Source organism: Lontra canadensis, unplaced genomic scaffold (genome assembly GCF_010015895.1).
Source record: "Lontra canadensis isolate GAN:19392208 unplaced genomic scaffold, GSC_riverotter_1.0 scaffold24, whole genome shotgun sequence".
NCBI classification, from domain to species: Eukaryota; Metazoa; Chordata; class Mammalia; order Carnivora; family Mustelidae; genus Lontra; species Lontra canadensis.
Genome location: NW_022631018.1, coordinates 4,117,139 through 4,225,659, shown reverse-complemented (window position 1 = coordinate 4,225,659; position 108,521 = coordinate 4,117,139). Strand labels below are relative to the sequence as shown.

Below are 108,521 nucleotides of genomic sequence, written 5' to 3'. Positions count from 1 at the left end.
GAGGTCGGCCGAGATCCCCTTCCTCAGCCTCCTTGCTTAGTAGTCAACATGGACTAGTATCGACAATAAGTCAAGAATGAGGGCCAAGGCTGGTGTTCCGTGGAAGGCGAGCTGCCTTGTCGTCCCGCAGCCCGGGGGCTCTCACCAGGGAGCGCTAAGCTGGGTTCACGCATCAACCCTGCCCGTGGGCTCTGCTCCAAAGCGTGAAGCTCAGGAAGGAGTGTGTGGGGAAGCTATTTCTGGAGGCAAAGTCTTACTGCTTGCAGGAGGGCGAACACAAACCTGAGGCAAACCATCGTGAGATATCTGAGGAAAGGACATGTAGCCCAACACTGCACTTTCCAGAAAATCACTCTATGAGGAAAGCGGGGAGGACATCGATCTGCCCAGGAGGCCGATTCCGAGAGTTTCCCTGGTTGTTGGCCTAAATCAGTGGAGCAGTCCACTGTTTCTGACCAAGGTCTGTCATCTGAAACGCAAAAGCATTTGTTTCCAGATGGTGAGACTCTCCCACTCCACAGGCCTCCCTGAAGAGCCAGGCTGGGAAATGCGGGAGAACCAGATCGCATACTCGCTGCTCCCCGGGGCGCAATGAAAGCTTGAAAAATCTGTTTCTCTGCCTTATCATACATGCCTCTCCCCCACGTTTTGTAGAATAAATAATTCAAAATAGAATGAAAAACTCAGGCAAAGACAGTTGCTGGCCTAAAAATGTGCTCTGCCTCTTAACAGTGACTCATAAAAGTCACACTCACAATTCGTTCCCAGGCTCAGGCGTGGAGAGGCAAGCGTGATGTGCCACGGCAGCACAGGGTGCCCTGGGACAGAAGACACCAGCGAGACCCCAGTCCGAACCCTTATATATTAAATTTATCTTCATAAATAGAGCATCCTAACTCAAGTGACCACAATAGAAGGCCAAAGTCTGAGTTCTTGTTTTCCTCAGAGATCTACACAAACCTTCAAATGTCTACTAAACTCTACCCACATGGCAAACTTGACGCCTCTCTAGGAGAGCTTCAGTCGCCATGATAGTCAAAGGCCAAGTCTCAGACAGACCGAAATACCCATCCCTATTGGATAACGAGGACTGAGATGAACAGCTCACATTGGCTCATGAGAGAATTCCTTTAAACCAACGCCCAATTAATTTGCTTTTAAACGATTTGATCCCCCTCCTTTGCAAACATGTTACATACACAAGGTTTCAAGGTTACACCTATGGTATGAAATGGGCCCATGAGACCAATGGATGTGGTCTAGTTGGCTCAGCTGCCTTGCCTGCCCATTTGTTGACTTGATTACCTTTCTCAGGGATGAGTCTCTGGGCCATATTGTTCATCCTTAATGTAGGAAGCAGTATCATACCGATAAAGACTGAAGGGCTAGGTATCTGGGTTGAGGTTTATCTCGATGGTTGCCTTAAAGCCTATCTTCTAGCCATCTTAGGAAATTTGGGTTAAGTTTCCCTCTTATCCTCCCCTGTCAAGAATATATTCATTTTGCTCAATCACAGTAGACCACTTTGGTTAGAGGACTGTGACCACTACAAGACACTGGAGCAAACAGATGAACAGCCCATTGGAAAAATCGAGGGTGGGGAATCCCCCATGGAGACCTCATAGCTCATCCCTCGAAGGCACCGTGTCCAGGGAGGTTGGCGACGGCAGGGCCTCTGTGTTCTTGGCATTGCGGTGGATATGACCTTGCTTCCGGGACTTCCAGGAATGGGTCCTGTCCCAGTCGGTGGCCACTGTCTCATTGTCCCAGATGGTCGAGGTCTCTGTGTCACTCAGATACCCCGGCTGGCCCGTGTAGTGTGTGGGGTAGATGAGCAAGGGTTCCGCGGAGAAGGCCTTCAGGTCCCTGGGTTCGTAATACTCCTTGTACTCAGCTCTGCAAACAAGAGGAGTATGCGTGCATGAGTGAGGGGCTATGACATTTAGCAAATGGTGTGGGGGCGGGAAGAGCAGAGAGGCTGTGCTGGTCATCTCTTACATTGTCATGGACATCTCTGATGATTTTTCAAGTTGTGCCCTTTGGGGAAACGTTTAGTCTACAAACACAACAGAAGTTTCTTTAAAAGTTTTCAAATGATCTAAACAAACACGCAAAAAGAAGGGTTATTTCTGCTGTATTTGGTTGGATTCCTCTAAAAGATGAATTTCAGGTCTCACTCTAAAAGCTAAGAATTAAGCTCTGTTGGACCATCCTGAGAGATAAAGGTGATCACTTTGCAGAAGATGCCCTATTCTTGGATTAATAAATTAGTTGAGATCTGAACAGCAATGGTGGGATAAGTCACACAGTTAGGCTTGGAGGCACGCCAGCTTGGCTTTGCATCCCAGCATCCTGTGGGTGTGAAGGGGAGGATGACTCACTCCCCCCTCCCCCATGCGGATTATGCGAGGTGACATCTGCTTGGCTCCTAGCTCAGTTAGTACAGTGTAGGTGTTAGCTTCCTGTCTGTCACAGGGATGATGGGTGACCTCCATATTCCTGATAGGACATGGATATAAAGTCAGAGGTATCAAAGCAGGTGAGGACACCCATCTTTACCGAGGACAGGGACAAAATAAGCCAGATGCAGGACACAAATTCTTAACTACTAAAATGAAGCCCAGTTAGTAAAGAGATCACCTGGCAACTGAGAGAAGGAGCCAAGGTTAGAACCTGGGTTCCTGCTCCATTAATGAATTTAGGACTCGTTGATTGAGAAGCTATTATGGGTAAAGTTGGGATTAGGTTTTCAGGACACGGGGATGTGAGACTGTTCCTGCCTCAGTGGGCTCACAGGTTAGACGGGAGACTGACAGATAAACCACACATCTCCATATCCTTCAAACAATGCTAGGTCTGAATAAGCTCCTGTGTTAGGGCAACCTTGAGCGTCACCCTGACCGCCATCTTCCATGGACACCCTGCTCAGGGGCCACCTCCTGCCTCCCAGAGACTCAGACACACCGCTGTGATTGCAGGTCTCACCGTACATCACGAGGACTGCCCATGAGTCTCAATTCTCAGCCAGACTGTGAGCTCTGCAGGGAGTGGGACCCCTGTCTGGCCAACAAGTACACACAATGGACTGAAAAATGAACTGAACGCTTGAAGGTGCTCAGGAAGATGACCTTCATCTTCACCTTCGGGTGTGCGAGTTTATGGAAATGAGAAGATCAAAAACAAGGGGAGGACTGAGCACAATATGTCCAGGTAAACTACACACTGGGTTTATTCCAGAGGAGCCCCCACAACCCCGCCGCCAAGCCTCGGCTTCCCCATCTGTACAAGGGGACAGTCACTCTGGTCAGCCTTTCTGAGTCATGATTAGGGGAAGATCATTTAGGAAAGCAGCACAGCTTTAGAAAACACCACACACTACTGAGAACCTGAGGAGCACGGCATATGAGTGGGGTGTGCCCGCGACGAGCAGGCGGTGCAGGGAGACTCACACAGGATGCTTGTTGTACATGACTGGCAAGAACTCGTCCACTGGTAGCATCTTCCCAAAGGGATCAGCTCCAACCAGCTTCTGTGCTCCTTCCAGAGAGATGACATAGCCCAGCGTCCAGTAGGAGTAGTCGGCTTCGACCAGATTCCCCACGTTGGGCACCGCTTTCTCCGGCTCCTTCACCTGCATCCTCTTCCTGCCGATATAACTAGAAGAATGCGGATGGAGGAGAAAATCCCAATTTGAATATCAGACCTCTGGAAGAACAGAGCACAGGTTTTGCAGATACTTTTGAAAGCTGGGACTTATTGCGTCTTACATCAAAAGTATCACCACAACCTGCATCCAATCACCAATGACGACTGGCACCTTCCGTGAAGGGGGGCCATTTTCCTGGCCCCGTTTGCCAACATCTCAACTGCTCCTGCTCTGCGCTGTGCTCCAGCCTGGAAGTTCAAATCTAGAGAGACTAAAAGATCCCTCTGATCATTTCCCAAAGATGGTATGGGACTTCCAGCTGTGTTTACAATGTTGGAAGTAGACAAAAAAGGGGCAGAGGTGAGGTCCTGAGTTTTCAAGTCCCTAGAGTTTCAGCCTTTGATGGTCTCCAGAAAGCTCTCCAGATGCTGGCAGTAAACACAGGACAGAAAAAGCTGTGGGGAAGACACAGTCTACAGTCTACGGTCAAAGACCTTGCAACCCAAGTGGCCCCAAGGGAGTCCTTCCTGGGGAGAATGAGTGACTAAGCCTGCCTGGCTTTCTCTTCCTCACGCACATCTAGCTCTGCCCTCACTTTGCTCTGAGAAAAGCACCCAAGCAGGGCCGGTCCTTCTCCAACAGCTTCTGCAACAGAAGATATACACTCGGCCAGTCCCGCTTTCCCAGAGTCTACTATGGACCTGTGATCCATCACCTTTCTCTGGAACCTGCTTGTTTTCCACCTGCCTGGAGCAAGCTGAGGAGGGGAGGGCTTCCTGCCTGGGGGTGAAGTTGCTTTCCTCTATTTTGCCTTAAGACACTCTCTTCCAGCATTCAATAGATTGCTCTTGTCAAGACTTCTCGGGATTCGTAGCATGTGTCGTTGCTCACCTTCTCAGGACACCAAACACAGACCCTCTCAGCCACTGTCCCTTCAGACCAAACCATCCAGAATTTCTCTCATGGACCATCAGGGAGAAGAGAAACTCCCACTGAGCGCTTGACAGGGGGCTAGAGGGCCAGGGCCTGAGTTTGTACTCAATGGGTTCATTGAACATAGTTTAAGTTAAAATTTTAAAAATAAAACTGAAGAAGTGTAAAATATTTTTTCCATTATACAAAACTGTTTTGGTAGGATTGCAGTTTATTGCAGCAGCTGAAAACTTAGCTGAGATGTGTCATAAGCATAAAATACACACTGGATGTTAAAGATGGTGGAAAAGGGTGCCTGGGCGGTGCAGCCAGTTAAGCGTCTGACTCTTGGTTTTGGCTCAGGTCATGATCTCAGGGTCCTGAGATCAAGCCCCATGTAGGGCTCCATGTGGGGTGTGGAGCCTACTTGAGATTCTCTCTTGCCCTCTCCCTCTGCCTCTCTCTCTCTCTCCCTCTCATTCCCTCTAAACAAACAAAAAATGAAAAAGCTTTAAAACAGACACAAAAACAAAAAGCAATGTAGACTATCTCATTAATAGTTTTAAAATATTGATTACATGTTAAAGTAATATTTAGCGATGTTGGGGTAAATAAAATGTATTATTAAATTCACCTAATGTATTTTTTACCATTCGAATGGGATCACTAGGTATTTTCAAATAATGTATGTGGCTCCTGCCATGTTACTGTTGGGCAGCACTGCCCTAGATGATTCCAATGGTTTGTTCGACTCTTCCCATTTACTATTTCTTTTTTTGGGGAGAAACGTAACATAGCAGCCACGGACAGCTTATCAGCTTTCATGTTTTGAGCTTCAGGAACATTTTTTTGTTGTTGTTCATTTTAGAACAGGATAGGTGAGGGGTGCCTGGGTGGCTTAGTCAGTTAGGTGTCTGACTCTTGGTTTCAGCTCAGGTCACGATCTCAGCATTGTGTGATCAAGCCCTGTGTTGGGCTTTGCACTCAGTGCAGAGTCTGCCTAAGATCCTATCGCTTCCTCTTGCTTACCTCCCCGCAATGGCTTGCATCCTCTCTCTGTATCTCTCTTGGAAGGAAGGAAGAGGAGTAGGGAGGAAGGGAGGAAGAAAGGAAGGAAGGAAGGAAGGAAGGAAGGAAAGAAGGAAGAGAAAAGAAAAATTTGAAACCACCGTCATTCTTTAATAGTATATAAACAATATTAGTGGCATATTTTGACTTGATCAGTCTGTGAAATTTAGAAAAGATTTTTGTTTTGTGTCTCTATCATTCCCTCTATCCATGTCCTTATCCAATCATTCTGCTTTCTTGGATCTGTTGTTTGTTTGTTTTTAAGATTATTTATTTATTTATTTGTCAGAGAGAGAGAGAGCACAAGCAGGGGGAGAAGCAGGCAGAGGGAGAAGCAGGTTCCCCACTGAGCAAGGAGCCCAACGTGGGACTCGATCCCAGGACCCTGAGATCATGACCTGAGCTGAAGGCAGATGCTTACTTGACTGAGCCATCCAAGTGTCCCAAATTTGTTGGTTTTTTTGTCCCAAGAAATGTACCAGCTAAACCACAGGTGGACAAGGACATGTGTCAGTCATAGGGCTTAGGCTCCCCAAGTCGAGTCCTCTGATTCCAAGTCTGAAGTAAAAGTTGCTTTTTCAGGTCCTGTGAGCATAAAATGACTTCTGGGCTCCATGCCCGTGAGGAGCAGCCGCAGACGGCAGAGCTAGAGACTCAGACCGAGGTGCGGGGCCTTCTGGAGGATTACAGGAACAGACAAGGATCCTAAGGGACAGTGCAGAATCTAATCACACGGCTAACATCTGAGACGGAGCCAGTGTCTTGATATTACACGGTACTGATTTCTGGGTCTATTCCCCATGGGTTAGTTGAGTCACTACTAGGTTTCTTTTGGGCTCAGAATGGTGCATTTTCTGAAAGAACAAGTATTTCACTTGGGCCCATAGCTCCGTTTCCCTCCGAGGATGGGAGGAGTCGGGACAGCTTGTCTGCTGCAGCCGCTCCAAAGGAACAGGCTCTGATTTGATGAAATTGCCTTTGACACACAGCTGGGAAGTGTACATAATGCTTGGGAACTTTCCGCCTCACTGGACAGAAGTACAAAATGTCATTTGGCTTAAAAAGAAAGAGAGAGAGAGGGAGGGAGAGACAGAGAGAGGAGAGGAAGAGAGGGGGAGACAGGGAGATGGAGAGAGAGAGAAAGAGAGGGCGGAAGGGAGAGAGGGAGGGTGAGGGAAAGAGAGAGAGACTTACTTCCCAGAGACATCAGAGCATCAATAAATGTCAATTCAGAACCAGCATTACCTTGGTAAGCCTGATTTTCCTATGATGAGCTCTGACCCTCCACCGAACTCAGCTCAGTGTTCTTACTGTTTGCACACTTCCCTTCCCAAGAGAGGCACTCTCGTGCAGACCTTCAGCCCCCAGACTGTCAGAGGCTACAGAGGAAACCTGCTTTCAAGTGTGACACAGGACTCTTGGCCTTGAATGAATGCCTCCCCCTCTCTCTTCCCACCTCTCCAGGCACTGCTATTTCACTGGGGGGGGGTTTCTGCTGTGCTTCCACACGAGCGCTCAGTCTGAAGACCCCTGACCAGCAGGCAGACTCTGGGTCTCCCAAAGAATCTCCCATAATTTCTTTCTCAGCCCACAGAGTACACAGATCCAGAAACCGGGGGCTACCGTCCACTCACTTCCTGTGTGTGGGAACATCTGTGGAGAGAAAGTCAGGAAATGGAAGCGGGAGCTGTGTCTCCGATCAGCTGGGGAGGCGGGGCTTGCTGCCCCTTGAATAGGACTGAATCCTCTCAATGCCCTGGGATAAGCTTGTCTTGTCACTCACATCAGTTCCCAATCCAGCTGAGCCCGGTCAATGTCATCCATCAGCTTCATCAGCTTCTTCTTGAACTGATGCTCGAAGCGCACGTCATCTTCAATAACCAGGGTCTTCTCCAGCTCTCGGTCGATCACCTGTAGAGGTCATCAGTGGGAAAAGACCTCATGAGAAGTCCAGTGCCTATTTTTTATTAAGGTAAGTATATATTAAAATGTCGAGAAGACAGAAGCAGGGTAGGTAATAGCTCATTACTGGAGTCTAAGCAAATGCCATCAGGGGTAGATTGTTTAAATAAACTGGGGTCTGGTTTCCCCAGTGAGGATGTACGATCTATAATCAAATGCAACGTTATAAGATGAACCTCCCAACTGTGGTCCTGGGAGGATATACCTCAACACCCATTCGTGGTTCCATTCGTGTAAACGAAAGTACAGTAGACAAAATTATTTTGGCCTGTTAGAAGTCAAGACGGTGATTACCCTTGGGGACTGTTTCCCTAGAAGGAAATATGGAAGATGTGCTTCTGGGGTGCTGGTAACCTGTTTCTTGATCAGGGTGCTGGTTGACATGGCTGTATTGTTATCCCATTTGTGAAATTTCATTGGCCTATATTTTACGATCTATGTAATTCTATATTTGTCTATTACATTTCACTTAAAGTTTAACTAAAAAAAAAAAAGATTGGCATAGACTGGGTCATTCAAAGAGGGAAGGCACTCAAGGGGCCCTTCTTTACGGACTTTCTCTTTTCTTGTGGGAACTGACCCTTAATCAGAAGCCCCACACTCACATACCTCCCTCAAGCCATGAGTTAATGTCCTGGCTTTGCCACTTCTTATATAGACAAGATATTTAATTATTTTCTCTTGGATAAAATGGGCCCATGTGTCCTGATTGACTTCATATGATTTCTGTGTGCCTTCTTGTACGAAATCATTTAATAAATGATGACATGCTAGATACACACAATACAAGGCATTCCTACTACGGACAAGGATACACCAAAAGGAGTGTGGCCTCCTGAACATGGGTGTCTTCCCCTGTCATCATCCCAAGTGGCAACAAGGCCCCTTCTCCTTGTTTGTCACTGGCTTTGTGTCTCCTCAGAGGGAGACATGAGGCAACAGAAACTTCCAAGCGTACTTCCAGAACAGAATGGGTCCACTTTATATCTGGCCCTAATTCACCTACAAAGTCCCACTTTCCTTCTTCCTCATTACAAAACTGCCTATCTAAATCAAGCACTATTTACCTCTTTCCAGACAGAGTAGTGGCTGAGGAAGCAGCCGATTTCACCCCTGGTGAGAGGCCTAGAGGAGTAGGGATCTCGATATCCGGGCAGCATTTCAATATTCAGGGCCTTCAGCTGACTTGTGTTGAGTGCTCTGCATGACAGAGAACACGTCTGAAAATTAACATTTGAGATGTCCCCACTACAGAAGCCAGAAAGAGAGAGTTCTGGATGTTCCTCAGAGCCCTTCTGCACACTGAGAAGACTTCTCAGGTTTCCCATCATTTCTTAGGGAAGGATACAATGATGTCTTACACTTGGTATATCCCTCATAATTGCCAACGTAGTTCTAAGTATCACCAGTTTTTTAACAGTTTGAAAAGGTATTTTCCTAAGGAAGGACAAGTAGCTAATAGCATTAAATACTGGAGGGGATGAGGACAGGAAGAACTGTGAACATAACGTGTGCGTGTCCTTTCTTTGGACCTAATTTTTTTTTTTAAACTTAAGAACAAAAATGGAAGAGACAATCTTGTGAGCAGAAAGAGAGAAATGACTCACTACATATAAAGTATTCTTAACAAGATTAATAGCTGATTCTCAGAAACCATGGAGGCCAGAAGGCAATAAGCTGACATATTCAAAATGCTACCTGAAAAAGACTGTCAACCAAAAATTCTATATCTAGTCAGACTATCCTTCAAAAATAAAGGAGAAATTAAATTATTTACACATAGATAAAAGTTGAGGGTTTGTTACTAGCAGATCTGCTCTACAAGAAATGCCAAATGGAGTTCTAAGGCTGGTATGAAAGGAAATTAGAGAGCGACCTAAATCCATATAAAGAAATAAAGAGCACGGGGACATGTAACCACATAGGTAAATATAAATGACAGTTTAATGTTTTTCACTGATAACTCTTTTTTTCTCTTTAAATTTTCTGATTTAAATTATAGCTGCATAAAGCAAAAATGGTAAGGCTCTGTTATAAGGCTTTTAATATAGAAAGAAGTCATTTGTTTGACAACAAAAGAACAAAGGATGGTGAAAAGAACGAAACAGTATGGAATCTAAGCTTCTGTAGACCACTGAAATTCAGTTGTTTTTTTAATCAAGATATAACTGACTTATAACATTATATTAGTGTCAGGTATACACCATAATGACTTGATATTTGTGCATATTATAAAATGATCACCACACTAAGTCTATTTAATGTCCATCCCTTCACCTAGTTACAAAATTTTTTCTTATGATGACAATTTTTAAGATCTACTCTCTTAGCAACATTCATACATATGCAATGCATATTGTTAGCCATAGTCACCATGTGGTACATGACAGTCCCAAGACTTATCTATTTCACAACTGGAAGTTTGTACGTTTTCACCCCTTTCACCCATGTTACCCACCTTCCAACCCTGTCTCTTGTAATCACCTCTGTCCTCTGTATCTGTGAATATGGGTTTTTTTTCTCTTTAGATTCCACATATAAATGAGACCATTTGGTATCTGTCTTTTTCTGTCTGATTTATTTCACTTAGCATAATGTCCTCAAAAGCCATCTATGTTCTTACAAATGGCAGGACTTCCTTTGTTAATGGACAAATAATATTTCCTTGTATATATTTACATACTCCACACCTTTTTCATCCATTCATCCACTGATAGAACTCTTAGGTTCCTTTTGTAAATAATGTTGCAATGAACATGAGGATACATATATGGGTTGGTTTTTTATTTTTTTAGGTTGATTTTTCATTTTCTATGGATAAATACCCAAAAGTGGAGCTGCTGGGTCATATGGTATTTCTATTTTTAATTTTTTGAGGAACCTCCATACTGTTTCCCATAGTGGCTGCACCAGTTTGCATTTCTACCAACAATACATTAGTGTTCCCCTCTTGTTACATCTTTGTCAACACTTGCTATTTCTCATCTTTTTAATAATAGCCATTCTAACAAGTATGAGGTGATATCTCATTGTGGTTCTGATTTGCAGTCCCCTGATAATTAGTGATGTTGAGTACCTTTTAATGTACCTGTTGACCACCAGCATGTCTTCTTTAGAAAAATGTGTACTTAGAACCTTTGCCCATTTTTAAAATAAAGTTATTTGGGTTTTTTGTTTATACTATTGAATTATATGAGTCTTTATATATTGTGGAAATTAATGTCTTATCAGATATATGATTTGCAAATATTTTCTCCCATTAGGTAGGTTGCCTTTTCATTTTGTAGATAATTACTATATTTACTATACAGTAATTACTTACTGTATAGTAATTACTAATTTACTATATAGTCCCACTTGTTTACTTTTGCTTTTGGGGTCAAATCCAAAAAAAAAAAATTGGCACAACTAATGTGAGGACCTTACCCCCTATGTTTTCTTCTAGGACATTTGTATCAATATAAACTAGATTGCTATACATTGAAATGTTAATTGTAATCTCCATGGCAGTCACTGAGAAAATAACTAAAAAATATATAGTAAAAGAAACAAGAGAAAAAAACAGTAGAGTAGAAGTTATCTTTTTAACACAAGAAGGCAATAACGAGGAACAGAATGTCAAAAATTTCATAGTATTGTATCTCCGACAAGAGACTTGTATGAGGAACAAATAAAGAACTCTCACAATTCAACTCACTTCCCTTGGTCCACGTGGCCTATAAATAAAATTTGGGCTCCTAAGTATTGGAAGAAGTGGTTCCCCAACTCCAGTGTACCAAAGAACAGGGCTACCAGATTTAGCAAGTAAAACATGGAACATCCAGTCAAATTTAAATCCCACATAAACAATGAGTAATTTCTTAGTCTAAGTAAGCCCATGCAATGTTGGGGCAAATTTAACTGAGTGTCCTATATTTTATATTTTAACTGAGTGGCAGCCTTACCTAAGAATCAACCTTCCCTAAGAATTTGAGGCTTCTTAGATGCAGATTCCCAGTCCTAGCCCTGGAGATCAGGATTCAGCAGCCCTGGGCTGGGACTCAAGAATCTGCCTAACCCTGGAGACTCTGACATGGGTGTCCAGGCCACATTTTGAGAAACTGATTAAATTCTCCAAAAGTCATAAGACACTTCACAATAGCTTCCAGCCATACTCCTTAGAGCCATTCATATTCCAAACTTACATAAAACATGGAACTGCAGGTTTTGCAAAAATCGACGCCTTGAAATAAAGTGTCAAATAAAAGGGCAAAGGAAAATGAGATAATAAACAACAGCTAGAGCAAAACTCTTGAAGGAATTCAACCAAGTTCCCTTTGTGAATTTCCTGCCATATTCTTGGGAAACATGATCAGCCCAGGCAGGCTCTGGCAAGATCTCACGCAACAGGGTATACACATCATTGTGCATGTTCCCCCATTTATTCTCCTCCCCATTTACTCTCCTCAGGTGGCCCAGGTTTGGCGACTTTGGTCTAAATCAGGCTCTGAATGCAACTCTAAATGCATTCCTTCCAATATATTATAGGAATCTGGAAACCACCACAACCATTGCGAAAACCCCCAGAGAAAGGGGGAAATCACTTCCATTGCAAGCCTTCAGCATAATGAAGACCAGAGTTCTCTGGATGGTGACTGGATTGCAGGCCTACTCTACCTGGTGAAATTAATTTAAATGCTGCTCTCATTCATAAAGCTTTTCCCAAAGTAGGCTATGTGTGGCGGTTAGAACAGTATGTCTTCTAATGACTCTAGATTCCTCCCGCCGAGCATTAACCCTCTGTCAGAGAGGGCACCTTCCCACTCCAACCACAACTGCAATTCAAGAAAAAACCCAACCCACTTTCCATCCACAGCCTCGACAATCTTGACCTCAATCTCTTGCTCATACAGGGTGCGCAACATCCGGTCCCGCCTGTCCTTTCTGCGCTTGAGGTTGATCATGAAAATCTAACACAGGGAAGAAAAAGGAAAGGAAACACAGATTATTCAAGTTTTCCTTTAGGCTGTTTGAAAAGTTAAGTAAATGTAAGGGCCAAAGTTAGTTAGAAGAAGGAGTGGAAAAAAAAAAAAAAGGAAAACCGTGGTGAAGATCTGTTTATATTTCATATCAAGTCAAATGAGATTAATCCAAACAGAATGACTTTCAAAATTGAACCATCTGCAGTGACTTCACCCTCTCTTTGTTTCTCTGATGCTTGTTGGTGGACAGGTTTGCCCTGTTCTTGATATAGGAAAGTTCACAAAGTTACTCTTGAGGAGGCCAAGCGTGAATTAAACCCCAAACAGAAGACTCAGAGGTAGGAGGCAGTTGGGCACGTGGTTAGACTTATTAGCAGCCCCAAGTCTACATCCTGACTCTTATTTACTAAGTATTTTCCTTGGCCCAGTTCCCATGCCTCAGTTTCCTCATCTGTGAAACTGGGATGATCCTGGTCCTATCTCATGGGTTCTCAATATTAGCTATTCTTAGATTTCATATCCATTGTAATAAATTTCAAGTCATTCAAAGAATGAGAAAAATCTAATCTTAATACATTCCTTGCATTTCCAAAGGTTTCAAACAGAAATATCAAGGTCTTAATGTTGGGAGATTCTTTGCCAGAATTCTTCAACTCCCCTAGAGACAAGGGGATTTTTTGGAAAGAAGTAAAGAGAAGGGGCTCTACTCTTAGAGGCAGCCCTTTGAAGGAATAGAGAAATGGAAAGGTGTCATCTCCACATCAAACTCGTCCATGAAGTCTCCAAAAATATGCTTCCAGATTCCTTTCCCATGAGGGCTGGGTTCATCTGTAGCCCCTCATCTTCGCCCCTATGTTCCTGACGGCTGCCTGAAATACATACATATCATGAAACCACAGCAGGGAATTATGGGTAGTGAGATGGTCCTGACTATTCTCAGATTTAAGAAGCCATGGAAATACCTCAAGACTCATGAATGCTATTATAGGTAAATATGTGTATTCCCAAGGTCCTTTTGCTACAAACAATGACAAACTCACTCTAAACATTAAACTAGGCCTCTAAGAGTAGGAGATTTCAGCTGCCAGCAAGAAATACTGATGACACGTAGTCTGTAGCATAGAAAAGGAGACCCTACAGGAATAAGTAGGATGGCATTGGCTTCATCCTGACTTAACTACCCAGATCACTTTGAGGAAGACATTGAATGCTTCACGGTCCAATTCCCTTGTTTGTAAAAGGGAGAGTTGAACCACCTCACCTCACAAGAACAACACAGATTAAAATGCCAATGCTATGTGGTTTAGACAAAGCTTGCTTTATGTCAAGCCCAGAATAAAGAAGAAACTAGGTCTTGTAACCAGCCTGGGTACTGGGGATGAAGCTTTGGTTCCTTATTCTGCATATAACCATCAATATGTTCTATGTTTTACTGGATCAAAAGCCACATTAAAATTTCAACCCATCCTTCCAAAATATTCTCACTTCCATCCATTTATATAGCTCTGGGCAAAGAAACTGATGGGAGAACAAGATGTCCTCTTTAAAGAAATTATCCTCTGATTTAGGTCAAAGTGAATTCGGGGCATCATGATTTCATTACTTCTCTGATTACCTAACTGAGTTGATTTCATTACTTCTCTTGATTACTTAACTGAGTATTTATTTTTAACATAATTTCTGTGGTGACTCTACTTGCCTTGTAACTTGGGACTTCATAACTTAATGGTTGTGTTCTTTTACATTTCATGTTCTTCCTGTTTAGGATCACAGTGTGATGGGCCATGTTTCATCCCACAATTTTAAAAGATATGGAAAGGAAGGGGCATTTCCTCTCATGTGTACATGGAGCTGCCCGAGGTCACTCCAGGAGAACAAAAACAAACCCGAACAAAAAAATGAACAGAAATACAACAAAAAGTCCCCTCAAACCAGAGCCCTCTAGTCTGGAAAGACTTTAGTAAATAATAATTCAGGCCCAGCTTTTGCCAGGACAAGCGCAGTAAAAATTGTAGCCATGAAGGAGAAACACAGATGGCTTGCTCATACTTAGTGGACAGCAAACAGAGAAAGAACCACAGAGCCAAATGCAGCCCAGACACCGTCACCAAGGTCATGGAGTACTCGAAGAATGAAAAAAGCACATGAAAATCCCCCCTATCCACCATCTTATCTCTGTTCTTAGACCCGCAGCACCTCCTAGAGTTGGCATTTTCCAAAGACTTCCAGTGGGGACCCAGTCCTTACAGCCCCGTCCAAATGAAAGACCAGAGCTAGAAGATCCTGGTTTTGTCCCACTTGATTTCCCTTGGCTTGCTCCTCTGAGGAATGTGTTTATTTAATTAATTTATTTATTTTTCGAGGAATGTGTCTAAATAGAAAAATGAATCTATGTAAAGACACTTGGGTCCTTTCACCTGGAGAACGGAGGGCTGACAAGGGTTGCAGGGAAGGACAGCTCTAGTGAGACGTGAGAGCTGGTCCGGTGCGTGATAGTGGCCAAACCTCTCTGCAGCCCCGATTGTTTTAAAAAATTATTTGCACTTTATTCTAATTCCTCTCTCCCACATTAAAATCATCTCTTCTCATTCTACCCTCTGTGGAAACAGCATCATAGCTGCTAACTCTTTCCATTTAATATTCAGGAAATATTCTTTCCCATTCCTGAAGCCCAGATTCACGTCAATTTTATACAAGAATTACCAGTGCCCATCCCAGCAGCTTTTAGATGGCTGTACCTGGGGACATGTGTGATCCAGCAAAGAATGATAAACAAGGCTTTTTCTTTGACTGGAGCGATGGTGGGAGCGCACAGCACAAAGCCTGGCCTATATCATACCCAGAATCCATGGAAAAATTCTATCTCAGTTTGTGGATTCCTGAGGCACTGTCCTACCCTCTAGATCACCAAAGGCTTGAATACTGATCTGCAGCTACTTGACCGAAGGGACCCACAAAGGATTCAGTGACTTGGGAGTCACACTTTGGGCACTCCCAAGTAGCTGTAGTGTGTGTTACCAAGAGAGGTATCTCTTTATACTCCTGCTTCCTTCTTCATGCAATCAAAACTGTACAATAAATATGGCCCTTGGAGTGTTATGAAGTTCTTGCCCACTGAAAGGTAGAATTTCACAACAAAATTTTTTTTCTCTTTTTCCTTTCCCTCTCAGTCCTGCCTTCAACCTTTTTCCATGGAAGAACAGCACAGAGAAAATAAAACACAGACTGTGCCAGAATGGTTTCTATGCACTCAGAATAAAGTTAAGGTCCTCAAATACTTAAAACATTATCCTCTTTACCCTTGAATCTTGATAGAAAGGTTCACAAAATATAGGGGTATCTGCTCCTAGAAAATATAAAATTTGCTCTTGATTAAATAGTAACTTCTTTCCAACCCAATGACTAATTCATTTTCACCATGATGCTCCTTTTTTAAAAAAAATTTTTTTGCTTGAGTATCGCTGACACACAATATTACATTAGTTTTAGGTGCATGTGATTCTCTTTTTTCATCTTTTATCTTTATTTATTTACTTTTTTATTTTAAGTAACCTCTGCACCCAGCGTGAGGCTTGAACTCATGACTCTTGAGTCCAAGAGTTGCGTACTACACTGACTGACCTGGCCAGGCACCCCAAATCCTCCTTTTTTAAGATGAGAAAGCTGAGACACGATACAAATTGAGTGGTTTTCCCCAGACCTTGGTGCCTTTTCAGCCACCAAGCCAGTTTTGCTGGCTCTCAGATGTAGGATCTGGCTTGCCCTCCAATATGAACATGTAAGCATGCCACATACATGCACATGCGTGAACATGCACACACAGACACCTTTCCTACCTCATCGAATCCCATCTTGTCTGGATATTTAGGGACAACTGAAACAAACTGGGAGGGTTCCATTGGAGGACCGTCAACTGGAAGACACAAGAAACACACAGAGCGTTTTGTTAGTGAAAGGCTCAGGGAAGAGGATTCCATCCACACACCTGGAGTCTGGGAACACAGTCTGGATGTCCGGGCTGGGGATAACTGCCCGGCAGTTCTCCAGGACTGAGAGGCTACACAAGAACCCTGATGGCCAGGGTTTCCAGAATGCTTGTTCATATGCAGACTGCAATATTCACTTCATTTCCCTTAAGACTTATTTTCAGAGGAGATGAGAGTCAGTCTAGGGTAATGGTTAAAAGTGAAACCTCTGGAGTCAGATGATCTGGGTCCAAACTTTGCTCTGTGAAGATCTAGAAGAGTTAAGTGACCTCTCTGAGCTTGTCTCCTTATGTGTAAAATCAGGATAATAAAAGTATATCTCTCGTATGGGCCATGGTAAGCGCTGTGAAGTGTGTAAACCTGGCAATTCACAGACCTGTACCTTTGGGGCTAATAATACATTATATTTTAATAAAAATATTTTAAAAAGTATATCTCTTAGGGTGTTGTGAAATTTAAGTGAGACCTGCACGCAAAGCACTCACCACAGTAAATGGACACAGGAAAAATTCAGTAACTTTTCAGCTGTTACTTAATGTGGCTCATAATGAAAGACCTCAAAAGTAGGCCAGACTTCTTCTAAATAATGCTTTCTCTGTATATTTTAAAGGAGACTAGTCTGGGACTATTTTTATCCCATTCAGGCAGGTTTAGCTACAGGTATGCAAAAGGTCCTTTATTCTAACAGGAACTTGCCTTTGAGGGCCAGCCCACATCCCAAAACTTGGTACAGGGCTAACAGGTAAATTTCCAGGTAAGGGTACACTGCATCTTAAGTAATACAAGATTTACTTATTTTATACTCCAAAAAAGGTTTTCTTTACAAACTATACATTTGAGAGTTCGGAGGCCATGTTGAGTGGGGAGTCTGGAAAAGTCTTGAGGATTTTTGGAATTGCAAATCCAAAGTACTCCTTTGGTTTTCCTTAAAGGAGTAATACAGTGAGAGCTGGTCACTTGGGTGGCTTGAGGAACTGCTGGTGGTGGCCATCACTACTGTTCAGCAGTCACCATCTCCTCCACTCCAGGCAGATGAGAAGAATCACTTCCTCACACTTGAAGTTGGTCATGGCTCATGAATCTCTACTTCTCAGCTCTCCAAGCCCTCCTTCCACCCTGCCCCAGCCCACCACAATGGTCACAGTAGCAGATGTTGATAAAGGAGAAGCCACACACATTTGAAGCAGCCTAGAATCATGTGCCAGCATCTGGAGGACAGGTGCCCAGAAGGACGCGAGGACCACTATGGACTTTGCATTGCAAGAAATAGGCCATTGCTATAGGAAGCCAATGAGATTTTTGTCACTATTTGATATCCCAGTGTAACCTCTTCATCCTTTTGACTGAGATACTGTCCAAAGAGTATTATTTGTTTAATGTATCCTTCCCTGGGATATTAAAAAGAAACCACGACATCCAGTTTCACTTATCATCAGATGATGTGGAGTTCTAGAAGGTAGTGAGACGGGTTTCCTAAGTCCAACACAAGAACTGGTCTTATTCCTTCAAGCTTGACCCCTATGGTCACATTTTTGTGAATACACAGTGCCCGTGTTTCTGTTTCCATTAGAAGCTCAGAATATTTTGTTCCTTTCTGCTCCACCCCACTCCTCATTAATTTTTTTTAAATCAACAAATATTGTTGGAGGGGCCACCATGTACAGAGTTAGGCTTTTGAGAGAAAGAAACTTAGCATACAAACTCCTTCTTGTTCATAATGTTGTTGGAGGAGCTGCCTGGCTCTCCCTCCTTGAGTCTTGCAGTTGGGAGGGGGTTACATTTTGAGTTCCCCTTTTCACACTGTTGGTCTCTGTTTGGCACTCACATGGCCTGTGTGGCTTTAACAATTCAGCCAAAGAGACTGCTTTTAGCCACTTTGCTTCCATCAAACATGGGCAGTCATTGCAATCACAGGACAAGTGTCCCCCACAAGCCACAAGGGGTTGGCTTCTGAAAGCCACCATTGAGCAAAAATATGAGAAATATGTCTGGGTTTTGTCCCCAAAGACTGAGCAAAGCCACGGGGAAAGACAGGGAATGATAAAGTTAGAACTAAGAAATTAACTGTGCAAGGAGAAGGGATGTGTCTTTGCCTCATCAGAGTTGAAGGTTAGGTATATCTCAGCTTTGGTTTGGGGTCATTTCTGACTCCATCATTGATAATTTGAATCCCTCTCTAGACATAGCCCCTCACTGTGCCACACCAACTGAGACAATATGCTTCATTGGCTCCTGGATAGTTTCAAGACCTAAGAATAATAATCACAGTCATTATGACAGAGATCTTATTATCTACTGAACTCTGGGCTACACTCTTGACATATATAGTCATAGTTATTTAATTTTCACATGTCCCTATTTTTACAGATAAGGAAATAAAGGCTTCAACAACTTGCCCAAGGTCACAGAGCTGATAGAGCTGGTATTTGAACTTAAGTCTGACTCCTAAACCCTTTACCCCCACTTGGCCTGCCCCCAAAGCTGGTCCTTGGTAGTCACTGGCATCAAGCTGGGTTGGCAAGTGGGCTGAATTCACAGCTCATTTAGCCAAGTCTTTCTTCTGGGTGACCATTTTTTCTGTAGTCTACACTGGACACACACCATCCAGCAGCATACAATGCACCAGCCTAGTCATGCCCCCCTCATCAAAATATTTGAGAGATCATGTTTGTACCAAATCCTAACTAAATCATAATCATTTAATCATAAACCTAAAGTTGTTCTGAACTTCTTCGATTGCTGTAGTTACCACCCTAACTCAGATTCTCGCTCACCATGATTGGGCTACTTTTTAAAATTTAATTAATTAATTTACTTCTTTTAGAGAGGGAGAGATCATGAGCTGCTGGGGATGGACAGAGGGAAAGGGAGAGAGAATCCTAAGTAGGCTCTGCATTCAGCATGGAGCCCAACGCTAGGCTGGATCTCATGACCTTGAGATCATGACCTGAGCCAAAATCAAGAGTCAGACACTTAACCGACTGAGCCACCCAAGCGTCCCCATGCTTGGGCTGTTTTAATATTTTCAAACTCTCATGCACTTAGTCTTGCCTTGTCCTAACTCATTATGCACACTATTGTTAAAATAGTCTTCTTCAAGCACGATGCTGTTCTCAACAACAACGGTCACACTCAACACTTTGCAATTTGTTAAGTGCTTTCATATTCATGACATCATTTATCCTCATTTATCTTTTGGTTGTTTTTATAGATGAAGAAATTGAGACCCACCCAGATGAGGACTAGCCCAAGGTCAAATAAGGAGTAACCAGTGCCAAGATCCAATAGTGAGCAATTGGTAAGATCACTGGACCATCCAACTTCGTGTCCAATAATCTTAATAATCTTTACATGACATTCTGTGGCTTCAGAATGTTGTTACTGAGAATGGGCACCTGAGATCTCCCATCAGCTCATGCTCTGACTCGCAAGACCAATCCCCACATGCCTCATATAACCCTTTGACTTCTTTCACCTTTATAAGAAGTAGCCTCCAACTTTCTGTGCAGGAAGCACATTCCCAAATTTTCTATATGGCTCCTAACATACAAAGTAAGTGAGTATGGGTAGAGCAACGGACACAGTGCTTCCTGCGAGCCTTAGCAGGTGTTACACCCCAGCTCCCAGCCCACCCCAGCTCCTCACTCCGCTTTCTGAAACTCCAGTCTGTAGTTCATCAACTCTTTGACGTTTCAGTCCCTTCCTTTCTCTGAATGTCTCTTCACCTTTTTATTTTAACTAAAACTTGGTTTCCCTTTCACCCATCAGAGTAGAAGCTGATTTTTCTTATCTCCCCCAAACCGCCCCCCAAACTGTTTCCGTTTCATCCCTCAAAACTCCCAGTTTCTTGAAGTGTGTATTAGCCCCCTCTGCCCCCTGGTCATGCCTCTTCAGCCACTGATGATGACAGCCTTGGCTCACAGTCTTGCTGTCCTTACCATCATTCTTTTTTTTTTTTAAGATTTTATTTATTTATTTGACAGACAGAGATCACAAGTAGGCAGAGAGGCAGGCAGAGAGAGAGGAGGAAGCAGGCTCTCCGCGGAGCAGAGAGCCCGATGAGGGTCTCGATCCCAGGACCCTGGGATCATGACCTGAGCCGAAGGCAGAGGCTTTAACCCACTGAGCCACCCAGGCGCCCCCTGTCCCTACCATCATTCTTAAAAAACTTCAGCATCCGTGTGGTGATCCACCGGAAGACCGGGGTTCTAGTTCCTGCACCAACAATCATTCTTTCAGTGACCCACTACCATGTCCCCATCACCTCTTCATGTCCTCAGGTCCATCGGTATCCAACCTAGATTTCTTGGGCTGGCACTCTAACCCCCAACTCCTTTAGAAAGACTCTTGATTTGCTTCCCTGGATCTTGCTTGGTAAAATCCCAGGCCTGCTTGAACTTGATTATCTACTTACTCAATCCCAAGAACACTGCAAGAAAAATTCACACAGTTGTGTTGACTGAATCACTTTAAAATCACAACCACAGATGTCACACTGGCACTCGACTCTGCCAAATGATGCAACTATGCTTCCATAGTAAATTTACTTTCCCACTCTCCGAGCGATCTGTTTTATGCCTTGTCCTCTCTCCCGACACCGCCAGCATTTCTCTCGAGCTGATGAACTATATACCTCATAAAGAAAATACTCAAAGTATACCTACCTCTTCCTTCCACCTCAAGCCCACAAACCCAGCTGCATCTGTACCTACACATTCTGCCTTCCCATCTACTAGTGTGCAAGAAGCATCTCTGTTCCCACCTTGGACAACGTCTCCAATTCCGTCCTAGATTACAACGCCTCTTGTTTTCTCAAGGATTTCAGCCTTACAACTGCCTTCTTCTCTTCTACATCACCCAGTTCTCCTTATATATTGGATCCTTCTTGTTCATATATGAATATGCTAAAAATCTATCTTAAAAAGAACACAACACAAAACAACCTCTCCTTTAATCTCTCATTCCCTTCCAGCCACCATCCTATTTCTCTGTCCCCATCTCAACAAGATTCCATGTTCTCATCTCCCCATTGTCCTCCCTTTGACCTACTCCAGTGGGCCTGTGTCCTCATCATTGCACTGTAGTGGCTTTTATCAAGGTCATCACAGATCTCTATCTTGACAGAACCAAGGTTAAATTCCCTATCCTCATTCTATGGGCCTTCTCGGCTGCATCTGGCTCCTTCCTGAGACATTTCTCAATCGTTCCTTCCAGATTTTTGGCTGTTTGTCTCCCCCAGGGATCTGTCCTATTCCCTCCCCTCTTCCCTTTCTATGATCTTTTACTAAACAAGTTCGCACTGTTCCATGACTTCAAATATCCTTTTAATGCTAATGACTTTCAAATGTCTGTCTTGAGCTGGAGTATCTTCCCTGAACTCCACAGTCATATCCAAGTATCTCTTAACTTTTTCACTGAGATGTTTTAAAAATATCATAAGTTTACATGACCAAAACTTCCCTCCCCACATCTTTTCCCATTTCATTAAAGGGTATGCCAGGACAAAATCCTGGTGTCATCTGGATTCCTTCCTTTCCTTTGTTGGCTGCATCCAGGTCTCTGTAAGTCCTGTTGGCTCCACAACAAAATATATCCTAACTCCACCTGCTTCTCATCACCTCCCTGCCACAACTTGCACCCCAACCACCATTTTCTCTTACCAAGAGAGAGGTACAACTCCTCCTATACTTAAATGTCCGCACCACCAACTGAGTGATTTTTCTATATGCATATATAACATTATGCCACTCTCTCCACCCCATCCCAACACACTATCCCATTACTTTTAAAATAAAATCTAAATTCCTAGCTGTGGTCACAAGGCTCTGTCTGTCTGATCCAGACACTTCTTCCTTCATGACCTCATCTCCTTCTACTCAACTCCTCTGTACTCTGACCACACTGGCCTGTTGTTTTTGGAGCATCACAAGCTCTCCTAATAGCCTTTATAGTTTTTTTGGAACTTTTTGTTGTTGTTTAGTTTAGTTTTGTTTTGTTTTAAGTAGGCTCCATGACCAGTGTCAAGCCCAACACAGGTCTTGAACTCATGACCCTGAAATCAAGATCTGAGCTGAGATCAAGAGTCAGATGCTTAAATGACTGAGCCACCCAGGTACCCCTGTAGTTCTTTCTGCTTGGAACACTCTTCCCCCAAATATTCATGTGGCTGCTCCCCTGATAGATTGTCTATCTCTTTGTGTTGGAATATAAATTCACTGATGGTGAAGTTTCTGCTGATTTTGCTAACTGCTATATCTCCAGCATCTTGAACAATGCATGGAATATAGTTAAGTGTTTAATCAGTACTTACAGCCCCACTCTCTCTTCTAAAATATTACCTGTCTTCTACTGCTTTCAGAATGAACATTCTGCCTTAGGTGGGTAGTTCAAGGGCCACAACAATTAAGTCACCCCAACCCTCAAATTTTATTTACTTCTACTGTTCAAAGCCAGCCCTCTTCGAGGGTGAAAATGCTTTCTGGATGCTATCTTTGCTCGGTCTGTTTCCTCTGCCTATAGTGCCCTCACTGTACCACTTCTTCTGTTTAAACTTCTAGCAAAGCCCAGTCTGAGAAACACCAGGGCTTTGTGGACTCTTAGAACACACCTGCCCACAGCAATTTCTCCCTATTCCAAATTCCAACTACTCTTATATGTGCTTACAAAGCACTATACTCCACTATTGGGATCTTTTAATGGTTGTCCTATGTCTTCAGTTAAATATCTACACCCAAAACAGAGAATGGTTGTAAAATGTTTTGAATCCCCAGTACCTTCATAGAGTGACTCATAGATCATAGGAAGGCATTCAATGTTTGTACATAAATATAATTCTTGTTCTAATGCTGAAATTGGTATAGTCTATTAGCAGCCACTTCTTTAATGCCCATTGGATTCCAGATGTTGTGCAAAATGCTTTTAACATCTGGATCATCTTTCCTGAGGACACTTGACAGATATGATTTCATCATTAATCTTTTTCTTAATCCTACAGTGCCCTCTAGTCTATATTTCTGCATTATTACCCTCGAAGGTTTGTTTTTCTGATCATTTTTCTTACTCCAATTATGTTCTACTTTTTAAAATTCAGAATCTGAAATGTTAACAAAATTATAACTGAAGAAGGTAAATATAAGAATTAAATAAAATGCCATATATAAAGTGCCTGGTACTAGAGTTGGTATGGTTTGGGAGGTCAATAATGAGAGCTATATATTACAGATTCTTCTCAGATGAATTCTACTTACATAGCATGGTGTTGTGCATATTTGTAATTTATAATAATTAAAAACTTTATTGACAATGTGTGTGCTTCTACATACAGGGAAGCTTCTGTGCTCTCAGTTCTATGGGGAAAAACAAGAGAAGGCAAGGATCTCACTGGTCCTCTCTGAGCTGACATCTACTTGGAGTCAAGTCTGATGGCCATGAAACAGGGGTGATAAGGGGCCGTCCATAACCAAAGGTCAAACTGAGAACTAATAATCACATTTCAATGTTTTATGGAGTTGATGTCCATTATTTTATTTGCCTCTCCCAACCCTGCAAAGTAAGTGCTATTATCTTTACTCTACGGATAAAATAACCAAAGCTCCGGGAGGTGAATTCTCCCTTCCTAAGGGACAGAGCTTAGTTTGAAATTCATTATTTTGGAATCGGGTTCAGTGCTCTTTGCAATACAGTTTTCATGCATTTCCTGTTCGTTCTTTCAGTGGTTTGGTCATCCATTCAGCAACAAGTTGTTTAATACCAACCATATATCATGCACTGGGCTAGGTGATTGGGATAAAAGGCAGTAAGATACTGCCCTTGTCTAGAACACAGACAACAGGCAGAAACAGTACGTATTAAAGAAATTCACACAAAAAAATTGCTAAAGGCTTGTTCAAGAAATACTGTCACAATGAAGCAGCTCCCTATTCAATTCTATTCCCCCCCATGAAGGCTGGATTTTTTTCTGTCATTGTTGTTCATTATTCCTATTATTTTCTCTATATTTGAGAACAGTAGTGTTCCTTGTTGCTTTTTTCAAACCCAGGGACACTGAGATGAGGAGAGACTGGATGGCTTACAAGCTACAGTGCACACCAGCATGCAAAGGTTGTGATGGCAGGAGCTCTGCCCTCCTCATTCCAAGTGTAGTCTATGGACGCACTTTGCTCAGCACCACTGATGTGCTCCAGGTACACTGAGCTGACCGATGTTTTGCAAACAGAAGCTTATGTAAATACAGTAAAAGAGCCTGTTATCTAAAGGACTCTTATGAATCTTTTAAATTGTTATTGTCTTTATTACCTTCAGGTCCCAACCATGTTTCTTAAAAACAACAACAACAACAACAAAAAACTGTGTTTCTTCTCTATTTTCTTGCTTCTTAGTTACTTCTCAAACACTCTGAATTCTCATTCAGCCTTTTCAAAATCATCCTCATTACGGGCATTAGCTGAAAAAAATCCACTGGACTTCTCAGTATTTCTCTTACTTGAACTTCCTTCCACATCTCATACTCCTATTTTATTGAAATTCTGGGATGTCGCATGATCTTGTGCATGAATCTCAACTCAACGTCTTTAGGCTTGATAGATTCATCTCTCCACTGGACATTTCAACCTAAACTCATTCATTCATTCAATTATTCAACAAATATTTACTGGGTGCCTACTAGGTGATAGGCAAAGGACTATACCTTGAGACAAATATGATCAACAAGGCATTTACTGTCTGAAGCTGGGAAGCAGGAAATAGATATTCACAAGCAACTCAGTGGGTCTAAAAATGAACTCATGGGTTTTCTCCTTTATTCTACAAGCTCTATACCATTTAAAACTCCCACAGCGATCCCAAAGCATTCAAGTCAGAACTTTGAAACTTTTCTCTGCTTCCCTTTTGCTCAGCCATAGACTGTGGCTGAGTCCCTTCAAGCCTACATCTTACGGTTCCCTTAATCTCTTCCTTCCTCTCCATTCCCCCTGGTCCTACCCTAGCTTGGATCCTTACCATGTATCGCCTACTTTACCATGTAATGTTCAAAATGATCTCTTCACCCCTGGCCTGAGACCAGGCATCCCCGTCCCACCCTACTCCAGCCATACTTCTCTTACCATGAGAGAGACCTAAGTTCAGATTTCAATCAGACATTCTCTGCTAAAAAATGTCTTTAAGAGTTCCCCTCCTTTCAGGAAAAGTCCAAACACCTTCTTATACATTAGAGGTCCTTCTGGCTGGGTTCCTGCCCACTTTCCAGCCTCACTTCCTGCTGTGCCTCCCCAACCATCCCCACTGCCCCTCCCCACCACATCCTATACTCCCATGATGAATAATGGAATTTCTCACATGTTACGTGAAAAAGAAATGCAAATATTCCGTCCTCTAGGAATCCATTTGAACATCCTCCCCTAGGCAGAGTTTATCCATTACCTTCTGCTTTAGCCACACAGCACATTCTACATCCTAATTAGTACAGCAACCGGTAATTGAGCATTTACCGATTCTGACATCATGCTAGACCCAGAAGCGATAAAGGACATGAGCTTTGCAGGTAGCAAGATTGTTTCAAGTCTCAATTCATTGTTTGTTTAGCAAAGTGATCTAGGGCAAGTTGCTGACCCTCTCTCTACCTCCATTTTGTCATCTGTGAAATGGGGATAATAAAAACCCTTTCATTGAGTGTTGTAAGGATTAATGAGACTACAGACAAAAAAATGCTTGCCTAGTATCTGTTACACGATAAGCTATTACTAAGTTCAAGTCATAATTATTGTTATTGGACTTTTTATATATATCATGGAGAATTTGCTCCCAAGCCCTAAGGCTTTATCTCCATTTCACAACTAAGGAGGTTAGGTTGCTTTTCCAAAGCCATATAATTAGAAAGCAGCAAAAGTTTAGAGTTCGGATCCACGTGACAAAACACCATTCTAGCTCTTATGACCTTGTGTGAGATGTATTTCCTGTGTGCCCAGCTTCGCCACCTGGATCGGAAGCTTGCCGAGGGCAGACCTTGTCCTATTCATATGTCACACAGGAGAAGTTTAAGAACGAATGAACCAGTGAATGTTTCAGCCAAGGCAGACTGATGGCTGTGAGATCTCAGTCCTGGGGGAGGGGAAGAAGGGCTGGTATGGTCACAGTGGCAAGGGAACAAGAGGCATCCACCAGGTTCTTGGGTCACTCACTCATCGCCTCTATCTGCACGTGGATGAGGTTCTCAATGTCCTCCTGCAAGGTCTGATGGGGCTTCAGGGGGATGGGCAGGTAGCCGTAGTGCTCTCGGTTGCAGACGTACATCTGGATGCCTGAGGACCCAAGACAGCAAAAAAGCAACCAATCAGAAAACACAGTTCTTAGTTCTCTAGAGATAACTAAGGGGAAACACACACATACACACACACACACACACACACACACACACAGAGACCCCAAAATCCTTAGACTGTGGCTGAAGCTGAGTTTGGCACTGAAACTGAACAGTAGTTGTTCAGACACTGTCTGTAGACCTCAAAAATGCTCTTTATTAAGAAAATTTAACACAGCATTGGGGGCTAATAAAAACCATGGGCCATTCTTCAGCTCAGAGGAAATTGATTTTTTTCTCTCTGAAGAAAAAGCATACCCGTGATCTGAAAATGAACACGAAAGGCATGAAGGGATCAAAGGAGGCAAGGAATTCCCATTCCAGAGAACAGAATGGAACACTGTAATCCGCCTACAGGAAATAACAAGAAAATGAGGAATAAAATCCACATTTGATATGAAAGCCAACAGGAAGATCCTGTGAGGCTGACAGATTATTAAAGCTTAATCTAGGCATATGAAGAACAAAAAACAAAGGAAATTTAGAATTCTCCATGGCGTCTCTATGGTTTTATTTCTTCTCTTAGCAGGCATGGATTGGGAGTCAACCAAGAGATGTGAAACTTGTATAACAGATTCATAAAGGGACAAAAGTCTGCATTTCAAGTCCTGGTAAGGATCCGCAGTGTAGCAATACCAGAAATATGCACCAGCCCCGTTGTATTCAACACTGGGTCTCCAGGCCCCATATGGTTAACTCCAAGAGCTGCTAGCACCTCTGTTTAACCAGACAGCTGGGAATATAGGAATCAAGATGGTCTCATAGAGACCCAACAATTGACAGTCCTGCCTAATGAAAAGATTGCTTAATTCAAAGGATGAGTCTGCCAAGCTCTGGTCCATGGGTCCAAGCTTCGGACTGGTTAATTGCTGTAATCATCTATGCTTTCCAGACACAGAATTACCTGCATAGTGACTTCTCTATGTTGTGCAGATGAAATTTCCTCCAGTCAGTTCTATCACCTGCCAAATCAGGTGAAGCTGTCTCACGGCATTAACAGAGAAGAATGGGGGAAAGAAAAGGGCCTTTATCCTCCTCTTTACTGAACCTGGCTCAAATCAGGGCTGGTCCAAGATGCACGGTTGCTTCTCTTGCTTCTCCAAGTGAACTCACTAATTCTGCTGTTTGCCCACGCAAACGCTTCTGAGGCGCTTCAAACCCAAATGTAGCCTCTTGCAAAGTTATGATGAGATCAGGAAATGGAAGGAAAGTGATTTCATGTTTCAGTTGCCTCTCGATCCTAATTAGGTGACTCATTTTACCATTCACCTTTCCAAAGCTTCAGTAAAAAAGGAAAGGAGACCTAGAGAAGCTGTCCATCAAATGTGGAGGGACAAGAAAGTTATTTTCACACCGGCAAGGTTATACGTATTATTTACTATCGCACTTTCTCAGAAAGCGACTGGATGATGCGGGAAAAAGAGAAGGGGGGGAGGAGTAAAGAGGAGGAGAAGAGGAGGGAGTGGATCACAGAAAACAAGGAAGACCTGAGACATAATTGACAGGAGCGTCCCTGTGGGAGGGAGGAGAAGGGTGTCGGGGGTTGGGGTCAGTAGGTGTGGTACCACTCAGATGCGAGCACATTGGAAGGCTCCAGGAGAGACATCTTCACAATCATGCAAAAAGAACATCTGAAAAATCGGACCATTCTAAGAGAGGTTTTAGACAATTAGAGCTTAGTTTTAGATTGTATAAGGAATAATAAAACTAAGCAAAAACCAAAAAGGCCATTTTAAATTTAAAGATGAAAGGAAAATTAACATAGTCTATAAGTGGCTCAGCTTGGAATTAGGTTTGCATCACTCTATTATTTTTTCTTTTTTAATTAAAAACATTTTTAAATTTAAATTCAATTAGCCAACATATAGTACATCATTAGTTTGTGATGCAGAGTTCAATGATTCATTAGTTGCTTATGACGCCTAGTGTTCATTACATAACTCTAACAACAAAAACACTGGCCATGATCTATCTTAAATCACCATATAATTCTATCAAGAGGGCAGGGGAGAATGTGTTTGCACTGAGGGGGCACAGGGAGGATAGAGAGCTAACTCCTCACCTTCCATAGTGGACAGTCAGTCAATCCATAATGCCTCAAGCAAAATCAGAGAATCGAGAAGTGGCAACATGAGCACATTATTTAGAAACACGGATATAATACTACACATCTACTACCATCTATTAGAGTTAGGTGTCTGTCTTCTAGAAGAGGGAAATGTTGGTACGGGGGGGTAATGTGTAGAGGACTTCTAATTTTATAATAAATCTTAGAACACTCTTTGAACTCTTTCAACTACATACATGGGTAACTTGATAAAACCATAAACATTTTAAAAGGAAATGTGTTGATCATTAGTTAAAGTCTATGAAGGAATCTGGTACTCTCAGTGAAAGCTACTACTGGAGAAAATTTTCTGTCCCTTCGGAAAAGAACGATAAATGAAACTATACCTCAAAGCTCTGTACTTGTCTTGTGAAAATATCACACATTTTCTTGTGCTCACATAGTACCTTAACACAGCAAATTGATATGCTAATTTTTAATTGATTTGATGACAAATCAGATTCGGAAGGGCTATGACTTGTCCAAGGTCACACAGTTAAGTCATTAGCATGAAACCTTGGTCTCTAAAGAGCCAAAGCCAAGTAAGGGGACCTTATCTGCCCAGGGTTCTGAAGCCAAGTCTCAGAACCAGAACTAACTCTGAGTTGCCATTCTCGCACGTGGGAGGCACGTTGATTACTACCAGTGTCATGTGGGAGGCAAATCTGCCTGCCCATCACCCGCATCTCTTGTTTTTTTTGACTCAATAGCAGACATTCAGAAGATGACTGACTGGCTGGCGCCAGAGATGGCTCCTGTGGCCACGATACAAAGCCCACGTCCCTGGCCACAATGGGAAGTGAAGTCCTGACTTTGGCTTCCTTATAGCCACAGAGACTTGTCTATGACCCCTGTGCTCCCCTCTGGGGCTAGATCAGCGGCCACACCCCAGCACACCAGCACACTTGGATTGCCCCTCCCACTCATCCACCGCATGTGGCGATGACTGGAGTTAGAGGTGAAAGGTTAAGGATCAAGGTCTGCGGTTAGACAGTCCTGCTGGGTACCTGCAGGCTCTTGATTGCTTTTCAAACATCTAACAAATGACGCTTTAATGGGTGAAATACAGCTAGGAAGCTTCACAGAGTGAGAATAAGAGAATGAATATCATCTTTCATCAGGGGAGAAGGGGAGTGCTTTGCTCTGGATCTCCAAAGCTCCCGTGGGCCATACAGGGCTCCCAGGCTCATTCTTGTCTCTCCTGGAAATACTTCTAGAGAAGTTCAAGTGCCACCTTGGAGCCACAGGACTGTCAGGAAAGCTCTTTCATTTCCCCCAAATGACAGTAATTCTTTCCTGCTTGAACCCTGATGCGTTCACGGTTTATGCCACCGGTGTGACCCTCAGCTTGTCCTGCCTCACAACTACTACCAAGGTTTCCACATGTGAAGACCTTATCTCCCCCAGTAACACAGAGCCTAACACAATGCCAGGCATGAAGGCAAGGCCTAGGGTATTGATTCCCTCTCCTTCCTCTTCTACCTCCTCTCTCCCCTGTTGAATCACCAGATAGCTTTGGGCCTCTCCACCTGTTTCCAATGTCCTGGGAAGGCCTATGGGAGTCTGACCCACACACAAAAAATAAATAAATAAAAAAGGAAGTTTGAGTGAACAGGCCAAGCAAAGGACAGAGCTGAAAAATTCCTACTGAGCCCATGTCACTCTCCAGTCCCAAATCCAGTTCTTGATTAAAAAAAAAAATCCTAATAATCGAGTGCTTGGGTCACAATAATACCTTATGCACTATCAAAGAGAGCTCTGTTAGGCAAAGGCCATTACTGTAATTGCAAACAGTTCACTTTCTTGGAACATCCTTACTGCAGGCTTGGAAGCAAAGGGACTGGCACAACCCAAGGGAATGAGACGGTCCCAAGTCTGCTTCCCATCCTGAAGAAGTCAGAGCAAATCACCGATGGAGTTTTAAAAAGGCAGTTTCCATTAACTTTGACCCAAGAACCTTCATAAAATCTCCCAATCCAGATGAGGATAGGAACCCTGCTTTGGCCTTGACCCAGGGTTCAAGAATGCCTACACCTGTCCCAAGCGCCTAAATGGGTGTAGCAGCCAAGAGAAAATAATCAGCCTTCCCCATTTCCACCAAATATTCTCATTCCTACCAAGTCTACAACTGATGAGTGGGATACGGATGGCTTTAAAGACGGCCTGATGCGTACGCTATAGCTTGAGCTGGTATCAACATTCTTACTTGCCAGCAACCTGCCTCAGTTTCCTGGGATCCTAATCCCAACCCCCCCAACGTACATGGCCACATGAGTTTATGCACCACCTGTCTGGTTTCTGAGCTCACTTTTGTTGGTGGTGAAGTGGCACTTTTCTGGCTCATGGATAGTGGGACCTGACTTCTCTCAGGAAGGTCGAAGGTCTCAGTGATCTTGAGAATACAGCCTTGCTTGAGGAATGTCGTGTGTCTTCCTGCTGGGTTGCCATAGTGAATGAAAGCCTCCCTGATGGCATGTGCAGGGTGACACAAGAGAAATGACTTACCCTCCTACTGACTTGTCATCCTCAAAAAGCCTACCGATCCCACTGGAAACGTTTCCCAGTGGTTCGTGAAAGACTCTGGCTCTGCCTTTCCTTCCATGGGGACTGTGGCAGAAACTGCTGGTCACCTCCGCAGATCTGTCCCCTCCTCCTTTAGAGTAAAAGAACTGGGGCTCTAGACTGCATAGAATCAAAAGCACATTCTGAGCCCTGCTTCCAGCTATGTGTTGACCTGTGACTAAGTTCTGGCTAAGGGGACATGCATGGAAGTGACACGTTCAAGTGCTTAAATGAGAGTGCCCTTCCCTCTCCAACTTACACTCACTAGCTAGAACGCATCCATAGAGATGAGCTGTCTTGGGTCATCCAGTTAGGGGCGATACTCCTGGAGGATGGAGAAGCAACAGGGAAGGAGCCAGGGGCTCTGAAAACTTTGGGGAACAGAGCCACTCTGCCAGTTCAGACTTTTTTAAAGAAGAGATGAACTTCTATTTTTAAAGCCTGGGGTCTTTGCCAGTGTTGTTTTGGGCTTCTGTCACAGTTTCCTAAATAATTAAAAATTCCTGTAGGGAACAGAATGACGCAGCAGCATCACAGAGAAGAAATCACCTGCTCGTGGTGGCTGCCACCAGCACTGTCTCCCCAGTAGTCAAAAAAAGAGAGAGTGGATTTCTGAGGAGGGGCCAGCCCTGGCTCTTGGTCATTGGTGCTCGCAGGGACAGCAACAGATAGTCCTGAATTGCAAATAAGTGTCTCTAATACTACCTGAAAGGAAAGGTTTATATAGGCCTGTTTTATACGAAGATGCACAAAACAAAGGAGCTGGGTATTCGCAGTGTTTCCATGGTGACAGGACAACTGAACACAACCAGTACCTGCTTGCCGGCTGGAGAAGGCAAAGACAATGATGTCATCAAAGGTCCAGGTATAGTCCTGGTGCGGGGGATAGAACACCAGCTTGTCAGAGGCTTCCTTCCTGAGGTCAATTAGGAAGGTGGAGTGAACCATGGGGACGGGAAAGCAGCCCATCCTCTTCCATTCTCTGATCTGAAGGTAGTCTGGGGTGCGTTTATAGAAGCCCTGGAAAAGAGAAATAGGTGGGCTTTGTTCTCGGATCTGAGAACCTTCATCTTTCCCAGTCTTCCGCTAGGCTCCTTCCTTCCGAGCCACCACCAGAGTTAAGGAGAAATCCCCAAGTAGAGTCATTTCTCTCTTCTTATCTGGGCCTAAGAATTTCCAACAGAGCTCAAGCAATGCTATTTGCAAAGAAAATAACACTTCAAGGTTCTTGTTATCAGAAATAATTTTGGTTTCAGCCTATCTCTGGATTTAATGATCTCATGAAAGTATATTTTATGTGGATGTATGATTGAATGTGAAGGGTAAGTATTAAGAGGTGGTGGGGCACAGCAGTTAAAAGCACAGGTTCTGGTGTTTGGCTGCCCAAGTTCAAATTCTATCTCAGCAGCTTATTGTCTGGAGGTACGGGTCAGGTGACTCAACTTTGTTGTGTCTATTTCCTCATCTGTAAACCAGGAACGATGACACCGTCTACTCCATGGGCTTGCCTGTAAAAATTCGGTAAGGTAAAATCTGAAAATCGCTTAGAATAGTGCCCAGCACCCAGAAAGCATCAAAAAAATATTGGCTAATATTAAAATTACTACGTTACGTGGCTAATATTTTTAACGAAATATGCAGTACTTAAACACAGAAACAGGGTCCTTCCGTGCAGCTACTTACTCAATATTCTGGTGAAGCTGCCCCTGCTCTACACTCTTTTGGGGATTCGCCTTTAGAAAGTTCTTTCTGGATGAGCACACAGGACAACCAACCTCCTCACTCTGTGGTTTTGAACACGCTGGCTTGGAAAAACCCAGCTTGGTTTCCCCCCAAACTTAACTGCTTATTCAAGAAACATCTACTGGGCGCTTGCTGGATCCCAGGCACTGTGTTTAGATGCTGGAGACTTAGCAGTGAACAGGCATCCCCGGTCTTAGCCCTCATGAAATATGGCGTCCACGGGAGCTTCCACTCCAGTGGCACCAATTATATCTTGACTGTTGCCAAAGCTCAACTCTGTTCCAGAAAAGGTGATGATGTATGATATATGTGAGAAGTTGTTACATGGATGTGGAAGCTTTGAAAGGCATTTCCAAAAATGTTCGAGGCTCATGGAATGAGTGTGAGCCAGTACCTTGAAGGGAGTCACAATAATCCACGGACAGAGAACTTCTCCCATATTCATTGATCGTCACCTTATTTTATGGTCACTTTTTCTGCTGAGATGTCAGCACCCACACGTTAGGCACGGCAGCCTCTTCTATCTCTGCAACATTTCCTTCAAGGTCTAAGTAGTTGTTCTGGCTGAGCTCACCCTAACACTGACCATGTGACGACGTAGAAGGATCACAAATTAAGAATTTGAAAGATGCGAGTGTTAGAATCATCTTAACCTTCCTTTAGCTGTTTGATCTCAGTCCCTGTTTAACCACTTTGAGCTGACTTTTGTCTCCTGAAAAATGGGATTAAGGGCCCATTGGTCTGTCTCGTGGGATTACAGAATGGACCACACGTGATAAGGTCTGTGAAGCTCCTTTGATAACTGTAATTCATTACGTGAAGTAGTATTATGGCTACAATGTTTTATTAGCCTTCAACTTAAGGATTGCTTAACATCCTTCAGTTCATGAGCATTCTTCAAAGGGATAAAGGCAACACTGGTTTTTTGAAGGACTGCCTAAGAATACATGTCAAATACAAAGTTCTAGACTACTTAGGAACAATATTCTCAGAATGAGAAGTTTGGAAAACTCATGACGAAATCACTGAAAATCCTGAGTGTGAGCAGAAGGAAGCAGAGAAAATGAGAGCAAGAAAGAGAGAGAGAATGAATACCCCTTCTGCAGACAGCAGAGGTGACAGATGTGTCTTTTTTTGACAAAAAAATGAATGGTTTTGGTAATAAATAATTCCTGTTCTTGGCCAGACAACACCAGGGTCATTTTGTTTTGGCTGTGTTTAAGGTCTCTGGAAACCAGGGCTGGCCTTTAGCTTATGAAGTCATTGGCTGCTTCTGTTCCTACCCTAGCAGAAGTCTGACTAAGGATGGTAGAAAGCCAAAAAAAAGATAGAACAAATTAGAATTGCCCCTAAGTTGCTCTCTATTTTACTGTGCAAAATAAGTGAGCACATTTCTCCTGTTTGCTTTTAATGATTAAAGCAAATAAGGAGATAATAAAAACCTAGAGGCTGTAGTTATGAGGGTAATCCACCCATTTTCCTGGTGTCAACGCATAACTCATTAAAAACAGCCCTCGAGTGATTCTACCATGTGAAACACTGAAGATTATTAACCGAGAGGGTATGAATTTAAATGAACTTAATAAAACATCCTATCCCCAAGGAACTGAATGTCTTTTATAAATATGAACTGAACGTCTCCTTAAAAGAGATGTGGAGAGCCTACATTCACGATCTCTCAGAACTGCAGGAAATAACTGGTCCCACAGTGGGCTAGAGCTACTGTTTGTCAGAAATTTCAGAAATTTTGCAAGCCAGTTGACATTTTGGTAGCTTAAAATCTGTTTAAAAAAAAATCATGTTAATTCCCACCATTCTAAAATACCACAGACGGTAGCTTTGCGTATTTTCTTTGTCATTCTATCACCAAGTGGCTACACTGCAATTACTTAACTTCCCCTCACTTCGACAACATTTAAGTTGTTTCACCTGGTGGGAGTAGTGACCCTATCAAAACCGGCAAATGTGACCAATCAGGGTTTTTGCCCAACAGAGAGCTAGTTGTCAAACATTTATCAGCACACCCCTCAACTCATTCTGCATCCAAAACCAAACCAAATATAAAAGAGGGACTCAAAATTTAACCCTTTGAGCATCAGAACACAGTTAACATGCATTTTTCCCCCTTAGCACAGCTTTATTCCATATTTGATCGGCTTATCTCTTTAGTTTACCTAACTTATTAACTAGAGAATTAAAAATACAATCACCTCGAAGCATTCACTGTAAGAGTTCTAGACTTTGAAGATTTTACAACGGAAAAGAGAGATGATGGAAATGTAAAAAAATGTTGTGTTTCACTTGAATTTTGTAAAAACCAGCTACCATAGCAGCTCTGATTCTTAGACATCTTTGGGGATAAATTTGGCAACATATATCAAAGGTCATCAAAATATGTATACTCTTTGACTCAGTAATTCTACTTGTAAGAGACTATCCTAAGAACATAATATTAAATACAGAAAAATGTACACTAATCATCATGGTCATTATAATAGATAAAAGTTGCAAACAACTTGACTAATTTCAAACTCCGAGAAAGGTTAAGTAATTTGCATTACAGCCACTTGATGATATAGTTATTAACAACATGCTGTTATCTAAGAAGTTAGAGTGGTGGTATGGGCCACATAAATTTTTTTTTTTTTTGCTTTTTTCCATTTCCAACTTTTTCTATAGTGTTCTTATGTTTTAATACCAAGAAGTCCTATTTTAAAAAAAAAATCTCAGAATTGGAGAGGAAAAAAGTACAAGTATCAGTAAGTTTTACTGGTTAAGGCTTCTAAGGGTAAGTTCATTAGAATATTTTCTTCAAAATTCATTAATACAAAAGAGCTCATTGGATTATGCATTAGACATGGATTTCCTTCTTTTCCTGAACATGCTTACTCCTGTAACACCCTGACACACAAGTTTCAAGGGAGGAAGTGAGCAAAAAGGCCAATGGGGCCATGGTTGACATAACGGCTTCCTTGTTAAAACCCATAGCCAGAAGACTTGCCTGAGGTGTGATTCCGCACCAGAAATTAGAGTACAGGCCCCGAGACTCCAGCATGGGTGCCACAATGGTTCTGTTTTCTGCAATCATCAGACTGAGGGTTTGTGGATTAGTCAGGAAGTTGTCCACATCTATGAACTAGGAAAAGGAAAGGATAATGTCAGGTGAAAAAGTACTTTTCAGTATTGGGTTCAAGACTAACCCAGCACTTCTGAAGGATCACAGAAACTTGCCTGTGAGAAATGGAACCAGTAATTTATGTTCTCCTTATTGAAACTTGTTGAGGCCGGATGGCATTCATTTGGACAAAACATATCTTTAGACTCATGTCCACATGTCTAGCTCTGCCTAAGGCACCAAGCAATAACTCGATGTTACCATACCGGGTTCACACTCAACCAGCACTCAACCCACACCTTGGTTGTGGTTAATAACCACTGATAGCTCCCAAGAGCTCTTAAAGGATCATCCAAAAACACTCATTGAGTGCCCAACCTAGGTACAAATGAACAGGCTTATTTAGGTTGTCCATAGGAGTGCCAAAATGTCCCAAAACAGATCCATCAATGCCATTTTAATGTTACAAGTATAATTTTTGTTGAACGTACGTAATACCAACCCATGAAACTTTTTGCTCTCTTAGCAGAAGCTATCTTTGCAGAAACTTTTTGCTCTTTTAGCAGAAATCAGTGTTAACACTGATTCCTATATAGGGATAGTTTAACAATAGATTCTATTATATAAAATAAATAATCTACTGAACTGTACACTTAAGAAATTAAAATGATAGGTTTTGTGTTATGTATATTTTACCACACACGCACACAAATAATAAATTCTTATGATAGTCAATCTGTTTACCCAAAAACTTGGGACTCAGCATATGTAAGCTTTAATGACAATTAAACAGCTTTATAATGTTAAATGTCATTTTAAAAAAGATTTTATTTATATTTTGACACAGAGAGAGAAAGCAAGAGACAGAATACAGGCAGGAGGAGTCGGAGAGGGAGTAGCAGGCTTCCCATTGAGCAGGGGGCCTGAAGCGGGGCTCGATCCTAGGACCCTGGGAACATGACCTGAGCCAAAGGCAGATGCTTAATGACTGAGCCACCTAGGCACCCCTAATGTTAAATATCATTAACTTGAAAATGTATATGAAATTATTTGTATTGAACAGATGCATGTGACAAATTATTGGGCTGATTTTTATTGTGATTATGGGCTGGGATGGACATAGGTCTAAAGTATTCCTTTTAGGAATCAGAGTTTAGTGATGGAGAGCAGATATTGACAAGTCTAATAAAACCATATTGTGTTTGCTTTGATAGTATTTGTAATATTGTCCTGGAAAATGCTCACCAAAAGAATTAAATGGATTTGGGGGCTACAGATGAAGAACTTGATTCCCAGAAGATTGTGGGGAAAAAAGCACCTGTCAAAAAGGGAAATGGCAACTGTAACAACTTGCAGCCTAGGAAGATGTCCTCCTTTCCAAGTAAGTTAGGTTCCTAGAGGACAAGGACAGAAGATAACACTGATTTTTATCATTAAGTCCAGCATTTTTCTGGACTGCTCCCAAAGTTCTAAGAAAAGTGATGGAACCTCTCCACAGAGCGAAACTCTCCACAAGAACCCAACATAATTAGGAGCAACCAAGAAGCCAAGCATGAGATGCCATTCCCCTTCCAGGGCTGCAGAGCCCTGACTCCTCCTTTAACTGGGCCATTTCTCAGGATTGTTTGTGAAGCTGGTAACTTTGAAAGACGAAGTCACATATTTTTCCCAGAGAATGAACATGTTTGCTTACTGCTTGCTATAAATGCAGTGGGTGCCCTGAGTTCTGGGTTCCTCAGCTGTGCTACCAAAACCACTGGATGCAGAGCGCCCATCTCAGCCCACATCACCTGTGTGAGAAGTGGGGGTCAGGGAATGGCCACAAGCATGCTGATGGACATGCTATTTACTGTAAGCAACAATCCATTGTCTCTTAAAAATAGAGGGATGACATCCCCCAAATCATTGAGGAATAAAAGGGAATGGACTTTTGGAGCTATTAATTTGAATCTTTTTTTAAAGAATTAGTTTTTTATAACTGAAAAAAATTTCTGAAGAGTTATTAAGTATCTTCCCTAATAAATCTTTTAAAAAGGTGGGGAGGGGTGTGCATGGGTGGCTCAGTCAGCTAAACCTTTGACTCCTAGTTTTGGCTCAGGTCATAATCTCATGGGTCTTGAGATTGGACTCCAGGTCAGGTTCCATGCTCAGTGGGGAGTCTGCTTGAAGATTCTCTCCCTTTGCCCCCTCACTCACTCTCTCTTTAAAATAAATGAATAAATCTTTAAAAAACAAAGAAGAATCTTCTCGAGCATTCCCTATGAACTGAAAGGATTTAGAGTCTCTTATCCCTATTACATGAAAGAGATCAAATAATCCAGGAGTTTTTTTGCTTTCTCACTGAAAATGCATGTCAAGAGAGTTTTGAGATGAAATCCAGGTACCCCAACATGGAGTTCCCCAAGTTTTCCCCTATGTCTTTATTAAAAAGTGGAGGAGGGGCTCCTAGGTGGTTCAGTCAATTAAGCCTCCAACTCTTGATCTCAGCTCAAGTCTTGACAGCTCTTGATCTCAGGGTCCTGAGTTCAAGCCTTGTGTTGGGCTCCACACTGGGCATGAAGCCTACTTAAAAAAAAAAAAAAAGTGGGGGAGTTGGTTCTTAAACAACAGGTTGTTTGAATGGCTCCCATAGTCTCAAGTTTCAGACAATTGATTTAGACATATTCTAGATAAGAGTTGTCAAGAAATCAAACATCTTTTTTTTACCAGAATGTAGTCTGACCATTTTTCCCTCGCAGTTCGAAGGGCTGCCTGCCGTAGTTTCATCACATGGGCAAATCGGGAGCCTGGCCAATGCTTTGGTCCAATTTCATCAGGGTAAGACCTAAAATATAATAATGATAATAATAATAATAATAATAATAATAATAACAATCATAGCTTATAATTATTGAGCACCTATATATTCCAGGCTCTGTCCTAAATGTTAATATGCAATCATTTCAGCTTCCATCAACCCTAGGGGGTAGGTACTATTATTGTTATCATCTTCAACATATTACAGATAAGGAAGCAGAGATTAAGTAACCTGTGGCTTACTGTACACAAGAATCCTTATATGAAATAGTTCAGTGGCTTCTAAGAAGAACCTACAGAGTCCTTACAAGATTAGTACCTTATACATTTCACAGACAAGGCAATTGGCTCTGTGTGGTCAAGGCATTTGCCTAATGGCACGGCCAGAATTTAAAACCAGGCATAACCCCAAAGCTCATATTCCTAAGCACTTTTTAAAATATTCTGCCATCAAATAAATCTAAAGATTTTGCAGCATAAAAAGATGAATTTCCCAGAAAAAAACAAAGTTAAAATTACTTGATCAAGTATCAGTAAAGGACTCCACAGAGCGTAACAGACTGACTTATCCAGGAGAGTGAGATCATGGAGCAGATGCATAATATCATTGGAATCTCTATCAACACCTACAAAACAGCCAGGGCAGAACTCTCACATGGCCATGTTAGTAAGTGGGTTTGGCACACCCTCAAGAACCCTTTGGAAAACTTCCAACTGGTGTGGGTGTTGATACTGTCACAGTAGCTATCATTTCAAGTTCTAGCTGCTCTAGCTGTAGGAAATAAACAATATGCCAACTATACATACCTATGTAATCATGAAAACATAATTATATAAATCATATTAACAAAACTATGTCCTGTACAGGGCCCAAGATATCTTTCCAATTATTGCTTCATTGAAAATCAGTGGAGTCCTGTTTTTCTCAATATATTACCCCCAAAATGCCTTCACTAATATTTTTCACACTGACCTTGACATTCAATATATTTAGTCAGGATCTGGGGAATAGAGAAAATTACCAGGGTGCAAGGTAGTTACATAGTCTTTTTGGCTGTTCTAGTTAGGCCAAATTCCATTATAAGAAACTCTAAAAAAGCATTCAAAATATTTTATAGTGTTCAAATTTCATTGGTAAATTTTGTTTGGTCTATGGACCATATGCTGGGATTTGAAAAATATGTGTATACATATATAATAAAACTATTACATATAGAAAGACTAAAAAAATCTGTTCTGGAATGGCATTTATTATTATTATTATTATTATTATTATTATACAAATTTGGCTTTCAGCAAATGATTTATCCTGGGCAAAAATTCAAGCAACTCAATTTATTCTACTTCTACAATTTCTTAAGCTAGAATTGCAGTAGCCTTGGGAACATTTACAATAGTTGGTTTCAAATACACTTATTCATGTTGTCATTTGCTCATTTGCTTATCCAACAAGTATTAATTTAGTGGCTGCCAAGAACATAGCACTGGGGAAAAATATGAAGTATTTATATACTGTAACCTCTGCCAAAGAACCCAAAAATCACTTCGAAGAAATACATAAATTACACAGTTAATTAACAAAGTTAGTTGCATGTATTGCTGTGTCAAAAAGATGATGTAGGAAATAAACAATACAAGTATTGAGAGAAAGGTAGATCTTTTTAGCTGGAATGATTAGGAAGAGTTTTCTGTAGTAGGTGGTGTTTGGCATAAGAGCTGGTTACAAAGACAGAAAGAAAGGGCTTTCCTGGAGAACAAACTTGCATGGGTAACAGCTTGGGGTTGAAAATAAAAGGAACATTCTAGACAAAGCAGTTTTCTTTTGGGAAGAAGCAAGAGATATGGGTGCACCGCTGTTGGTGTTAAGTTCATGGAATCTTTAAAAAGTGTAAGTCTGAAGAATTTGAACTCTATTCTGTGGGTACTGGAGAGCCACTGGAGTCCTTTTAACAGAGAAATTGAATCACGTCATTAGTGTTGTAGGTAAGTTGATTTGACAGTAGGATATGTAGGAGGATCTTGAGGATGGAAACAACCAAGAAATTGCTATGGTTAAAGGAAGAAGTGACCTAAATGCCCATCAGTAGGGGACTGACTACTCATTATCATTATGGTACATCCATATAATGGATACTATGCAGTCATAAAAATAATGAAGAAACCCCTAAATTATTGCTATGGGATGATGATAAAAATATGATAAGTAAAATAACATGGTATATAAAAAAATATGCAAACTTTTCACTATGATCTAGCAAATATCAAGACATACACAAAATAAGAGGAAATAATATCAATATTTTAAAATATATCCTGTGGCAATTTATTTGTGAACTAAGGAGTACCTGAACTTGGGTGGTGGCTGCGGGAGTAATATGAAGATCTGTCAAAGGGAGAAATGGAAGGCCCTTGTAACTCACTAGATACAGAGATAACCAAGAAGTCATAAGGGCCTTGAAGATTAGACACTTGAATGACTGGAAAACTGGTAAAGGGAAGTGGGATAAATAAAGTTCCCAAAAGGTGGTCTTTCTACTCACTCTGGTTCATCCATAGGCCTCCACTCCACATAGTGATAGAATCTCTGTACATTTTTCAACCACTCTCTGAGTATTTCTGTTGTATTATCCACATTGTGGTCTGTGGCTGCCCTGCATGAGAGAAAGTACAATATAGCTCAGTTGCCATCCAAAGAAAGAGGGGAGAAATCCCAAAGATCCCAGACTAATTGAAAGGAAAATGGCCAGTTCTAAGAGGGAAAAAAAGTATGTATGAAAATGACGTTCCTCATGGTCCATATTAGACAACAGATTCCTGAAGTGAGAGATATTGCTTAGAATCATTTTTGTGTCATTAGGTCCTTAAAACAGGGCTCAGCAAATAGCAGAATCAATAAGTGTTTGCACTAAAACTGCATAAGCAGAAAATGAATTAAGAGCAAGTTAACAAATCTTTTTTGGAAATTTTTCTACTTGGCTTAATTTTTAGCTACCCAAGATGTAAACTCTGCCTTTTAATTTCTGTGACAAGTACCATCAATTTAAGCAATAATTCTGTGGCATTTTCTTTTCAAGTTTGTTTGCAGATCACCATACAACTGCTAATCAGTGGTATGGTAATCTACTAATTACAGTTAATCTATGGTACTGCTAATCACACACACTCCAGGGGAAAGAAACAGTTTCCAAAATAAAACACAAAAATCTAAGTTATCATTACTGTTTTGGATTAATGTTACCATTACTTACACAAACTAGAGTACCTTCAAAAGTCTTCAAATAATGTATACAAAACTTGTTTTTACGTTAAATGTTTAACAAATTGATCCACGTATAAGAGCTTAACTCACTTATTAGAACAAAAATACTTTCAAGTTTTATTGCAAAACAAACCCATGCTGTATATAAAATACATGACTAAAAGTTATTCAGAATATCTAAAAAAGGAAGCTATATAAGTCAACTGGAAAGGAGAAAGAAAGCGAGAGTTAAAATCCTGACATTAGATTAGGTGGAATTCTGGCCATGACAAAGAAAGCTACTTCATAATGCTAAAGGATACAATTGACATCAAAGATACAATAAATATGAACATCCATGTAACTTCACAGAGTACAGGGGTTGACAAATTTTCTTTAAGAGCAAGACAGTAAATACTTCAAGCTCACAGGCCATACACTCTCTGTTACAACTACTTCAATCTGCCTTTGTAGCAGGAAAGCGGCCACAAACAATATGTAAATAAATACGCATTGCCATAGGCCAATAAAGCTTCATTTACAGGAATAAACAATGGATCTACAGGCTGTAGTTTGCCCATGCTTGATATAATGGAAAGGATGGAAATTGCAAGGAGAAACAGAAACACCAATAACAAGAGATGCTAGCATACCACTTTTTTTTTTTTTTTAGGATATTATTTTTTTAAGTAATCTCTACCACCCAGCGCGGGGCTCGAACTTATAACCCCAAGACGAAGAGCTGCAGACCATACCACTTTCAGGGAAGATGGTGCAAACGGTAGGAAGTAAATAGACAGGGGATCTATAGAACACAACGAGAGAGAACATGCTCTCCTCTCCTGTGCGTGTGGAACGTTCTCAACAACTGACCAACAGTTGTACTACACGGAAAGCCTCCACAAAACTGAAAGAATATAAACAACATTCTGCGATAATAAAGCCATAAAATCAGAAATTGGTAATAAAAAACCAAAAAATTCCACTAAGAATTCTCTATTCAACAACTATCGAGTGAAAGAACAAGTACCAATCAATTTCAGAAATTCTAAAAAATGAACCATGAAAACACTACGTGTCGGAATTTTTAGACACAGTTAAAGCAATGTTCACAGAAAAATTCAGTTTTACAGCCATCAGTTCATACAAGTGGGTTGACTTCCTGCGAGGAAGCTAGAAAAAAGCAACAAAGCAAACAAGCATAAAGAAATAAATAATAAAGGAAGACAGTCCAGAAGCATAAAACAGAAAAAGGATAGAACTAATAAATTAAAATTTTGCTTTTTAAAAAAAACTTTTATTTTTGTAAACTCCAGTATAATTAACATACAATGTTGTATTAGTTTCAGGTATATAATATTGTGTTTCAACAATACTCTGTTCGGTGCTCACTGTGATATGTGTACTTTTAATCCCCTTCACCTATTTCACTTATCTTCCCACCAAAATCTCTAAAATTTTGCTCTTTTTGAGGAAAATCAACAAAGCAACCCTTTATTTATCTATCAAGACAACACGATATATAAAATAAGAATTGCCAAGGATGAAGGGAATATGATTGACGTGGAAGAAATTATTGAATTACTTTGCACAACTCAATGAAAAATAAATTTGAGAACTGGATATAATGGAGGATTTCCGGGCGCCTGGGTGGCTCAGTGGGTTAAAGCCTCTGCCTTCAGCTCAGGTCATGGTCCCAGGGTCCTGGGATCAAGCCCCGCATTGGGCTCTCTGCTCAGCAGGGAGCCTGCTTCCTCCTCTCTCTCTGCCTGCCTCTCTGCCTACTTGTGATCTCTCTCTCTGTTGAATAAATAAATAAAATCTTTAAAAAGAAAAAAAAAATGGAGGATTTCCTAGGAAGATGCATGTTAGCAAAACTGACTTCAGGAGAGATATAAAACTTGAGCAGAACAATTACCAAGGAAGAAATGAAGAAAGAGGGAAAAGAAAATAGGCCCAGATGGTTTCACAGGGGAATTCTAACATCTTTCTTAATAGACTAGATAATTCCAATGCTATGTAGCTTGTTCTCCAGGGTGTAGGAGAAACAAATGAAAATTCCAAGTTCTTTTAATAATGCAAGAACAATATTAATATCTAAACCTGATGAAGAAATACACACAACTTCAGACCAATATCTTTTAAAGAATATACTGCAAAAATCCTAATAAAATATTAGCAAACAGAATCTAACATCCTAATTAAGAAAATATTACACAGCATAGCCTAGGGTTGTTCATTATAAAAGGAAATCCATTAATAAAATTCACTATATTAACAGACCCGAAGAAAAAGCATATAATTACTTCTGTAAATGCTAAAAAGGTCTTTAATAAAATTCAACATCTATTCCTGATTTTTAAAAAAACCGTATTGAATAAAATTAAAATAGGAAGGAAGAAAGGAAGGGAAGAAAAAAAGAAAGCAGGGAGAGTAAACAGCAGAGTCATGGAAAGACAGAGGTGCCTGAGACTCTTAAAAGGGAATAAAAATGCTTAGAATTTATGGGCAATTAAGCAGTCCCTCCTGGAAGGAAAAGCCAGGGGTTCCCTGGGAACGTGGCCTTGATAAGAGCAAATGAAGAAGTACAAACAGTGTTCGCTTCTTCCATATACAGGCAATTTCAGTAAATAGGATTTTGTTAAATCCAATCTGTGATGGCTTTTGTTCTTTCTATTTGAGCTTTTGGAAGTCACTATTCCGCCAAAAGTAACAAAATCTCTAAGGGAGAGAATATTCAGAAATGTTCAAGAGAAAAAAAATAAATTGTTAAGCAAAGCAGAGTGGAGCCCCATGTTACAGAGGGGTAAATTTCTATAAAACACCAAGTAACTCGAACCTACGTACTTGAAGTCATAGGGTATAGAAAAATGGGGGATAGAGGTATAGGACTAATTGAAAATTGCTTTATAAAATGGATATTTGAACTAAAACTAGCTTTACTGAAACTATTATTCCAAAAAATAGATTAGGAGCTGATACCAATTGCCAATTTAATCTACCTTCTTTTTTTTTTTAATATATGGATTTATTTATTTATCTTAGAAAGAGAGAGAGAGAGAGCATGAGTAAGAGGGACGGAGGGAGAGAGAATCTCAAGCAGGCTCCACACTGAGCACAGAGCCCACTGCAGGGCTTGACACGGACCTAAGATCATGATCTGAGCTGAAACAAGAGTTGGAGGCTTAACCGACTGAGCTGAGGAAAGGCACCGCTGCGTCGAAGCCCTTCCTCATCATTTTAACAAAGTCAGTCTCACTGTATGAAATTTATTTTCCTGCCGTCCAGACTAAACAACTCCAAAGTCTGCCTAAGGATCCACTATTCACAAACATCCTTAGACCTCAGCTGCTTGGGTGTATGCAAAGACAGAGATGTCTCATTAAGAAGAGAAGCACAGTTTTAAAATCCTCTCTTTCTGGAGTGAAAACAGTTTCCTACTCAGGTACTTCCCCAAATTATTAAGATGTTATTTGTTCTCAGGCTTCCCGGGAAATGCACAAATCCTCAGGCTGTGGTCGGAAGTCCAGGGACACTGGGGTTTGATGTGTGGGGCCGATCTCCTGCACTGCCCCACGGGGGAGAACAGTGCTGACCCCTCCGGCCCACTGAGGAAGACTTGCGTTCCGCCTCCAACTGCCCTGCCCCTCCACTCCCCCAGCCCAGGCAAATAAACAGAAATCCGGGCAGACTCTTCTAACTACTGTTTTTTTTCATCCCTCTGAAAAAAAAAAAATTAAAAAAAGAAGTGTTTCTCTTTGAATACATAATCACAAAAGCAGGCGGGTGCTGGTCTACTTGGAGAATAGAGAGAGAGATAGCAAAGGCCCAGATGTGAGGTCCTGGGAGGAAGCAGGAGGCTTCATGAACAGCTCTATTTTCAGAGCCCTGGAGCATAGCACCAAACAGGGTGGTGCTGTCCTTCTGGGAGTTTCCACAAGGAGCTAGATGCAGACAACAGTGCAGCCAAGAAGGACTTTTCCATCAAGCTCAGAGGCTGAGGAGAGAGAATGGGTGACCCTCTTCGGGGGAAGTCGAGGCATCTCTCCCAACTGAGAGCTCCTTCCAGTCCCACAGATTAAGAGCCTCGGGTCGACTAGCATCCCCCATCAGACCGGGAAGGACACCCTGCAAGGTACCAGACATCACTCAGGGAGTCCTTGAAGAAACCCTGTGATGTAAAGAGACTTCTGGAGAGGCGACGTGCACGTGACTGACAGTCGTTCGTCAAACTGGAAAAGGGCTTGTTGAAGTACAAGCAGGCCCTGGCGGGAAGAACACGCTCCCTGGAAGCGAAGCCTTTGGATTTTGCCACGGTGCTCCCCGCTGAGGGGAGGCACACTTAAATCAGCAGCCCCCTCCCTCCCTCTCCTCCTGGGGCTCTCTGGCTCAGGGTAAGACAGCGAGGTGCGCTCAGCTCTTGAGCCCGGCCAGTCCTCACATGATGGAAATTTCTCTGCAGGCCATGATGCGACAGTGGCTTCCCTTTACCTCTAACAAGCACCAGGCCACTAAGTGGTCTCTCTCCATCTTTGGCAGAGCTGTGGCCCCCATATGCCCGCCGTTCTCGTGGTCAGTCCTCTCTCTGTGCATTGGCTCTCGCGGGCTGTCTTTGGCGCGAGTGTTTGCAATGGAAAAGCTGGTAGACACAAGTGGAACATCTGCTTGGCCTCAGAGGGAAGTCTGGGCCATTACTCACCATGACGCTGGCCTGCCCATCCATTTTCTCTCGGATTCTGCTTCTAGTTCCCGTTTCCTCCTCTCTAGCTGTGCCCATAAGCAAAGGCCCGTGAGTCTCAGGTTCAAAACCAAATTAGGACTTAGGTAAACCCAGACTGCAAATGCAATCAACAGCGGGGTGCAGGGCATCTCCTTGGTGAAGGAAGTTCCCCGGGGCCAGCAAGGGCATTGTCACTGTTACAGGGAAAAGTGAGAGCTCATGGAGCAGACCAGTAAATAAACACGTCTGCGGGATGATACAATTTTACTAGTTGGTGGTGCCAGAAAAACAACACTGCGATTTCTCTGGCAATGTCTGCACACACTGACATTTGTCCTCGTTCCTGAAGGTCAGTTTTCATTTCTCAGTCTTGGCTCTTACACTAATAGCCAATTTGAAATAATTAGAACGGACTCATTTATTTTCACCATGAGTCCTTCTGAGCTTGTGAGGGTTAAGTGCAGCATTGGTGAGCGGAGGGGCCCTGGATCCATGCTAGAGATGCGGGCGGGCTCTCTCAGCAGGGGAAACCTAGATGCTGAGGGCACGGTGCTCCTGATTACGTCCCTCGGCGCTGACCCTCCGGGGTTGTTCTCAGCTCCCTGGCCACCCCAGAAAGCCTAGACTTTTGAGGAGACAGAACAAGAGGACTGCACTCAGTGGGCCAGAACAAAGGCAACGCTGAGCGGTGTCTGCTCTTTGCTGCCCAGAACCTGCAAAATACAAACCCCAGAGGCTCACGGGAAGGGTGATGGAATGAATAACAAGATGAGTCATTGTCTCAACCATTCACGCCATGACTAGCAAGTTGGCAAAAGTGAATTTTCCAACATGGAACTTCAAAGCCCGAACTACCCTCTTGGCGGCCTCTTGTGTTCATCCAGCAAGGAGAGACTCATGGGGATAGAACATAAAGAGCTCCCACCTAAAAATAAGGTTCCCCTTTTTGAAGCAACGAGTGAAATTTATTTTCTAGAAAGCTCATGTCATCAAGTCCTACCACTTTGGTCTCTGCTCTGAGGCAAAGCCTCACTAGCAACTGTTCTGCCAAGAGAAAGAGCTAGGCTTGGCCACTTGGCAAAATATGCCGATGGATTCTTGCTTCTTGGTTACTGTGTAGAGTTGTTTAAAGATCTAGAATCGTCTGCTGGGTGAAAACTAGATCTGGGTACAGTTTAGGATATGGACATGGACCGGGGAGCTGGGGATTTCTCCCAGCAAAAGCCTTTTCCTAGGTCTCACCAAGGGTATCAGCAGCAATTCTTCCTAATGAACTAAGAAATCAGGAAAGCTCACTTCTCACGAAACCCTTCTGACCAACAAAATAAATGTTTCTACTCCCTCAACATCCCTCCTCGATACGTCCCATTTTAATCCCAGACACAATCATAGGCCTTACACATCTGAAGACTGGCTAGGAGTGATGTTAAAAAAAAAAATCTGTTTCTGGAAATGCAACCAAGCAATGAATCAATTTCATTCCTAATGGGTAGGAAAGAGAAATGGTAAAAATTGCCAACTGGCCAGTTAAAAGTTAATTCAAGGCCCAATACATCGTATTAAATTGAAGAAGAGCTTAATTTAACATTACAAATGAGCCATTCCTTGACAATTTGATTCTGAGGTACAGTTTGCCTCTCTCTATGTCAAGAACCCCTCACCCGTGTGTCATGGCACTCTCCCATGTTGAGCCCTATAATTAGCTCAGATAGCATTAATTTTCTCTCTCCATCATTAGAAGAGAAAGCTGAAGATGGAAGGCAATGACTTGTTCAAGTCATGCAAATGGCGGATCTTAGAGCCTGGACTTTTCCTTTCAGGCCTCAGATGCCCCCACTCAACCCTAGTGCAAACTCCCCTACCACACTACCCACAGAGACTTCAAGTACACCTGGAGGATTGGAAGGAATTCTCTGTCTTGTCAAGGACATTAATCAACAGGACCAGAGTGATCATCTCAGAATGAAAGGAGGGACTTGTCCCAGCAGGAAACAAAGCAAAAAATGGGAAGATCTGTTAGTTCCCTTTGAGCTTTCTTCTTAATTGAAGTAGAGTTGGTGCACAATGTTACCTTGGTTTTGGGTGTACGACACAGTGATTCAACAACTACATGTTACGCTGTGCTCGCCACAGTACAGCTAACATCTGTCACCAAGCTTTGTTGAGGTTTGCTACAGCATCATTTTCCTTGGAGTCAAAACTCTTGGAATTCTATGCAAATATCAGCCGCAGTGTCTGAGACAAGATAAATACATTTCTCATCTGTGTACTCTTTTTCCTGTGTTTCTTCCCCTTTGCCCTTTGTCTATTCTTCTGCCTGCTCTTTTTCACCCACTCCTCATTTCCTTTTTTCTCTTCCTTGCTGGATTTTCCAGATCTGTTGAGTTTTTTCTTATGTGGGTATATCCTAAAGAAATGGAATTACTTGTGGAATATATTCCTGCCTTGTCAACAATTAGAGTCCTGATACTAAAGAGAAGACACACAGGACCTAGGGACACACTCTCCAGGAGCCCTAAAGCGCTCTAGCACCCAAACACCTCGGGGTGGAGGCGATGCCTGAAACCTGTAATTACACAGTGATTCTCTACCCATCCTCTCAGCATTGTAATTAACTCGTCCTCTGTCTCTCTCCATTGACCAGAGTCTCTTCCGCGAGAACAGGAGCATACCAGCACCTAAGAGAGTTGACTGTGTAAAACACGCACTAATCTGGGCCTGGTGAATAAATGAATGAAGAATTAAAGAAAACTTTCCCCAATCCAACCCAAATGCCCACAAAGGCCGAGCACAGATAACGTCAAGGAGTGAAAGGGACCGTGTCCGTATGAGCTAACAGTGTGAGAGAAGAGACACCTGCAGGCTCCACTAGATTGTTGCCATATTAGAATGTGTGTCCAGAAAGGCTAGATTTTCTATTGTTTCAAGAGGAGCTAGATATCCAGGTTTTAGAGATAAAGGTCTGTTAATATCCTGTAAGAACTCTTAGGCTGAAATGCCATGATCAATTTCCACCATGACAAGGGACCTCTGGAAACCAGGGACTTGGCACAAAGGCCACATTAGGTCGGCTCTTAACTGCCACAGTCCATCCACCTATGCACATTCGGGACACATAGCTCAGTAATTAAATATTTCAGATATGGCTGAGAGGATAACAATGCCACTCCCCTGCTTTCACAAACACTAAAAGCATTTTCAATGAAAAAGGAAAAACAAACATGCACGGGTTGGGCAAGGTCTAAATAATTCTCACAGTCAAATAGTAATAGAATCAGAAAAAGAAGGTTACAGCCACTACGGAGTGAGCATAAGGGTGCATGTCTCACAAACACCACACAGAACCTCTTTTTGCATTGCACCAGAGGCACACTTACTGCCCACTTTTAAACATAATAGCTTTTCTGAGATAGAATTCACATATCTGACATTCACCCAGTTAAAGCCTACAAATCAGTGGTTTTTAGTACATTCACCGAGTTGCACAACGAGGGCCATGATCTAATTTCAGAACATTTTCATCACCCCCAAAAGAAATCTGTACCCACTAGAAATCACTTCATCTTCTCCGGCCCCTCGTAACCACAGGTCTATTTCATGTCTCCAGGGATTTGCCTTTTTTGAACATTGCCTATAAATGAAATCATACCATTGTGGCCTTTGGTGTCTCACCATTTTCATTCAGCATGTTTGTAGGGTTCACATACAGCATGTATCAGTAACTCCTTTATCTTTATGTCCAAGTAATACTCCGTGGTATGGATACACCAGTGTGTTTATCCATCCATTATTTAATGGACATTTGGGTTGTTTCTACTTTTTATTATAATTATTGCTGTCATGAACATTCATAGATGAGTTTTTGTGTGAACCCATATTTTAATTTCCCATGGGATTGCTACCTCCACTTAAAATATTATGGAAAATGAAGAAAATGTCTTTTCTTTTCTTTTCTACCATTTGTGGACTGCCCTATGTCCCAGGCACTAAGCTGGGTGTTTTACCTATACAACTCTAATCCTTCCACTAATTCTCAAAGAAGGTATTATTATCCTTATTTTACAGAGACAGAATGTGAGGCCTAGAGGCTCTCTCCCAAAGCTTATTCTCTTTCCACTTATACTCAGTCTTGGATAGGTATTTTTCTCCACTTCTGAAATTCTCAGCTTTTGTTCCAAAGCAGCCAAGAGCGACACTTCATTCTTCCGGATCCATATACTGATTTCAGGTGACAGGAGCTGATGGGACGCAAGAATGTGGGGGCGGGGGAGAGTACACAGGAAGGGGCGCGTCTCGGTAGACGAGCTGAACCGGGCAGATGCCACCAGTGTAAACAGTCAGCCCTCAGGCCTGGCAGGGCGATACCCTGGCGAAACACTGAGCCCATGAACCATGAGGTCATGATGAACGGAGGCCAGGGTGACCACAGAGAAAGTCACAGCCCGAGGACTGGGCTTGCTAAATGAAACACTATGGAGGACCTCGCCCTTGGAGCTACTCTGAGTGTGGAAAGGAAAGCTGGCTGGACTGGGCTCGAAATGGGAAGGCGAAGTGGTGGTTGGAGTGGAGAACCAGGAGAAAGCTGAGAGAAGTGTCCGTGTTCTACGCAGAAAGGTTTAGTTTGGTTCATTTTTTTCTGTACTTAAAATTATGAAGGAAATACTTGAGTCACCATTGATTCTGAGTTACTTGACACTATTATTTGATAAACCACATTCTTTTTTTTCCAGTTTTTAAAATATATAGTTTTTATTTAAATTCAATTAATTAACATATAACGTATTATTAGTTTCAGAGGCGGAGATCAGTGATTCACTAGTTGCATATAACACCCAGTGTTCATTACATCAGGTGCCCTCCTTAATGTCCATCACCCAGTTACCCCATCCCCTCCCCCACCACCCCTCCAGCAACCCTCAGTTTGTTTCCTATGATTAAGAGTCTCTTATGGTTTGTTTCCCTCTCTGCTTCCATCTTCTTTTATTTTTTTTCCTCTCTTCTCCTATGATCCTCTGTTTTGTTTCTTAAATTCCATTTATCAGTGAGAGCATATGATGGTTGTCTTTCTCTGATTGACTTATTTCGCTTAGTATAATACCCTCTAGTTCCATCCATGTCATCGCAAATGGCAAGAGTTCATTTCTTTTGACGGCTGAGTAATATTCCATTGTGTACATAGACCACATCTTCTTTATCCATTCATCTGTCTGTGGACATCTGGACCCTTTCCATAGTTTGGCTATTGTAGACATTGCTGCTTTACACACTGGGGTGCAAGTGCCCCTTTGGGTCACTACATTTGTATTTTTGGGGTAAATACCCAGTAGTGCCATTGCTCTATTTCCAAGTTTTTGAGGAACCTCCATACTGTTTTCCAGAGTCACTGCACCAGCTTGCATTCCCACCAACAGTGTAAGAGGGTTCCTCTTTCTTTGCATTCTCGCCAATGCATGTCGTTTCCTGAGTGACTAACCACATTCTTAATCAAGTAAAAAAGTATGAAGTCAGGAGACATGGCTCTTCTGCCAACTAGCTCTATAATCTGAATGAATTTACTTGAGCTCTCCGTACCTTGCTTTTCCATCTGTAAAATGCAAAAATGATACCTGTTGCACATACCTAGCTCAGTGACTTACTGTGAGCAGCCAGAGGCATGTGAAGGAGCTTTCAAGAACTCTTTCTTTCAAGGCTGGGCTTTCCCCCACTGTCCCAAACACCCACATGCACGCACGCGCGCACACACACACACACACACACACACATGCACCCTCAAATAAACCAGTCTGTTGAATAGGTTCCTGAGATGCATCCAACAAAGTTCAACACATGCATTTAAGGCGAACAAAGCAGAACTATCACAATCCACCATTTTTTCTTTAAGAATGAAAATACACCCGCCCATTGAAATACAGAGAACATGAAAGAACAGTGTGGCAATGACTGCTAATTGTCTCAGTATCGCCTTCCTCCTCTTCCCTAGGAATAGGATGTTTAGCTGAGCCTGTGACCATCCAACTTAAGCTCCACGACGGCCAGGATGTTTGCTCTGTTCACTGCTCTACCTCTAGTACTTAAAAGACTGCCTCAGACATAGTATGTGCCCAACAATTATCTATGGAATGGTTCCTTTCTCAGCAAACTTCTAACCTAAGAAGAACTGTGAAAACCCTTGCATGCCTCTCTCATTTTGATAGACACCTGTGTATCTCCTATGCATCTCATCTGCGCCAGGCGTCATGGCACCTTCTGGAAAACAACACTTTGTCACTGATGTTAAGGTGCTCTTAGTTCCTCATAGTTTAAAAGGAAATACAGATATATAAGTAACTGTAATTTGGCATAATGTTCCCAACAATGGCTACATAACAAGGTGGCCAAGTGCCAGAGAGGAGGGAGTGGTTGACAAGATGGGGAAGGTCAAAGGAGGAAAAGCCTGAATGGAAATTTGAAGAATGAGCAGATATTTATAGAGATATGGAAGGTAGACTGAACATTCCAGAAGAAGGAATAATACGTGTGGAGGCAGAGAAGCATGCGAACACAGCATGACATGTTGGCACGGCCACGTGTAATTTTCTTGGTCTATACCTTACAGATCAAAGAGGTTATGTGGCTGCAAAAGGTTAGAGATGACCGTTTTGTCATGGGAATGGGAGAACGGTGAAGACGCTTGTCCCACTTTCCTGGGTCCCCAGCATCTGGGCCCACTTGAAAAAAATAAAATGGGTGAACAATTCTCTGCATAAGATATTTTGCCACATTGTGACAGGTAATACCTTTAGCATCTACAGAAGGATGCTGTAGAATCTATTTGAATTCCTCAAAGAGTATGCTCCAATTACATACGAAGTGCTGGTCCACTTCCTTCCATTTACGGGCGCAGGTTCTGCTGCCATATATGATGGGCTTTCTGGGAAGAGTGTCATTTCTAACATTCTGACCCATTTTCTTCAAAACTTCCTTTATAATTCTCAGTCCATGTGTCCAAATTTCCCACTCCAAAACAGTGCCCAGTACATAGTAAGCGTTTAGCCTGTGCTTGTCGAATGACATGGGTAAATAAATGCTTGTGGAAATGGATGACAAAATAAAAACACGGTGCCCATACTTATTAAGAGTCTACCCTTAAGCAAAACAAGAGGCAAACATAACAGCATAACACTAAACCCATATAAAGCACTTTGATTTCCACCCCCCCAAAGTCATCAAACTTCTTCCGGCTATCGTACTTGTTTCCCCATTGAAAACGCTGGACTAGGAACATGAACAAAGTCAGAAAGTGTCCAGCTTGCAAATTGAATTCAAGGCTGTTTTCCCACAGAGTCACCAAGAATGAGAACTTGGCTCTAGCTGACGAAAAATCTCTGTCCGGTCCATCCCGGTTACCCGATACCTGCCGTCTTGGGTCCAGGAATAACACTCCAGCCCGCTTAGGGCTGGGAGAGGAAATGTTTGCCTTGAATTTACCTGCTTTGAATAGTGTTAAGTCTGGCCTCCCCACATCACTTCGTTTGCGGTTTCTTTTAGGGGCTGTGGGGTCAGGGACCACTGTTTAGCAGGTGTAAGACCCAGGCTCATATTTTATACTCACACCCATGCAAGTCAAGAGTTCTCAGAAATATTTTGTAGGAATTTTGAGTTCTTTGACTCTTATTCATGATGTCAGAGGCAAACAGGAGGCTAAGCAGGAGGATGGTGTTTTTTTTCCCCATCTTTATTATGGAAAACTTCTGTTGGAGGGAAGGAACGTTCTGTGCTCCTAACATTTCCAGGGTCTGTGCAGCTTTGTAACAAGCTCCTGACGAGGCAAACATGCACAAGTGCACGGTGCACGGATGTTTCCCCACTGCCTTGATTTCCCACCACAGTTCGGCAGAGAGTGACAGACAGCAAGAGCAAACCATGGAGCCCTGAGCAGGGACCCTTGCATTGTAACATCTCACTGAATCCTCACCAAAACCCGATGATGTGGTGATCTTCTCAGCTCCGCTATAAAGATGAGGACACTGAGCCCATGAAGGGGACTCATCAGGTCCCAGGTCTCAGAGGGCAGGAAGAGTCAGAGCCAAGCCTGAAAGCTGATGGGCCTCAGATACTTGTGAAGCTCTATTCTAAGAGTCTGGTTTTAAAATCATATTTCTGGAGTGAAGTTGAAGACAGAAGGAAATATCTTAAAGAAGGTGAGGAGTAGGGCGCCTGGGTGGCTTAGTCATTAAGCGTCTGCCTCCAGCTCAGGTGATGATCTCAGAGTCCTGGGATCGAGGCCCGCATCGGGCTCCCTGCTCAGCGGGGAGCCTGCTTCTCTCTCTCCCACTCCCCCTGATCGTGCTCGCTCTCTCTCTCACTATGTCTCTCTCTCAAACAAATAAAATCTTGAAAAAATAAAAAAAAAGGTGAGGAGTAAATTGTAATCTTGTCTCCAAAGTGCTAGCTATATCGACGAGCTTTACATCATTACTAAGATTGCTGTAGCCACAGGACACTTAACATTATTTTAGAGCCCCCGTGGGTCATGGGCCCCCTTGTCTTCACACCTTGGGAATGAATGTACCTAACTCAGCTCATAATTTTGAATAATGTCTCGAAGAACAAAGGGCACTTAACAATAACTGATTGATTTCTCTAATGTTTCCCAAAACTTTGTGTTCCCTTGGTTATCTCTGCTCTAACAGGTCACCATAAGGACCTTGTTTGCTCTTTCTGTGAATGGAGAAGTGGGGTTGAGGGAAAGGATGACTGAGACACGAGCTTTTTAAAAAGTCACCCCAAATTTCACCTGGTGAATCTGGAAGCTAGGGCAGGGATACTGGATCTTAGATTTGCAAGATGCTACAACCTCCCTAATGTCCCCACATGGGTCCAGTCCCCTGAGTCTAAGTTCTTTTCATACCATGTACCTCTGATTCCGAGTACTTATCGGAGTTGCAATTCTGTGTTTATTTCTACGGTGCTGAGTAACGTGTTTCTCCCTTTCTGGTCTCTCCGCTGTGCAGGGCAAGAATATGTGTGTTTGTCTTTGTTCATCATTATAACGGGAAGCCCAGGACAGCACCTGGCATCAGCACCGAGTCATGTGCTCCTACACGAATAACTGAGCGCCAGATCGCTGTCCCCACCCTCCTTTTTAATCACTACATATTTAAAATGTGGATAGTTTACCTGTAAAATTGAAATGCAGAATCAGGCAGTATTGGGAAATGTCTTTGGGGGCACTTCCTGTTTTATAATCCATATCCAGAACGTTTGACTTTCAAGTGGGCCCCAGAAACAGGCAGGAGTCAGATGCTGTTTGGTACTAAGCTCTTGGGAGGCTCTGGGGGAGCCCAATAACCCGTCTGGTAGGAAGTGGGGAATGTGAACAGCTGCTCTGAGGCAGAACCCGGGGGACATTTGGCGAGTGCAGAGTTCAGGCAGATGAAACTGTGGTCGATGGTGAATATGACAACAGGTGAGTCACTCTTCCCAGCGTCCATTTGGGTGTGTCCTTTGAGCCAAATTAGAAATCCAGCAAAAGGACTTGGCACTCCACCTTATAGAGTCTAGTTCCAGCCGATGCAGGGAAAAGACTGGAACCTCCCTTTCAGACCTAAAAGAGGGTGCAATGGCTTCCCCAGAACCAAGCTGCCCTTCCTTCTCCAGCCTCGGGTCAGACCATGTCTCAGGCATGCTTTAGGTTTTAGTTGCCGCCATGTTCTTCCGGAGGCACCGTGGGAAGGAAGTTGATGATAACCAATGTTCAAAGTTCATTTTTCCAAAGCTTCCTGACAAATTTTTCAGTTGCCTCTGTAAATCATCTCATAACACGTCATTGGTGAAATTCTCATTTTCATTCCCACACAGGAGACTTTTATAGAGGGAATCAGGCATTACCAGAATGAGATTCAAATTCACTGTCCCAAGTTCCTTTGGTAGAGGATTAGAGGATAGCCTGAAAGGAACCAAAATTTTCACCAGGACTACTGTCTATATGAAGACCTAACAGAAGACTTTAAGCACTCAAGATTTGTTAAAACGAATCACATATATATATATATATTTTTTTTTTTCTTCTCATTTAATCCTCATGATACCTTAGAAAGTAGGTATTCTTTCCATCTTAAGGATGAGAAATCAGTCACAGACTTAGCAAGTGATGGACCCAGGATTCTGGCCTAAGTAACCTGCAAATTAAAGTTTTCAAAAGCAATGGGTGCAGAGATCTCCTTGTGATAAGGTCTAAAGGACAGGAGTAATAAAATACCTAGCATAAAATCAAGAATTTGATATGAGGTCAGACTTTTAAAATATAGAAAATAAAGTCAAGTATATGTCTACACTTTGTGCAGAAGGATTCCCTTGTATCAAGCAAGTAGCCTGTGTAACTAAGGTATGTTCTGGATTCCTACAGCTGTCTAATCCTGGCTAAGTTACCTGACATGTCTAAGCCTTCACTTCCTCATCTGTTTTGTTGTAAAGACTAAGAAACAACTAAGAATCTTTTGGTTTTGCTTCCATTTTTTTCATTTACTATTCCAATTTACCTTTAAAAATTCCAATTACATTAGTACATTTAAGTGTGCTGTCTTCATTTATATTCTTGTAATTGTACATTTATGGGGTATTCCGATTGATCATCTTCTAATTTCTCTAAGATTCTTACATTTTTCTTTGAAAAGTATAGCCCTGTTTATTTTTTCTTTACTCCTAAGTTCTTACTCCTTTTTCCTTATCCTTAATTTTCAATCTCAACTCTGATAGATATGTTTTTAGTATTTCAACATACTGATTTAAATCAGTATACTGATTAAAAAAAAACTATTTGTCTCTCAGTTATCTCGTTAAGCAAATCTGTTCTTTTATTTTGAATGTTTTAGTACTATTTTTCAGCCTTATCCTAACTAGGACATTCCAATGCCTAATACCGTGCCAGGCCCATGAGAGACTTCTGTGATCCCTCTGGGATAACAAAAGAAAACCTATATGAGGAAGAGAATGTGTAAAGTTCAAGTTGATAATGTTTAGAAGCTACTAGAAGCTGGAAAAGTTCATCTAATGATAAGGTGATTCTAAGTATAGTGATTAGGTTTCCATGTTCAATAAAGAGACCCAAAAATCAGGACCAATGAGACAAGTGAAGAGAAAAGTCTATGAGGATGTAATACAAAGACCTAGGAAGGGACCCTGAAGTCCCATAAGGGGCAGATATTTTCTGCCAGGTTATCTTTCTGGAGACAAAAATAAATGTGATGACATTCCTGCAGGCTCAGTGAATTCTCCACCTTGTGAACAAAGGCTTGCCTGCCTGGAGGTGAGGACCTGTGAGCTAACATGCTGTTTATCTGCCTTTGAACCTCAGCACACTGGTCTTCTTTAAACTTGGGCAAGGGTGTTGAGTGGAAGAACTGCAGTTCTTTTTCAAGTGGGAAATACCTGCTGCGACAAAGTGAAGGTTGGGATTGGACACACAGCAGGTGTCTGAGATACCGAAGAAAGAAAATACTGAGTGGGCTGAAAGAGAGAACTATTGGAAATAGGGAGAATATGTAGCCAGAAGACACTGCCTCACAAATAATCAAAATATTAATTATTTAAGCTTTTTACATTCTTGAGCTTTATCCCCTTGATAAATAGTACAGTGAATTTCAATAATATACAGTGTCTTAGTCAAGAAGGGGGGGCTATACATATTAAGTGAGTGAATGAATAGATGAGCAAATCAATGAACAAATTAATTGATGGCATGGGACCATGGAAAGTCACAGAAATATCTCCACAGAACAAGAGGCTTGACATCTGCCCCCAGCCAACCTATTGGTTTCAAACAAATAAACTTAAAACCCAAATTTATTGTTTGTACAATATAACTGCCTTTTCTTAATAGAGGTACTATGAAAATAAATTAAGATAAAAAATTTATTGGACAGCATTATATAAAAGTAAAAAATTATAAATTGTATTTTTTTGCTGTAAGTGATATCATACAAGAGTGAATACAACATATGTTTCAAAGAATAGGAAATGTACCCATGTACACCACACCTGTGAAAGAGGCAAATCATTATCAAAATCTTGAAATCCTTGATGTTCCTTCCCTAGTTATTCCTCTATCTCCAGTCTGAATTCTTAGTTTTTAATTATTTTACTTTTCTTTATAGCTTCACTACAAATGTATGTAGTGCTAAACAAAGAATAGTTTGGACCGTTTTTGAACTTTATATAGACTCATGCAATATGTGTTTTCTGTGGTCTTCACATTGACTTTAAAATTCAGACATGCTGATGTTTATATCTGTAGTTAATTCATTATCAATGCTGTAATTTAGTGATCTATTTGAACGTCAATGCACATTTAGGGTATTTCCAGGTTTTTGGTATTAGAACAATGTTGCTATGCCCTTGGTTGTATGTATCCTCTGATGGACAGAAACAATAGTGTAGTTGGGAGTGGAATTCCTGGGCCAGAGATCTGAGAATGGTCAACTTCAGCAGGCACACCAAGTTGTCTTCAAAGTAGTTGCACTGATCATCAGCAGGACATGTGAGTTCTTGTCATACATTCTCAGCAATACTTGATATTGTCAGGCCTTAAAATTTTGGCCAACCTGACTGGCAAGAAATGATATTTTACTGTGGCATTTAACTGCATTTCCTTTATTATGGATCAGGTAGTACAATGTTTCATATATTTGTGGTCATTTATGCTTTCTTTTTTGTGGGTATTTGTTCATGTTTTTTGCTCATTTTTCTATTGGGTTCTTTGATTTTTCTTATTAGCTGATAAGTATTCTTTATTTATTCTCAATACTATTCCTCTGTCAGTTGTAAAATATTTTCCCACTATTTTTATGTGGTCTTTTGATTAAAAATACCTACCTCCACCATTTATCTTTTGCTTTAGGAATGACTTAGATATTCTTGGTCTTTTGTTCTTTCAAATAAATCTTATAATCAGCTTGTTAAGGTTCATGAAAAATCCTCTTAGGACTTTGATTAGAACTGGATTAAATCTATAGATCAGTTTGAAGAAAATTAATATCTTTATCAAGTTCTCTTTATTCATGAGTCATATTGTTATTTTTTCCCAAGAATTTTTAATATCTTACCTAATTCCTCAAATTTATTAGTACAAAGATGCTTTTAGTTCTTAATACTCTTTAATGTTGCTAATATTTTTATCACTATTTTTATATTCTTTTCTTCATTTCTTATACTTTTTGTATGATCAGTCCTACCAGGTTTTGTTGATTCTATTAATATCTTTGGAAAATCATACATTGGATTTGTTTATCCTTTTTATTGTATCTTCGGTTTCAATTTGATTAATTTCTGTCTTTACATGTATTACTTTCTTCCTTCATATCTCATTGGCTTTATTCTGATTTGTTTTGTTTTCCTCTACTATCTTAAATTCACTAATTAGCTTATTTGGTAGTGTTCAACCCTCAGTGTCTTCTAAATTCCATTATTCTTTCTTCCCTGAGCCCATGAGTTATCTATAAATTTAATTTTTATTTTCCAAAATATATGGCAAGTTTTGAGTTATCTTTTTGTTGTTGATATCTGTCTAGTTGTACTATAATCTGAGAATGTGGTTTCCATGATACCAATTGTTTTAAATTTTTTGAAACTTTCTTTTCAGCATAAACACATTTAATCTTTATCAATATTCCATGTGTGTCTGAGAAAGAATATGTGTTCTGTAGCTAGCTATGGTAGCTTTTGTTTTGTTTTGTTTTGTTGTTATTTCTAATTTTTCTCCCCTGACTTTTATTTATTTTTTATTTTTTATTATTTATTTGACAGACAGAGATCACAAGCAGGCAGAGAGGCAGGCAGACAGAGAGAGGAGGAAGCAGGCTCCCTGCTGAGCAGAGAGCCTGATGCAGGGCTTGATCCCAGGACTCTGAGATCATGACCTGAGTTGAAGGCAGAGGCTTTAACCCACTGAGCCACCCAGGTGCCCCACCCCTACTTACTTTAGATTTAACTATTTTCCACTCATTTCATTATTTTCTCTTCCAATAGTAAGTGGTTATATAGTTAGAAATTAGAACATAGGTATCCAACTTATCAAACTTTAAATGTAATAAACATTTTTACTCTCTACAAACGAGTATTAGGACCTTAGAATGAATTAACTCCAGTCATTCCACATCCCAAACTAAATGTAATTGTTGTATCATATTTTAGGTCTAGCTTGATTTTTAATCCTCTAAGTTAGGCATTATTGTTACCACTTTATAAAATTAATAATTTGCTAAAATTCATCTGCATGTTTAACATTATCCTTATTCATCATTGCTTTCTGTGTCTATTTGTATCTGGTATTATTTTCTTTCTTCTTTAATTACATTCATTTAGATGCTTCTTTAGCAAATGGATGTTGACAGTAAATTCTCTTAATTTTTGTCTGAAAATGTTTCCATTGATGTTTCTTGTTGAAAGGAAGCTTTGATCAGTAAAGAAATCCAGGATGGCAGTTTTATTTTAGCACCTTAAAGATGTTATTCTGGCTTTGATTTTCGCTCTTGAAAAGTCAGCTGTAGTGTGCTGTTCTTTTTTTAGTATTCTATCTTTTCTCTCTGCTGTTTTTAAGGTCTCATTTTTTTTTTAAAAAATGTATTTGACAGTTTAACTATGAGATATCAATTTGTGCATTTCTTTTTATTTCTTTTTATTTATTTTGGTTGGGATTCACTGGAATCTGAATATGAAAATTGGTGTCTTTTACAGATTCTGGAAAATTCTTAACCATTCTCTATTCTCTAAATATTGCCTCTTCCCTATTCTTTTTAAAATCTACTTCTGGAATTCTGACAAGCGTATATTAAATCTTCTCATCCATTCCTGCTTATGTCTAAGCCTCTTTTTCATATTTTCCATCTCTCTGACTTTCTATACTGATTCAGGATAATTCTTCAACTCTATTTTCTGGGTTATTAACTCACACTGTATTTACTGTTCTAACCTAAAGCATTATTTTATTTCTAGAAACTAATACATCTTTATTTTACATTTTTATAGATTCAGAGAATCCCACCTTTCCAAAACACTTCCATTACAGGCCAATTCAATTCATGTATTTTTAAAATTATTATTGAACTTGGTATATGAGTCTTTTGTTATTGGAAGAGTCAGCTAGAATCACATAGAAATATTCTGTCTCATCTATAAAATCCCATGAAAAGCCCTGCTCCAGAGACTTCTTCCCCCTGAATCTCAAAGTCCACAGTCTTCTTAGGTCCAGTCAGAAGTCCAAACCCTTAGTTATAGTCAAGAATATCCCACAGGTGTGTAACCTTGGGCTTTATGCTTCTCTGGCACCAAACCTCATTTCTTTATGTTTCTTCCAATTAGAGATTTGGAATGACAAAGTTGAAATCCTCTAACTGTGCCACCCATGGCCCTTTTTTTCTCCTCCACACTCTATTTTGAAGACTATAATTTTCCCAATTCCCTGCTACAGAAAGCAAACACTGGTCCACCAGGAGTCTGGGATGGAAGCCCAGTGCTCACTGCACGTCCGTCCTGGGCTCCCACAGGCGGCGCTCCTACTACCGGCCGTGTTTGTCGGTCTGAGCCCAGGAGCAAGCCAGGTCCACTTGGACTGCGGTGGCCGGCTGTCAGGTGAGTGCCACTGCAGACTGCTAGGAGAAACCTGGGTCGGACTCCAGGCCTGTAAATAAACTTGTGGCCATCTGCATTCCCTTTCGTGACTCAGCTGTTCTTTATGAAAGGATTCACTGTGTGAGGAGCAGCAGGTTGGGAGATCCGAAAGAAGCAACAGCAGAAGAAAGCTGTGCAGATTATGAAGTCACTGAAACCAAGGTGCAAAAGCTGGTGTTCTAGGCCGTTGCTGCTTTGTAGCAGTGGGAAGAAAATTTTCCAGTTAAAGAATAATCATTGTGAGAAAGTTCATCTTTGCAAACAATGTAAACACCACCCAAGACCAAATCACCTTATTGGGATCTCAGAGAAGAGCAGTAATATTTTATTTTATTTTTAAATATTTTATTTTATTTAATTTATTTTTTTTTGAGAGAGCGAGAGAGAGAGAGAGCTCATGGGGGAGGGGTGGAGAGAGAGGGAGAGAGAGAGACTCCCAAGCAGATTCCCCACTGACTGTGGAGTCCAATGTAGGGCTCGATCTCATGACCCTAGATCAGGACCTGATCCAAAATCAAGAGTTGGATCTTTAACTGACTGACCCATGCAGTGGTGCCCCAAAGAGTAAAATTTTAGAGCAAGCTGAGGAAATGCTGAGTCTGTAACCTAAAGTCCTATCCCAGTTCGGTGCAGTAGAAAAAAAACTTCAAGTCTGAATTCTTGTTTCCATCTTTCAGACCCTGTGTAAGTTTCTTGCCATTTCTGAGCTCCCCTCACTGAAAAAGTGGCATGATAATAACTATGCCTTTGTGAGAATCAAAGATGACACATATAAAGAAATGATATAAATTGCTAGGCACCTCTTCTCCACTCTCCATTCTCCCCTTCTTTCCTAGTAATAAGAACTGGGATTATATCTGGGCACTTCACCATTCAGATAAAAGGAGACACTCCCCCAAATCATGCACCTGTGTATATATAAGTTTGGGCGAATGATATATAAGAAATTTGCACATGATTTCCATGAAGTGATCTTAAAAGAAGGGAAGTGGGTCACCTTTCTTCCCTCATTAGTTCATTTTGCTGCCTAGAACTTGGATAAGATGGAAAGCAGACATTTAGAATTAGCAAGAGAAAAGACATATTTATCTCTGATTCAAATCAAAGTGGGTATTCAGAGAGGAGAGTTGGAAGAAGACTGGGTTCCTAAGGATACCACAGAAGCACCATATTGGCCTTGGGCTCTTCATCTCCAAATTCCTTTATGGAGGAAGAAGAATTTTCTTGTGTGTTTATTTTGAGGATTTTTTTTTTTTTAAATCACACTCAACCAAGCTTAATCCCAAAGCAAAGAACTAAGCTTCATATCTACCAAAATTAAAATTTCACATTCTCTGATCCAGCAATGCCACTTCTAAAAATATACCCCAAAAATGTTCTGGGATATGTGCATAAAAGACACAATCAAAAATATCTATTGCATCATTTTTTGTGATATCGAAAAACTGGAAAGAAACTAAAAGTTCAACATCAGGTGACTGGAAAAGTAAAGGATTTCTCCTCAAGCAGTGTATTACTGTGCAGCTGTTAGCCTGAGAGATCTATAAGGAATAATCTACAATGAATAATCTCTAAATGAATTTTCATTTGGAGGGAGAAAGATAATATGCTTAATATATATTAAGATAATATACTTAATATACTGTGTTTCCCAAAGACAGCTACAACATTGTTTCCCATTTCCTGATGTGACATTCCACCCGTCAAGAGATGGGGGCTGGTTTCCTCCTCTTGAATCTGGACAGCAAAATGACACTATGTGACTCTCAAGGCTAAGTAGGAAAGGTGAAGCAGCTTTTTCCTTATTGACCAAAAGACTCAAGCCCAGAGCCCAAAGTTGCCATATAAAGTCTGCCAAGCTGTGAGGAAGCCAGGCGACACGGAGAGGCCATGGGTAGGTGCTCTGCTTTGCAGTCCTTCTTCAAGTCTGCCCTGCCCAGAGACCAGACATGGGAGTAAATGAGCCTTCAGATGATTCCAGGTCCCTAGCAGTCAGGATCCAGATATTTGAGCTAAGGACCCAGATATTATAGAGCAGAGGAGTCATCCCTGCTGTGCCCTTTATGAATATCTGAATCAGGCAATTGATGAGCTCAGTGGAATGGCTGTCTTTTTATGTCATGAAGTTTGGGGTGGTTTATTACACAGTAATAGCAAGGTTTTATGAGTGTAAAAAATTTCAGGAAGACCATACAATAAAGCCATTAGCCTCAGTTGTTCCTGGAGATGAGAGAGGTGATCTAGTATGGGGCAAAACTTGGTTTTCACTGTATGCGTTTCCATACCATTGCAATTTTTGAACATGTATTATTGAATTTTTCAAATATCTATGAAAAAAAGGACATTTGTTAGGAAGATGTATGAGACAAAAACAAGAAGGTCTGCCAGCTCCAACTAGCAACATGATTCTAAAAGCCTAAATTCCATTGAGTACATGTGCTAAAAAGTCCAAAGAAGATAAAAATATTCACCCATCCAAAAAAAAAAAAAAAAAGGAAATCTTGCCATTTGCAATGACGTGGATGGAACTACAGGGTATTATGCTAAGCGAAATAAGTTAATCAGAGAAAGAAAATTACATGATCTCACTCAAAGTGGAAATAAAGAAAACAGGATCATAGGTGAAGAAAGTGAAACAAGACAAAAAAATGTAACAAGACAAAATCAGAGAGGGAGACAAACCATAAGAGACTCTTAATCATAGGAAACAAACTGAGGGCTGCTGGAGGAGAGGGAGTAGAGAGGGATGGGATAATTGGGTGATGGACACTAAAGAGGGCACGTGATATAATGAGCACTGCGTATTATACAAGATTGATGAATCACTGAACTCTACCTCTGAAACTAATAATACATTATATGTTAATTGAATTTTTATTTTTTTTTTATTTTTTTTTTTTTAAGATTTTATTTATTCATTTGACAGACAGAGATCACAAGTAGGCAGAGAGAGGAAGGCAGAGAGAGAGAGGAGGAAGCAAAGCAGGCTCCCCACGGAGCAGAGAGCCCGATGTGGGGCTCGATCCCAGGACACTGGGATCATGACCTGAGCCGAAGGCAGAGGCTTTAACCCACTGAGCCACCCAGGCGCCCTGTTAATTGAATTTTTAAAAAAGGAAGATCAAGATAATAATCTAAGCTTTTAAAATCAGATAACATGTTGCCAACTTTAGCAACTATAGTATTTCAACATAACACATTCATCAACATCAACACAACACATCCATAATAAATTATTAACTTAAAAAATTACCATCATCTAACCCAGTGCCCAGGTTTAAAATGACATTATTTTAATATAGATTAAGGTGCATGTTGGATACAACTTTCACTTTACATCTTCAAAACAGCAAGCCAGCCAGAGTCTTAAACCCCTGGCCAGTCATGCCAAGGCGGGCTTCAGCATTCAGAAGACAATCTCATCTCCGGGGAAGGCCGTCAGTCACTATCCCCAACTTATTACAGTAAAGCATGCATCTTGGAAATCATACAAGTGTCCTGAAATCTGGTAATGACAGGAAAAGAAACCTCTTACCTATCTACTTTACTAAACTGTAAAGTTAAATGGAGAAAGCGGGATGTAACTAGTAACTCAGAATTTATTCCAAATAGTACCAGGAAATACGAATAGAAATCATAAAGCAGAGCAACTGAAGTTCTTGACTGGTGGAATGTTGGAGCAGAGTTGCAGGGAAAATGCTCAGCAGGTGCCCATTTGCCCTGGGCTAACTGTAACCAGGGCAGACCAGTAACACAGTGCAGAGTAGCACAGAGCAGGAGCTCCAGAAACATTTGCTGATGAATGAATGAATGAATGAATGAATAGCAAGGAATCCTCAAACTTCTCCAAGCTTCCCCAGCCTATGGACATAAACCCATCAGTAAGTGTCACCTTCTCACACAGGACCTCCAGTTGCTGCTAAGGCCCCCTGGACCTCATCACCTCATGTGAGCAGGTTGTCTTAATCTCTCCTAGGTGCTTGGTCACTCCCCTACCATTTGCTACTCCGTTGGTGGTGGGATGACCAGGAGTGGGGATATTCCTGTTGAGTGGGCTCCAAAGCGGTACTGCTTCTGCTCCAGTGCGTTATAGAATGTGGTCTCAGAGGCCAAGACAGGTCTCTGGGATCTGGGCTGAATACAGATTTGAAAAAAAGCCACCTAGTTATACTCAGAATTTCTACCCAGTTGCCCCTCCTGCCTGGAACAGGTTTGATATAATTTTCTTCTGGAAGCTTTTTTAGCATCCTGCACATCCCACCCACACTGTGCCTCTCCACCTCCACCCCACCCAGCCCCCACATGCCATGCAGATCCGGTCCCTGGGTGCTGGTATAACTTGACTTACTTCCCAGGAGACTCCTCAGCCCTGGTGCAAATCAGCAGACCTCTCCTCCGTCAGGCCTGTCATCACGGACTGAATGTTCGTGTCCCCTCCATCCCCAAATTCATATGTTGACATTCTGACTCCCAATGTGATTGTATTAAGAGCTGGGGTCCCCAGAAAGTAATCAGGTCATGAGGCTGGAGCCTTCTTTTTCTCTTATAAGAAAAGACATAAGAGCTTATTCCTGCTATCTGCTCTCTGCCATCTGGAGATAACAACGAGAAGATGGCCATCTACAAGCCAGGAAGCAAGTCCTCACCGGACCCAGAATCTCCTGGAGCCTTGATCTTGGACTTCACAGACTCCAGAACTGTGAGAAATAAATGTTTTTTGCTGAAGCCACCCAGTCTGTGGTTATTTGTTATGGTAACCCAAATGGACTAAGATACTTATCTCATAAGTAAACAACATGTTTGAGGAAGAAACCACAAGTTACAGATAGATAAGAAAGTCACTGCATAAGAGAAAGTCAAAGGATCCACTGGTGACGATAGGTAATCTGTTGCTGCCATCAGAGAAACCTGGGAAGGGTTTGGGACCCATAAGAGGGGAATGACCTTCCCAGGCTATCTGAGGAGAGTTACTGAAAAGAAGTCATGTTGGCACCAGTTTCTTTCCCTATCCTGCTATCTTTCTCTACCCTTCCAACATAGTTAAACAAAACCGGGAACATACTATATGTACAGTTCTGTATCCTTTAGGGACACTTGCTCTTTTTGTTAAATATTCTCTAAAAACATTGCTTTGTTACATTCCCATATGTTGAACGTTGGTTTCCAATTTTACATTTTTTAAAAATAATGATAGGATGAATATCGGGTTCATAAATCTTTAACTGCATCTCCTGTTATTTTCTTAGACTAGAGCTCCAAAAATAAGACTATGAGGGCAAAGGACACCAACACAATTAAGGCTATTTATGCACATCATTAAACTATCCTCCAGAGGGGAGGAATTTACATTACTGAGAAAAAAGCGTAAGAGAGTCTATGTCTGATTTCATATCTGCACGCTTTACATAATTATTATTGTTTTAGTTCTGCAAATTACTTTTAAACTCATGATACCCAAGTTGCACGTCATTGATCGGAAAACTCTGTCTCTCCCCCGCATTATTTTTTAAAGATTTTATTTATTTATTTGACAGACAGAGATCACAAGTAGGCAGAGGGGTTGGGGGGGGGGGGAGAAGGCTCCCCGCTGAGCAGAGAGCCCAATGTGGGGCTTGATCCCAGGACCCCGAGATCATGACCTGAGCCGAAGGCAGAGGCTTTAACCCACTGAGCCACCCAGGCGCCCCTCTCCCCTGCATTTTAACATCCTGGAATCAACTAGCATCTTACAAGAGCTGGAATCTGCCAGCTAGCCCATCTGTACCAAACAGCAGTCACAACTTCGTACCCAGCCATGATGAGTGAACTTGGCTTTTCGTTCTGACTTTAGGATTGGCTGACTACTATTCCTCAAAGCATTTAGGGACCACTTGGGGCAGAAATGTGAGTCCCGGATATTAACATATTCTGGTAACATTGACAGAAACAGCATTAACATGAGCAGGACAGGTGTATGTGGCTTAGAAGAAAACCCAGAACCAAAAACAGAGCACATTTTCGGCAAAGTTGCAGCCCCAAGCTCCTGATGGCACAGAGAATAAAAGCACGTGTGAACACACAGACCATCATAACTCCAGGACGAAAGTGATTCTCTCATATTTGTATTTATTTCTTCTATGTTTTTCCTCTTAGATTTTTCTTTTTATGTGTTCACAAGAGACAAACGTTTATGTAGAAAGTAACTCAAAAAGAGCTCTTTGAGTAAGTTAACATAAAAATTTCAGGTGATAAGAAAAATTAGGTGATAGTTTGGCTTGCAGCTTTTTCTTTCTCTGTAATACATGAAGTGATGGCATATCTTAGATTTGATGAAACACTGTGTTTTAAAATTATCAGCATACTCAGCAATAAATTTTTAATGCTATTTTATACTTGCAATGAATCATGTCTTTTCTTACTAACACATTGTCGTTACTTCCTTATATGTTGTCCCTCCTTGAAGAGGAGCTAGAACAAGGGGCACATTTCCTGGGAACTGTGGATTCTCTGAGATTTAAGACCACAGCTCCATTTGGTGTCGAGTTCTATGAAACTGGTTTATAGTGCCCATAGACTCCTGGGTTCCTCAGGCAAAACCTAGGGCCTTCCAACAAGTATTTTGAAAAGAGCTCTACCCTCATACTCTCCTTTAATCTTTCCTTTACCAAAAGTTGACCCCTTTGTCTTAAAAAAAAAAAAATCTCTCAGAATGACTAAAGTAGAAATACATGCTTGTATCCACTTTATCCAACAAACATTCAGGACTCACTATCGCCAGGTCTCATGCTCAGCGCTAGAGGCACACTGGGGAACACAGAACACTTCATGCTAACGAGGGACTTAAAATCTAACAAGACAAATTACTTATTAATTTCAAAAGGAAAATACTACTATAAATGAAGACATCAGAAACCTGTCAGCCAAATGATCAAAAGTAACATCACCAGAAAGGAGCAGACATCAGCCTCCAGACAGATAGTGAAGACATGTGACTTACGGTGTACTGCAACCCAAAATGCATGGCCAGAAGAAGCTAATCATGAGGGAACATCAGAGAAACTAAATGGGGAGACATTTTGTAAACCACTGGCCTATACATATATATATATTTTTAATGTGAATGATATGAAAGAAAATGAAAAGTTGAAATTAAGTATTTATTCAGATTAAAGGGGGCTAAGAGAATGGCTTAATGCAATAAATGATCATGTTCTAAGATTTTTTTAAAAAGACAGAAAATTCTATGAAACACACACGCAGACCAATTCATGAAATTAAAATGTAGATTGCAGATTAAAGAATTGTATGATGTTAAATTTCCTGACTTTGATAACTCAACTGCAGATATATAAGAAAATACTCTTGTTCCTAAGAAAAACACACAAGTATTCTGAGGCAAAGGAGGTTTGCAATCTCAAATGGTTTAAAAAATAAAAATATGCATACACACACAGAGAGAAAGCAGATATAACAAAAGGTTGGTGTGTGAGATTTGTTTGTATTTTTCTTATAACTTTCCTGTAATGATTCAAATTCTTTCAAAATAAACAGTAAAAAATAGATAATTCACATGAAATTTTGTGGCTATGTTATACTAAAGAGAACTCTATTCTTAAGCTGAGAGAAAAAAATCTAATGAGAACTACGGGCAAGTAAAGTTGCAAATCCCGCTGTTAGAGGAGTTCCAACACGTTAATCTCCAGATCTTGAGAAATGAACCTTAATGAAGAAGTCAAGATCAGAGAGGAATTTGTCAGCATGAAACATGATTCATTAAATGAGAATTAAGATTAACAAAATTTCCCTCTGTTGCAGCATTTTTCAAATTGCACTTTATTAAGAGATTGACATTTTTCCCAATTAATGTAATTCTCTACAAATCCTTTTTGGAAGTAGATGAGGTATCAGTAAATTAACCAATGTACGATTCTTATTTTGATCTTTCTCAGACATAAGCATTACATTTGGCCAATTATTCCAGAAGCTTCATAATGCTGGGTTGTAAATGGCAACTCCTCAAATTACATATACTTTTATACTCTGCCCTTCATATAAATCGCTATTCCCTCCTCTAGACATAAATCTTTGGGTTTGGGGAGGAGTCAAGATGGCGGAGAAGTAACAGGCTGAGACTACTTCAGGTTGCAGGAGATCAGCTAGATAGCTTATCTAAAGATTGCAAACACCTACAGATCCAATGGGAGATTGAAGAGAAGAAGAACAGCAATTCTAGAAACAGAAAATCAACCACTTTCTGAAAGGTAGGACTGGCGGAGAAGTGAATCCAAAGCGACGGGGAGATAGACCGCGGGGGGAGGGGCCGGCTCCCGGCAAGCGGCGGAGCAACGGAGCACAAAAGCAGGACTTTTAAAAGTCTGTTCCGCTGAGGGACATCGCTCCAGAGGCTTAACCGGGGTGAAGCGCACGCGGGGTCAGCGTGGCCTCAGGTCCCGCAGGGTCACAGAAGGATCGGGGGTGTCTGAGTGTCCCAGAGCTCGCAGGTATTAGAACAGGGAAGCCGGCTACAGAGACAGAGCCGAGGAGTGACTCACAGCTCGGGGTTACCTTGAACCGGTCGCAGGCTCGGTCAGCTCGGAGCGCGGCCGGAGGCCAGGGTGACGGGAGCAATTGGGCGCTGTTCTCTGAGGGCGCACTGAGGAGTGGGGCCCCGGGCTCTCGGCTCCTCCGGGCGGAGACTGGGAGGCCGCCATCTTCATTCCCGTCCTCCGGACTCTACGGAAAGTGCTCAGGGAACAAAAGCTCCCGAAAGCAAACCCGAGCGGATTACTCAGCCCGGGCCCGGGTAAGGGCGGTGCAACTCCGCCTGGGGCAAAGACACTTGAGAATCACTACAACAGGCCCCTCCCCCAGATGATCAACAAGAAACCCAGCCGGGACCAAGTTCACCTACGAAGGAGTGCAGTTTCAATACCAAGGAGAGCAGCGGAATTCCAGAGGAGGAGAAAGCAAAGCACGGAACTCATGGCTTTCTCCCCATGATTCTTTAGCCTTGCAGTTAATTTAATTTTTTTTCTTTTTCAATTTTTTTTTCTCTTCTTATGCTAAATTTTTTAAACTTTTACCCTCTTCTTTTTTAACGTTTTTTAACTAGTTTATCTAATATATATATATTTTTTCCATTTTATATTTATTCATTATTGGTTTTCTTTTTTTATTTGTTTCTTTTTTCTTTCTTTCTTTTTTTTTTTTTTTTTCTTTCTGAACCTCTTTATATCCCCTTCCCCACCTCACGATTTGGGATCTCTTCTGATTTGGCTAAAGCATATTTTCCTGTGGTTGTTGCCACCCTTTTAGTATTTTACTTGTTCCTTCATATACTCTTATCTGGACAAAATGACAAGGTGGAAAAATTCACCACAAAAAAAAGAACAAGAGGCAGTACCAAAGGCTAGGGACCTAATCAATACAGACATTGGTAATATGTCAGATCTAGAGTTCAGAATGACGATTCTCAAGGTTCTAGCCAGGCTCGAAAAAGGCATGGAAGATATTAGAGAAACCCTCTCGGGAGATATAAAAGCCCTTTCTGGAGAAATAAAAGAACTAAAATCTAATCAAGTTGAAATCAAAAAAGCTATTAATGAGGTGCAATCAAAAATGGAGGCTCTCACTGCTAGGATAAATGAGGCAGAAGAAAGAATTAGCGATATAGAAGACCAAATGACAGAGAATAAAGAAGCTGAGCAAAAGAGGGACAAACAGCTACTGGACCACAAGGGCAGAATTCGAGAGATAAGTGACACCATAAGACGAAACAATATTAGAATAATTGGGATTCCAGAAGAAGAAGAAAGAGAGAGGGGAGCAGAAGGTATATTGGAGAGAATTATTGGAGAGAATTTCCCCAATATGGCAAAGGGAACAAGCATCAAAATCCAGGAGGTTCAGAGAACCCCTCTCAAAATCAATAAGAATAGGTCCACACCCCGTCACCTAATAGTCAAATTTACAAGTCTTAGTGACAAAGAGAAAATCCTGAAAGCAGCCCGGGAAAAGAAGTCTGTAACATACAATGGTAAAAATATTAGATTGGCAGCAGACTTATCCACAGAGACCTGGCAGGCCAGAAAGAGCTGGCATGATATATTCAGAGTACTAAACGAGAAAAACATGCAGCCAAGAATACTATATCCAGCTAGGCTATCATTGAAAATAGAAGGAGAGATGAAAAGCTTCCAGGACAAACAAAAACTGAAAGAATTTGCAAACACCAAACCAGCTCTATAGGAAATATTGAAAGGGGTCCTCTAAGCAAAGAGAGACCCTAAAACTAGTAGATCAGAAAGGAACAGAAACAATATACAGTAACAGTCACCTTACAGGCAATACAATGGCACTAAATTCATATCTCTCAATAGTTACCCTGAATGTTAATGGGCTAAATGCCCCAATCAAAAGACACAGGGTATCAGAATGGATAAAAAAACAAAACCCATCTATATGTTGCCTACAAGAAACTCATTTTAAACCCGAAGACACCTTCAGATTTAAAGTGAGGGGGTGGAAAAGAATTTACCATGCAAATGGACATCAGAAGAAAGCAGGAGTGGCAATCCTTATATCAGATCAATTAGATTTTAAGCCAAAGACTATAATAAGAGATGAGGAAGGACACTATATCATACTCAAAGAATCTGTCCAACAAGAAGATCTAACAATTGTAAATATCTATGCCCCTAACGTGGGAGCAGCCAACTATATAAACCAATTAATAACAAAATCAAAGAAACACATCAACAAGAATACAATAATAGTAGGGGACTTTAACACTCCCCTCACTGAAATGGACAGATCATCCAAGCAAAAGATCAACAAGGAAATAAAGGCCTTAAATGACACACTGGACCAGATGGATATCACAGATATACTCAGAACATTTCATCCCAAAGCAACAGAATACACATTCTTCTCTAGTGCCCATGGAACATTCTCCAGAATAGATCACATCCTCGGTCCTAAATCAGGTCTCAACTGGTATCAAAAGATTGGGATCATTCCCTGCATATTTTCAGACCACAATGCTCTGAAGCTAGAACTCAATCACAAGAGGAAATTTGGAAAGAACCCAAATACATGGAGACTAAACAGCATCCTTCTAAAGAATGAATGGGTCAACCAGGAAATTAAAGAAGAATTGAAAAAATTCATGGAAACAAATGATAATGAAAATACAACAGTTCAAAATCTGTGGGACACAACAAAGGCAGTCCTGAGAGGAAAATATATAGCGGTACAAGCCTTTCTCAAGAAACAAGAAAGGTCTCAGGTACACAACCTAACCCTACACCTAAAGGAGCTGGAGAAAGAACAAGAAAGAAACCCTAAACCCAGCAGAAGAAGAGAAATCATAAAGATCAGAGCAGAAATCAATGAAATAGAAACCAAAAAAACAATAGAACAAATCAACGAAACTAGGAGCTGGTTCTTTGAAAGAATTAATAAGATTGATAAACCCCTGGCCAGACTTATCAAAAAGAAAAGAGCAAGGACCCAAATAAATAAAATCATGAATGAAAGAGGAGAGATCACAACTAACACCAAAGAAATACAGACAATCATAAGAACATATTATGAGCAACTCTATGCCAACAAATCTGACAATCTGGAAGAAATGGATGCATTCCTAGAGACATATAAACTACCACAACTGAACCAGGAAGAAATAGAAAGCCTGAACAGACCCATAACCAGTAAGGAGATTGAAACAGTCATCAAAAATCTCCAAACAAACAAAAGCCCAGGGCCAGACGGCTTCCCGGGGGAATTCTACCAAACATTTAAGGAAGAACTAATTCCTATTCTCCTGAAACTGTTCCAAAAAATAGAAATGGAAGGAAAACTTCCAAACTCATTTTATGAGGCCAGCATCACCTTGATCCCAAAACCAGACAAGGATCCCATCAAAAAAGAGAACTACAGACCAATATCCTTGATGAACACAGATGCAAAAATTCTCACCAAAATACTAGCCAATAGGATTCAACAGTACATTAAAAGGATTATTCACCACGACCAAGTGGGATTTATTCCAGGGCTGCAAGGTTGGTTCAACATCCGCAAATCAATCAATGTGATACAACACATTAATAAAAGAAAGAACAAGAACCATATGATACTCTCCATAGATGCTGAAAAAGCATTTGACAAAGTACAGCATCCCTTCCTGATCAAAACTCTTCAAAGTGTAGGGATAGAGGGCACATACCTCAATATTATCAAAGCCATCTATGAAAAACCCACCGCAAATATCATTCTCAATGGAGAAAAACTGAAAGCTTTTCCGCTAAGGTCAGGAACACGGCAGGGATGTCCGTTATCACCACTGCTATTCAACATAGTACTAGAAGTCCTAGCCTCAGCAATCAGACAACAAAAAGAAATTAAAGGCATCCAAATCGGCAAAGAAGAAGTCAAACTATCACTCTTCGCAGATGATATGATACTATATGTGGAAAAGCCAAAAGACTCCACTCCAAAACTGCTAGAACTGGTACAGGAATTCAGTAGAGTGTCAGGATATAAAATCAATGCACAGAAATCAGTTGCATTTCTCTACACCAACAACAAGACAGAAGAAAGAGAAATTAAGGAGTCAATCCCATTTACAATTGCACCCAAAACTATAAGATACCTAGGAATAAACCTAACCAAAGAGACTAAGAATCTATACACAGAAAACTATAAAGTACTCATGAAAGAAATTGAGGAAGACACAAAGAAATGGAAAAATGTTCTATGCTCCTGGATTGGAAGAATAAATATTGTGAAAATGTCTATGCTACCTAAAGCAATCTACACATTTAATGCAATTCCTATGAAAGTACCATCCATTTTTTTCAAAGAAATAGAACAAATAATCCTAAAATTTATATGGAACCAGAAAAGACAGTGAATAGCCAAAGGAATATTGAAAAAGAAAGCCAAAGTTGGTGGCATCACAATTCCAGACTTCAAGCTCTACGACAAAGTTGTCATCATCAAGACAGCATGGTACTGGCACAAAAACAGACACATAGATCAATGGAACAGAATAGAGAGCCCAGAAATAGACCCTCAACTCTATGGTCAACTAATGTTCGACAAAGCAGGAAAGAATGTCCAATGGAAAAAAGACAGCCTCTTCAATAAATGGTGTTGGGAAAATTGGACAGCCACATGCAGAAAAATGAAATTGGATCATTTCCTTACACCACACACAAAAATAGACTCAAAATGGATGAAGGACCTCAATGTGAGAAAGGAATCCATCAAAATCCTTGAGGAGAACACAGGCAGCAACCTCTTCGACCTCAGCCGCAGCAACATCTTCCTAGGAACATCGCCAAAGGCAAGGGAAGCAAGGGCAAAAATGAACTATTGGGATTTTATCAAGATCAAAAGCTTTTGCACAGCAAAGGAAACAGTTCACAAAACCAAAAGACAACTGACAGAATGGGAGAAGATATTTGCAAACGACATATCAGATAAAGGGCTAGTGTCCAGAATCTATAAAGAACTTAGCAAACTCAACACCCAAAGAACAAATAATCCAATCAAGAAATGGGCAGAAGACATGAACAGACATTTCTGCAAAGAAGACATCCAGATGGCCAACAGACACATGAAAAAGTGCTCCATATCACTCGGCATCAGGGAAATACAAATCAAAACCACAATGAGATACCACCTCACACCAGTCAGAATGGCTAAAATTAACAAGTCAGGAAATGACAGATGCTGGCGAGGATGCGGAGAAAGGGGAACCCTCCTACACTGTTGGTGGGAATGCAAGCTGGTGCAACCACTCTGGAAAACAGCATGGAGGTTCCTCAAAATGTTGAAAATAGAACTACCCTTTGACCCAGCAATTGCACTGCTGGGTATTTACCCTAAAGATACAAACGTAGTGATCTGAAGGGGCACATGCACCCGAATGTTTATAGCAGCAATGTCTACAATAGCCAAACTATGGAAAGAACCTAGATGTCCATCAACAGACGAATGGATAAAGAAGATGTGGTATATATACACAATGGAATACTATGCAGCCATCAAAAGAAATGAAATCTTGCCATTTGCGACGATGTGGATGGAACTAGAGGGTATCATGCTTAGCGAAATAAGTCAATCGGAGAAAGACAACTATCATATGATCTCCCTGATATGAGGGAGAGGAGATGCAACATGGGGGTTAAGGGGATAGGAGAAGAGTAAATGAAGCAAGATGGGATTTGGAGGGAGATAAACCATAAGTGACTCGTAATCTCACAAAACAAACTGAGGGTTGCTGGGGGGAGGGGGGTTGGGAGAGGGGGGGTGGGGTTATAATGGACATTGGGGAGGGTATGTGCTATGGTGAGTGCGGTGAAGTGTATAAACCTGGCGATTCACAGACCTGTACCCCCGGGGAAAAAAATATATGTTTATAAAAAATAAAATTAAAAAATAATTGCTACGAGCAAAATTAAAAAAAAAAATCTTTGGGTTTCTTTTGGATTTTACTTGAATTTATTTTTTAAAGATTTATTCATTTGAGAGACAGAAAGTGGTGTGGGGCGGAGTGATACAGGCAGAGGGAGAGAGAAAGAGAGAGAATCTTAGGCATTTCCCTGCTAATCACAGTGCCTGATGCAGGGCTTAATCTCATGACCCATGAGATAATGACCTGAGCCAGAATCAAGAGTTGGACGCTTAACCTACTGAGCCACCCAGGTGCCCCTGTGCTTCTTTTGGGTTTTAAAAGGAGAGTTATGAGTAGACCATCTTGGGAGTGATATTCATATAGTTGACCGGAGATGACACTACTTTTTTCAAATCGCGGAACGTCCAGAACACTAATAATGATAATCCAAGAAGTCAACAGAGAGAGAGAGAGTTAAAAACCAAAAAGATTTTGGCTTACACTTAAAATTTGTGATTACCAGGGTATTTATTTATTTATCTATTTATTATCATTATTATTTTCAGAGATGGAGCAGGGAGGGGCAGAGGGAGCGAGAGAATCTAAAAACAGGCTCAATGACCAGTGTAGAGTCCAACTTGGGGCTCAATCTCACAACTCTGAAATCACGATGTGAACCGAAATCAAGCGTTAGATGCTTCACCAACTACGCCACCCAGGCACCTCATACCATGGTATTTTAGAATAGGACTCCTCTCTTCGGACATCATTTGTATTCACTCCATCTTACACATGTTCTGTAGTCCATCAGAGCAGTGGTTATTGTAAGGACAGGAAGGAAATTGCAGGGCAACTAAAAACCTGAGCCTAAAGGAGTCAAGCACCTGGCTCTTGACAAAGTCATGGAGGTTCCGCTGGACTTACCCCAGCTTTTGCTCCAAAAGTCCTGGCCACCTGTCACAGTGGCACCAACAGAACTCACGGCCAGATTTTGGGCAACGAAACAAATGATCATCAGCTCCCTGGAGAGGGATCACAGCCACTGAGGAGGGAGACGATGGTGCCCTACAGCCAGCATAAGCAAATACAACAGGGGGCTGGGAAGTAAGCTCTGCTCCCACACAGCAGCTCAGCAGAGGGCTGTGAGTTGGGAGAAAGCCGTCACTTGACATATAATTACCCATGGCAGCAACCAATTGTGGAAGCTACTGGAGATCCAAGGGTTGTTGAGCTTTTTCAAGAAACAATTCAAAACCTTGCCAAGATAACATTCATATTTCATCACCCTCTTTAGTGCATGTCCTGACCTCGACCAGACAGTGTGAACACTTCTAAGTGAATGTTCGCTATGCAAGTGCCGTCCACATGGTTTGTTCTGGGAGCTGATTTATGAAAGCAGGAATCTGGACCAGTCAAGCTTTCATTTCTGTATCCCTTCTCCAACCTAGCTCTCTGGAGGATTTAACCGGGAAAGAGAAATCATCCAGAAAGAGATAGTGGACAGACAATCATTTTGCTATTCACAATCTCTTGTTTCTTTCCAGCTCATTCTAGAGTCATGCCAACCTCCAGCTGAAGACCTTTCTTCTCTTTGTCTGCTACTATCTGCTACCCAGAAACCCAAGCAGCCTCCATCTCTACTACTAACTCTTATCGAAAGGGCCAGCCAGTATGTGCAAAACCAGTTTGTTCCAATCAGCTGTTAGGCTCTCTGACATATGGTCAGGGACCAAGGTGTCACAATCTTCAGTGTAATTATGTAGTCATGAGCATTATGCGGTTCCCTCCACCGTCTGTCTTGTCTCACGTTCAGAGTGTGTCAACCCTACATGTAAAATCTCTATGTGAGGCACAAGTGGGCCGAAGTCTGCTTTATTGGTTCATATTGGTTCATATGTTCATATGGTTCAACTGTTATATAAAAAATAATAAATGTGACCAGTATGGTTTGGCAGGAACTACAGATCATACAAATTCTCTGCGTTTACACTGTTTTTTGTTATAAAATATTTTATTTTAATTCAGAATACTGTTAGCTCTGAGAAGAATATAAGGAAAAAGACAGAAAACAACAGTGTTTCTTTGTCCTTCCTCATGACCGCTAAGCATGCATTTCTCAGACCTTCCTACCTCCAAACGAAGAAGTAAAAATAGAACAGCAAAGTGAAGAAAGAGAGTAGAGATTTCCCAAGATCTCTGCTTTGGCCAGTCCACCAGGTGTCCCCAGCCCTACAGCATTTCTGCTTCCTCCTTCTCTAGGATGGTGAGTACAAATGGTTTTTTTTAATTCAATATCCTTACCAAGCATTGTTATGCAAATGTCTTCATAAATGTTTAAAAACACTGTAAAATGTTATCTGCAAATACAAACATATTACAGAAACTTCTAATCAGAAAAAAAAGCCCTCCTGAATCAGAGATTTTGGAAGTCACTAAATATGAATCAAACTGTGTGTGTGGTATCCCGCAGCATCTAGGATTATTAGAGGAGAAAACAGTTTTCCACTAAAACCAAATGAAAACACAACAATGGGTCACATTTCAAAATCCTTTTTCTTATAAGAGGGAGGAAAAGACTGAATTTAATTTTCATAATGAATGTGGCTCATGCTTTGAAACAATGAACTGTTTGTGTTTATTGAACTTAGTATCATGTTAAAGAAATAGGTATTCAGTGTGGATGTGGGATTCTAATAGATGTGAAATGTATCCTCAAAGTACTCTTCAAAATGCATCTATTCCCATTCAAATAAACAAAATAAGGGAAAGGATCTCACAGAAGAGGATTCCAATTCCCCTGCTTCTGGAAAAAAACAGCATTAAGTTCTCAGTTTGGGTCCTAACTTTGTAACCAGATATGCCCTTGAGAAACTGGTAGGATCTAGCAAAGTGCATTTACAAGGGCCCAGAGGCCAGGAAGAGGTGTAGTCTCCTGGAAGGCCACCCACATGATTACAGCCTGGGGCATTAGGGAGGAGTGGGGAAGAATGGGGCTGGAGAAGCAATCAGAATCCCCCTATCTGGAGGGACCTTGCACGCCATTTCAAGATACACAGATCTTACCCTCTGAAGCCACTGAAGATTTGGGAGTAGCATGGTCAGATTTTATCTAAAGAAAGATCGTGTCGCTTTCAGATGGGTAATGGATGTTTAGGGGGTTGAAAGTGAGGTCAGAGCAATCCATTAGGAGATGGGAGATGATGGTACTTGAACTAAGGAAGAGACAGACAGGACAGAGAAAAGCAAAAGAAAACAAAACTAGAGGATTGGAAGAAAGATTGACAGAATATAAGTAATAACTTTATGTGAATGGTGATGAGAGATCTATGTTTTCGTTTTGGGCAAATGGGTGCATGGTGATGGGAACATGGGATCTAGAGCTGATTGAAAAAAGAGATGAGAAGGCAGTGAGTACAGCATAAGACTTACAAACTAGAGGAATCTATGGATCGTCCACATGAAGATGTTAAGGAGGGTACTACGTCTAGAGTTCAGGAGAAATGATCAGGGATATCAGAAGTCATGGGCACATACATGGTAACTGAAGCTACAGGAATGGACAAGACCAGTGGGCTGTTCATTGGAAACATTGCATCTAGATCCCTGGGGAACACCACTTTTTAAGAAACATGCAATGAGAAAGAAGTAAGTCAAAAAGGAAGCAACAAAAAGAAAATTGAGAGGGGGGAATTATGGATCTGACTGAAGACACTGTTGTAGAAAAGTAAAGTGTGGTCCACATGATTAAATACAACAAAAGATAGCTGTAGCTAGGTTGTCAAAGTGCCACCAGATTGAATGACTGGGATTGCCAATGATCTAGGCAAGATAACTTTCCATGGAGTGCTGACTGTGGAAACCAGAAGAGGAATCAATGTCAAGAGAGAATGAAAAAGTGGCCAACGTAGACCATGCTCTCAGAAAGCTTAACTCTAAGTCCTTGAGGGCCAATACTCTAGTATCCTCAGGTCTAACACATGACAAGTGATAGACATCTGTCGAACTGATACTAAGTTAAAGGGAAGAAGATGAGGCAAATCTACTGGGAGGAGAGACTCAAGGAAGAGGATGGGATCCACGGTAGAAATTGAGACGTTGACTTCAGACAAGATGGGCTCTCCTTCCACTGAAACAGGATTATGCTATGTGAAATAAGTCAAGCAGAGAAAGACAATCATCATATGGTTTCACTCATATGTGGAACATAAGGAATAGCGCAGAGGACACAGTGGAAGGGAGGAGAAACTGAATGGGAAGAAATCAGAGAGGGACACAAACCATGAGAGACTCTGGACTCCAGGAAACAAACTGAGGGTTACAGAAGGGAGGGGTGGGGGTATAGGGTAACCGGGTGATGGGTATTAAGGAGGGCACTGGGTGTTATATGCAACTAATGAATCACTGAACACTACATCAAAAACTAATGATGTACTATACGTTGGCTAACTGAACATAATTAAAAAAAACAGGATTAGAGAAGGCAAGGAATTTGAAATAATTGTCATCAAGTGGCTTCTCTCTTATTGGTGAATTCAGAAGCAAGGTGATCTGCTGAGAATGGCAATGGAGATGATGACGTAAGTAGCCTTAGAAAAGTGGAGAAAAGAGCTAGAACTAACTGGGGAAACGGAGGATCCCTGGGCAGCTGAGGGGCTACCTGAAGGCTGAGAGCTCAACCTGTGTGGCAGAGCAGTGTGTGTCAAAGAATGGGGGTGCACAGTGCCCCAACATAGAGACTGCAGGAGGGCTGACCTGGGACTGGGCATTTTCTGGATGATTGGGGGAAAAAAAGGGCATCCAGGGTATCTGAGATTGGTCCATGTTACAAGGAACTGACGACGGAAGATGACTTTGGTAGTAAGTAGAATGACAGTGAGGTGTCAGAGGGCATGGCAGAGTGAGAACTGAAGACTCATCATGAAGGAGAAATACAGCGTAGATGTAGGGTAAAAACACATGTGATCCGGTTACCTTTCTGTATGGCTCGTAACGGCGGAGCCAGAGCCAATCCCTCCAACCCTGTCTCAATGCCCCGCCAAGCTCTCAGAACTGTGCCTTTTTCCTGAACCCGCTATGGTTTTTCGTGATGCTGGGCTGCCAGAGGAGAGAGAGGCAGTGTTTTCTCACTTCCTATGAGCTTAGTGCCTGCCATTGGAAAGATTCTTGATATCCTTGGTGAATGAATAAAAAAAAAAAAAATACCTCCATGCGTTTGCATGACTTCTAAGTTGGCAAAATGTAGACTATTTGCTCATTTTCCCTGCTGAGGTCCGTACAGAACATTCTTGCTTCGGAGATCTGCATGGCAGATCTCTGGCCCTGGATCATGAAGTCATCATATAGCAGGTCAGGAAAGAAGCTACAGAAGGAACCACGTGGCTGATCAGAAGAAGGGATGCTTGTGTAGCAGGTGACAAGCCAGAGTTTATAGGGCACCTCCTGAGGGGCGTAGAGGATTTGGTAAATTAAATAAAAGGCCATATGCGTGAAACTATGAAGAGCTTCTCAAGTCCCAGCTGTGGGCATCACAGAGGCATGTGAAATCCAGGCATGTTGGAAATTCTAACTCGTTATAATTTCTTGACAGTCTCTAGGGAAGATGCTGAAAAACGTAAAATGTCAAAGGTGATGTTATGAGAATGAATTTTTATTCCAAGCCTCAAACTGTCATAGGAGCATTATTTATAGTTACACGGTGGTTTCTGAGACCATACAAAGTGAATAAATTATAACAAAATAGGGGTTTTTATGGACTAAGTGACCCCTGATTATTAAATTTATCTCCGAGTCAAAGCGATTTAAAAATTTCCACTGTGGTTATAAATTATCGGTCACTAAAATGTAAATCATTCCCTGAATTAAACCAAAGATCCAGGAAGGAATTATGCAGCCAGCTTGGAGCAGGCGTGTTGTGCTAAGAACTGCCCTTCAGTGTGGCAAAGCAGCTGAAACAGAATGTTTTCAAAGCATTTTATTGTGGGAAATGAGTCCGGGTGTTAAAATGCTATTTATAACTACAAATTCGGGGATGCTATTTTTTAAATGTTAAATAAGGATAAACTTCCTTGATTGAGAGAATGCTCACATGAAACTTTAATTGAAAGAACAGCTGGTTTGTGAGACAATCAAAAGTAAAAACAAGGTTTTAAAGGGACTATGTACCGGGCGCCTGGCTGACTCAGTCAGTTAAGCATCTCCCTTCAGTTCCGGTCATGATCCCAGGGTCCTGGGATTGAGTCCTGCATCAGGCTCCCTGTTCAGTGAGGAATCTGCTTCTCCCTGTACCTCTCCCCCTTGCTTGTGATCTCTCTCTCTCATGCTTTTGCTCTCCCAAATAGATAAATAAAATCTTAAAAATAAAGGGACTATGGTGTTACACCCCAGTGGAAGGGTGCTAAAGGAGGGCAGGAGTTGGGTTTGAAATCTAAGGATGTAGACAGGACCAAATCAAAGCTTTGTTCAGTCTGAAACCTATATAACTTGGGGGAACTCATTTTAAGAAACAGAATATAAGGGTGGGTGCTTTCCTGACTCGGTGTAGCATGCAACTCTTGATCTCAGGGTCGTGAATTTGAACCCCACGTTAGGAATAGAGATTACTTAAAAAAAAAAAAAAAAGGCAATATAAAGTTCCAAATGCAAAATTCAGTATTAAAGCCGATATGTATTTATAATGAAGAAATAATAATTCACATAATTATAACAAATTAATAGTTTTGTAACTAATAATTATAAAAATATAATTAAATATAAATTAATATATAAATATAATTAGTAATTAAGATATAGTTATAATTATTCATAAAAATTTTTCAAGAACTAAGAAATGCCACGAGCATCCAAAATTCAGAAAAATATTTTATTAATTAATTACCTGACATACTTCTATAAATATACCTTCTTAGGTTTTTTTTAAAAAGATTTTATTTATTTATTTATTTGAGAGAGAGAGAGAGAGCAGAAGCCGGTGGAGCAGCGGGCAGAGGGAGAGGGAGAAGGGAGCCGGACACAGGACTCGATACCAGGACCCTGAGCCTAGGGCAGACACTTCACCGATTGAGCCACCCAGGCACCCCACCTTCTTCGATTTTTGTTCACCCACTCTCTGTATGTAAATCATACCTCTTCATAGGACAATAATTTTACCACATCTCTTTGTATAGAGAATACAATTATAATTTGGTCTTTCTCAACCAAAATTGATTGAAATTTGCTTTTTTTTTTTTTTTAAAGATTTTATTTATTTATTTGACAAACAGAGAGCACAAGTAGGCAGAGGGGCAGGCAGAGAGAGAGGGGGAAGCAGGCTCCTTGCTGCGCAGAGAGCCCGATGCAGGGCTCGATCCCAGGATCCTGGGATCACGACCTGAGCTGAAGGCAGAGGCTTTAACCTACTGAGCCACCCAGGTGCCCCTGAAATTTGCTTTTTATTAAGAGTTTAGAAAACTCGCGAACACTTTCACTGCATATGTGACATTTTTGTGTGCCATTTCCACTGGAACGGCCAGACTTTGTCCGCTCACGGTGCGTTCAGGGTGCTAGAACACAGAGGGAGCGTGCTGCCCAGCCGAAGCCACGTGTGTCCTCAGAACCACTGCCAAAGGTCTGTGCTCATCAGACATAGCGATTCCGATATATTTTATTTCATGTGAAAAAGGAAAAAAGGAGTGTCCCATGAGTTTCCAATTATATTCAATTCTATTCACTGTATTATCACATATGTTTCTGATAGAGGAGAAATCTAGTTTTGCCCAGAAGCTAACGAGAACTAAATCATTCTTTAAAAAAATGTTCATGGCTGATGATGGGAAGTAGTTTTCAGAGACAAGTTTCAATCATTGTCTCTCCACCAAACCTCGCTTCCTTCTGATACCAGCAGCACAACACAGCCTTTGGTTCTTTACCTCTGTGTCCAGTATACTGTAAGGGCAAGAAAATACATCCATGGAAGTGACTCCAAACCATATTATTCCCCTAACTCCAAATTAAATGCATCCCCAAGTCAGCTTCCCCTTAACCAGATCCCAAGAGCACCCACTGCCCCTCCAATACCACTTAAAATAAGGGCGAGTGTCTTGGAGGGGAAACTGGCTGAGTGGTCTTAGCCAATTGCTGATAAACTATTTTCCTTTTGCACATTTTACCAAAACAGATGTTGGATACATGGCAATGGGCCCCCTAGCAGGGAGATTGGAGCTCAAAGTTCATTAGCTCCACAGTCAGCCCACATCTGCATCTGGCTCGGGTCTCTGCTCTACCACTGATCAGATGAAAACTCCTAATTTGTCTGGATTTCATTTTCCCTTGGTCAGACGAGGCTACTAATAACAAGAGGTGTCTAATGCAGTTGTTAGGATCTCTACATGAATTTATTCATGAGAAGTGCCGTGGCAATACCTGGTACACAGTAAGTATCCAGTAAATATCAGCTCTCATTATTAAGGGAAGGGTATTAGACTGCAGAGTACCATATAATATAATTAACTCTTTAGAAAAATCATTCATATACCAACAACAAAGACATTAAGCAGACACAACCATCATATATTAATTAAAAATGATTTTCCAAGGACAGCAAGAGCATTATCCTAAATTACCAAGTGTACTTGGAAACAATGAAACAAGTTATAAAAATTATATGTTGAGGGGCGCCTGGCTGGTTCAGCTGGTGGAGCGTGTGATTCTTGATCTCAGGGCTGTGAGTTCAAGCCCCACACTGGGTGTTGAGATTACTTAAAAATAAATTTTTAAAAAAATCATACTTTGAGAAATTTAAGTCATATCAACTGAACACCCCTTCTTCCCATCTCACTATGTCTGAACTGGGGAAGGGTGATTTGTTCCACTATTATATTATAGGAGGAAGAAGGATATATCTTTTCTAGTATTAATTATTCTAAATGGTCTGTTATATTGCCTTCCCTAGGAAGCATATAAAGTTTCCGTTCCCAGAAATCAAGGTTTCGAAATATCTTCCGAAGCAAAGCAAACAAAATGGAACACAAATCTTAACAATGATTTCATTCATGGAACACTTTTTATTGCTAATAAAGTCAAGGAATAGTACAAACCTTTTCAGACTACACACGCCCTTTGTTGTACCTTAAAAATGTAGATATTTGCTAAAATATACACGGAATTACTGCACACAAAAATATTTAAGTGAGAAAACCCAAGAGATCTTAGAGCCAAACTTGACACAGAGGCCCTTACAAAAATAAATATGTGATCTTTCAAGGTCATAAATTCATATTCTGGAAGATGTTCCTGACAGGAAGGATCAGAATAAATTGAGGAGGTAGAAATATTTTCTGTCAGTAGCAAGCCGTAAAAATGCCAAAAGCAGGGCAGTGGGGAAGCTTTTAAAAATAAGTAGAGATCATTCTGGAACCATACATCTGCTTAAAGCAAACCAGATTACCATCATTATTTTATTAGAGATTAGTTTTTGAAACATCTTGAATGTGAACCCTTGAATTGGAACGACTAGGATCCTTTCTTAGAGTCCCTGTGAATATGCCTCGCCCTTTGAAAACAAACGAGTCATTGCTCTCTGCTCTGATTCGTGGCTTCTCAGTATCAACTCACTTCTCGGTTGTACCCTATGAAGGCAGAGAAAATGTCATTGACCTAAAGTATCTAAATCGTAAGGGGTGAAAAGCAGCATTTGTGAGGGCTCAGGTATGAGACAGAAAAATCCTGGCAGTTATCTTATTTTTCATGAAGAAACCAGAGCTGAGCTTTGCCAAGCAGACAGCTATGAGCTCACTGGTCTGAAATAATTACTCATTGAGACTTTTCCCCAAGACAGAAGTAATGGGTTTATGCAGCAAGCATCGCAAGAATATTGGTTTATGGGGTTTTTCTTTTTTAAATCAGTCATCAGTGCCCTTGGTACTTGGGCCTCACAAAGTTTTCGGTTACATTAATGGACAAAGTAGGAGGTTAAAAAGAAAATAAACATTCAACCAAAGCAGATTGTTTTTAATTCACGTTCTTTATGTCTAGTGATCTCATTCCCGACTTGGGAGATAAAGAAGTCAAAGCCTGCAACAATTGGAACTGACAGAAGAGTTGTTAAGGGTTTAACATCCCACAGTTGATACGCGGAAATTAAGCATATATTGAAGCAAACCCAAAACAAATTGCTCTGTTTACCCCAGAGCTGATCTGAGAAATGTTCTTTTTATTCAAGATGAGATGGACTATGATGTCCCCTGAGGGACGGGGGATATCAAAAGTGGACTGTGTTCAATGATTTCTGTGGAAAAGTACAGAGCAAGATCTAGAACACTGATCTATATTTTTTGCAAATTTCTGCTTCATGTCTAAAGAAAACAAATTGAAATACAGCAAATAATTCACCTAAAACTCAGGGATGTAATGTTAGCAGGTCCTTTCAACAACCATAACCTGTTGTAAGAGATGAATGTTGATCTGATGATGTCTAGCACTTAGTTGTTTTGTAGAATCTTGGGATGGCTGTGTAGAGAATGTCCTCATTTCTTGTTAGAATCGCATGTTTTGTTTTGTCTTATTTTGTTATTTTCAAGTTAAGCACTTTAATTTTGGCCCTCTGAATCCTGTTAGTGGATGGCATTTCCACTGATGACAATAGAGGGGAGAGAAAGTCTTTTGAGAACATTCCACTGTGAAATCAGGATGCAGGAGAGGCTGAAGTAAGGAATTTGCTGACAATTTAATTTACTGACCTTTCACAACACTCAGAGGCTAGTAGTACAATAATACTTATTTCCACTAACTAGTGGCACTTCAACTGTGTAAACTGATCAATAAGAATTAAAATAAAAGCATGTTATGCTTTTGTTGATGATATTGAAAACTGACCCTATTTCCCCCAAGAAGAAGCTCAAAGAAGAACGGAGCGCCATTCAGAAAGCAAAACGGACACCTGTCCAAAATAGACTAGCTATACTAGCCTTGTTTGCTCTCTTCCAACAAGAGAAATCTTTTCTTAGAAACCTGACTGGTTACCTTTTCGTCCTCTTTCCTCCCCTCTCTACCATCTTGACAAGGTAGGTCCCCATCATTCAGACCTCAGCTCAAATATCACCTTCCCAAAAAACCCTTCTCCCCATCTTCTGTACTTGTCTATCATCACTGTCCCCCAGTACAACACAAGCTCCACGGGAGCAGGGTCTCTATCCACAGCACCTTTAACAATGTTGTTCATTGTGTTCTTAGACTGTAAGGGTCAGGAGTTTATGACATTCTTACTTGGAGTCTCTCAAGAGCCCCTACTGAGATGTCATCTGAAAGCCAGACTGGGCTAGAAGATACGCTTCCTAAGTAGATCACTCTCATGGCAGCAAGGTGGTGCTGGCTATTGGTTACAGGTCTTAGTTCCTCCTCCCATGAGAAGCCCGTGGGCTTCTCTTCAGGACTTTTTCAGTGCCCTCAAGGCATGGAGCAAGCAATCCATGAGCCCATGACAGAAATTGCAACACCTTTTATGATTGGTCTTTGAAAGGCACACTCAACTGCCAACAATACTTTTGATCACCTGATTCAGCATGGGGAAAAATCCCAAAGGGTTGACTACCCAGAGGCAAAGATCATTTGGGACCATCATGGAGCTTGGTTACCATCCTACTGGTTACAGTTGACTATTGAAAAAGCAGGACTTTAGGAGTGCCTAGGTGGCCCAGTCGGTTAAGCACCTACCTTCAGCTTGGGTCATGATCCCAGGGCCCCTCCTGTCTGCTCGTGCTCATTCTCTCCCTCTCTCCCTCTCTCTCTCTCTCAAATAAATAAAATCTTAAAAAGAAAAAAAAAGCAGGCCTTTCAGGTAAGACAAGAAAATATCCATGGACCTCGTATTTTTACATAAGACTTCAATTCCGAAAATATTTTTAAAGACATAATCACGGTTTTCTACTTTTCTATGGAGCCTGAAGAAAGTATGTATTTCTTCTCAGTGACAGGATTAAATCATAAAATAACAACTGCTGTCCCTCTCACTTTTCATTTCATAACAGGTTACTGGGTTTTGTTTTACGGTCTACTTGGTTGTGGATAGGCAGCGCTCAAGATCTTGGAAATGTAAAAGCAAGAGGAAGGCCAAGTTCAAATTAAGTTGGGAAGAGTTCAAACAAGTCTTTGGAAGCAGGTCCCCAGACAGGATCTGCAGCCCATGTCTCTTCTGAGACAATGACATATGTGATTCTTCTACCAAAAATGAGCTCACTTGTTAACGGTTGATGGTTCAGGGGTCTGGAAACCATAGCATATTATTCTACCACTGTTAAAATTGCAGACCGTAGCCATGCGTAACCGTGGTCTTTTCGGGGATCAAAGGCCAAGGAAGGGAAACATTTTTTTTTTACAAGACTTAACCTGTCTGGATTCTGTAAAGTCCTAATCATTTTTTACAGGGTATATGAAGAATAGCTTCTCTTAGTTCTTTCAGATAAGATACCTGAATTTCTAGCACCGCCAACCCTATCCATAAATAAACAAGAGCAATCAGTCAATAAATTAACAAAAACCTACCGAGAAAAATGCCTCTTTGAAAAAATAAAAAGGAGACAATTGGAAAGAATTAGAAAAGAGACAATGGAATGAAATCCACAATGAGTTAGAGTAAGAGTAAAAGCAGTGAGGCTTAATTAGAATGAGAACTCCAAAAATCTACTACAGAGAAATGGTTTCAGAAGGTGAAACACGGACTATGGTTTATTTATCTTCTGCTCCTTTGACATCCAAAAGATTAACTGTTCCCTTTAGGGAAACTATTTGCTTTCTAGTTCAAGATACAGAATGTCAACACAATTTCTTTTCTTTTTTTTTTAAGATTTTATTTATTTATTTGACAGACGGAGATCACAAGTAGGCAGAGAGGCAGGCAGAGAGGGGGAAGCAGGCTCCCCGCTGAGCAGAGAGCCGGATGCGGGGCTCGATCCCAGGACCCTGGGATCATGACCATCCCAGGACCCTGGGATCATGACCGGAGCTGAAGGCAGAGGCTTTAACCCACTGAGCCACCCAGGCGCCCCACTGCAATTTATTTTCTAAAACTTGACAGCTGATATACAGATTAGGGGAAGCAACACCAAACCTTGGATACGTTATTACACAGAAGAGAAGAAAAGCTTCAAAATCCACTTGACTTCAGGCAGAAACTGTTTGACCCTCTGTCCCTTAAAATCACATTTACTGTTTTATCAGAAGAAACGCTTCTTAGGGCATTGGCATTGTATGCTACCAGACCGAGCCCCTGGTGTTACTGAAGTATCCTAGGAGAGACAGAGACTCCAAACAGCGGGCACTAGACTGTGGGCAACGGAGGCAGCCAGACGAGTAGCCAAAATCAGAGAGACCTGAGAAAGGCCACCAAAGAGTCATGCTTTCTTAAGATAATTCTGATACAGTGGAAGGCGTTGCTCTTTTATTTGCTGGTTATAGCTCAGAAAAGAGCTCGATTTTAGAAACTGAACCCCAAGAATATCAAGTCAAAGAATCACCACTGGGAACGATCTTCGGGGGGGAGGAAGAATTTTTGCTTTATTTTATCTTTCTGTAGCATATAATTTCAAAGTCAGGAGACAAGGGATTCGGACTCTCCCGTATCTACTCCCCTCACTTATTCTGGGGCCCCTAAACTCTAGCAGCAGTAGCAGGGAAGGACAAAGCCCGACCCGGCCTCATGTTACAGGCGGCTTTCAGGGGCACTCATGTTCCTGACCTCAGAAGGAATCAATGCAGACCAATCTTCAGCATCTCTACTGTATAATGACACCACTGTGCTGTAAAGCTTCTCCCCGGGGAAGGGCTAACACTTCCGTGCAATAATCCAGTAGTCTGGTGAAACTTGGCCTTCAACCGGCAGGTTCTCCCAACATCCAAGTTGTGCACACAAGCACTTTCCTCACACGATAGAGCAAAACACACAGGCTCATAGCCTGGCCAGAAGCTTCTGCAAGAATAAATGCGTATTGTTTCCCATCACGACGGAAAATGTTAAATTCCCATTTTCGCCTTTTCCAAAACCAGGGCAACTTCCAGGGCAAACTTACATTTACTTCTTTTTGCAGGCATGAGAAAAGGCAAATTTAATGAAACATTTGCAGTGTGGGTACTTGTGCTGTGAACACTCTACCCTAAGCACTGATTTTCTCCGTGTTCAGGTTAGGAACGATCTCTTCTGACGGTAATTTTCTGGGTTCCTTTCCTTCCTATCACACTCCTTATTTTGGCTGTTGTTGTTCATAATGAGATGGTATTTTCTTTTGGATGACAAGTTATATTAGTCAAAGTTATCACATACATATGAGAGAGAGATTTTTAAGGAATTGGCTCACAGTTCCTGGCAATGGTGGAGATTGATTGGCAAGTTCAAAGTCTGTGTGATGGGCCAGCAGGCTGGAGATCCAGGGAGGAGCCGATGTTGCAGTTCAAGTACAGACTCAGTTTAATAGCAAGCACAATTTCTTCTTGGTTGAGGTGGTCAGTCTTTTGTTCTCTTTGTACCTTCAACTGATTGCACGAGGCCCACCCACATTATGGAAGGCAACTTTTACTCAAAGTTCACTGATTTAAACGTCAATCTCATCTAAAAACAGCCTCTTGGAAACATCCAGAATAATGTTTGACCACCTGTCTGGGCACCATGGCCCAGCTAAGTTGATATATAAAATTAGCCATCGCGAAGGGCAAACATTTTTTTTTTAACTTTATAATTTCATGTAGCAACAAACCATTAGTCTGTGCACCAAGGATATGAGACATGGATAAGTCAAAACTACTGAATAAGTAAAATATAAGTACAAATAAAGAAATGAAGGCCCAAATGGCATCCCCAATAATAATTTGTCAACAGAGGAAGTTATTTCTTTTTACGTGGCGTCAGTGGTGTTGGTCAAATACCTAGCACGCTGTGATTAGAAAAGCTTTTCAAGATCAGCCCATCCAGAACTTAATGTATAGATGAAGAGACCAAGGCATGGCAAAGAATTCGAGAAAAATCTGAAAATATGGTGGAGCATGGCACAGATGGCACAAGAGAGCAAAGAGCTAAGAGGCCAGATACCACTGGTATTGGAACACCCTGTGTGGAATATACCAGAATACCTTCCAACTCTTTTTCTGAGCCGAGATACAAATTACCCTCTGTTGTCTGAACAACAAGGGTGTGCTGGTGGATTGTACCAAACAGACCTGGTTATCAAAAACTGGCCTTGGTATATCCAAAATACAGAAAATCCCATCACGGGTAACTGAGAGTCCAACTACTGCCTTTATTTTGATAAGATGCACAGGAAAAGGAGGGTTTGGCCTTTCCCATGCCACCATCAGCGAAGACTGGCCAGTGTGCCTGGGGTTCCATGCTTCCCAGAAGGACCCTTCATAATCTGCCTTTCGGGGGGAGGGGGCATCCAGTCAATCTTGGTGAGTTACTGTCCTTTCCTCTTCAGACAAATGCCAGCACTTCTTCAGTTCACCGGGATTGGAACAGGCCTAAGGAAAAGTTATTGAGATTCAGCACCGTTATCAAAGGGGACTTGGCGGAATCTAATCTTCTTGGGAGACAGAAGGCTGGCCCAGAAGTGGGGCTGTAACCTTCAGACACCTGCTGGTGCTGCTGCCATCTGATGCCTAAGAAATGAGGATCCACGTTGTCTGATACCCAGACGAGGCTTTGAAGCTGAGTCAAGACCACAGGACAAAGGCGGCACTGTTTATGCAAATTGAGAAACAAAAGAAGCAAAAATCCAAAGCCATTGAAAGTAACATCAGAAATTCAATACCCAGAGATGATTAGAAGCTCTGCACCAGCATGAAACAGAGCGCCTAAAAGTAAGGCTGGGCAACACACCAAAACACATACTGCAGGAAGGAATTCTGAGCGCCTGGAGTTTGGCAAGATATGCTTAGAAGCCTTGATATACGCGGCTCCCTTAGCCAAGGGGCAGCATCTGTGCGCCATGGGCAGGAAGCCCTGGGCTGTGGCTGTCTCTGCACCTGGTGCACGCAGTCCCTTCATGAGAAGCTCCAGTTCGTGCCCCTGCAAAGCCGGCCCTCTTGTTGCCATCCCTTGGCAGTTTGGTCACCCCATAGCACCTGTCTTCTGCAGGAGACCACACTCTCAGTGACCACCATTGTGCACACTATACAACAGCCTGAAATACAATGAGCTTCTGAGAAGACTTCGATTCTTGCCTTTTAAGTCACTCCAAAAAGATCTGAGTTTAGGCAGAGGGTCCAGGAAACGCCAATCGTGCAGAGTTACTATTCACGAAAGTTCTCCGGATATGATGACTCCCATGAAGGGCACACTACTGTCAAATCGGGAAGACACTCCAGAGAACACCTCATCCAAAGGTTCTCAAGCCTGGCAGCACAGTGTCACCCCCTCGGAAAGTTTTTAAAATATATCACTTGCCCTGACCCTACCCCAGATGTTCAGACTTGAAAGGTTTGGGGGTGGGGCTGCGGCATCAGTGTCTTTTCAACCTTCATCAGATGATTCCAATGAGCAGCCACAGTTGAGAAAGGCAACTGTAGCACACTCCTCTTTTGTTCCAGGAGAGGAAACTGAGGCCCAGAGAGAATAAAGGGCTTGTACAAAATGACACAGCGTAAGGAATGCCTCCAGCCCTTTCATGAGACAACACAAAAAACGAAACGATGATATTTGCACACTGCGGGGAAAATGAATGAGCTGCTCTGAGCTAGGGGCAACTGTCCTGGAGACACCCAGGTACGCCAAACCACACCTTCCTCCCCAGATGGCTGTTATTTCTCGGTGGGAGGCACTAAACGATGGAACACAGATCACATCCTTGAGAAGAAAAAGTACTGAAAAAATAAAGTGGATGCATAATTTGAGAACTTTTATGATGGAATTTTTCATAGACCTGTCACCAAAAGAACACGGTAAAGCTAGGATATGGAACAGTAGATTTAGCAACTGAGCTGTGATCTATCCCAGAGAAGGCTGCCCTTAGGTACACTTGGAATAATGCAACTATACCAAGTTAGAACGTAACTTTGGGTGGCAGCAACCGACTCCTTTGTACGGCAGACTGGAAGAGCGTGAATTCCCAAAAAGCTAAATTCTGATTCCATAAGTAATGAAGACCCCGGGCTTAGGAACTTTATAATATCATATAACTAAGGCCAATCTGCCAACTATTAGCCCAGGCTAATTTAGTAGACTGTTTATATTTTTCACAAACGAGGGGAGGAGGTTTTCATGACGTGCCAAAGAGAAAATCAAAGGTAAGAGAATTACTTACAAGCAACAAAGGAACCAAGCCTTGGGAATATGAGGACTGAAAGGTTCGAGGGACACTTTTTATTTAAAAGAAAACCCATTGACTGGATTTCCCTCTACTCTCTTAAGAGACATTCATCCCTAGATGTCTTTTCTTCTATGAAACTAAATGCTTGATGAGCTCAAGATGGGAGATACAATGAACAAAGAGAAGGGTTTGAAGGAGGGTCATTTTATACTGAGCCCTAGTGCAAGGCACTCCACAGAGTGGGCAGGTTGGGGCACCGCCTTTAAAACACAAAACAAAACATAACTTGTTTAAAAATCGCCACTGTTGGAAGGAGGGAGAACACAGGCACTTCACTCAATAAAAAACACAAAGGATGCATACTTGGCAGAGCTGCTCTGTACCTTACTACTTCTCTTATTAAGAAAACCCTTTGGCCTTCTTGATTGCTTAAGCAACTGGATCCCGAGTTTCGAAGATCCCACAGTACACCACCTTCCCAAGTTCTGAAAATCCCATGGCCTATACCTTAAATGGTTACACAGCTTTCAGCCCTTTCATGAGCCCCCCATTCCTCCCTGCATTCCTCCCACAGCCTTCTGGGAGCTCAGCCCTTGTAATTCCCAAACCCGCAGGTGCATCCAAATCATTCATATACATGTTTAAGATACAGATCCCAGGCCTTTCCCACAGGCCAACTGATTGAATGTGGTTGAAGAGGGGCCCAGAAACCCATGTAACTAATAAAAGTTGTAGTGTTTTGGCCTCTAAGCCAGTATTTAGGAACCACTAGTTGAAGTTCAGCAGCCTTCAACCAAAAGGTCTGCAAAACAGTGATGAGGGCCATGTCTCTCATGGCCAATGAACTTGACTGATGGCATGAGCCACTTTTAGGCTACCTCAACTACTAATTTCAACATGATCACCTGGACTTCTCCACATAGAGAATCTGTGATGGCCAAATAAATAAAAGGAGGTACATAATATTTTTTAGTCCATGGCTTTATAAATTCATAGTTTATCTCAATAAAGAAAAATGTCTAGGATGGAAATCAATGTGCCCAATTCATCTTGAAGTCTAGCAAGACTGAGAAAAGGCAGAGAGATTTTTAAGTTTCTAAAATATTTTAGTACGCTGGTTATTTCAAGCCTGCCATGCCGGCTCCACGGAATCCATCTGAAACCCCAGACACGGTCTGACGGTCTGAATGCTCTCCCCCCGCACCCCCATCTGTGCTTCCAACAGAGGGAATGCAGTACTGTGGGGGCTGCATTAAGCTTACTGTTCAACGGTGTGGTGGTGACATGAAATATCCTGATTCCACTTGGCAGTAACTTTCCTCCATCTTGGCGGATCTCAGCCGTAATCACTGTGGTGTGTGGAGCTTGAACAGATTATGAGGCTGGCTGGAAACCAAGAAACTGAAAAGCAGTTCAGTGGTCCAGCAAGGGGCTCCGTCTTAGGAACGCCGCAGCTGCAAAAGTCCACAACCACATTTCTCACACGTATCTCAGGAATTTAAGTTCCAGTCTTAGTCCCCAGAAAATGTCGCCTTTCCCAAGACCCTGAAAAGCAGCAATTTCTCACTTAACATGACTTTTTAGGGAAAAAATGCCAAATGATGTACATTCATTATATCCCCTTTCTCAGAATCCTCTCTAGTCCTACGAGAATAGGAAGCTTGCCATAGCCCACTCCCCTCCTCACCTCCAAAATATATACAATCACTTTTCGAAAGAATGGGGACTGGAAAGAGAGAGTCCTATTTCCCTGTTGTCTAAAATGTAGGCACTTTTAGCTACCTGCATGGTTTTCTTGGACTTGACCACTGTTATCGTCTGTAAAGACTTAGGCTGCCGTAAGAACATTCCACAAACTGGGTGGCTTAGGAACAGTAGGTTTTTCAAAGCTCTGGGAGCTAGAAGTCCAAGATCAGGATGCATGGTTAGGTTCCTGGCGAAGACCCTGTTTGAGGACGCAGTCTTTTCTCTGGGTCCTCACATGGTAGAAGAGGTAAAGAACCTGTCTGGAGCCTCTTGTCCCAAGGGCACGAATCCCATTCATGAGAGCTCCTCCCATAAGACTTCCGCAGCTCCCAAAGGCCCCACTTCCTAATAACATCATCTTTGGGGGTCAGGATTTCAACACGTGAAATTTGAGGCAGGAAGCGGGGATTGGGGCAGAAACAGTGAGACCACGGCAACAGCCAAAGTGGCAGAAGTTACCACTGACAAGCCTGAGAAGTCCTTCAACAGACATTTAAGTAATTCAACCTAGAGGGTAAAGAATGCTCCCCATGCAGCCAGTGGTCATCATGTAACCCAGGTCCTCATGAGAATGCTTTAACACCAGACCCCACCCCACTCATTCCCCCTCCCCCACCATATTCTTAGGGCATATGCATGCAGCCCAGGATCATTACTTATATTATTATTTATATTTCCAAAATGTACATCTTCTCAGGGGTCTTGAATCATTAATCAGAAATGCTGGGGGTTGTGGTGGAAGGGGTTATTTTTCATTATGTTTGCAGAGGAAGAAATCCCATCGGATAAACCAACAAGTCAGGGACAGCCCTCAGCTTGATGAATTTGACAAACGACAAAAATATAATAGCAATTGTCTCGGTTAAATGAGATGTGTTGCGAAGTCCTAAGTTCAGCCCTGGCAGGATGTCATGAAGTTATTATTGGAAGTCTAAGTCTGAAAAGATTACTGTATGTGCTCCTAGAGAGGAAAAGAAATGCCCTCCAGACAGAGCTAAGGTTTAATTCATGCAAGAGGCTTGGCTAATGTCACCAACCACAAACACTGCATTTTCATGGATCTGAAAGGCAGCACGTTCCAGTGAATTAATTACAGCCACTCTATTTATATTCTGCATGGCTTTTCAATTATTACCTATAACGGGATTCTTTTTTTTCCTTTTATGAACACTAACACACAGTATTTTCTACCAGAGGAATGGAGAGCTGAGGGAAAAGTAACACGATCTTTTACCACTAGGTCATTCGCTGGCAGCTTGCCAAGCCTGCTCGTTCTAGAAGGGTCGAGTCTTAGGGCTCCTGAGGATCTGAGCAAGGGTCACCACCCAAATTTCTACAAGGGCCAGGCAAGCCACGTCAAAGAGGCAGACAGTGGTGGGTAATACTACTGCACAGAGGATGGGCCTGATGGGAATGTGACTGCCTGGGCAAAGGTCAGGGACAGTGGCGACTCACTGTTGTGTACAAATGCATGCAGCAGGGGCGTGCTGGGCAGGGGCTGGTGCCACAGGTTTGTTCAGTTTGTGCAAAGTTATCCAGCTAGACATTCAGGATATAAGCACTTTGGGGATGTCTATTATACTTCATTAAAAAAAAAAAAAAGGTTGTTTTGTTTTTAAATGGGCTTAGGACCAGATTTTCTAGGGCCCAGAGACACAAGGACAAGAGAACAGGATGAGTGTAACGTAGGAAGTGTTCAGAGTAACTACCTGGAATGGGTGTTGTGTTAAACTGGCTTTTACTGAGCCACCCGGGGCATGGGGAGAGGTGGACTGGCAGAGTTTTAAAAAGCTGGGATTAGAGACCAAGATTTTAAATCGTCACACCTAGGCAGAACAGGATATATAAAACACTCATTTGGGTTGACATTAAAAGAACATATGTACATGCACAGAAACTTTCTAGGAGAATGTACAAGGAGCTGTTAACGTTGGTTGTCTCTGGCAGGTGGCATAGAGTAGAAGGGAGATTTACTTTTCATCATGTTTCTATTCATCCTGTTTGAATCTTTATTATGAGAGGATATTACTATTTCAGTTGAAAAGAGAAAAAAAATCAAGAAAGTTCTTGTGATTAAATTACTATTAAATAAATCTATGAAATCCCTAAGGGATTTCAGAATTTTTAAAATCAGCAATTTTTGATGTGTCCACAGTGTAAGTGCAGTTAAATGAAGAAGTTACTCCTTTGAGAATAAAGATGTCAAGACATATACAATAGACATATTTCATAATTCTTGATGAATAATAACTATGATTTAAACACATATAGTGAACTGTCTTCAGAATATGGTAACTGTGGAATAGGACAAACAACCATGTTACAGGCTAATCAATTTCTTTAAATATTATTTACTTGAGAGAGAGTGAGAGAGTTGGGGGAGAGGGGCAGAGGAGAGAGAGAGAGAGAGTCTTAAACAGACTCCACAGTGATCACAGAGTCCCACTCAGGGCTCGGCCCCATGACCCTGAGATCATGACCTGAGCCAAAACCAAGCGTCATATGCTTAACTGAATGCACTACATAGGTGCCCCTAATTAATGTTTTTCAGGAAGACAGTGCCACACACTGATATGACCCATGTGTACACTTAAGTGTTAGGAAAAGGGCCGGGGCACAGCCAGCAGCCTCCCTGGTTACAAAGCTTCCGTCGCTCATTCCTCTGACCACGAGAGACAGTCACAAAGAAGCTCAGTGATAGAATCACCTAGAGAAAGTTGCTGAAGACAAATCTGTAAAAACCAAACCCTGCTTGAATAACTGGCATATGCTTTTATTTTATTTTAAAGATTTTATTTATTTATTTGACAGAGAGAGATCACAAGTAGGCAGAGAGGCAGGCAGAGAGAGAGGAGGAAGCAGACTCCCTGCTGAGCAGAGAGCCCGAAGCGGGGCTCGATCCCAGAACCCTGAGATCCCAGAACCTGAGCCGAAGGCAGAGGCTAACCCACTGAGCCACCCAGGGGCTCCTGGCATATGCTTTTAAACCATGAGTTATATTTGTTATAAAGTAATCCAGGGGTGCCTGTGTGTCTCAGTTGGTTAAGCACTGACTCTTGATTTCAGCTCAGGTCACAGTCTCAGGGTCATGAGATCAAGCCCTGCGTCAGACTCCATGCTCAGAGTGGAGCCTCCTTGAAATTCTTTCCTCTCCCTCTGCCACTCTCCAGACTCGAAATAAATAAATAAATAAATAAATAGAATCAATCTTTTAAAAAATCAACATTAAAACAGCCACACTGGGTTTTAAATCTAGAAATCTGTTATCTCATCCCAAGACTTATTTACTGTATATTATACTAGGGGACCATTTCAATGGTCCTATGTTTTAGGTTCCCCATCCATGGACATCAATTAATAAAATAGAACCAGGGGAATTTAGGCATCCTTTTATCAGTCATTTCAGTTTTTACTCAAAGGAAATACACAATTCTGAAGCTCAGTCATGTTTTGAAATTGAAGGGTGGGGAGATGATTGAGAGTTTTTTCCAGCCATTTGGAAGAAGGTTAAGTTTAAAGGTTAACTAAGTCTAAGACCACTGATTAAAAAGGCTGAAAAACTGAAACTGTTTTACCACTACGCACCCAAGATGCTGTAGCCACTATGCCTACGAATAGTGCTGCCTTATTCAGTTGCCACTAACAACACTTGATAAATTTCATTCTTTTGCTATTAGCTGTGATCATAGCAAGTGATCTGCATAGTAATTACGTACAATTCATATATTTAGTCTGACTCTGTACCTATGAAATCCACCAATATAAAGCCGAGTTTGGTAACTAGAAAGTGGCTAAGCTAACTGACGAAATTATCAAGACAGCAGAAGGGAACCACTGAGTCCGTTGTGTCATTCAAGCAGAAGGGGCCATTCTTGTTTGGAAGAAACACTGGCACTCTTATCTTCCTAAGCTGGGTCAACTGACAGAAGCAAAAACTAGCACTAATTGGTCCTTTCTTGATCTTAGACCATCTGTACTCAGTCTGGGACATTAGCTGCTTGGGTCACATCCTTGCTCTACCATGCACTAGACTTGTGACCTCACGCAAGTTATTTAAATTCCCTGTGCCCCAGTTGTCTTCTGTGTAAAGTGAGAAGAGTCATAACACCTCTCGCCCAGGGTTGTTGTCAGGGTTAAATTAGTTCTTCTTTTTTATAATTTTTTAAAAAAATTTTATAAACATATATTATTAGCCCCAGGGGTACAGGTCTGTGAATTGCCAGGTTTACACACTTCACAGCACTCACCATAGCACAGACTAAATTAGTTATCTTATCGGAGTGTTTAGATCTCATTAGTAAATCAATGTTGTTTTCATTTTGCTAATACTTTGTTTTGTTGGAAAGAACATATATTCACAAGGCAACACTGCCTTGTGAATATTTATTGTTTTGAAAATCTTCATTTGGAAAGAGAAAGGAGATGGGACCAAAAGGAAAAGATGGATAGGAAATAGCAACTCTTGTCTATCTAGTAGCATTTACATGAAAGACATAGTCCATGCATTATTTCATTTGTCTAAAAATTTGTTGAAAAAAAAAAAAACTCTTGGAGGTAGGTGTTATTATTGGTCATTTCCAGATGAAGAAGCTAGGCTTGGTTAGAGGCTCACCAATGTGCCTGCAGTCACACGGGAGATTCAAACCCTAGCATAACTGACTGTAAACTTGGATACGCCCTCCTTGATACTACTAAACTACCAGGCTGGGGGGAAAGAATAAGAAGAAGAAGGAAAAAGAAGGTGGAAAAGTGAGGAAAACAGACTAACGGAGAGAAGGGGACCAAAGTTTCATCTAATTTTTCACCCAGGAGCTGACATGTCTATTCATAGGCATAACATAAGCATTAAATGTCAAGACTGTAATGATAAAATGTAACATTGTTCTTGCTGGTGCTGGAAACTATCACTAGTAGTAGTCTGAAACATTTTATAAACACACCTACTTTAGTGTGTCTCATTAAACATTCCCCAAAATGCTACTGGCTGAGCACCAAAAAGTGAAGAATAATCCAAGGTAATCTCCCAAACACTACAGCAACAAAGTCGTGTGCAAAATGTGGGGCTCGGCACCCCAGAACAAGCAGAAGCCCACCAATGTTTATGTCGATGTCAGCAGAAAACCGTCTCTCGATTTAGAAAGCCATACAATGGTTCCCGATGTAGTATGCAACTTTTCAAACCTCTACCAAATGAAATGCTCAGATTGTTCTATAATTACATGGCAGTTACTGCCTTATGATGGTACAGACTGAGTCCCCACTGTCTTCCCACAGGCAACCATAGGCTCCAAGGGACAAACTGAATGTGTCTTTTGGGTCAAATGTTTTTCCTCATGCCCTGCTCCATTTTTCATTATCATGGCAACTTGGCACTCCTCGCCTTAATCACAGGTTTGGGAAGAGGGATGAGGTCAGCCTTCCCTCTGTTGCTAAGGCCACCGTTCATGGCTCCACTGAAGGTAAAGCACACCCACCGTAGTGCATACGCCATAGGCCAAACGGGTCGCTCTCGGCACAGCTGTGATTCCCATCAACTCGGTGCAGGTTTTAATTAGAACACAAGGAACATCTTAGTTCCTTATCACCATTAGGATATTTGAAGGAGAACTATTCACTCGATGGGGGTTTTGAGATCAGAGTGGTAAATGCGACAGGTTTTCCCTTTGCCTGGTACAAAGTGTCTCTAAAACAAACTTTCCTTAATTCAATCTAATCCAAATAAACTTAGTGTTAACTGAGATAACTGTACTCAGTCTCTGAAAGTAAAATTTTGCAGGGCAATTTATTGATACTGATGGCAAATATGTTCCAGAAATTTCAGTGGGAAAAAAAAAATACAGCAATGGGAAGTCTGAATGTGCTCAATGAACCATACCTCTCACTCCTACAGGAAAGAAGTCTTACCAGATGTTCCTCTAGCCAGTGTCAGAGGTAAGCAGATGAACGAGAAGGATGAGTGTGCACTTATTATTTGGAGATAAGAGTAAATGGAAGTTGGCAGCCCAGGCTCTATATGCCACCTGGTTCTGTTGTGTAAAGTTCTGGGTAGCTAATGACATTTTTGACATTGACCATCTTTGACATTAGTGTATGCAGGCTTTGCAGAGTGGATACTCAGTCTGGCATCTCAGAATATTGAGTAGAGCTTGAGACCAAGAGACTAAAAGGAAGTAACTCATAGAAGAAGCTCCTCAAAGCTATAGCATCCTAAATTGAGTTACTGCTTCCTCCTGGAGGGTAATATCCCATAACCTTCACAGCCAAATACTCGCCTAATGCCAGTCTCGAAGTTAGCAACTATGGTGGTACTTCGAGACTCCAGTGAACTGGAGATTTGCACTCAGGAAACCTGCCTCCTGCTTTACTGCTCCTGCAGGAAACTCTGGTTAATGTCCCCAGTGTCTTTTTATTTTCCCCTCACTGTTCTCTCTTTCTAGAACCCTCCTTACTTTCCAGGTTTTAGTGAATTCCTATTTGTCTTGCAAAATTGGCTTCTAACTAAGGGTCAGCTCTCCTCAAGAAGGCTTCCATGACCACATAACTGCTCCAATCTAATCTAGAAGTCCTTTGTCACTCCCTTAAACCCTATAAATGTCATTCAGATCACCTTACACTGCCCAGTAAAAAAAGCCATATTTGTCTGTGAGAAGCCACACCTTACTCAACTTTTTTTCAGCTGGAACCTGGCATAGTGCCCTAATCTCACAAAAGCTGGTCATTAGGACTATGCACTTGTATAACCTCTCTGTGCCTCAATTTTCTCATCTGTAAAAGGGTATAATCACAGTACATACCTAAGAGTGAATGTAAGTGCTCAGAATAAATGCTTAGAATAAATGTGAGCTCTTCTTATTATGTATTTGTGAAATTAGTAAATAAGTGTAATCTTAAGTCAGTTACTTCAGGTACAGTGTCTTCTTCTGTAACATGCAGATAAGTTTATTTCTTTACAGAGTGGTAGTAAGGATGAAATGAGATGACACAGTTAATGAAAGTACTTTGAGAGCTATAGAAGACTAGGTTTAAATGGCCCTTTTGGTTATTAGTACCTAATAAATGATATAAGGTTTCTAAACCAGAACTCAAAGAAGAGTCTTTAGTGACTAATGCAATGGTGGATCAAGGCCTGTTCAAACTTTGGTTTTTTTCCTTAACTTTGCAACTCTGGCCATATGGGACAAGGCACAATTACACGGACTATGAACAAGGTTAAGGGAAAATAGATCCCAAAAGTCAATGGAGAACTGGAATACTAACCATCTGAAAAGAACGTCAACATCCACAAAATATTGAACATCCAGAGAACTTAGGATACAGAATCATTGCTAGTTGATTCTGATCATATCACAAAATCCATGGAATTCAAGAGCTGGGAAATATATTGGTAATCGTTTCTTCCAATTCCTTCATTCTACCGATGAGGAAACTGATGTCTATGGGCCCCAAACAACTGACCCAAAGCCACATACCAAGCGAGCGACGAACAGCTTGCCTCCTAATTTGTAGCCTATAGGTTTAAATTAATTTTGCTTGTATCATGTTGCCACCACTATTTTTGTAGGGCGGACTTCAGAGACAAACTTGGGTTCCAATTCCAGTTTTACCATTTATTAATTCTGTGACTTTAAGGAAGTTCTTGAACGGATGGAAGTCACAGTTGCTTCATTTGTAAAATAGGGATCCTAGTGTCTCTTTTAAAACTTCACCCTGTGATAGAAGAGAGGGTGTCTGTACATCAGGTAGCAAAACCTGTGCTTCGTGCCTGCCGCAGCCTTCACGAACTTTCTAGAGTAACTTAAAATGGAACAATGTTCTTTAAAACCAAACAATGCATAAAGACCAAGACCATGTTGTAAAACATCTCTCCTGAAGAGAGTATCTAAAAACTGACATTTGTGAAATTTTCTTTGGTATTGAAGTGGTTAAAAAAAAAATCCTTCTTCCTTCTGGTTTAAAACCTGGCTGCACCCCCGTTCTCCCTTTCCACATCCCGTGCCCTTCTCCGTGGCAGCAGTCACGTATAACAGGGTCATAGGAAAGCAGTGTATAGCACAGAGCGGCTCTATATCTCGTGTTTGCGCTCTCACCTCCGCACCTCTCCCACCAGGTAGGGTCAGGCTGCCAGTGCCGGCTACGGCCCTACCCTCCTCCCTTCTCTTTCTGCTCAACCGCAGCTCTAAGGATGTGTCTTGTGTGAGGACGGCTGCCTTTATCAACGCATCACGAACTGCTCCGGAGCGAGCTGGGCTCTGTCTTCCTCGGAGGACCACAGCTCTCTTGTCCGCGTTCCCGGATGCCTATCCCCGCGGCCAGCGTCCACCTCCTCCAACACAGGCCTTTCGGCGGGGCCCCCTGACTACCAACGTCTCGCGCTCTGATACCCGCCTTTCTAAAGGTGCGAGACCAGACCGAGTTCTAGAAGTCGGTGCGGGCAGCCACTCGCACTGATGTCCCAGCCCTCCCCGCAACAAACACAGTACCGGGCGCCGGGCTCTATCCCGGGGCGACAAAACTTGGCTGTCTGCCTTCTCGAAGGCAGCTCGGTCCCCCCAGGGCACCCCGCGTGCTTTGCATCTGCGGCGAGGAATGAGCCCCAGGAGGGTGCCCAGGGCGCGCACAGCCTAAAGCACGCGGCGGCGACAGGGCCCGCCGTGGTGGCGCGGTTGAGAAGACACCGTGAGTCCCAGCTAACCTCGGACTCTGAGTCCACACGTCCTCTCCACCCCGACCCCCCCCCCCCGCCCCGGGAGAACCAGGAGCCACCATTCTGGCCTCTGAGGTGGGAGAGCAGGAGCCGGACCCCGGGAAGCCAGGGCGGCTCACACTGGTCGCCACCCAGCCGCTCCGGAGCCCCGCTGCCAGCCACAGGGAGGCTTCCCGCCGCGTCCGGACGACCAGGCGGCGGTGGGCACCCCTATTCCCTCACGCCAGGGCTAGGGGTATGAGGCGGGAAAAAGGAAACCTCGCGAGTTGGAAGGGGGCGCCGCTAGCCCTCTGGCGGGGTCCCCACAAGCCCTTGTCGGGGAAAGGGACGAGGCCACCCCGACCCACAACAACGCCCCTGTCCCCGCACGCCCAGGAGCTCGGGCGGGGCTGGCCAGCCCCACCGGCACCTCAGGCGCACGCAGCCCCTGCGTCCTTCCCCAACGCGACCTCCGGCTCGCATCCGCCCCGGAGCGGCGCGGGGCGTCCGGGGGTGTGCGCCCCGCGCTCTCCGCGTGCCCCACGGTCCCGGGCCGGGCGGCGGCAGCCGGGCGCGCTCACCAGATGGCCATCCTGCTCTTGGGGTAGTCCAGCCGCTCCAGGCAGCCGAGGAAGTGAGGCAGCGCGTGCGCCGCGTTGCGGGCGAGGATGGCCACTAGCACGGTGGGTCTCTGCACCGGCGACTCGGGGAAAACCTCCGGCTCCTCTTCGTCGTGCTCCGAGTCGGGCTCCGCGGCGAAGCGCGCCGGGCAGCCGCGGCGGAGCAGAGCGGCGGACAGGAGCAGCAGCGAGCAGGCGAGGGTGGCGGCGCGGCGCGCAGCCATGTTCGCGGCCGCGGCGGGCGGCGGTAGACTGGCGGCCCGAGGGCGCGGAGGCCGGCTGCGAGCGCTGGACGGGGGACGCGGCGGCCGGGTCGGCTGGCGCGCGCGCGCTGGCACCGGGCCCTGCAGCCCCGGAGCCTCCGGCCGCCGCCGCACCCGCCAGGCCCTGAAGCGGGGGCGCACCGAGGACCTGCGGCCGCGGCGCACGCCTGGGGCTCCCGCTCGCGGACAGCCGCGTGTGGGGGGCTGTCCGTCCCGAGTCCCGCGGAAAGTTCCTCTAGTCCAGGCTCAGCTCGTACAGCTGAGGTCTGTGGCTTCCCCCGGAGCCGCGAGGTGTGGCCGTCTCTGCCAATGAGCCTGTGTGTGTGTGTGTGTGTGTGTGTGTGTGTGTGTGTACATAACGGTGCAACTCCGAGAAAATTTATTCTGCTTTTGCAAACCGCAGTCTAAAGTCCTTCACAGTGATGCAATGTATCCAGTTTTGCATAATGCACCTATTGACTGGACGGGTAGAGTTCTAAAATGGAAAGTCACCCAGGTATCCATTACTATGGTAAACATTTTTTTTTTTAACTTCCACAAAGGCAGAGTGTTTGCATTTCCCTATACACTCACTCAATTCCTCTTGAAGTTCATCCTTGACTGAGCAGAACCCCATTATGCCAAGCTTGCAGACTTGGAGAATTTGAGAGTCAGACTGAATCCTTCGCAATTAAAAGGAAGCCCCTGAAGGCGCCTTAAGAAACCTCACCTCTCTCCCTTCCACCCCCAGGGTCCTGCGCTTCCTCACAGGATGGCATAAAAGCCAAGTTTCACCTAAATGATTTTCTTTTTCCTTAGTGACCCAAAGAGTAACAAATGCAGGGAAAATTCATACCTGTTGGAGTAGGAGAGAGAGAAATAAGGAAAGAGAGAAGAAGGGGTGAAGGAAGAACACAATTAGCACATAAAATGTCATTACTAGGATAGACTGCCACAGGATATCTGCTCTTCGAACATAACATAGGAAAGAGAGGAATGAAATCTGGAGTTCCTTCTTTGTGGAATTGTGTGGTCTTTGATCTATCTATGTGCAGGATGGGTTGGTACCACTGTGTATCCATGACCTCCAACCCCAGTTCACCCTCAGCCCTGTCCCACAGATTTTTTACTTCTTTTGTGTCCCTCCTTTGCAACTATTAGAAGTCTTCATCGCTCTCCTCCCACCCCCTCAGGTCCTCAGAAGACTATCACCTCCTTTGCTGAACTCCTTCAATGGCCTGTCACTAATATCCCTCCTTGCAGGCTCCTATTCCTAACAGAGCTTTTGACCCCATCCTCTCCGTTCTCATCCATGACTTGGCTTTGCTCCATCGTTTATCTTTACTCTCTACCAGCTCTTCCCCCTCAAGATAAAAACTTAGTCCTCTCCTATTCTTGAAAAAAAAAAATGTTCTTTTAATCCTATGTCTTGTAGCAATCCCCTCAGTCTTGGCCAAGCTCCTTCAAAAAGGGGTCTACACTTGCTTTATCCACTTCTTCATCTCCTACCTCTCCTGCTTCTTTACAGAGGCTGTTCCGGCAAAGCCACAGATGACCTCAGCATTCTGGAAGATTCAGTGACCTCTTTTCAGTTCTCACCTTCCTGGACCTGTTTCTACTGTGTTTGCACCCTGTCACCAGGTGCCCCTTCATAATGTGCTACTCTTCTAGCACAGTATGGTCTCCCAGCATAATTGCATCATGCAAATCTATGTCTCCTGGTCTAACCTCTTCTCTGACATATAAACTTTTATATAGAGTGGCCTACGCACATTTCCTTCTCCTCCATCCTCCTTTGGAAACTGCTATTGTTATCCTGCATATAGGCCACAGGGACTGTTAGTGTGCCCTTTCCCCGGGATGACATGGTATTGATGGACACTTGCTGGCATTCCTAGAGCCTAGTCTTGTAGGGTGTATTCAGTTTTCTGAATGTTCTCCTTGCTGATTACAAAAAAAACCTGTTAACCATTTATGGCCTGGCAAAGAAAATGAGATTTTCCCTGATGGTGGAGATTTGTAAAATACACATTTCACATTCTGTGAATATGTATTTTATTAATCATAAGAACAGGCATATAATATGGAAACAGTAGTTTATATGTGTGAAATGTAGTGTAGATTTAATTAGTCTGCAGACAAAACTTGGTGCAGAAGCAGATTCCGCAGCAGAATATATAAACTTCACAAAACTCTATTACCCATTGGGCTAACTAATGAATTCAGTAAAATTACAAGATACAAAATCAATGTGCAAAAATAAGTTGGGTATATACACTAACAACAAACTACCTGAAAAAAAAATCCAACTTTTAGTGGCATCAAAAACAATAAAATATTTAGGAATAAATTTAATGAAGGAAGTGAAAGACCTGTACATTGAAAACTATTGATGAAAGAAATTGAAGATGACAAAAATAAGTGGAAGTATATCCTCTGTTTATGGATTGGAAGACTTTACTAGTGTTAAAATGTCCATACTAATCAAAGCCATCTATAGATTCCATGCTATTCCTTTCACAATTCCAGTGGCAATTTTAAAGAAAAAAAAATCCTAAAATTCACATGGAACAACAAAAGACCCCGAATAAACAAAATAATCTTGAGAAAGAACAAAGAAGGAGGCATCACACTTCCTAATTTCAAACTATCTCACAAAGCTATAATAGTTAAAACAGTAAGATACTGGCATAAAAGGGGACACATAGACAAATAGAACAGAATTGAGAGCCCAGGAATAAACCCATGTATATATGCTCAACTAGTGTTTG

The 108,521-nt window shown here is 41.9% G+C and overlaps 1 protein-coding gene across 1 annotated transcript; it reads right to left on the bottom strand.

Annotated features, from left to right (window-relative positions):
- Window positions 1–318: 318 nt before the first annotated feature.
- Window positions 319–105,884, bottom strand: COLGALT2 (collagen beta(1-O)galactosyltransferase 2). Its single transcript, XM_032862654.1, has 12 exons — window positions 105,470–105,884; window positions 41,753–41,863; window positions 39,123–39,240; window positions 36,303–36,437; window positions 32,374–32,578; window positions 26,711–26,830; window positions 16,386–16,462; window positions 12,431–12,537; window positions 8,656–8,788; window positions 7,410–7,537; window positions 3,450–3,656; window positions 319–1,896 (listed from the first exon to the last, which is right to left on the bottom strand). Exons 1-12 carry the CDS (start codon window positions 105,730–105,732, stop codon window positions 1,620–1,622), a joined length of 1,881 nt encoding a protein of 626 aa, XP_032718545.1. The 5' UTR covers window positions 105,733–105,884; the 3' UTR covers window positions 319–1,619.
- Window positions 105,885–108,521: the final 2,637 nt, after the last annotated feature.

What these genes read in the sequence shown, in the direction of transcription:
- COLGALT2 (XM_032862654.1), bottom strand. Translation starts at nt 105,732, where the DNA reads ATGGCTGCGCGCCGCGCCGCCACCCTCGCCTGCTCGCTGCTGCTCCTG. An exon ending in ACTACTCTGTCTGGAAAGAG is followed by an intron (nt 7,538 to 8,655) that starts GTAAATAGTGCT and finishes TGACCTCTACAG; the next exon opens with GTGATCGACCGAGAGCTGGA. An exon ending in CAGCTGGATTGGGAACTGAT is followed by an intron (nt 3,657 to 7,409) that starts GTGAGTGACAAG and finishes GCATTCTTCTAG; the next exon opens with TTATATCGGCAGGAAGAGGA.